The sequence below is a fragment of the Symphalangus syndactylus genome, chromosome 8, assembly GCF_028878055.3.
Source record: "Symphalangus syndactylus isolate Jambi chromosome 8, NHGRI_mSymSyn1-v2.1_pri, whole genome shotgun sequence".
NCBI lineage: Eukaryota > Metazoa > Chordata > Mammalia > Primates > Hylobatidae > Symphalangus > Symphalangus syndactylus.
Genome location: NC_072430.2, coordinates 59,994,382 through 60,138,560, shown reverse-complemented (window position 1 = coordinate 60,138,560; position 144,179 = coordinate 59,994,382). Strand labels below are relative to the sequence as shown.

The window sequence follows — 144,179 nt, the reverse complement described above, 5'->3', positions numbered from 1 at the left end:
GGGATTCTTGACAGGCTATTAAATCCTGAATCACAAAAAGATTACTACCATTTCAATAAACTATCTATTTTTCAACTTTGTGTTCTATCCCCTTGATTTAGCACTCTCAGGAACCAATCCTAAGTGTACTCTCCAAGCCATATCTCCTTCTGTATTTAGTCTCCCTTCCTTAGCTGGCCTAGCTCACTGCAACCTCCACCTCCTGGGTCTAAGTGATTCTATGCTGAGATTTGATCTTTAATATTGTTATGGTTATAGGAGGGGAGGTTGGGGGAGGGATAGGTGGGCAGGTAAGGAGAGATAAGCTTGGTCTTCAAAGGCACCTGCATGATCTAAGTTTTCATCATGCCCTTCAATAAAGGGGTTCCATTATCTTCTGACAAAAAGGAGGGATCCCTTCTGTCGATCCAGTGGTTTCAGGGAATTTGGGAGTTCAAGGTTTGCATATACATACACCCAGACCGTCCCGTCCCAAATCATGGGGCTCCACACTGACTTTGACTGGAAGTTTCACTGCTTTTATGATTAAGTCTTGAACCTGGTCCTCCATTCTGTCTGGGCTTTGGCTGCAAGACAATAGGGTCCCCTTAAATGCTACCAAGCAGGCCCTCTGGCTTTCATATTTTGCTTTGAATCGGTCATTAATTGCTCAAGTCTGACATTTTCTCTTCAACTAATCAATAACACTCCACAGTAGACACACAACTCCATTGTCCTCGTAAGATAATTTCTCTCATGCCTTCTAGGCAATAGAGATACTACACCCGACAGTGCATCCCCACCGTCTCCCTTCCCAGTTCACCACTGGCAAAATTTTTTCTTTTTTTTTGAGACAGAGTCTTGCTCTGTCACCCAGGCTGGAGTGCAGTGGCGCGATCTCGGCTCACTGCAAGCTCCGCCTCCCGGGTTCACGCCATTCTCCTGCCTCAATCTCTCCGAGTAGCTGGGACTACAGGCGCCCGCCACCACGCCCGGCTAATTTTTGTATTTTTAGTAGAGACGGGGTTTCACCGTGGTCTCGATCTCCTGACCTCGTGATCCGCCCGCCTCCGCCTCCCAAAGTGCTGGGATTACAAGCGTGAGCCACTGCGCCTGGCAGGCAAAATTTTTAAAAATTGCATTGTGACAGCATGCTAGGGGCTAACCATACTTCACCTATTATCAGTGATGGTATTCTCATTGCCAGGTGGCTGGCAAATGATCCAGCCCCCAAATCTCATATTAGAATCTGGTTCTTAGGACACGTGTGGAACCAATTGTCTTCCATCGTGTTCCCTGGAAACATAGTCTGTGATGAAAAGCTGCATGTGGAAGACCTGTTGGGAGTGCTTTCAGGAGATGCACCTGAGGGAGATTAAGAGGGCAGAGCTGGTGAGGATGATGCTGACTCACAATGCAGTTGTCACTGAGGCCTCAGTTAATTCAACAGAGAACTCTAGAACTAATATGGCACTTCAGAGTTGCACAAAATTAAGGCAAGGGAGACAGGCCTTTGTACATCCACATCTTCCAGTTATCAGCCTCAGACCAATGCCTAGTGAACTGTATGAGGCATTTTCCAGGGAAAGACACATCTGTGGGCTGTTAACCAATATTCTCAACAGCAAGGTGCATTGGCCCTGAACAAAAGATCTGGGCAGAGCACCAGGGTACCCATTATACCCAGTTCAGAGTTACCACTTGGTCTCGCCATTCCCCAGTCCCATTATCCCTATTTGACAGTAAAGAATTCAATGTCATGGCAGTATTCCCCAGTCTGAGCCTCAGCTTACACAATACAGCTACTACCAAGTTTGTCAAAGATGTGACTGTCCCACTAACCAGTGCATTTATTTTTACCAAAATGAAAAGTGTTCTCTGGACTCTGCTAGGGTATATAGTCAGGTGACAGGCTGTGAGTTTATACATCATAAGTCTTTTCTAACATTCTCACACCCTTGAGCTTTCTGACCCTTTCTTGCATGCCAAGGGAGTTCTGATGTCTTCACATTACTTCAGAAGCCATCTTGAAATTCAGGTGTTAAAGAACTATCCTGGGCCGGGCACGGTGGCTCACGCCTGTAATCCCAGCACTTTGGGAGGCCGAGGCAGGTGGATCACGAGGTCAGGAGATCGAGACCATCCTGGCTAACATGGTGAAACCCCGTTCTACTAAAAATACAAAAAATTAGCCAGGCGAGGTGGCGGGCGCCTGTAGTCCCAGCTACTCGAGAGGCTGAGGCAGGAGAATGGCGTGAACCCGGGAGGCGGAGCCTGCAGTGAGCTGAGATGGCGCCGCTGCACTCCAGCCTGAGCGACAGAGCAAGACTCCATCTCAAAAAAAAAAAAAAAAAAAAGAACTATCCCAGCAAACTCTTAGACTAGCTCCATAAGTACTTGACATAACATTGAGCCCAGATCCATGGGTTAGTATCACCATGTGAATGAATGTAGCCTTATATTTCACCTTATATTCACAAGCTCTCAAGGTTTTTTCTACTTGCGTTCCCCTCTCCCCCATTCCTGCCACTATATAATAGCCAGATCTTATGATTCCTATGCAGATCTTATAGGAACTAAGCTACCAGGGAGTTATCAAGACTAAGGAGAAAGCACAGTCACTGGAATTGGGAATAAGGCAGGGATGTGTTCATAAGAAAAAAGTAGAAGCAGAAGCTGAAGTATAGCTAGATTTTACTATTGAGAGAGGAAACACAAACTATGTTACCACCCTAGGATAACCTTCTTTCAATGTTTGCAAAGGCTGCCTTCTAGTGAATGTTCTCATCAACCCTAGTCCTCCTAGTGTCTTCTCAGCAACATTACTGGGCAAAAGTCCATTTAGTGTGAATCAAACACAAAATCAGAGCTGGTCTAGCAACAACAGTGATTTCAGTTGCTGGGCTAGAGTGCCTTAATTTTCCTTAACTCAGAATTGGATTGGTTCCAGAGCCAAAGGACAGACTGAGTTAGAGGTGGGTAGCTCAGACATGTAGAGGCATAACACAGAGTAGTTTAAAGCCTGGGAGAGGAAATAAGGTAGAGCCTCAATTCGTTTCTCAGCTCTACTACTTAGTAGTTGAATATCCTTGGGAAAGTTACTGAGCTTCTTGAAGTTTCACTTAACTATACTTATTTGTGGACTGGGGATGATAACACTTATTTCAATGGGTTACAGTAAGATCTAAATGAAATATTACCTGTGGAGTACTTAGAATCACATTCACTACAGAACTACAGCTCAATCAGTAGTAGTTGTAGCAGCAGTAGTAGTTGTTTTTCTTACTATTAGTGGTGAGGACAGAAGATGTTGGAAGCAGAAAATCAAGCTATTAATTTATAAAGAGGGCAAAGAGAACTGTAATCTCTGACCTAATAACAGGGAAATTCACAGGCCAATTCCTAGAAAATTAGGGAAAGGCTCTAAATGCCCCAGAGACCTGATAGCCCCCTAGCAGAAGGCAGCATGGAGCAGAGGGGTGAGCACACTACACCAAATCACAGATGTCAAGAATCCCAGAAAAGCAACTTCAACTTCGACTGTTGCCTATACATTTTAAGACATATGCGAAATTGGCAAGGGGTAGATGAAACAGGTAATGTAATACACAATTGGAGTGTAAATAATCCATTGAAAAACAGCTGGGTAATTTATTAAGAGTCTTAAAATGCTCATGACCCAATAAATCCACTTCTCATAATCTAGCCTAAGGAAATAATCCCAAATAAGAAAAAAAAACTCTATATGTAAAATTTAATTTCCCCATATTTATAATATATTATTTATAATAGAAAAAATCTAAAGGAAACTAAATATTCAAAATGAGGAAATAGTTAAGTAAATAATAATCAAAGTATATGTAATATTATACATGACTTTAATGTTATGTGTATCAAGTGCTTATAATATTGAAATATACTTCTCATGTTAAATTAAAATTGGTGCATACATACCACAACTATGTAAAACAGAAACAAAAACTTTAGTCAGAAAAAATACTGAGGGGAAAATCCACATGTCCTGTAAATCTTCTTTCTAGGCCTACTAGATGCATGGCTAATTGAATTGATATAGGTGAAGGACTTGATGCCTTAAAACAGGAGTGGAAAATGGATCTCTTCTCTTGCCCAGCACTAAAGGATAGATGGTGGCAGCATAGAGAACAGTCTGAGAAAGGTTTCTAAGGCCCTGGGGCTGGGCTCTGCTGGAAAGACGATCAAGATTCACTGATAATGTCTGTCATGAGCAAATTAGGGGACAGTAACAGCGATTGTTTGGAATATTTGACATCCTTATATGATTCATCTTTTAGATAATTACAGTGTAAGAAATTTGGGTAACTGCATGAAACTGTTGTAGAGGAGATTCCCTTCCCTGAGAAGAAAGTAGAAGTACATGACCTCGGAGGTTCCTTCCAACCCTGAGAGTTGTCAGTCGAAGTATTTCAGAGCCTCACAGGATTAGCAAGGAAGATGTTTTGCGGGGACTGGGAACCAAAACGAAGTTTCAGAGCCCCTCAAAAGTCACAACACAGCCGCTTACTTCATAGACATCATCCACAAACAGAACAGCGTGATTATTGATTTCTCACTCAGTCCATCATCCCAAAAGAAAAGTAGACAAAAGCCATTTCACACGACAGTTCTGAAGAAGCAATTTGCTTGTAGAGATTATGCCTGGAGTCTCCCTACCAAATTGCAGACATGTATATGTATGAGGTTTCCTGGCCTCCTGACGGTAGTAATCATCTTGTACACTTGACCCAACCTGAGAATTTCCGAAAGTAAAACATAGAGCCCTCCAGCATCATTCAAATTCTTCACATGTCAATGATATTCTCAGCACTCTAGCCAGCACTGAGTTACTCAATCGAGTATAAATTTTTCCCTCCACGTTCAGTCAAAGGCTAAGTTCTTCAAAGGAAATTGTCAAAAGCTGACATCATGTTTGGTTTGTAATGCAGTGGCAACACTAAACAGCCCAACATGCTCCTCTCACTAAGTCTTCATGTCATGGTGGAATCAACACGTGTTTGGGTTCCGAGGAAAAGCTGGCCTGTGGCAGCTTGCATGGGAAGTGAGGCTCACCCCAGCAGGTAAAACATAACAAACAAATGTGGCTTAATATAATTAGTACCCATGCAGAGCAATCCCTGCAGAGTGTTTTCCTAGACTAGTTGCTTGAAGCCTTCTTTTAGATAAAGAAATGGGCTGATGGGCAGGGAGAGGAGGCTTGAGATACAAGGCAAGAAAGGAAGCTGGAATTTTCAGACATAAAGCAGGGCCAAGAAAAGCAAAAGTTGGCCTCAAGGTCCCAGGCACCCTGAAAGGCCATAGGAAGTCAAAAGTTCCTCTGAATAATTAAAATATTTTCACTCCATCTGAATGTCTTTTAGTGGTCCAACCACCTTCAATTTTCATTAAAAAATTTGTTTTATTTGCTAGTATTCTCCAACTGGGGAAGCTTGCTGCGATCTTTCTTTTTTAAAGCCAGCATTTATTTTGATACTAAGGATAAATAAAATATTGGCAAAATTTCCCCAGCCCAGGAGCTCTTGGGGGATTTTAACTTTTGCCCATTGAGCATATTTGCCAGAAACATTTGGATGGGTGGGATGGGCATGGCAGCCAAAAGTATTTTTGGCTCACAAGAGATTTTAACCAAGAGCTGTCAGGCTCAAACACATTCAAAATCCAAACAATGGGGCCGGGCGCAGTGGCTCACGCTTGTAATCCCAGCACTTTGGGAGGCCGAGGCGGGCGGATCACGAGGTCAGGAGATCGAGACCACGGTGAAACCCTGTCTCTACTAAAAATACAAAAAATGAGCCAGGCGTGGTGGCGGGCGCCTGTAGTCCCAGCTACTCAGAGAGGCTGAGGCAGGAGAATGGCGTGAACCCGGGAGGCGGAGCTTGCAGTGAGCCGAGATTGCGCCACTGCACTCCAGCCTGGGCGACAGAGCGAGACTCTGTCTCAAAAAAAAAAAACAAAAACAAAACAAAAAAAAAAACGAAATCCAAACAATGGAGTGCAAGCACATCTGGAGAATTGTCATAATCCACATATCTTAAATTTATAGAAAATATTTATTGGAAGAGCAATTATTCAAGTTTAATTTTAGGTTCCCCAGAAAAGAAGATTTCAAGGCCTTATTTTTGCTTTCTTATTTATAAAATAGGTATCTTTGGAAGAAGGAGTGTTATTCCTTCACACATCTCAACCTGGATCTATTTATGAGTATGTTGGAAACTGTTTTCTCTGCTTTCAAACATACTTACTACATAAAAACAGAATTAATCTAGGTCTCCCTTTTCATTTAACAGAGCTTGGGAGCCCTGATATCCATTCAATTAATTAATTGTGGAAGAAGAGTCCAAATAGACATTTCTAAAAGCTCTTCAGCATGATGAGCAGAGGAAGATAAGCATTTCATTAGTGCAATGACCACTTGCATCTAATTCTTTGATGTGCCCTAGATAAGCAACTCTAAATGTAATTACAAGGGCATACTTGGGAGATAGTTTCCAGCTGTCATAAATAGAAATGGCTCTTACGAGTTTTTTATTCTAATAACTTAATTCAAATAGATTCCCACTAAATTGACTCCATTTCACATAAGAAAATATTTAGAAGCCAATTAGCAACAATTATGTGTCAGATAATTTTTTTTGAACTACTCCACTGCCCAGAGGTTAAAATATTCAGAATTTCATGTTCGAAAACTTGCTCTTGTGAAATTCCTTCTATAATAACAGAAACTTTCATAAAACTTGGAAGAGTGGAGAATATTTAAGCCCACTCTCCGTTTCAGTTCATTTGATGCTTGTTTTCCCTGTGTTGTCTCCCCCAACAAAATTTTGAACACCTGCAATAATGAGCAGCATAATACACTGCCTGAAAGATCTGCTCTATTTTGGAGAGTTGGAAATTTTAGCAAATTTTTACACAGGCATCCTTCAGTATCTGCAGGGTATTGTTATTTTTCATTGACTTTACCCTAATTTTTTTTTTTTTTTTTGAGACGGAGTCTCACTCTGTCACCCAGGCTGGAGTGCAGTGGCGTGATCTTGGCTCACTGCAATGTCTGTCTCCCGGGTTCAAGCAATTCTCCTGCCTCAGCCTCCCAAGTAGCGGGGGCTACAGACATGTCCCACCACGTCCGGCTAATTTTTTTTTTTCTTTTTTTGATTTTTAGTAGAGACAGGGTTTCGTGTTAGCCAGGACGGTCTCGATCTCCTGACCTCATGATCCGCCCATCTGGGCCTTCCAAAGTGCTGGGATTACAGGCGTGAGCCACCGCACCCGGCCTCCCCCAATATTTTTGATCCATGGTTGGTTGAATTCCCAGATGTGGAACCCATGGATACAAAGGACCAACCGCATATTAGTTTCCTGGGGCTGCTATAACAAAGTGCCACAAGCTGTGTGACTGACAACAGCAGAAATGTATTGTCTCACAGTCCTGGAGGCTACAAGTCAAAAATCAAAGTGCTGGCAGGGCCATGCTTCCTCTGAGATCCAGGCTGAATCCTTCCTTGCCACTCCCTAGCCTCTGGTGGTGACTGTCAATCCTCATGGCTCCTTGACTTGCTGCTGCGTCAGTCCAGTCTCTGCCTCCATCATTTCATGGCTGCCTTCACATCGTCATCCCTCTGTGAGGAACCTGCAGATATGAAGGGTCAACTGTATATATTAATTCCAAACCTTCTTCCCTGTAATTTCCACCAATTCATCTACGCACTGTCTTCTGGAATCATAGTAAATGAACCTATTGAAATTCCCTTTTCCCAGAATAATCATCCAATATCTTCAACCTTTCCTCATAGTTTCTCTTTTCAAGAAGACCCCATATTCCCATCATTCTTTTTTGGGGGTTCAAACCCCAGCTTCTCCACTCACTTAGCTGGCTAACCTGGCAAGATACCCAGGGCGATTTTAGGTAACATATTGCTCACTAAGTTTTTCAAGTGGGACCTCTAATACCAACAATGTACAGGGTTGTCATGAGGATTAAATAAGGTATCATAGGTAGAATATGCTCAATGTTTATTTTCCCTTCCCATTTTAAAGTGAGGACCCATAGCCAAATGAGATAAGATACAGTGTTCAGAGCACCATCCTTCTATTAACATAATAATGTATCAATGTTTTAAATGTGAGTTTGTGTTTTCTGTAGCTATGTCACACTGATGACTATAATGTTGTGTGTTACGAATGGAATTGTGTCCCCTTCCAAGGGTTTACCCTTGTCGAAGCTCTAACACCCAATGTGACTGATTTTGAGATAGGACCTACGAGGATGATTAAGTTTAAATGAGGTCATAAGGGTAGGGCCCTAACTTAATAGGACTGGTGCCTTTATAAGGAGAGGAAGAGAGATCAGAGCTTTCTCTCTCTCTCTGCATGTGCATAATGCACTCAGGAAGAAGGTGTGGCCCTCTGCAAGCCAGGAAGAGAGCAACTACCAGAAACCAAATTTTCTGGCCCCCTGATTATAGACGTCTAGCCTCCAGAACTGTGAGAAGATAAGTGTCTGCTGTTTAAGTCATCTAGTCTGTGGTATTTGGTTATGGCAGAGTGAGCAGACTGATTCAGAGTGTGGTACTGTGAAGTATGGGGACTGCTATAACAAAAACCTAAAAATATGGGCCGGACGCGGTGGCTCACGCTTGTAATCCCAGCACTTTGGGAGGCTGAGGTGGGCGGATCACGAGGTCAGGAGATCGAGACCACGGTGAAACCCCGTCTCTACTAAAAATACAAAAAATTAGCCAGGCGTGGTGACGGGCGCCTGTAGTCCCAGCTACTCAGAGAGGCTGAGGCAGGAGAATGGCGTGAACCTGGGAGGCGGAGCTTGCAGTGAGCGGAGATTGCGCCACTGCACTCCAGCCTGGGCGACAGAGCGAGACTCCGTCTCAAAAAAAAAAAAAAAAACCTAAAAATATGGAAGTGGTTTTGGAACTAGGTTATGGGAATGTACCAAAGAGTTTTGAGGTGGTGTTAGAAAAAGGCTAGATTGCCTTTAAGGGATTATTGGTATAAAAAAATATAGATGGATAGATAGATGGATGGATAGATAGATAGATAGATAGATAGATAGATAGATAGACTAAAGGCGATATTACAGGCCTCTGATGAGGCCTCAGAAAGAAAAGAGGAGAGCTATAGGAAAATCCTCTATTATCTTAGAAAGTACAGCTGACCCCCGAATAACAGGTTTTATTTGTTTGTGTCCACTTCTATGCAGATGTTCTTCTGCCTCTGCCGCTCCTGAGACAGTAAGACCAACCCCTTCCCTTCCTCCTCCTCCACAGCCTACTCAGTGTGAAGATGATGAGGATGAAAACCTTTATGATGATCCACTTCCACTTAATGAATAGTAAATATAGCTTCTCTTCCTTATGATTTTCTTAATAATATTTTCTTTTCTCTACATCACTTTATCGTAAGAATACAAGTATATAATACATTTAACTTATTATTAACTTAAATATGTGTCAATCAACTGTTTATGTTATTGGTAAGGCTTCTGGTCAACAGTAGGCTATTAGTAAAGTTTTGGGAGAGTGAAAAGTTATACAGAGTTTTGACTACATGGTGAGGGTAGGGGGTCAGTGCCCCAACCCCTGCATTGTTCAAGGTTCATTCAACTTTACATATATCATTGTGAACAGGATGTTGGTAGAAATACGAATATTAAAGGCCATTCTGGTGAGGTCTCGGACCAAAATGAAAAATAGGTTATTGGAAACTGAGAAAAGGTGATTGTTGTTATAAAGTGTTAAAGAACTTGGCTGAAATGTGTTCTAGAGTAGGGGTCCCCAATCCCTGAGCTGCAGACTGGTACCAGTCCGTGGCCTGTTAGAAACAAGGCCACACAGCAGGAGGTGAGTGTCAGGCGAGTAAGCCACTCTTGCCAGATCAGCAGTGGTATTAGATTCTCATAGGAGCACAGACCCTATTGTGACCTGCACATGTGAGGGATCTAGGTTGTACACTCCTTATGAGAATCTAATGAGTGCCTGATGATTTGAGGTGAAACAGCTTCATCCCAAACCCTCCCCAGACCCTCAGTCTGTGGAAAAAGTGTCTTCATGAACCTGGTTCCTGGTGCCAAAAACGTCGGGGACTGTTGTTCTAGGGTTTTGCAGGAGGTAGAACTTGTGGGTGATGAAATCGATATTTAACTAAGATGTCTAAGCAAAGTGTTGAAGGAGCAGCATTCCCCTTATCACTTACAGTAAAATATGAGAAGGGAGAGATACATTGAAGGAATTGTTAAGCAAAAAGAAATCAGACTTGGAGATTTAGAAAATTCTCAGCCTCCCCATATTGCAAAAAAAATGGAGAACTTCTGAAGAGAAGATAACTTTTGAAGAGAACATTGTAAGTGAGGCTGAGCAACCCTTTGATAGGAAATTGGTTTGGATGTGAAGCACAGATTTAATCAGTCATTGCAGCAAAAGCCAGAGATGTAGATGGGGTGATACCAGCAGAAACACTGCAAGCTAAGACTAAAGCAGACAGAGAGAAAAAAAGGATGGAATGAAGGAAGGCTGTTGGACTTCTGGAATTCTACAGGATGAGACAATAAAGCTATTTGGGTTTTGCTTTGTTTTGTTTGTTTTGAGACAGAGTCTTGCTCTGTCACCCAGGCTGGAGTGCAGTGGCGCAATCTCAGCTCACTGTAACCTCTGCCTCCCTCCCAGGTTCAAGCAATTCTCCCGCCTCTGCCTCCCAGGAATTACAAGAGTGTGCCACCACACCCAGCTAATTTTTGTATTTTTAATAGAGACAGGATTTCACCATGTTGACTAGGCTGATCTCGAACTACTGACCTCACGTGATCCACCTGCCTCGGTCTCCCAAAGTGCCGGGATTACAGGCATGAGCCACCGCGCCTGGCCAATAAATCTATTTAACTGCAAACATGATTTATCCTTCAAGAAAAGAGAGAAATGACCCCAAAAGTGATCCAGACATCATCAAGGCTACCACTGTCACCACAGGCCCATGGGGCAAGAGTGCTTCCTCCATGGTTTCAGAGGGTGAGGCCCCTCCATTTCAGCAGGCCAGACGGCCCTCACAGAAAGCCTCAGGGGTGGGAGCAGAACCACTGCCTGGGGCTGTGGGGGTGATGTCACTGTCCCAGTGGCCTGGAAGGCACAGTATCCAGCCAGAGAGGACTGTTCTCCAGCCCAAATATCTAATGAGATTTGCCTTCCTAAATTTTAGACTTGCTTGGGACCTGTCATCCTTTCCTTCTTTTCAATTTCTCCCTTTTAGAATGCAAATGGCCATCTTCTAACTATTCTACCATTGTATTAAAAAACACACAACTTACCTGGTTTCACAGGTTTACATCTGGAGAGAAATAATGCCTCAGGACTGATCATACCTCAAGTCTCACCCATACCTGATTTAGATGATCTCTGGATAACATTTTGGACTTGGAATTGATGTCAGAATGGGTTAAGACTTTGGGGGCTGTTGGGATGAGGTGGCTGTATTTTGCATGGGAGCAGGTCATGAATTTTGTGGGACTAGAAGTGGAATATTATGAACTAAATTATGTCCCCCCAAAATTCATAGGTTGAACTCCTATCCCCCAATGTGACTGTATTTTAGGATAGGTTCTACACAAAGGTAATTAAGATTAAATAAAGACATTAGGGTTGGGCCATAATCCAATAGGATTGCTATTCTTATAAAAAGAAGCTCTCTTTTTCTCTTTCTCTCTACATGTGCACAAAGGAAAGGCCGCATGAAGATGCAACAAGAAGTTGGCCATCTGCAAGCCAAGAGAATAGCCCTTGCCAGAAACCGAAATCTCCAGCACCTTGATGGTGGACTTCTAGAACTGCGATAAAATAAATGTCTGTCATTTAAGTCACCCAGTCTGTGATTTTTTTATGACAAGCCAAGCAGACTAAATACACTGTGCCTACTGTCAAACAAAATCCCTATGTTTTACTTTATATGCTGCTGTTGAGACATGCCTACCTAACATATTGAATGCAATGTGAGAAAGAGAGAGGAGAGACTTGCTCTTTGTGAATGCAAGTGCTCAACACTACCTTTTTAATGACTCACAAATAATTCTTTCAACCACCTGTAACAGAATCTTACCCAGTGCCTACGTCAGGTCATCAGATTACCTGTTGGTAGAATCATACTCTTACTAAAAATGGAACCAAATTTGCTCATCTCCAGGCTTCTGGAACCTATCCGTTCTCCTACCTTTTTTCCTCAATAATAATAATAATAGCACCCATCATTGGGCACGATGATAAGTGTTCTGATGGATTAATCTCTCTGTGCCTCAGTTGTCTCACCTACAAAATGTGGATGATAAGAAGAGCCCCTACCTTATGAGGTTGTTGTAAAGATTAAGTAACTTGGCCAAGTCTGCATGGCTATTAGTGGCACAGTTCAGGTTGGAACTAGCTATTGAACATTGAGTAAGTTATTTGTCCTCTCCATGCCACATTTCTCTTATCAACAAAACAAAGATAATGATGGTACTTACCACATAGGGCTATCACAAGGATTAAATGACATAATACAGGTGAAATGCTTAGAACTCATACACTGTCCTACACATCACCAAATTCAGGCCAGCCTAGGATAGAACTGTCAGCTCCATGAGGGCAGGGAGCTGTTTCTGTCTTATTCACTGCTGTGTCTCTGCTCCTTGTGTAGTGTCTGACACACAACAGTCATTCAATGGATATTTGTTGAATGAGCTAAAGGCAGGTACCACTTAGTTCAAAGCTGTCAAGAATAGGAAAACCACCTACAATGCCTCTAGTTTTTCATATTTCTTGTTTTCATTATACAGCCCGAGGTTTTTCCTAAGAAATTCTCCCTCCCCTGGGAGGAGCAGTAAGTGTCCCAGTTGTGTACTTCTATGGCTTCCCAGACTTCCTTATCAACATCCATGTCATACCACACTTGCCTACTTTTGTCTTCCCTGTTGAACTGTAAATACCAGGAGGATGAGGACCCTACTCAGCCTACTCATCAAAGGATCTTCAGTGCTCTGCGCATGAAAGTTGAACAATAAATATTTACAAAAGAAAGAAATGAAGGAGGGATGGAGGAGCAGGAGGGGAAAGGAACCTAAAGAAGGAAGGAGGGGAGGAGGGAAATAAAGAGTTTCCGGGAATTTTGTCCAGCAGGTAGGACACTATGTTGGGGAAAGCAAGGAAGGAAACGACTTAGAAAACAGAGCAATTGACATAGAATTCATCTAGGCTGCGGGACTTGAACTCATTGCAAACAGCCACCTATTCTTTTATACTCACCTCAGTATTATGGGCCTCAGCTCATCATTGACAATATTTGATCTCAATTTTCAACCTGACGATAAGCAACTTACCTTGTACTGGATACACCAAAAACACACATGTGGCATGATGACTAATGATGCAACACAGGAGGCAAGCTCTGGCATCCACGAAAAAAGTCCTATAGGACTGCAGAGACGGGAAAGATGGCTGTATGGTAGTGGGGTCAGGGAGTCTCCACCAAGGAGGGTGGAAGAGAGAGCCCAAGAAGAGGTCATGAAAAAGAGTGAGCAAAGATGAGAAGACTGGAATCTTCACTGTCAGCCTCATAGAGGAAGACATCTGAGGACACCCTGGTGATTATGAAAACGAAATGATATTGATAATGGCTAACATTGGGCACTTACTTTGAGCCAAGAATAGTGCTGTTTATCAACATATTAACTTCCATTAATATATAACTATATATATACATATAATTTCATGTGTGTATATATCAATAATATATACATTATAGATATGTCAGGTATAATATATATCAGTTATATATATTACACAGTTATTATTATGAGCATTTTACAAGAACAAACCATGTCACAGAGAGGTGAGGTAATTTGCCTAGGAGCACTTGGTGGATAAATCCTCCAGCCAGGATATGGGGCCCGATAGTCTGGTAAACAATGAATACACAGATTGCTCTGGAAGAGTGCAGACTCTGTAGCCAGATATGTCACAAAATAAAAAACTAGCAGGGCATGGTGGCTCACTTCTATAATCCCAGCTACTTGGGAGGCTGAGGTTGGAGGATTGCTTGAGCCCAAGGGTTTGAGGCTGCAGTGAGCTATGAATGTGCCACTGCACTCCAGCTCTGGGAGACAAAAGTGGTCCTCATCTCTAAACAAACAAACAAACCAAAAATGTCAAGGCCTCGGGGCTTATATTGGAAAACTGGGAGAAGCAGGAAAAGCTGCTTCCACAAAATGAGGATAAGAGGTAGTGGGTAGAAGAGATGAACGTTTACTGCGTGTCCACCCGACTTTACACCCCATGTTCCTTCTGCTAAACTGACACAGAGATAGAACTACTTACTCAAATTTCCCTCCTTCTCTCCCAGTTAAGGGAATTTTCCAGTTGTGTGTGCATTTGTCTAGAGAGAGTAACACACAATGAAAGTGATGTCCAATCGTGGAGGTACCTGGAGGCATTGTCGCATCACCCCACCTAGCAGAACTGGCAATACCTTGGATGTATGCGATGAGAATTTTTAAAGACCAAGCATCTTTTTGCCTTGAATCCCTTTGGCTGGTCATAGCCCTGTTCTACAGCACAGGTCGTGCTCTCTTCTCGTTTAATAAATTCATGAATGTAACCAGACAGAGGAACCTATCTAGATAGGCTCAACCTTTTGGGTAGGATTCATCTTCAAAAAATGTGAAGTTTGTGGAATAGTGACATGGAGTTTGGTTCAGCCTGAGCAAGGATCTGAATTGGATGCTGTGACATGCCAGCCCAGATCCTCCTTCAGCACTGAAGAACCTCTTCTCCCAGCTGCTGGGGGTTTTGTTGGCACAGTGCCCTTGGCTGTCAGCCTCTCTGGGAAGATCCTGGCTGAAGAGAGCTTCTCCACACAGGACATCTCATATCAAATTGATTGATGTGTGGTTCATAGGTCCTGGCCCATTTAAGCACCACTCTGAAGAACCATCTTCACTCCAGAGCTCCTAGGAGATCACCTGAGACATTGATGGAGACTGTATCACAGCCTAACTTCTCCCACTTGCCCAGTCCTCACCCTCCCCTTTCCACCATTGTTGATCCCCAAAGCACTCCTAATAAATATGCCATGTGTTCATCTCCATTTCAGAGTCTGCTCCTCAGAGGACCTTACCTGTGACAGGATCTGATCTAATTATCTTTATAGAAGATATGTTTTAGCTGCCTGTCCACTCCCCCAACCTGGGAAGAGTGGGTTTTAGAAGAAATATTTGACAACTGGGGTAGGGAGGGGCGACCTAGTTGCTGGCTTACCCCTTTAGAAATAGATCTCACTTTGCTTTTTCCCCATATCTCTGGTTCTGATGCCTGTTCATTCTATTGCATTGTGAGTTGTTGAAGGACAGGGGCATCTCTTGGACATCTTTGTGGTACCCATGGTGGCTAGCAGAGATCAGAAGTGCTCAACATCAGACTCAGTACCCATGTGTCCTTTCACCTCACTAAATTCCAAAGGCATTCATGTCTTACTCGTGCCACTTTCCATCGGTTCCTCATAAACAAGGTAGAGGCTAAGGTGATTTGGTAGTAAATCACGTCAGAATAATTTATATATGCCTTTAATAACTAGACCCAGACTTTCTATGCTACTGTTTAGAAGTCTTGGGACAGAGATCAGGTGTACTGAGCTGAATGATGTCCCTAAACAGATATGTCCACATCCAAATCCCTGGCACCTGTGAATCTTACCTTACTAAGATTGAAAAAGAGATCTTTGCAGGTGTAATTAAGCTAAAGCTCTTGAGAGGAGATCATACTAGATTACCAAAGTGGGCCCTAAATCCAGTAAGTATTCTCGTAAGAAATGGAAAACACAGAAAGGCAGAAGAGGAGGCAGTGAGTGACCACGTCAACAGAGATAGGAGTGATACAGCTGTAAGCCACAGAATGCCTGGAGCCACAGAAGCTGGGAGAGGCAAGGAACAGAATCTCACCTAGAGCTTTTAAAGAAAGCACAGCCCTGCTGCCCCCTTGATTTCAGACATCTAACCTCCAGAATTGAGAAAGAATGTTTCTGTTACAAAGAATAAGTTTCTATACCATCCAATTTGTGGTCATTTACACAGAACCTCTAGGAAACATTAGGTCTGGAGAGCTAGAGAATCCAGAGTGAGTTCCACCTATACTATGAGATCCATATGCTGAGACTTGCATTTCTACTCTGACACCCCCCAGACACCACCCTGTGCCTCTCCCATTGCAGAACAGACCTCTGCAGTATGTTCATAGGTAGGACATTGAAATCACCCAGAAGTCTGCAGTAGTGACTCTGGGGCTTGTGCTCAGCACTGGCCATTCCAGGGCCTGGAGAAGGCCATAGCCCCAAACACATCAGAGGAGGAAGATGGAGCCTCATTTGAGCAACTTTCCAAACATTTATCAAAGATGTCGTTGAATTCATGATCCAACTGCTCAAAAAACTCTCAAGCAAATGCAGTATTACTAGATAACGCAGGATTTGCTGGAGTAAAAAGGAATTTTTAGCAATCATAAAATAACTTTCATTTTAGATGAGAAAACGAAGGCAGCAATGTTTTAATGTGACCTATGGTCATAGTCAGAGGCGGAGTCTGAAGTCGAATTCAGGACATTCTTCCACTATGCCATACTAATGTACATTCTTAGAATATCTCTCTTTTTGGTTGTTCTAACACTTTCAAATTACCAAAGAGAATTGCTTATTTATGTTATTTTAAATGACTTATATAAAAGTCAAGCATTAGTCCTAATTTTAAAAATAGCTGTGTTTTGGACAGATATTTAGAATTCCAAACCAGTTTGCATCCTGGTGACATTCAGCTAAATGGAAATAGAAGCAAACAAACAAAAGGAAGGCTTAGAGAACTGACCTCCCAGCTGCACGGAAAAATGGCTTTGAGGCAGTTCACCCCAGCTAGGAAGAGCTGTGGTGAAACAGCGTGTCTACACCATACACATACATATTCAGATGCTTTGTCAAAAAAGCCCAGTGCTAGAGCATTTCAATTAACAAAGTGGGATGGTTTACCTGATAAAATGCTCCCTGTGTGAGTGTAATTACATATTTATACCCCACAGAGATTTTTTAATTTCTGTTTGGTTTGTTTGCCTTGAAAGTGTTTGTCACTGGGAGTGTTCTTGATGTGCAATTTTAAATCAGTGTTGGCCAACTGTGTGGCTTGTTTTCATTTTAGATTCATTACAGTTTGAAGATGATGCTTTTCCCCCTGTATACACACAATATTGATACTTCCACAAGAAGACAATATATCAAGGGACAGGAAAAGCACTAAAGGAAATCTGTCAAGTACCTGTTTTTTGGTTCTCCCCTAGTTGCTTTCTCTTGTTTAAGTCAATTGGAGGCTACTAATTGAATCTGAAATGCTTGAAAACATGTTTTCTTTCTTTGCACGTCTGCTTGTTTCTCATCTTCTGCACATAAAACTTTTCCTTCACTTCACCTCCCCCTCATCAATAGAGCAAACAAAGCTGGAGAAACAGAGGTCCTTTCTGTGGTTCTTCACCCTGTCCTTCCCTGATGAATACACAGACACGTGGTTATACATTGCTGATTAATTGGGGCTGCTTTCATTCCATCAGTAAGCCTCCATGTCCCTGCTATGTCCTGGATACCACTGTCTAGCTTTGGGCATGCAGAGATAAGTTGTAGCCCCTGATCTCATGGAGCTTGTGTGCTAGCAGAGAAGCCAGGCATGGAGAGAAGCACTTACAGTCTAGCAAGGCAAATGCTGTAAGCGAGGTGTACCTGAGGCACGGGGGGAGGCACTGTGGAGGTGGAAATCAATTTGGCCAAAGGCAGGCTTTATGGAGGAAGAGGTGGCTCTGGAGGTGGGTCTTAAAGAGATCACTCACACACTTCAGAACTCATCAGTTGCTCAGACCAGAGATAAAGCCCTGAATAAGACCATAGTAAATGCTAAGATTTACTATATTAAATCTGTAGACTTACAGATCACCTACACAACATGCAGCAAAGTTTGATGGCCACTATTCTCCTTCCACCCTGGGTTACACAATTTGTTTTCATGTCAGATAATCAGATCTTAGCTGATCTTTCCCATTGTTCTGCCTCAGACTGCAACACACTCCAATGCATTCTTCACAATTGCCAATCAGATAGTGTTGGGCCATGATCAGAATCCTTCATCAGGACTGCCTGGAGAATAAACTCTCCAGATAGATTCTCCTCCTTCCTCTCTGCCCCATGCTCTGGGCACCAAATGACCTAGAAGTCCCTTCAATTTTCTGGGCTTTGCACAGCCATTTCTACCTGAATGTCCTTCCCTCCGTGAGACGTTTTTCAACTGTTTGCTCTTCGGTGTGCCTGCCAACGCCATCTTCCAAAGCAGACTTGCTGGGTTCTTCCTTCCAGGCACCATGATGCCTTGTAATCAAATTTGTCTTAGTTGGCTCAGGTTGCTATAGCAAATATGTCATAGACTATGTGGCTTAAACAACAAACATTTATTTTTTACAGTTCTGGAGGTTAGAAATCCCGAGATTAAGATGCCAGCAGATTCACTGTCACTCATAATCTATATATCTCCTTTACATTTTGCTCACTTTAGGGCTTCATTTTAGTAATGTGATTGAGTAGAAATTAAATATCCACATTTGTTCTCTTTAGATGTTCTATTTCCCTAACACAGTTGTAAAGCTTAGAAAACTACAGCCCTCCAGAAATGAAAGTCCACATTCTGTGCGTGTGCATTTCTTTCACATTTTCACTGGCTCTAGGTGTAGGATTTTCCCCCACTGCCTCCAATTTAAGGAACTGTTCAGTGGTCCCCTGGCTATTGTGAAAAATCGACTTAAGGTCTGTCCTATTGGTACGCAGGTAATGACGTCATTTTACCTGGTAATGTATGAAGTTCAAATGCTTGGGAAGTTTGTCGTATAAATCAACAAATAATAATAGTAATTGTATATTTATCCACTAGGCCACCTGGAATATAGTCGTGTGATTTTACTCAGCATTCAGGGAAATGCAAGGTTTTCATTTTCTCTCTCTTTTTGGAAGGAAGCATACTGCTGAGACTATTAGAGAAAATGCAAATCTCCTGGCTGTTTGGGAAAGCTCCAAAAGAGTGAAAGTGAGCAGTTGTTACCAGCAGTGTTCGGATGAAAATGTAAACTCTTTGTCTTTAAAAGTATTTATTTAACTGCGGAGAGTTTACACAGCTTGTGGAGAATTACAGTGGAAGAAATTACATTTCATTTCCACCATCATCAGTTTTCTCCACCTGCCAAAGGTCCCCACTTCAGTCTGCTGGGGCATTAGTAATGCTTAAAATGATCACAAAGAAATACCAACATTTGCTGTTAAGAAGGGGAAGAATGCAGTGGGCTCAAAATGAGGAATTTGCATTTCTCCTGGCCCCCACACACTCAGAATAATTTCTTCTAAAATGAGTTTTCCTATCAGATTTATGTTCTGCTTTCTTCTCACCCTGTTGCTAATGAGTAGGACAGAGAAAGTTGCTAAAACCACTGACCCCTTGGCAAACACAGGACTCTGTTCCTTGTAAATGCTCCATAAATATGTGTTGAGTAAATATTTTGAAAGTGAATGATTACATGCATTAGTGATCAATTAATGATTACTGATTAATTAATGGATTTATTTATGTTCTTTTTGAGAGGGAAGATATTCCATTTGAGGCAGAGGTAAAGTAGGGAATGTTTAGATTTCCTGTCTCCTCCTACCTAAACTCTTTCCCTACTTTCTGCCAACCCTAAACATGGGTACCACAAGTAGATGCCGATTAATAATGGGTGAGCTGACGATCACCAGAATGGCCTCCCTGTTTTGAGTTTCTAGAATCTAAGTCATAATACTCACATTAACACTTTGCTCTTCTCATATTAACATAGAAATTGTAAATCTCAGAAAAGCATATCTACTCCTTATCCTACTGAGATGATGATGTGGCCAAAAGGAAACATGCAATCATATCGCATCAGGTTTTCAAATTGCAATGAGTGAGGCCTCTGATGGTTCCTAAACCAGATAGTCAATTCATGTGGGGAAGCTTTTTTTAAAAAAAAAAAAAAAATATAATAACAAAAAACAACAACAACAACTCATAATTCTTGGGACTATCCTCAAAAAAATCTGAGAAAGTGAGTTTTCATGAAACCTAGAGACCTATATTTTTAAAACTTCCCCAGATAATTCTTGTGATCAGCCATGCCTGGGAATTGTTTCTTCACATTGCAACAGTGTGGTCCCTAGCAAACATTCAAACACGTGTGATATTTGGATGACAAATACAAAATGAAAGATATGGACATGTTATAAAGTATATATTCGGTTTCCTGTGAAGCAGATGCTTGGCCGACTAAAATGCTGATGATGAGATTCTTGATTTCGTTCACCTTATGTTGATTATTCTGCAATGGCCTGGAAAATCACCAAGTTGTTTTGAAATAAGCACCTTTATACTCTATCAAGGTCAAACCTTTTACTTGATGTACTTAACTAACCATGTAAAATATTACATCAGCAAGCCTACAAGGCACTTAGAGATATATTCACATTTGCATAATGTCCTCTGTAAGTTAGTCTTTGGTCCTTAAGGGTGTTTAGAATAACTGCATGCAAGAATATATTTAATCCAATCTCATTTTAGCTTTTGCTCTTTTAAGATTTCAAAATTAATAAATCCTCCTGATACTCCAAATTACCATGAGCTTTTATAAGCATAACTTTGTAACTTTAACCCATTTATGAACATACCCCACAGGCAAATGTACTAATGAATAAGAAATAACATTAGAAGTTTAAAAGATGGTCTCTTTATGAAGTAATGTAAGAAAATCCTGTTAGCTGGATCAAGTACAAAAGTGCGATTTCTTAAAAAATAGAAAATCCGTCACAAAATTACATGTAATTACAATAACCAAAGGATAGAAAGTAAGAATAGTTGAAGTACCATGCATTATTTAACTTAGTACATGTTATCACTTGCTTGCATATGGATGAAAGCAGGGGAAAAAAGGAACTGACACAAACTCTCCACCTGCAGCTAAAGAAATTGTGGTATTTTGTACCTGGCTTCCTTGTATGTGAATTCTTGGCCAAAACCATCAACACACCTGATAGGTAGAATATGCTTCAGGTTTCTTCAGTCATTACCTGCTGGCTGCTTCTCTTCTTTAACCCCCTTCTCACTGTCTACCTCATTCTAAGGTTACACTACAAAATAAAGTCAGTGTTCAGAGCTGAAGAAAATGCTAAAATCAGCTTGATCAACAAACTAGGCCACTCCTTCAATCCGGGCAACAAAATTACGAGCCATATCTTATTATCATAGGCACACTTACATGTGAATTTCTATCTTCCAAATTATTTTGTGGTGTTTTTATTCTATTTGTTGGTACTAAGTACCATATTGCAAAAAGGCCTCTCACGCATGCCTCTAGTTCACTGAGTAGGACACCGTCGCATACAAGGGATAAATTGCTTGCCCAATGTCACATGCTAGTGCCTGCCTGGGCAGAAACGAGAATTTAGATTCACTGAGATGCTAATCTTACATGGTTCACTAAGAAGATGTCTGAAAAAAGGATAAAGTACTGCCTTAAAGAATTTGAAAGGAAGATTGTGAAGAGCAGGAAATGATATTATGTGATAAGCTGTGAATACAGAGAGAGTCTCGCATATGGGCCAGCGGAGTCTTCATGGCAGAATGTCTAGTATGTTATCTGCAGCTGAGGGCATGAGGAGAGGGTAGGGAAGCAGTGATGGGTGGGATGTTTCCAGATGGGAAAAGTGGGGCTGACTTCTACAGGCCATTTCTGGAATGGGTGCTGTCTGATGTTGCTGACAATCTTCCTGGAAAGTGCCACAGCATCAAAAGTTTCTATTCTTCCTGTGTTAAGTAGAACTGAAATGTGAGCAAAATCTTATGTTCAAAAATTAGATACAGACTTATGTTTATGATGAAAAATTAGGAAAAGCTTAAATAACCAACAAATGGAAAACAGTAAATGATGGTATATTTATGTGATAAAATATTTAATGTCATAGGCAAGAGCTTTTTCTATAATATTATATTAAAAAATATAAGTGTATCAAGTAAAATGATCCCCAGTGAAACACATTAAATTGTTAGCAATGATTTTATCTCTAAAGGGTAGGGTTAGGATAGGGTTTAGTTTCTTTTGTCATTTTTTAAGTTTTTCAAATTCTTTATAATAAGCATGTATTACTTTATAATCAGAAACATAACTTCTTTTTTTTTTTTTTTTGAGACAGGATCTCACTCTTGCCTGGGCTGGAGTGCAGTAACACAATCACAGCTCACTATAGCCTCGACCTCCTGGGCTCAAGTGATCCTCCCATCTCAGCCTCCCAAGTAGTTAGCACCACAGGTGTGCACCATCATGCCTTGCTAATTTTTATATTTTTTGTAGAGATGGGGTTTTGTCCTGTTGCCAAGGCTGGTTTCAAACTCCTGGCCTCAAGCGACCCTCCTGACTCAGCCTCCTGAAGTGTTGGGGTTACAGGCATGAGCCACCATCCTCTGGTCACATTTTTTTTTAATTACCATACAAGATTCTTTCACACAGTTGGTGGAAGGATGAAGTAGTATCATCACTTAGTGTGCAAAGATATAAGTAAGGATGTTTATTGCAGCATTAATTATAAAAATAACAAATTGGAGAAAGCAAATGTCTACCAGCAAGGAAATGGATAAATAAATAATCACTATAAATATTATAATTGTTATTATTAAATAGGTAACATTTATTGGTTCTTATTAAGTACTAGACATAGTCCTAAGTACTTAAAGTGTCTTAATCATCTCCACCATAATTTTTTGAAATACATACTATTATTATCCTCATTTACAGATGAGATATTACAGACATAATATTCATTACATCCAGCTTCTAAAGCTTGAGATTCTGATGCACTGGTATGGATGCCCATGATAAAACAAATCACAAAAGACAATATTTCAGATAATTATCTTTTTTGTTTTTAAAAAATGTGTATACAAAAATGTAAGCATTTGTGCATTTAAACAGGTCTGAATAAACAAATCAGATTCTTGATAGGGCCTTCTGGGAAATAAGTGTAGACGTGATGAAGAGAGTTTTACATGTTAGTTCATATAGTTCTCAATGTTTTATATTGATTCTTGTAATTAAAATATTATGCTTTTAAAAGAACAATGGCTAGGAGATGCCTGTAATCCCAGAACTTTGGGAGGCTGAGGGGGCCGATCACTTGAGGTCAGGAGTTCAAGACAAGCCTGGCCAACCTGACAAAAACCCATCTCTACTAAAAATACAAAAATTAGCCAGACATGGTGGCAGCCGCCTGTGATTCCAGCTACTCAGGAGGCTGAGGCAGAAGAATCGCTTGAACCCAGGAGGCTGGAGGTTGCAGTGAGCCAAGATTGGGCTGCTGCACTCCAGCCTGGACAACAGAGTGAGACTACATTTCAAAAAAAAAGAAAAAGGAAAAGAAAATTACACTATCTTTAGGCAACTAATATTGAGGAAAACAAAATGCAAACCAGCTAGAAGAATTCACAAACTACCAAACAGAACTTGAGTATGCAAACCACAGGATGGTTGATATTATCTTAGCCAAGATTACATGGATAAAAATAGTAGTGGCACACTTGAGCAAAGTTACTCAGAAAATAATGAGAACTATAAGTTTGGGGGCACAAAGGAAATGGCTTAGTTAAGCAAAGGGTATATATTAGGAAACCAGCAAAACGAACTTGGTAAGGTAATATAGTCTGTTAATGGAGGCCCCTGAATAGCAGGTTCACAATGTAGGGCTTGATCCAGTAAGAGGTAGATATCTACCGTAAGTTCTAAGGCAAAGAAATAACATGTAGGACACAGAATATTTTCAAATTCATCTTACAGGCAATTCAGATGGATTAGCGAGAGACAAATCCATAGGTAGTTAGGGCTAGTTCCAAATCAAGGCATAAAATAAGAAAGATCCAGGACTAAGGCAGAGACTTGGGGAATGGAGAGGAAGAGCCATCTCAGAACAGCTCCACCCTTAGTCCAGGCAAGAAGGCCCCCACCTGGGATACAAGGTTTTAGAAGCCTCCATGTATTGCAAAAATTCACACAATTAAATTTAATCAATTAAGTAACGAGCACATGGACATGTCTTTCTGAGTTGAATGTTCTCTAAAAATCCACTCTGTAGGCCTTGGGGAAATGCTTTTCCACCCTTTTTGTCCTATGCCCTTAAGGTGAGTGAAATGCAGTAATGTTCAGACATCAACCATGAAGGTTTGCAGTTTGCGCTTCTGCCTACTTTAGAAACATACTGCTTTGCAGTACAAGAGGGCCTGAGCAGCAGAAGTGCTTGGGATCAAGAAAATGCAGTCACTTCCTCTCCACATAGAAGACATAGATTTTTGCATAGCAAAATATTTTTCTCAGCAGCTTTGAGCATCCATTTTCGTGCTTCTCTTTGTGTTTCCATCCATGGTTTCAAAGTCCTCATGATTAGTGAGAGCTGAGGAATATTTTGTAATATTAAATAATTTATATTACTCTCACATTTGAGGATCTAGATATAACATCTATGTAATACACTAAAGATTTTGTGCAGTTTCGTTTTTACAAAATTGCTAGAAAATTAAATAAAAATTCAATTAACCTGTCAGTTTTATCTAAATAATTTTGCTTTAAAATGTTTATATTAGTTGTATTTTAGCCTTTAACTTTAATAGGTAAACTTAAATATTTTAGAAAAACCTTTTCTGAAAACACATTGAAAAATAATTTTTATTTTTGGTAAAAAATCTTAATTTGTCAATGTTTATCTCAAGTTATACTTTTTCTGAAAATACATTCAAATGTATTCTTGAATACAACTACATTTTATTTTTAATCTTTCAGGTAGTTACTATTAATACAAGTGGCATGAAAATCTTGATTATGACAACATAATTGGTGATTTGACTGAAAAGAAGCCAAGAAAAATAAATTGTATTGAATTCACACATAATGACTTATGAAATATGTATATCTTTATTTTATCACTCATCTAAACAGTGCCAGCCCATCAACAGAACACCCAGACATGTATAATTACAATTAAATTCTATTGCCTTTGACATTTGGCCAACTTTCAGTCATATGTAAATTATAGCTTTATCCAAACCATGTTATCATGAAGGTATTTTTCAAGGGAAAAAGGAATGTAATTTAGTCAATGGTTTGTAAGCTTGATTTTTTTATAACTTTCAAATATTTAGATATGGTGTATACACGCCACTATTATATTCTTGCCCTAGGTCTCTAAGATGACACAGGCAGTCCTAGATTAAAAAGAAATGTCTAATAAAGGATGTGGGAGCAAAGGAAATGGAGGCATTAAGGATAAAAAGATGACTAATCTGGTGTCCCCACTGACAGGAGGAGGGAAGTTGGAGAGGGCAGCTTGAATCTACCTGTCCTTTTGTAAAGCCTGGTGTGTATGAGTGGTTGTAATCAGTCATAAACCTCAGGCGTCAGCTGAGGAACCACAAACTCAGAATCAATAGTATCAGTCAGGAGTAGGAGGGTGAACTTGGCACCTTGGACCCACATCTGACCCAGCCCTGTGAGGACAGCAGCTATGGAGCAGTCCCTGAGCATGGTGGCTGGAATGGACAGTGCTCTGTTGGATGGAATCAGATTTCAGTATTTCTACTACGGACAATCCCAGAGTGGATTTTAAACTGAGATTTCAGAAACAGGTATTATTTCAGAATACCTAATCACATCATAAGTTTGCCAGAAGCAAATTTTATTAAATAAAGTCTCTAGATCTTTTCTGTTACTGTTCTCTAAAAATCACTTCCTTCTCTCTCAACTGGCCTACACATCTGGGCATTGCCTCACACTACGTGGTGCTCTGCTGATCTCATCTTCATGTTCCTTAGGCTTTGTGTTAAGGCTTTTTCTTTTAGGTCATCTAACACTTTAAAGGACCAACCACTCTGTCCGCTCTGCCTCAGGCTACTTTTTCCTCCTTGTCACATTCACCACCCAGTGAATGTGCAGCAGGGGCAGCACACTGACCCTTCTCATGGCCTAGTCTGACTGGTCTAACTCATCTCAGTCTCCTCTGGCTCTGCCTTACATGGAGCAGGTCTGAATATGACCCTACCAGATTTGAGTGAAGAACAGATGAGGATTTCAGCAAAAAGCCATGCGGAAGGCTACCCCCACCCTAACAGATGACTTCAGCTTTTCCTTCCTTTCAAATTCCTTCCCCTCCGCCTCAGCCACTACCACCACCTAAGGCATTAGTAATCTTCCGGGGTCAAAGCAGTGCTTTCCATAACTGACCCACACAGTCTTTAAATAAGACTTTCAGGCTGGGCGTGGTGGCTCACGCCTGTAATCCCAGCACTTTGGGAGGCCGAGGTGGACCAATCACCTGAGATCAGGAGTTAGAGATCAGCCTGGCCAACACAGTGAAACCCCATCTCTACTAAAAATACAAAAATTAGTTGGGTGTGGTGGTGCACACCTGTAATCCCAGCTACTTGGGAGGCTGAAGTAGGAGAATCGCTTGAACCCAAGAGGTGAAGGTTGCAGTGAGCCAAGATCATGCCACTGCACTCCAGCCTGGGAGACAGAGAGAGAATCCATCTCAAAAAAAAAAAAAAAAAAAAAAAGACTTTCAAAAGGTCTTTCAATACATTTGAAACTTTTGTGGACTGTTTTACCCATTCTACGAGGTTAAGATGTAGTGGCACTCACCCCTACCCACATTCAATTTATGCTATTTTTAAAATTCAGTTCAAGTCAATTAATCATGCATAGGATAAGACTTATTAACATATTCCCAGTCTCCATTCACCACCAACCCCCCACCCATCCACACACACATATCACCCCCTCACCAGCTAAGAGAATGTTGTCCATCTCTCCCCATTCTCTCATCCTGTAAACACATTTTGGCATTTGCCAAACTAGCTTGGGCTCTTTGTGAGACAATTTGAGGAATGAGTAGACAGAAAAAAGACCTGAGAAAGAGAAAAATGGGAAAAAATCTTGCTAGCTGAGCCACTTCCCTTGCTCTCCTTTGTTGTTAAAAATTGAGGTGATAGGTAAAGCTGAAAAGGAATTAAAAAAAAAAAAGGCCTGAGCCATTTACTCGGTCTACACAATAAAGAACAGACAAAAGGGGTAGAGGAGACAGAGAAAAAGAACAGCATGAGGTGTCTAGAAGATTATTTCTGGGGTAGGATTTGTAAGTGAGAGTCTCCAGAACCACTGCAGCCTATGAAGAAGTGAGAGGGGATTGTTGTCATTGGGGGATATAAAATATACCCCGAAAATGTTCTATAACTGACACAGGTACCTTTCTAGTGGTTGCTGAACTTTTCAGAATATGACTCCACACAGACAGGGCTATTGGGCCTTAGTTTATATTTAAGTTACATAATTACATAAGCCTCTGGTTGGAAAGAGATGATGAAGTTTTATGAAATCCCAGAGGGTGAAGGCTCTCCCAACAGAGACAGCACAGAAATGTGTTCAGGCAACAGTGAAAATTTGAATTGGTCTAGAGATGGGTCCTCCACACTCAGGTAAACCCAGTGTTTCCCATTGACAAGTTTTTCTTCTTTTTTCCTCTTACCAATCTTTCAGAGCCAGCTTCAAATGTTTGTTTTCTTACTTTTCCAAATGGAAAGATAGAATTTCCAAATGGTGGCCTTTTCCTACACGAAAAATTTACTATAGAAAGCCTTCCAATATTCTATTTATTGGCCTGGTGGTGGATCCACAAATTTTCTTTGTGATGGATCACTGAGCTAAATATTTTTTATTTTTGCATTTTTCTGATATGAGAAAAAAGTTAAAAGTTATTAAAAGCATGACTTTCTGCTGTGTTGTTCACTAATAACTGAAACTCAAAATGTTGGGAAAAGTGTAAAATGATCTTTTACTCTCTTTGATAGTCTCAGAGTTGGGGAACAGCTCCTAAATTTGGAAACATCTAGATTTGCACATTCACTATTCCTGTCTCACCCATTAAGAAAAGACTGACTTATTTAAAAGCTACTTTTTACACATTTAGAATTTAGGGAAATCCTGGAAATAATTTACCAAACACTACCCTGCTCCTCACTTTACTATTGAAATGTATTTACATTTTAAACATAATGCCATCTAGATATTTGCTCATAATTCTGCCATGCTTATTGTTCCAAGAAATGTGGATTTCCATCCATCAGAGAGTTTGAAATCAGGTTCCAAAACAAGGAGCCTAACTCTGAACAAGAACTCATCATTTTTCATGAGGATATAATCCACCTCGAGAAGTAGCCACAGTTTAAGTATGCCAGATTTAGGGATAAAATCCCTTTGGGTCTGTGGAGAGGGTGGAAATTTTAATCAACTATTTTCTAGCTCATAGAATCCCATATGGTGTTGGGTCATTGTGAACATGGGAATGCTTTGACACTGCACATCGCTTTTGTTTCTTCTCCTAAAGTAAAGCCACAACATCCTCTGTTTGAGGAGCTGCATTGGGTGGAAGCTACTCCCAAGAGCCTGTTGATATCTGCTGGCAAAGCTACCCGAGCAAGTCATGCGTGAGTAGTCTTCTTGCTAATGTTTTGGCATGTCATGATTATGCACTGCTAAGTCTTTGTCAGGAATAAACCTGTTGCCAATGTTTGTTGTTCATGCCTGTTGTTATTAATTTTCTTTCTTCCCCACCCTTATGGCAATCACGCTCTATTGTAAAGGGGAAGGAGAAAAAGTAAGGAAGCTGAAGATTGCTGTCCTTCCCAACTTCCTGCAAGAGCACAGAGAGATGAAGTCTGGGAGAAGGAGAGGAGGGTGTACCAAATACCCTCTAGAAAGCAAGTTCATTGGCAGGAACTCCTAAGTCTAAAGCAGTTGTACTCTACCTTGGCTGCACATTGGAATCACCAGGGGAGGTTTTAAAAGGCTGATGTCTGGGCTCCTCCCCCATGTTTAAATGTGTCTGGAGATGGGCTAGAGCATCAGTACTTTGCTTAACTTCCAGAGATGATGCTGATGTGGAATCAAGATTAAGAACCACTGCTCTTAACTCAGTGAGCAATCCCTGCCAGGATCTATTCTTCAATGTTTCCTTGTCTTCCATTCTGACTCATGGAATTATCCCCTTTCAGATGTCATAGGATCACATGATATTAGAGCCATCCAAGATCTGCAAGATCAGTTCATCTTGCCCTCTCTTTTGAAGTAGCTATGATGTGCCACAAAGAACACTGGATCTGGGTCACTCTTCTGCCTCTTACTTAAATGAGCTATGACAAGTCCTGATGTCTCTCCCAGGCTCTTTTATCTAAGATACTGGACATTTGAGACATTCAGTGGCCATTACAAAGGCATCAAATTCAGTTTCAGGCATATGGCAATGCATAGTTGGTCAGTAAATGATCCCTGTTTCTGTTTTTATAAATGGGCACACTATACCCCAAAGGGGTAATTGTCCGGAGCTCTTTCTATTATCACTGATGCTGTCAGCAGTTTCCTGCTCTAGTGCTGATTTTTTTTGTTTTTTGGTGTTGTTGTTGTTGTTGTTGTTGACAGAGTCTCCCTCTGTCATCCAGGCTGGAGCTCAGTGGTGTGATCTCAGCTCACTGCAGCCTCTGCCTCCCTGGTTCAAGCAATTTTCGAGCCTCAGCCTCTCAAGTAGCTGGGATTACAGGCATGCACCATCACACCCATTCAAATTTTGTGTTTTTAGTAGAGACAGGGTTTCACTGTGTTGGCCAGGCTGGTCTCGAATTCCTGGCCTCAAGTGATCCACCCGCCTTGGCCTCCCAAAGTGCTGGGATTACAGGCGTGAGCCACCACACCCAGCCTGTTTCTGTTTTTTAATTGGACCAAGTAAAAACACATCATTTGAACTCTATCCATTGGTCATTTCTCATCCCCTTCTCCCATCACCATAGAAACACACATACCCACAAACTTGGTTCAAGAAGATTTATAATACAGGGGAAAACAGAAATGTTAATACTGCCTTGGGATTTCTAGGGCTGGGGCTGCTCACCAGCTCCCAGCTCTGAAAATATTTCCACTTTGGAGTCCCAGACAATCTATCTACACCTTCTCTGTTATCTCCTCCATCGACAAAATGGAAAAATTCCACCAGAGATTAATTCTTGCCTGCATGGCACTTTAAAGATTAAAACGCACTACATTAAAAAGGCAAAGCATCAACCATAGGGAGGAATAGACAAAATCACCAAGGGAAGAGGTAATAACAAGTGAATCAACCAGAAGGTAAGCCTTTACTAAAAATGAGCTACACGATTGCTATGAACTTAGATTTCCTGATCCTTTGAGTATCTGTAGTTTGCCTGATTGAGACTTAACTGAAATCAAAATTCCAGGCAAAGCTGTGTGTTTATATAAAAGGAAAAGCCTGTTTTTTTTAAATTAAAAAATCCGAGATGTTAGTTCTTAGGTGAATATTGGGGCTCTCTCTTTCTCTCTCTCTCTCTGTCTCTCTCTGTGTGTATGTGTGTCTTTCATTTGTTGGGCCTCACACATTCAAACATGTCACAGTTGATGGCATCATAAGTCATTGATGGATACAGCTAAATGTCTACCTGTGAAAAGCTTTTTCTCTACTGCCAAAAATTCGAGAAAACACTATCAGGTACCAATATAGACTCTTGTCTATATTGGAATCGCTGCATCTTTCCTGGAAGTCCTGCCCACCACAGGACCCAGAAGCTTTCCATGTATCTTTAAGCTGGAATGGACAAGTGCCACCAGGTGACACCAAACAGTAGCCAGGACCAGGATGGATGCAGACGGCACAGACTGCTGCATCTCCCAGATGGTTGGCTAGTTGGGCAACCTCACTCTAGTTATTTCATTAACATCAGATTTTAAGCCAGTGAATTTTCTGGATTATGCTTTTCTCATTATGGAGAGAGTTTTACTCTACTTCTTCTTCTCAATTCTATACCGTATTATTTTTAAATTTGTATGTTTTAACCCTCAACCAAATTGCAAGTCCACTGAGAGGAAGAATCATGCATTCTATGGCTCTTGCATACCTCAAGCCCAAAGCATCTAGTGTGGTATGGATAAAGGAGAGATACTCAACAGCTGCGGGTTTCATTGCTTGTTGAAACTTTAGTGCACTATGCAGTATCTCAATAGAGATTTCTTTAACTGCCCGGAAATAAACCTGTCTGCCACAGATACTCCTCCCTGAAATATACTCCTATATACACAGGAGGCTCTTGCAGTTAGCTCTATTATTGGCCAGACTTTCAGAATACAAGTAGTACATTCCTTTATCAGAGAAGTAAACAAAAGCACAAAATATCTTTGTGATTCAATTGCTTGGTTATAAATCCAGGCATCAACTTTTTCTGATTATCTGGTTTTCCACATAGCTACTTATGAAACCTCTATTTATTTTTCCTGTCTATGCTAAGGGACTAGGGATATAGAACATCCCCCGCACCACACCCCCCCAACACACACACTAGTAGTGTGTCCTTCTCAGGGGGAGCCACCAGCATAAAAGTCTGGAATGTGCTTGGCTTTGCACCCATCACAGCAAGGCATTAGAAATATTGGATTTAGTGTTGTGCGTCCACAGATATAAAATTAGGCCGACAGAAGTCTGGATCTGGGCCTTGCTCCATACTGCTAACTTGTAGAGCACCAGTAGCCAAAAGGGTTTGGAACGGTTGTCTCTCTACAGATGCTGCCATTCATTTCTGTGGGAACAAGACCACTTACATCTAATTACAGTTTCTGCTTAAATTAACAGGACAGATATGACAGCAAAAACTTCTTCAGACTAACTGGTGGGGAGACCTTTAGCTGACACAGCTTATGAAGTAGTTGGCTTGCAGCAAAGCAATGTCAATTTTTAAAAGTAATTTAGCATTCATATGATTCCACCCAGCAATTTGTGGCAGCCAAATACTTGGGGTGGGGAGGTGGGGAGGTAGGTGGGCAGGCAGGCACATGCAGCCTTTTAGAAAGAAGAATAGACTATCTTACAGAGTAGATGATTTTAGAAAGATTGGGTTATTTTATATATTACCATTACACACTAATAAGTGGCGGAGCTGCCATTTGAACCCTGAGAGCTGAACGGCAGAGCTCTTGCTTTTAACCTTGACTGCCTCCAGGGATACCTCAACCCCTAATGAACGTTGAAAATGCCCCCAACAAACAATTAAAGGAGATTCTGTGCTTAATACTGGTTTGATGACAGTTTTACCAGTGTTCATTCTGGCCAGTCCACTTAATTCTATGGAATCCAAGGTAAACTGGATCCCTCAGGAACCTACAAATCCCTAGAATGGGTCACTGCATAACCCTCAGGATAGTCATTATGAAAGCCTGCCTCCAGCCAGGAAATGGTGCCAGGGCACCTTTGCAAAGCGATATCCCAAAAGACATGAAATTCAGGGTTCACAGAATTTGCCTCTGAACTGCTCTCTTATCAGTATTATACCTTGTTCCATCTTCCTTCTTTCAGTTTGCTAAACTTCTCTTATCCATCTACCTAACTTGTCCATTTGATAGCCCTTACCAGACTCCAGTTCTTGCATTCATGACCTGGGCTCTGATTACCGTCTCTTTTTTTTTTTTTTTTAATACTTTAAGTTTTAGGGTACATGTGCACAATGTGCAGGTTTGTTACATATGTAAACATGTGCCATGTTGGTGTGCTGCATCCACTAACTCGTCATTTAGCATTAGGTATATCGCCTAATGCTGTCCCTCCCCCCTCCCCCCACCCCACAACAGGCCCTGGTGTGTGATGTTCCCCTTCCTGTGTCCATGTGTTCTCATTGTTCAATTCCCACCTATGAGTGAGAACATGCGGTGTTTGGCTTTTTGTCCTTGCGATAGTTTACTGAGAATGATGATTTCCAGTTTCATCCATGTCCCTACAAAGGACATGAACTCATCATTTTTTTTTTTTTTTTTTTTTTTTTTTTTTTGAGATGGAGTCTCGCTTCTTCACCTAGGCTGGAGTGCAGTGGCTCAATCTCGGCTCACTGCAAGCTCCGCCTCCCGGGTTCACGCCATTCTCCTGCCTCAGCCTCTCCGAGTAGCTGGGACTACAGGCGCCCGCCACCACGCCCGGCTAATTTTTTGTATTTTTAGTAGAGACGGGGTTTCACCGTGGTCTCGATCTCCTGACCTCGTGATCCGCCCGCCTCGGCCTCCCAAAGTGCTGGGATTACAAGCGTGAGCCACCACGCCCGGCGAACTCATCATTTTTTATGGCTGCATAGTATTCCATGGTGTATATGTGCCACATTTTCTTAATCCAGTCTATCGTTGTTGGACATTTGGGTTGGTTCCAAGTCTTTGCTATTGTGAATAGTGCTGCAATAAACATACATGTGCATGTGTCTTTATAGCAGTATGATTTATAGTCCTTTGGGTATGTACCCAGTAATGGAATGGCTGGCTCAAATGTATTTCTAGTTCTAGATCCCTGAGGAATCGCCACACTGACTTCCACAATGGTTGGACTAGTTTACAGTCCCACCAACAGTGTAAAAGTGTTCCTATTTCTCCACATCCTCTCCAGCACCTGTTGTTTCCTGACTTTTTAATGATCACCATTCTAACTGGTGTGAGATGGTATCTCATTGTGGTTTTGATTTGCATTTCTCTGATGGTCAGTGATGATGAGCATTTTTTCATGTGTTTTTTGGCTGCATAAAAAGCATTTTTTCACGTGTTTTTTGGCTGCATAAATGTCTTCTTTTGAGAAGTGTCTGTTCACCGTCTCTTTACTTTGATCAAACAACCAAGCAAACAACCACTTTGGCAGGGGGCAGTCTTAAGCACGACAGATACCCACACACTGCCCTGTGGACAGCTCTCACCTGGAGCAGACCAACTCTGGAATCAGACATATGGTGGATTTGGGATGTTTGTTTCACTTGATGCCTAGAGAAGGACAAGGAGGGACCCAGTCTTGTTATTTGTGAATGTAGCTAACAAAAATAAAGTTTGCAAAAGTGATTATAGAGTTTCCAGCATATTAGACAGGTATATTTTAGAAGTATAGATAACTGTATACAATGGAGATACACACATAAACATGCACATATATAATACATTTTTTATGAGAAACAAACCCCATTTAAAAGTTGTATTTTTAAATGAATCACTTAAAATTCTCTTAATCACTCATTCTAATTCCTAATTCAAGGGCAGGAAGTCTCTTTTTAAAGTATAGTTCTGGAGACTGAATCACAGGAGTCAGAGTTGTGAAGTGATAGCTTCTTGTCTACAGCTGACTAATCTTCATATTTTTCCTCCAATGCAGAGTAATATAACAAATTTACCCAAAGAAATTCTTAGATTAGAAGTCAGCAAACCATGGCCCTTGGGCCAAAATCTAGCCCACTGCTTTTCTTTATAAATAATGTTTTACTGGAACACAGCCATTCTCCTTTATTTATATATTGTCTACAGCTACTTTTGCACCACAGTGACTGAGTTGAGCAGTTGTGACAGAGACCTTATGGCCCACAAAACCTAATATATTTACTATCTGGCCTTTTATAGAAAAAGTTTGCTGATCCCTGTCCTAGGTGAAAAATATGGGACACGGTGTGCAACATGGATTTTTATTATCAAAAAGAAGCTTCTTAGTAGCTCTACTCTAAGCCTAACAAAAACACTACACTTGATGTACAGAACTCAGGACACACTGTTCTAAACAGTTAATTTTTTATTCCTATACTTTAAAGTCAAATCATTGAAAACTCAACCTTGAACTTAGATACTAAGATATTTTTACCAGTTTACTTTCTCCAGAGTGTACTCAAGTTATAAGATCAAATCATTCATTCTTTATTCCCATAGTCTCAGACTAGAAAGATTAATATTTTCATGGTTGATTTAAATAATAAAGAATAAATGAAGAAAAGCAATTAACAGGTTAATATAAACCTTGGCTAGGTACAGTAGCCTGTAATCCAAGTACTTTGGGAGAGTGAGGTGGGAGGATCATTTCAGCCCAGGAGTTCAAGATCAGCCTAGTCAACATGGTGAGGCCCAGTCTCTATGTAAAATAAAAAAATTAGCCAGGCATGGTGGTACACACCCATAGTCCCAGCTACTCAGGAGGCTGAGGTGGGAAGATTGCTTGAGCCTGGGAGGTCAAGGCTGCAATGAGCCCTGGCCGTGCCACTGCATTCCAGCCTGGATGACAGAGTGAGACTTTAACTTAAAAAAAAAGAAAAAATCTCCATTTCTTTGAAGGTGAAGATAAAATAATTGGGGAAAGAAATAGTGATAAAATTGATTCTTCCTTAGAGGAAAAAAAAACACAGCTTTGGACTACTTTAAATAATTGCTCATTTAAATAGCATTTGGCTATGTAATAATGAGACAGGTTAATGGTTTCCAATCCATTCCAATCTCTCCTGGACACGAAATAATTTCAAAACATTCTCAATAAACAAAATGAAACACAGCTTTACCTATGAACTTAAAGAGAGTAACAAGGGGGAATTCCTGAGATTGAAGCATACTGGGGTTGAAGAAGCAAAGCTTGAGAAGTTACAAAAGCATGTGCTGGGCTCATGGCCATGAATAAAACCATTTCTGAAACTTTGGGCACATACATAAAAATCTGTCATCTTTTGAGTCCAATTTACATTTGTTATTTTAACAAGGTATTTCTGTTTTTATTAATGCTAGACCATTGTTTGGATTACTTCTCTGTGTGGGGGAGGAGAAAAAAATGGTCGACATCTCAGCTATATAACTGACATGCTGCCTGACATTCATTGCTTCAAGGTACAGGTGGAAAAGGATTTGGGCTAATCGAAAGCAGTGACTCTTATCTCCACTGCTGTCTTGCTGTGTGATCTTGGACAAGCCATTTGCCTATTCTGTGCCTCAGGTTCCTCATCTGAAAAAAAGGAGATCATGAAAACGGCCCCAACCTACCATCATGTAAAGCTGCAACAAGAAAATGAGGTAGAGAATAAATTAAAGTTTTAATTAAAATTAGAATTTTTCTTTCAGAAGTATGTTACTTGTATTTGCAACTCAATTTAAACATAACTTAAGCATTTTCTTACCTCTAGTTGTGCTAGCAGTCTAAATAGAGAAAGCCCTCATCAGTTCGAATATACCAAAATTGGCAATTGGGTCCTGTCTTCCCCCAGCTCTCATGCTCAGATGGGCCTGGGCAAAGTTCTTATCTTCCCTAGGAAGAGGGTGAGGCCTCAGGGAAAAACTCTGGGAAACAGGGACATAGAGAGTGGGACCCCACCTTCCAGGAGCCTCCCAGGCCAATCTCAGCACTGGCCGAAGAAAGGAGAGGCAATTATCTGGGAGAATTTTGGAATTGTTGTCATTGTCCTGTCAGTCCTAGACAGTCACCAGACCTAGACTTATTCCTATTGATAACATAAGCCAGAGTGAAAAAATCACCACAAGTGGTGCCAACCAAAGTTGGCAAAGGGATGGATTTAGATGGTTCATTTTTAGTACTCAGCAGCTAGTCGAACAAGCTTGCTCTGGCCATTTTCTTGCAACCCTGTGACCCATATTTTAGCCAATTTATTTTTTTCAGCCCCCACTTGTCACATTATGATGGGTAATGATGACAAAAGAAAGGCTTAAAATGGGGTAAAAGCCAGAGATCACTGTCTCTCTCCCTTAAGTATTTGTTGGCGAGGAAATGAAAGAATCTAGCATTTTCACTTTACCATTAAAACTTTGATACAGGGCTTGTTACCACACAGCGGAGTCTTGAATTCATTATTAAATGAAGAGGGAAATCTTACTTAGTCTTAGACTTATCTCATAGAATCTTAGAGTTGAATAACATTCAGAAACTGCCTTTGAATTTGTGGGTCCTGAATATCTCTTTGTCTTATCAACTAGAACCTGAGAAACAATCTTTTAGGGCTCAAGAACAATAATAAAGTAAGAAAAGTGTTTTTCCTATGCCTCCCTAATGTGACTAGTCAGATATTAATAACAGAGGGGTGATCATATGCAAAACAAGAAAATATACATTACTAGCAATTGCTAAAAAGTGCCATTTTACACAGATCTCTAGCACATTCTGAAAGCAGAAACTGACACAGAGCCCTACTTAGAGAGAGAATATGACCAGCAGTCCTTCAGATAGCCACTGCAGTGGGTAAAGAAAAAGTGACAGAAATGGAAATTTTAGCCTTCAGCACACTGGTACTATCCTCCTTCGGGCCACCAATATGCGTTATGATCAAAGGAAAGGCAATTTAAATTTGTTGGGCAGAATATTTTTTCCCAGCCTATGGGCAAGGCTGTTTTATTTGCTTGACCCTCTCTACTCCTAAAACTATTTATGGTCAGATATTACCAAACGTGTGAAGAACCACAGAACAAAATTACATTTCTTTTAACCAAGGGTAGGGGAGATAAGTTAATTTCATGCTATTTCCTGAGGTCAGATAACAAAATGCACATTTACCCAGGAAGAGAAATCATAGGCTTTTCTTCCCAAAATTGTGAGTCCTGAAAGTAAAAGTAGCTGAACCCAGGAAGTTGATGAAACGACACTCTGAGAGAACCGCTCCTCAGATGGAGAATCCTATGGCAGCCAGTCAGGCTGCTTCCAGAGCACAGGGCATTGATCACAGCTCCTTCATTGGCCATTAGGGCTCTGGCAGGCAAGCTGCGTGTGGCTCTGCGATGGATGTCCACTGCTGGACCACTGAAGGCTGCTGTGACAAGCCAACCCTTGGAGCCACCACACAGGACTGAGGGTCTTTGTGCTCCTCTCGCCACATTTAAACATGATTCGTTGTAAGAAAAAGGATGTGGTGAAAAGGGGGATCAAATGGTTTGTGCCATTAAGAGGGAAGCAGACAACTGAGATGAGTACCAAGTGCTTTTGGGATATGGAGGAATTAATCCATGAACTTCAGAGCTGGAAGAGAGACCTGAGGGATCATGGAGTCAAACTCCTTTTTACAATTGTGAGAACAAAGGTTCGGAGAGCTGCCTTGCCGACGATACACAGCAAGCTGGTAGGAAGGCAGGACTAGAACACGTGGCTCTGTACACAGGTCAGTCCTCTTTCTACTAAGTTACATTGTCTCTAGTTCAGGGAGGTTAAAGTGACTTTAAAAATAAAGGAAATGCTTTCCATGTATATAACATTCTGATCAGAAATTAAACTCAACTAGGCAGGCTGTCCTGGTCTCTGTTCTTTACATGTCTAAACCTTGGAACTGAATCAAAATTATGACTCTATTGATGGGAATGCCCAGGGCTGTTAATTATTGATATTCCTTACTGGGGAAAGAATTCAGCGATATTTCTCTTACCCCTTTTTGGTAATAAGAGAAATGTGGCTCTGTCCTGCTGGGCCCACAGGCAGCCAGACTTTAAGGTTATCTCCCTTGTTCCCTGAAAATCGCTGTTATCCTGTTCTTAAGGTGCCCAGATTTCATATTGTTCAAACACACATGCTTTACAAACAATTTGTGCAGTTAACACAATCATCACAGGGTCCTGAGGCGACATACATCCTCAGCTTACGAAGATGATGGGATTAAGAGATTAAAGTAAAGACAGGCATAGGAAATTATAAGAGTATTGATTGGGGAAGTGATAAATGTCCATGAAATCTTCACAATTTATGTTCTTCTGTCACAGCTTCAGCAGGTCCCTCTGTTCGGGGTCGCTGACTTCCCGCAACAGGAATGTAAACTGCTAAAGCCATCGCGGAAAACTGTGTAGATATTCCTCAAAAAATTAAAAATAGAATTATCTTGTAATCCAGCAATCCCAATGGACATTTACCCAAAAGATTTTAAATCAGTATGTGGAAGAGATGCCTGCATCCCATGTTCAGTGTAGCACTACTCGCAACAGCCAAGTTATGGAATCAACCTAAGTGTCCATCAACAGATGAATGGATAAAGAAAATGTGGCAGATATAGACAATGCAATGCTATTCAGCCTTAAAAAAGAGAAATGTTATCATTTGCAACAAAATAGATGAAATCGGAGAACATTATGCTAAATGAAAAGAGCCAGGCACAGAAAGCTAAATGCCACATGTTCTCACTTATACGTGGAGTCTAAAACAATCAAACTCATAGAAGCAGAGAGTAGAATGGTGGTTACCAGGGGTGAGGGGATGGGGGAAATGGGGAGCTGATGGTCAAAGGGTACAAAGCCTCAGTTAGATATGATAAATAAGTCATTTTCTTTTGAGATCTATTGCATAGTGCGGTGAATTTCAAAATTGCTCAGAGTAAATTTCAAATGTTCTCATCACAAAAATAATAAGTAATTGAAGTGCTGGATATGTTACTTAGTTTCGCTTAATGATTCCACATTGTATTCATAAATCACAACATCACTTTGTACTGCATAAATATATACAACTATAAATTAGATCCATTTATAATAAAAATAAATTAGCTAACTTAAAAAAACATTTTTTTTTTTTTGAAACAGAGTCCCGCTCTGTCCCTCCCAGTTCAAGTGATTCTCCTGCCTCAGCTTCCCAAGTAGATGGGATTACAGGTGCGTGCCACCACTCCCAGCTAATTTTTGTATTTTTGGTAGAGACAGAGTTTCACCATGTTGGCCAGACTGGTCTCAAACTCTTGACCTCAAGTGATCCGCCTGTCTCAGTCTGATCTCAAAGTGCTGGGATTACAGGCCTGAGCCACCATGCCTGGCCTAAAAAACAATTTATGACTCTAATCAAACCCGTCCTTTGTCACAGCCAACTATCCAGGTAAACAGGACCCACAACTTCTTACTTCTTCTCTGGCATCCCAATCGTCCTCCCACTCCTCAATGGATTCATTCGTGAACTACAGAATTCCAGACAATGCCTCATTTCACCCTCCTAATCCTGTCTTCCTCTCCCTCTACTACCAACCGGGCTGAAAGTTTTGCCCCAGGATTCACTGGATTGAAAGAATCGAGGTATACTCTAAGAAAAGACATAGTTTGCAAATTCAAATAGTTTACAACTTTTTATCAATATAGTAGACAGCAACCAATATATTTCAAATAAAGCTCAATTCCCCAAGGGGGTGACTATAATAAAGGTACCTGAGAGAACCACCTGAAGATCATCGTCCCTACTTCTAAAGAACCAAGACAAAACACAAGTGGCCACAGCTTCTAGATCAGTGGTTCTCAAACTTTAATAAGCATTAGCATCACCTGGATGGTTTGCTGAACACAGATAGCTGAGCCTTACCCTCACTGTTTGTAATTCAAGAGATCTGGGGTGGGGCCAGTGATTTATTTGCATTTCTGACACATTCTCTTGATGTTGGTGCTGATGTTGATGCTGATACTGCTTGGCCTGGGCATCATACTTTGAGAATCACTGCTGTTTCAGATCAACACTAGGAAAGCCTTGGAATGGGAAAATATAAACTCCTGTTTCCTCCTGAATTGTATTTACATGTCAGATTCCATCACGTAATACTGATGAACAACCGCAAATCCTAACAATAAAGCTCTTGCTTGAAGTTTGCTTTGGATTGATGCCTTGGTAGACTCTCATATCCCCAGGGAGTTATATATCAAGAATGGGGTCCTTTAAGGGCTGACAGATGGGTAGACTACAGCTAAGATGTTGATTCTAAGAGGAAACTCTGGTCCGACATCCTCAAAATCTACACAGCTCACTGTCTGATTATCACAAGCTAGAGTGACTTAATCTAGAGCCCTACCTAAAGTCAGATCAACAAAATCCAGTAGCCCATACAAATGTGATGCCAGATTCTGGGGCAGAGCATCCAGTGGATGATGTTCCCAGAGGCTGGTGCCAATGACCCATGAGCTGTGACCTCAGGCAGGCTAGAGGATGATCTCAGTAATTCTGTTCTGAAATGATGCACAGACCAGGAGCCGATGCCGTAAAAATATCCCCAAATAGTCTAGCCTTTTTCATGTGCTTCTGAAGAACTTTAACAGTTCTTCCCCGTGGGATGGGCCAATGAAGGGGGAGAAAAATCCCTTGCACAGCATGCTATGTATGGTTGACAGAGTAATTGTCACACGTATTCTCATTCAATTCTTACAATTCTGTGAGTGTTAGTATTAGTATCATTCCCATTTTACAGATGAGGAAATGGAAATCCAATAAAGTTTGCCCAAGGTCAAAGAACCGAGATTCAAACCCAGGCCGCACAAGCTCGATGCATGATGCCACACTGCCTCTCAGAGGCCGAGGAACAGATGTACAACAGCAGCCCTGAGAAATGGTTCTGAACAAAAAGTCAGGAGGGCAACCAACAAAACTCATTAAAATTCTTCATGCCAAGCAAAGTAACAAGACAACAGGACAAGGGGCAAGCTGTTTGGCCAACAAACGATGGAGAAGCAAACAAAAACAAGATATAACTGGAATGTTCTTTTTTTAAAAAAAAAAAAAAAGACAGATGTTTACATAGTCATTTCACAATAACAGATTGAGACTTATTTCTCTGACAGCACACTTAAAGGTTCTTACATAAACTATCCTGAGAGATCCTTAAGCAGAACACTCACCACTCTCCCAGAGACATATTTTAATTCTCAATTTTGCTAAATTTTTTATTTTAGAGTTATCCAGGAAGAACAAGTGCTATGGGAACTAAAACTGCTTTAGTTGAAGGTGGTCAGTTACCAGTGTTGGAAACTCAAAGAATAATTAAAAGAATACTTATTGAGACAGATTTAAACATGTATTCATGGCTTGGAGCAGGGGGTCAGTCCTGTAATCCCAGCACTTTGGGAGGCTGAGGCAGCTGGATCACCTGAGGTCAGGAGTTTGAGACCAGCCTGGCCAACCTGGTGAAACCCCATCTCTACCAAAAATACAAAGTTTAGCTGGGCATGGTGGTGGGTGCCTGTAATCCCAGCTATTCAGGAGGCTGAGACAGAAGAATCACTTGAATCCAGGAGGCGGATGTTGCAGTGAGCCGAGATCACACCATTGCACTCCAGCCTGGGCGACAGAATGAGACTCCCTCTCAAAAAAGAAAAAAAAAAAAACGTATTTATGAAGATTCACTTTTCTCATCAGCTGATTCTCCTCCTTGCTTCTTATCGCTATTATGTCCTGAGTCAGAGCCAGCCCTAGGCAAAACTGACAAATAAAAGTTTATTTTCAGCACTACCTCTCTTCCTAATCTCCACTTTCCCCATCTCCTATAAAAATCCCAGGTACTTCTTCCTATCTCCTTTCGGCTAAAGACTCAGTTTTCTTTCCTTCCCAATCAAAATCTACCCTCCGGGAAGAATACGATGTTTTTCACTCTCTAGACCAATGGATCCCAACTTTGGCTGCATATTAAAAATCACCTTAAAACAACAACAACAACAAAACAATGTCCAGGCTCCACCCTAAACTAGTTAAATCAGAATCTCTGACAGTGAAGCTCTAGCATCAGTATTTAAAAACAAACAAACAAAACAACTCCTCTCCTCCAAGTGATTCTAACATGCAGCCAGGGTTGGAAATCACTATACATACATTCATGAGAAGGCTTCTTATATTACTCTTTCCCAAAATATTTGTATTTTATATCATAACAAGCCTTGGTAGTGGGACATTTAGGCAGGCTACATGATCGATGAAGAAAAGAGGAAGAGTTAGAGAACAGAAGACTCCTTTGTTGAAATTACTCACTGCAGAGGTGGATGTCATCTTAATTAGTGAGCTTCATAGGTTCAGCAATGAGAAGGTCATTCAGACACCTGCATTTGGTTTAGAATCACTCTGTCTCATGGTTGCCCTTTCAGATACACTATCCTTTGACTGGTGTTCATGTTGGTAGCAAATAGATCCTTCAGTTATTTCTTTTTTCTCTCCATGATGGCAGGTTTTTTTCCTTCTTAGGTCTGACCAAATCCCTGTCTATCACTTTCAGCATTCAGCTAAGGGAGCAAAGTGCCCTGATTTATTTAGCATAGTAAATGCTTTGGAGATGGTTCCCAGGTCATTCTTTACAAAAGATGACCTGGGATGGCTGTCCTTTTCTGGACAAGCCTCATAGGATGGCAATTTGTTAGGATCACTGAGAAAGCAAGGTCTGGTTCTCAGTTTTGCAGGCTCTGAACCAGAGTTTTATTACTGCACCAGAGGGTGATCAGGCCCTCGTGAGCTGGCGCATACTAATCTACCACATAAATCATAACCCTGCCGTACTCACTTTTACTGAGATCTTTGACTGCCAAATGGACTACTCCTCTTGGCCAGCCTAACACCTTAGCTTACAAAGTCAGGAGGTCTCTTTGTGAGAATAAGGATGGAGCAAAGGTACATATCAAAAAAGAGCCTCCACAAAATCTTCCAGAGGTCCCATCTATAACTTCTAGGAAACCAGAGGGTCCTACATTTTAGCTGTTCTCACTGCACTCCCTTCTTCTTGACTTTGAAACAGAGGCCTGCTTACTGAGAGTTAGGCTTCGAGAGTGGCAGAAAGAGCAATCCAAGAGGATACCTTCGTTGAAAGGAAATTGCCAAAAAGAGTCAGTTATTCCACGTCTGATGCAGTCTCTTCAACCAGACCAGCGGTTCTTAAACTCTCCTGCACATTAGAATCACCTGGGAGCTTTCAAGAATCCTGATACCTGGGCCATACCCCAAACCAATTGGATGAGAATCCCCAGGGATGGGAGCCCGTGGCATCAATATCTTAGGGATGCTAAAAATACTACAGAAATGTGTTGCCAATGAACTCAGATTATGGTTTTTGCGGATTATTTTTTAAACTACCACAGTTGATTCCAATAAAAAGCCAAATTTGTGAAACCACTGAATATGTCTGTGCAAATGATTTGCATAGCCACAGTCAGATTCCCCTCTCCCCCAGACAAGGCTGGAAATAAATCCTTACTGTCTTTTTCTATCTGCTATCCTACTTAGGGGGTTTCAAGGTAAGGAAGGTTTGTATTTATATTTATATGCCAGACACAGAAGAGGCCTCTATGTACTTTGTCTCCTTAGTTCTGGACACAGTCTTCTCATCCCGATTCATAGGACTGAGCTACTTTAAAGTACATGTGTCAACCACAACCCTCCAGTTCCCCTTAATCAGAATCTCTGAGATTGGGTGCTGGGAATCTGAAGATTTTTTAAATTCCCCAAATGAGCTGATTCAAAACTAGGGCTGAGAATCTCTGAGCCAAGTAGATCACCTGGCATTTGAGACATTTTATGGCACTTGTCATAATATCATTCTTTATTCAAGGCCAGATTATAGAGTGGTTCAATCAGACAAATGCCTGTGGCACTTACATATTAGAAATGCTAAAAAACAAACAAACCAAACAAAAACAAAAACAAAAACCCTGGAAATATGTTGTCAGTGAACTCAGTTCTTTGTCTATGCATCCTAACACAAAGGACAAAATATAACATGGTTCCATTTCTACTAAAGTAGATCACCTTTCAGAAGAGATTAAAATGGAGAAGGGAAAAGAAAAGAAAACAGGCCTGACGCCGTGGCTCACGTTTGTAATCCCATCACTTTGGGAGGCCAAGGTGGGTGGATCACGGGGTCAGATTGAGGCCATCCTGGCTAACACAGTGAAACCCCGTCTCTACTAAAAATACCAAAAAATTAGCCGGGCGTGGTGGCGGGCCCCTGTAGTCCCAGCTACTCGGTAGGCTGAGGCAGGAGAATGGCATGAACCCGGGAGGCGGAGCTTGCAGCAAGCCGAGATCGCGCCACTGCGCTGTAGCCTGGGCGACAGAGCAAGACTCCGTCTCAAAAAATAGAAATAAATAAATAAATAAAAAGAAAAGAAAACAAAACAAAGCAAGACAACACATCCTTGCCAATATTGATCACTCTTCACTAAACAAATGTTGAACCATGATTTTCAACACACTTGATGCTTGCATATCTCAATCCAGCCCTAATACCATGTCTTATTTTCAATGATGCTATTTGGATTGGTCATTCTGAGGGAGACCGTATGATAAAATAACAAAGCCAATAGCATTGCCATTTATTGAGCACTTGCTGTGCACCTGGTGGTAGGTACTTACTGTAACTTCTTACTTACTATGGCTTCTTTCATAGAGGGGAAGTATTCATCCACTCATTCATTCAAGTATTGACTGCCTCCTGTAGAAAAAGGCAGTAGAGTATTTAATATTGCCAAGTACACAGGCCTTGGAATGAGACAGCATGGGTTTGAGTGCCCGCCCTGTGAGCTATTGGTTGTTACCTCTTCTGTAAAATATGGATAGCAATAAGATTACCATAAATGAGTAATTCATTAAAGCACTGAATGCAATGTCTGATAACTATTCAATAAAAGTAATAGCATCAGAGATGTTCATTGCTCCTATGTGTACTACGTGTTAGACACATGCTGGGTGGTGCGTACCCTTATCTCATGAGCAAATTCAACCATCCGTTTGTTTATTCATCTATTTTAGTAAGTCATTCAGTCAACAAACCATTTTTTAATGCTGTGCTAGACTGTGAGAGCTCGCTAGACTACAGGTAAGGAGACAGACAGTAAACAAATCTTGGAAACCAGAGGTGACGAGAGATGCATGGAGGGGTGTGTGTGTGTGTGCGTGTCTGTGTGTGTGTGTGTGTGTGTGTGTGTGTGTGTAGTGCCCTGGCAGTGGAAAGGAAGGGGCCAGGACCTTGGGGAGGGGGCAGTAGCCAAAAGCTTCATGGAGACACTTGAGCAGTTTCTGGAAAGAAGAGCTGCAGTGCGAGAACTGAGGGTGGGAAGTAGGTAGGAGAAGAGCATTCCAGGCAGAGGAAAAACCATGCGACAGTGTAGGTTTCTAGGATGATAGCCATAGCTGGCTGGAGAGAAAGGGCCTTGACTTTTCTCTGAATTTGGCAGTCTAAGGTGTTAGGATTTGATTTTTGAGCTGTAGATTTAGATCCAACTACTATACTCCTCTATATCCAATCTTCATTAAGATTTAATGAATTACCTATGTAGTCCTTATGAATTAATTGAGCAAAGCTGTAGGCAAGTAGTGTTTTCACTGTAGCAATCACTCAGTCATTTACTGGCAAGAAACTATGAGTACAAAGGCAGAAACAAAATTTGGTTTGAAGAACTATTTTGCAATGAATATATCAATAAAATTTTCCTACTATCTATCACTTGGATTTATTAACTTTTAAATTCAAATGCATGATTCTACAGCAAAACGGGCTTTTGAAATGTTAACAGCAAGAGGTATTATCAACAGGCACTTATTAGGTTAGAGTATATTCTAAACACAGAGGATCCCATCACTGGGGTTTTAATAGAAAGCTCTGCTGACGCAGCTTACAAAACACAGACCAAACCTGTAGCAGGTTGTGTCACTCATCCCGACTCCAGAGGAACCCACTTTGAATGCTTCTACACACTCCTAGCAGCCAGGATGTCTCCTGGGAAGTACATTTTAGCTCTTAAATCTAAATCCTTGCAACAAAATATAAGAAAAAAAAATAGAAGACGATGCACAATAGTGACTGTTGGGAATGAAGGTAATGTTTATTTTCTTTTTATACTTTTCTGTATTTTCCAAATTTTCTGTAATGAATGTATTTAACTTCTTAAACATTTTCCAAAAACTACATAATTTAAAACATCATGAGAATACAGGAAAGACACTTGGGCTTCACATATAGTCTATTTCGCTTTGTCTAATGGAACTGTGACAAAGACATTGACCGCAGTGCTTAAGTGTCTCAAAAAAAATTACTCCTGTTAACTGCTGTAAAATTCGTTAACTTTCATTCCTGTATATTTTCCTTTCTTAATGATATCTTGTTTTGGAGTTTATGATTTAACTAATTTTATTTTAATGTGTGATTTTAAATCAAATTATTGTCACAGCTGATAAAACAATTGTAATATAATGGCTTAACGATGATCTATTCCTTAGAAAAGCTTTGCAAGAAACCTAATAGGAGCAAGAGACTTGGAGGTAATTCATTAAAATTTCCCCAAAGAACATATAACAAACCACATGAAGTCAATAATGACAACATTTTAATCATTTATAAATACCAATAGCTAATATCATAATTTGATAATCAAATCAGGATTAATATAATCTTATAGACTGCTTCTTTTCTCAAGAAATTAAATTATACAGAAAAAAGTCATCTTCTGGTCATACTCTTACACAGCAAGAAATATTTTAATTGTAAATGTGCCTTTTAGAACCTTTAAATTTCAAAAAGATGAGGAGGAGGACAGATCCTGTGTACTTACTAATCTGTAAATAGAGTACCAGGCCAAGAATCAATTCTGAAATGCGGCATCAATTGCACAGGCTTCCACTTAGTTTTAGTTGAATAAAAGCCCTACTAGATACGCAAATAACATCAAACTTGCCGGATTAAAGAGAGGCCCCTCATACTCTAAATCATGATTGTCAATCATCACCAAGGATTAAGGGATATATTTTTAAAACCTAAAAGCAAGCGCTTCCTTTTAACTTCTGCCTACTGCGCATTTTGGATTATCGCCCAGAAATAGTATTACTTGAAACAAGACTGCCTCCCTCCTACCATCTATGAGAAGTGCATTGTTACCATCTGCTGTTGTCTATTTGGAATAAAACTCAGCAAGGCATGCAGCTTAATGTTCAGAGCCCTTCAGCAGACTATGCTTGTGTTTAGAATGCAGCTTCACATTTAAATGGAGCCGATTTTTGATTTAGTCAGTGTTTTCTCAAATTGCTATCCTCCCCACCAGAAAGAAGCAAATTAGTCTAAGAACTAAGACTACCACAACATATTTACATTGTAAAGTGGAAACTTCCTTTAAACCCTGCAGTGACCAGTGAAGCTTTACTTGTAAACTCTCCAGGTTTATTCAGGTGAATAATTTCCCCATTTTGTATTTTCTCATTAGCATTACCCTCTCCAGGCATCCATATTACTTTCACTATTAGAAAATATTCTTTTAAAAAGCATGTGTTCTTAGCAAATAAAACTCAAAAGATGTAATCATCAAAGGGCCTTGAAATAGTTGAGGCCCTTGTAGGCCAATAGTTAAGTGCAAATAATATCTCTAAAGTATCCACAACAAACTGATAACAGGTTTCTTCACCTAGAGGTAGGAGGAGACAGAAAGTTTGGAGGGGGAAAGACATTTTACTTGTCTCTTATTTTCTTGTGCTTTTTATTAACATGTAAATGTATTAATATTTTTAAATGTATTAAACATTTTTTAGTTATAACCAATAAGAATATTTAAAATTGTGAAAAAGAAAGAAAATATATACTGGTTCTTTAAATTAAAAAAAAAAATCACATTCCAGGACTAATCTTATCAAGAAATAACTTTTTAATAAGATTATTAAAACAAAGTATTAATTTCTGAAAAGTTCAGCATTCTATTAAAGTACTAAAAAAAACACTGAATTACAACCCAACAGGTTGCTTCATTGAATTCATTCATCTGCTCCTGGCAAAGACATTCCAAATTTGAACTTAATTAATATTCCTTCTCCTGGTTTCCATAGTTTCTTTTTAAACATGAGTACCAGCAGAAACTGGTGGTAACTTGACCCATATTCTCGATAATAACCCCCTCTGGCTGTCAATATGTAGGAAAAGGAAAATTTTTTCCATACCCAGAAGAGCCGCCATTTTCATGCCTTTTGTTTAAAAATATGCTGGTAACATTTCTTTCTCTCTGTTATTTCACATATGCAGTTTGACATACTTAATTCTTTCCCTGCCTGTGGCTCACTCAAGGCTCAGATGAACAATAAATACTTAAGGGTAGTGTTGCAATTCCTGGATCTGAACAACACCCTCCCATTCTACCCTTCCATACCCTCAAATCTGCAGTGGTCTACAAAACTGGGGCCTGATAATTAAATGTCCTGGTTGGAATCAATATTATGGCTTGAAAGTTAGTTGGGTATGGAACATTTCTTTGTTTCTATTCTAACATCCAAATGAAAATTTTGGCCACCATAAACAAAGGAATAAATTGGTAAGAAACAGTATCTGTATGAGTAAATGACAGGTGGATTCACTAAAGTGATTGGTTTAGACACCACTAAAACACTGTATTCCACACATTTTCCCTAATGCTAGGTATTTTCTCCTAGCCCAGAGTGGATACAGTCAGTCTCAGATCTAGTCTTGGGCTTCCTCTCTGTGCTTCTCCTCCTCTCGTATCCCTGCTTGTCCTAGCCTGGCTGATTGCTTTTGTGAATCACTATGCTGGAGGGCTGTAGCAGCATACTAAGCATTTCTGTATCCACTTCATTTTAGTCTAGAATGTCCACGTCTTTCTGCCATGATGCTGTTGCTCTTATTTTTCATCTAGCTTTCCCATCTCTGTGCCTTGGCACATTCCACACTGCCGATGCAAGATGCAAATATTTCTGCCAAGTAAATTTGTCTGTTGTGGGTTACAATAAGGTTTACAGCCTTGATCTGGCATGAGCTCCATTTCCTCTGGTTTGCACAAATCAGGTCTGGACCACATATCACATCAGCCCTTGTGGCTCCTACTTGTGCTGCTCTTAGCATTCACTCCTCACTGGCCATCAGTGTCAAAAGTACATATGTAGACCCCACCCAAGAGGCCACAAGGTCAGTGACCTCTCTGGTTACTTCTCTTTGGTCTTGCTGACAACCATGGCTATAAGAAGAAGTAACCACACAGGGCAGTCTGTTCTCATGGTCAGTACTGGCCTTGTCTTATCCATTGCTACTCTATGAAACTCACTGATCCCTTTTTCTCTGAAAGGTTTTCGGTGAAAAAAATAAACTTGCAAGCAAAGGTCAATTAGAAAGACAACATGCCAGGAAACAATAGACTACTTTGTTTCTCATTGTATATTTCTCCAAAACTTTCTTTCTTCCCCTATGATTATATGTCAAAGGACAAAATGCCTGTTTTTAATACGAAAAAGATGGGGCTTGCATTGAAACAACTGTTTCCCAAAGTCCTAAGAATAAACCCAAATGGAATTTTTTGTTTATTTATTAATTTAATTTTTTTTTTTTTTTGAGACACAGTCTCGCTCGCTCTGTCACCCAGGCTGGAGTATCACCCCGCTTGCTGCAACCTCCACCTCCTGAGTTCAAGCCATTCTCCTGCCTCAGCCTCCTGAGCACTGGGACTACAGGTGCATGCGCTACTGTGCCTGGCTAATTTTTGTATTTTTAGTAGAGACAGGGTTTCACCATGTTGGCCAGGCTGGTTTCAAATGCCTGACCTCAGGTGATCCACCCACCTCAGCCTCCCAAAGTGCTGGAATTACAGGTGTGAGCCACCGTACCCAGCCCCAAATAGGATTTAAATTCAAATAAATTTAAAATGTGCTTACCTTAAATTTTGAAAAATCTAAATAATATCACTGAAGAACATAAAACCAGATGAAAAGATATACTATGTTCTGTGATAGAAGTAACTTAATATAATAAAAATACCATTCTCCTCCAAATGAATATACCAATGCAATGTAGTTTCAATTAGAATGTCAGCCAACGTGGCAGACATGCATACTGTGCATATCTCCTCTGCTTGCTTACGTGCTCCACTGTCCCATCAGATTTCATTTAGCAGAACACAATTTCAAAGATAAAATTATCAAGAATTTCAAGACGATGACAGCAGGGCATTAAAACAAATATAGACTCTCCTGGAGGCTAGTGAGCCCTGGGCAACTGCACAAGTCACACAAATATAAAGCTTCCCCTGCCATTCTGGCCACCATATTTAAAACTGAAACTCTTTCTCATCAACTCTTCTTTTTCTCTGTTCCTTGATCTATTTTCCCCTCCCAAAACACTTATCACTTTCTAATGTATTGTAGAATTGGTTTATTAATTATGTTGATTGTCTGCTTTCAGCTGCTAGGATGTAAGCTCAGCAATATCTGGAGCCTTGTTCATTGATGTACCTCACATGCCTAGGACAGTGCATAGTAGGTGCTCAATAAATATTTACTGAATTGAACAAATGATAAGATAAACCCTTGAATGCTAATTGGGCATCTATCCTAGGATAGTAAGACCTTGAGGTAGAGTCTTGTGGTGATGCTTAACTGGAAATGTGTGCATTGACTTCTGAACTTGGGGTACCCTTCCATGGAGAGCAAAGGAGACACTGGGGGCTCTACACACACACACACACACACACACACACACACACAAACTTGTTTTGTTGCTCATTTGCTGGTTTGTCAGATAACTGAGTAAAAGCAACCTTATACTAGGGCCAAGTTGTCATTGTTGCTCATCTTTAAACTTGGACCAAGCTTGAGGGTCTGGCAAGCTAATAAAGCAAACTTCAGATCAGGCTCTGGGGCTGGCCTAGTCCAACATTCAGGCAACATTATTACCTACTAGCCCATTAATTCTTACCCACTAGCTCAAAAAGGAGCATACTCTCTAAGTAAGGAAAGTCTTACTCCCTAAACTCTACATGTTTGTGCAGGCATTTCTAACCTCTGCTCATGCTATAAAGGGCCAACATTGTTATTAAACATGCTGCATATTTAAACATGAAAAGTATGGATTTTCCAAGAATAAGGAAGAGTTTTGGAAGCTATGTCAATCAAAATTTGTGGCATGACTATTAACAGGGTTCAGCTCTTAGGGGCAGGATTATCGGGATTTTTCACTTTTAAAATTTTGTTTAAGTGATCTGCTTTTTAGGGAATTGCTGGATAGTTTGGGCTTCTGATAGTAGATACATCCATTATATTCTGAGAAGTTCAGTTTGTTTCAGGAAACTTGTCCAGAACAGGGTCTTTTGTTATACAAAATAAATCTGTTAATTTCATCAGTTGATCTTGAAGGAACATGTGAAGTTACAGAAAATCCAAATCCCGAAATTACAATCTGAGCAACTGATTTTGCAAATGCAGCAAAGTGTTCAATAGAACAGATGCCAATGTTTGACTGCCCATGTTCAATCCTCTACCTGGGTGGATTCGCATTAGGTTTTACCTTCTTGTACCTGGGTGGATTTGCACTGGGTTTCTCCATGCCTCAACTCATGATAATAATGTTTGCATCTACCTCATTGAATTTTTGTGTCGATCGAATATGAAATCATTAAAATAGCATCTGGCACAGAGTAAATGCTCCATGAGTGTTAGCTATCCTCATTAGGAGTTCTGTTTAGTACCTGGATATGGAGTTGGCTGTGCTGGACTCTTGAAGCTCTGGAGATGTGCTTTCCTATGTGTAGATTTAGATAGTGTTCCTATGTGGTGATATGAAAATGAACTAACTTGAGATATGAGAAACCCACTCTACTGTGACTGACCTTCTGGTCCCATCTCAATCATTTTAAGGCAGAAAAATGAATAGGTCTTGAAATCAGGACTCATGGGGTGGGGCAGAAAGAGCTTCTCTGAGTCTGGATTTGGAGCATAAAAGTTTTCGGAGAGTTTTATTGGTGGACATTAAGTTGATCTCAACATCTGGAGCATGACAGAAACTCCAGAGGGTCCCCAATATTAAATTTGGGGCTGTTGAACCTAAGAAAAATCATTGCCAATGGCAAAGTAAATCACTTTGCAGGTATATTGTGGTTATCCCCCAAGCATGCAGTAAAACTTTATTAACTACTAAAACCTTAGGTTTAGGGGGAATTCAAGGTGTTGGACTGGAGTTGTTATAGTTTTAATATTTGTTTAAAAACTGACCTTTTATAGCCCAAGCCAATAAAGCAGGAATACACTACACTATCTATTTCTGGTTATACTATACTGCATATTTCTATAATGTTTGGAGTATTTATAGCATGTATAATGAAAGGATAACAGGAAAGAATATATTATTAATATAAAAATATTATACATACATGTGTTTTAATCCATCTACAGGAATTACAATAGTTTTTATGTTTGGAGGTCAAATTATGTTAATTATTAACAAGCAGTACAAGCTATAAGTCGTATTATTTCCAGAAAGTTCTAGAAAATGTGCCTTTAGGTTCTATAGTATTTTTTACAGCACCATTAATGGCTATGAATAAAAAACTGAAATAGTTATGTTTCAGTTACTTTTTAAAAATAACCCTTTTATTAGAATAATAAGTGAACAAATTGTAAATGTATTGTCAATGAATTATTACCAAGTGAACACACTCATGTAACTCTGCTCAGATCAACAAATAAAATATCCTAGAAGCTACCATCTTGCCCTCCTCAGACACCATCCTTCTCTTCAAAGGAAAGAGTGGAATTGCTGGGTATGCATATGCAGTAGAAACAAACATATCTATCTATTCTCACCAGAAACATATATATGAGTTCCACTTGCTTCACATTTACAAACACATGGAATTGTTAGGGCTTCTTATTTTTTGCCATCCTGGGGATGTGGAATGGCATCTCATTGTGGTTTTAATTTGTAATTCTCTGGTGACCAGTGAGGTTGAGGACCTTTTCATATGTCCTTTGGGCATTGGATATTCTCTTTTGTGGTTCAAGTCTCAAACGTTTTGCCCATTTTTCTATTGGATTGTATTTTTCTTAATGACATATACATTTTTCATGTTTTGGATATGAATCTTTTGGCAACTATATTTTATATTGCAAATATTTGTTTTGCCTTTCAATTCTTAAACTCCCATCAACAAAACTTTTCAAGAATCTTTATATCTCTAAATCCAGTTCCCCAACCTCTTGGCCCCAAAGATTCAGAGGCTCTTTTGCTCCCACTTCTTCACTCTTAATTCCAAAGTCTATTCATTTTCTGCCTTTGGATAACTGGGAGTGGGAATATTTTTTTCCTTCCAGATGAAAGCTTCTGTCCCACCCACCCAGAGGGGGATCTGATTCCCACAGTCCAAATGGTAAAATTCTACCATAGTAGAAGGGATTTCTCAAAGCCCAGATGAGTCCACAAATTGATTTAAGCAGAAGTTCCTAATTTTAATTTAGTTTTGTTGTTTTTGTTACCTATAAAGATATCTTTGTTTACACCATCATGAAGATATTTGCCTATGTCATCTTCTAGAAGCTTTATTGTTTCATCTTTCACATTTAAGTGCATTATTCACCTAGAATTTATTTCTGTGTGTGCTATTAAGAGGGGTCAAGATCTAGAGTGAGAGACAGTAGACCATTTTTTAAAAACTGCCTCTCCCCCACTACTCTGCAGTGCCAATTATGTCATAAATCAAGTATCTGTGTATTTGTCAGTCTATTTCTGGACTTCCTATTTTGCTCTATAGTTTTATTTATTTTTCCATGGCCAACATCAAATTGTTTTAATTATTGTCACTTTAAAATAAGTTTTGGTATCCAGTGGCTATTATTGGACCTTTGCATTTTCATATGAATTTTAGAATCAGCTTGTCAATTCCCATGACAAACCTGCTGATTTTAATTAGGATTTTATTAAATGTATGGGTCACTCGGTGGAGAACTTGTTTATAATATTGAGTCTTTCAATTCATGAATATGGCCTTTCACTCCCTTAATTTCTCTCAACGATATTTTATAGTTTTTCACAAGCCTATATATTTGATGTTTTGGTGCTTTTGTAATTGGTATTTTTTAAATTTTATTTTCAAATTGCTTATTGCTGGTAAAAAGAATTAGTTTCTTGTATATCGATTCTCTATCCAGCAACCTTGCTAAATTCATTTAATAGTTTACCTTGTATGAACTTTCTATGTACACAATCATACCTACAAATAATGAGTTTTACTTCTTACTTTCTGTCTTATTGCATTGGTGAGGATCTCCAGTACATTGCTAAGCAAAAGTGATAGCAAGGATCCTTGCTTCATTACTGACTTCTGGAAGAAAGCTTTCAATATTTCACCATTATAATAATGCTTGCCATATATTTTTTGCAGATACTTTGGCATATTAAGGAAATTCCTTTTAATTCCTAATTTGCTATGTTTCTTTAAAACAATAAATGGATACTGAACTTCACTACCTGTTTTTTTTCCTGCTTCTATTGAGATGATTTTTTCCTAATTCTTTAAATGTGGTAAATTTCATTGACTTTCAAGTATCTAATCAACCTACTTTTGAAATAAGTCTGATATGGTTGTAACGTATTGTCCATTTTATATACTACTGGGTTTGGGTTGCTAATATTTTGTTCAGGATGTTTGCATCTATGTTCACGAGAGAGACTGTTCTGTAATTTTCGTTTCTTGTAATGTCTTTGTTAATTTTTCACATCAAGGTTATGCTGGTTTCATAAAATGTATTGGGATATTCTCTCTCCTTTACTACCTTCTGAAAGAGTTTAACAATGTTGGTATTATTTTTCCCTTTAATGTTTGGAGGAATTTATCAGGAAAGTCATTGGAGCCTAAGTTTTCTTCATAGGAAAGTCTTTAATTATGGATTCACTATTTTTGACACAGACTGTTAATATTTTCTATTTTTATCTTATATCAATGTTGGTAAATTAAACCTTTTTTTGAGATAAAATAACCACTTAATCTATTATTTATGTTTGTTGGCAAGAGTTGGTGATAACCTTTTTTCTTTTTAATATCTGTAGAACAAATGGAAGTTTCCCTTCTTATTCCTGAGGTTGGTTGTGCTTTTTTTTTTTTCTTGGTCAGTCTTGCCAGAGGTTTATCAGTTTTATTAGTCTTCACCAAAATAATAATAATAATAATAAGCTTTGGTTTCTCCTATTTGTTTTTATTTGTTTATATTTTATATGTTTATATTTTATGATTTTGTTGTTTCCTTCCTTCTTTCCTTCCTTAATGTTTAATTTGAAAGTTTAATTTTGAAGTGGATATTTAAATAATTGCTTTCAGCTTTCCTTTTTTCCTAATATATGCATTTTGCATCCCACAAGTTTTGATAAATTGCATTTTATAACTCAGTTCAAATATTTTAAAATTTCCATTGTAATTTCTTCACTCCTAGGTTAAAATTGCATTAATCCCCTAGTGTATAAAAAACTTCAGTAAGCTTTTTGTTATTTTTGGCTTAATTCCACTGCAGTCACTGGAATACTCTGAATAATTTCAAATTTTTAAAAACTGTTAGGACACTATGGTCCAGCACATAATTTTGTAAATTTCCACGTACACTTGAAATGAATGTGTATTCTGTGGATATGTGTGACATTTTTAGTTTTATATAATCCCTTTCATAGAAAAATAAAAAATTAAAATCTAAACAGGTTTCTGTTTACTAACAAAGTTATGCATTAAAATTAAAATATTGACTAAATTTATTTTCAGAATTTTAATGAAGTTTGTATCTATAATTTTTTAGCTATTAAAATATTCAACATTCTGTAAATGCTCTTTTGGTCAAAGCCATTAGTAATCACACTAAAAATTATTTCATTTTGTTGTATTAATATAATTCTTAAAGTAGAACAGAAACCACATGCAATGTAAGAATGACAATGTGAGATATTTTCCAACTAGATCTGAAAATAAAATTACCTCCAGAGTAATCTGGTAATCCTTTGGCTAACTAGCAGCCTGCTTTAAATAACCTGATTATGTTAAACCTCTAAATGAATTTTTTTTTTTTTTTTAGACAGAGTCTTGCTCTGTTGCCCAGGCTGGAGTGCAGTGGCATGATCTTGCCTCACTCCAACCTCTACCTCCCAGATTCAAGTGATTTTCCTGCCTCAGCCTCTGGAGTAGCTGGGATTACAAGTGCCCACCACCATGCCCGGCTAATTTTTGTATTTTTAGTAGAGGTGGGGTTACACCATCTTGGCCAGGCTGGTCTTGAACTCCTGACCCGCCTCGGCCTCCCAAAGTGCTGGGATTACGGGCGTGATAAATGATTTTTTTTTAAGTGTACTTTCAAAACACCTATCTGAAATCCACGAAGTCAAAGGAAATGAGTTTGTGGTATATCCATAATGTGTAATCACACTTTCCACATAATATTGCCAAGGAGTCATTTTGTTGACCTTACTGAGATAAACATGCAACCTATGGGATTATAGTCAAAATATAATGGCTGATAATTGTGTTCTAGATCTGTAGGGTCTCAAGGTCTGTAGTATCTTCCTGGAAGAGACTACTTGATGTCCTAAGTGATAAAGTGGAAGATTCTGGGTTAGAATTTGAATCAGAATGTAAAGCATTCCTAGCATGTGAACAATCCAACCAGAGAAAATCATATTTAGACCTTCCAATGTACACTCCCTAAAAGGACTGACATCAAAAAAGGCAACCAGTGTTATTCCATTTGAGTCTACCCATTACATTCGAGCACTAAAATGCTGGAAAGCTTCTTTTTTTTTTTTTTTTTGCTTTAAGTAAAAAACAATTCAAACAATTATATATAAAAATCAAATTATATACCATTAAAATTTCAAAATCATTCTCCTTTGTTTCAAAGCCATAGATGGAGTTTTTTTTATCCTGCCACAACTTCTAGCAGATTATGAAGTTTAAATTTTTTGCATGACCTGAACCAAGTTCTGGCAAAAGAGATGTTCTTTCAGTAGTCAGTGACATTCCTCCTAGACCTACTTTTCCTAATGTATATATTTTAAGTCCATAGTGTTGGTATTCACCAAGATATGTAAACTAAGAATCTCAGAATCATCTTTGATTCCTCTTCTTGCTTACCCCCCACATCTAATAAAGCAACAATGAATAAGTCCTATTGGTTTAATCTTCCAAATATTCCCTGAATCTATCACCTTCTCTTCATTCCTGTGCTACTCCCCTAGTTCAGGCTTTCACCAGATTAATGCAGTAGCCTAGTTTCTGCCCTCTTCTCTCCTGTAGTCCACTGCATACATTCTGACCAGTTATCTTTTTCTAAAACACAGAATCGTTCATGTCATTCACTTACTTTTCAATGGTTTTCTGGTTTTATGATGAAGCCTAAATTAATTGGGATACCATTTTAAAGACTTTGTTTTTGAGACTGAGTCTTGCTCTGTCACCCAGGCTGGAGTGCAATGGCACAATCTCGGCTCACTGCAACCTCCGCCTCCTGGGTTCAAGCGATTCTTCCGCCTCAGCCTCCCGAGTAGCTGGCATTACAGGCACCCGCCATTTGTATTTTTGTAGAGACGGGGTTTCACCATGTTGGCCAGGCTGGTCTCGAACTCCTGACCTCAGGTGATCCACCCGCCTTGGCTTCCCAAAGTGCTCAGATTATAGGCATGAGAGACTGCGCCCGGCCTAAAGACTCTAAATAAGCTAACCCCAATCCAAATATTCGTTTTAACTTGCCCTTTTTGATGGACCCCACACATTGAGCTCTACTCACACCCGCAGTTTTTCCATTCAGTGATATACCAGTGACTCATGCCTCCACACCTTGCAAGTGTAAGTTACTTCTGCCTAGAATTCCCCTTCTCCTCCACCACTGATGAAATGCTACTTGCCTTTTTAAAGCACAGCTGAAATGTGACCTCTTTTGTGAAATCTTCTTAGAGGTAACAGAGCAAAGTGGTTAAAACATGGGCTATAGAAGCCTAAGGATATAAGTTTGAATTCTGACTCTATTACTTTTTAGATATATAATTTTGGTGAAGTTCTTTAACTTCTGTGCCTCTATTTGACTCCTATTTCATATTAAGTTTATTGTAGAATCACATGAAGTCTATCTTTCTTAGCATATATATTTTTTAATGGCCTACAAAAACAACAATTGTATGATCATTTTTCCTTTGAACTTTATTAGTAAAAAATCCTATTGGTATTCACTGCTTAATGGTCAGGTTTCCATTCATACAGTTTCTCTGATGAACTCTTATTAAATAGCAATTACAGTAGCAAGGAGATTATATAATAGAAAAACATATGGTAAGCATTTCAAATTTAATTCTTTCAAAATGTAAGTTCTGTGTCTTGGGCATAACACTTTACCCCCTCCTCAATTCAGCTTTACTAATTTGCTCACTACATTAAAAAAAAAAAAAAAGAAAAAAAACTTCCACCAAAAATATAGTTGTTTCTGAGTGATAAAATTGTAATTTTTTAATTTAATATTTTAAAATTTTTACATGATTACTGCAATGACCATTCTTATTCCCTCAATTTGGTCCTAAAGCCAAAACTTCAAGAGCTATGTGAGACGAGGATGGTCTCCTGAGAGAGGGGAAGCCCACTATGGGGTATGGAAGCTCAAGTGAGGTGAGGAAGATGTTGCAGAGGGGAGCATGTGTGTGGGTGTATATTTAAAATATGCATGTGTGTGTGCGTGTGTGTGTTAAAGCCCCCTAGCATTATCTATTTAGAAAGAGTAGGGTGAAACATCTCAATAATAATAAGCATATCTCATGCACAAATCTTGATTTCTAACTGCCAATTTCACTAAAAAGTGGAGGAATGGCTGATTCCAGAGCTGGAGCAAGGCAAGTACAAGATGAACTTGGAAAATCCTGTTGTGCCCAGAAGAAAGTGCTGTAAAAATGATGGGAACATGCCAAAATGACACAGGAGACAACCTGAAGAGGCTCCTTCTGACTAAATTTGTGATAATTTGAGATTTGGTAAAATGACAGATTATAATCAGTTGAACAGAAAACTATAAATACATAGTGATATCAAGAGAATCCTGGTTAGAAGGATACATATATAGATATACACACACACATATGCATATATATATATACACATACCACACACACATACATATACATATATATAAAGGATGGCTGGTTAAGGTGGCTCACACCTGTAATCCCAGGACTTTGGGAGGTTGAGATGGGCGGATCACTTAAGGCTAGGAGTTCGACACCAACCTGACCAACACAGCAAAACCCCATCTCTACTACAAATACAAAAATAGGCCAGGCATGGTGGCATGCGCCTGTAGTCCTAGCTACTTGGGAGGCTGAGGTGGGAGAATCGCTTGAACCCAGGAGGCAGAGGTTGCAGTGAGCTGAGATAGTGCCACTGCACTCCAGCTTGGGCAACTGAGCGAGACTCTGTCTCCAAATAAATAAATAAGGGGGAATCTATATATGTCTGTATCTATTAATATATCTATATCTACCTCCAAAATATTTACAAAGGGAAAAGTAATAGTTTTAAAGTGGAAAAGTCTGATAAATAGTACCTGAAGAAAGTGATAAAAATGAACATCATCAGAAATGGGGCACATTGAAATTGTGTACTATGTGACAGGATGCAACAATAACACAGAGTTGCATCTGTGGTACTCCTGCCAAAAAGCACAACCAGAATCTAATTACGGGGAAACGGAAATCCAAATGCAGGAGTATTTTACAAAGCAACATCCCTATAATCTATAAAAATGTCCAGAGTCACAAAAGTAAAGGAAAGACTGTGGAACTGTGTCAGAAAGAATGAGACTAGAGACACTACAACCTAAAGCAACACATGATTTTGAACTGAGATCCTTAAAAGGAATTAGGACAGCTAGTAAAACGTTTGGGGTCTGATTAGATAGTAGTAATATGTCAATGTTAATTTCCCAATTGTCATGTATTGTAGTTATACTGAAGCATTCTTTCTTCTTCGAAATACAAAAGTATTGGAGGGTGGTGCAGCATCATGACAGCGACTTATTCTCAAAAGGGAAAAATTTTATTTGTACAGTATTTACAACCCTTCTGTTAAGTCTCAGATTGTTTCAAAATTTTTTTTTTAAAAAGCAGAATGCAGAACACTAATCAGTAGATTCTTATTAGAGTTGATAAAGAAATTCAAAGTGATATATAACTAAGAAAACATAATTTTAATCATGGTAAACTTTGTTCAATTCCTGTGTCCACTGTGCACATGTTCTTCAAAACTGTTTTGGTTTTGTTATTAATTTCCTTTGAAATTTTTCTCATGCATGACTTTCAGAATCCTGTTTACACACATGCACACACACATAATTAGGATAGCAAAATGTTCATAGATGCTGTAAAGTTATGTGAATTCTATTTTTAAAATTAAAAAATGTACATATTACTATAAAAATAACTTCTCCCCCTTGTGGCAAAAATTGAAAATACATTCTACTGGAGAACTGTAATAGAGAGGCACTTAGGTATTATTCCTTATAAAATATTTTCACATAACTTCATGTGAATCCCCCATGTTATCCTCTAAATGGTATACAGTATTTACAAACAATATACTTAGAGGTAGCTTCACAGTTTTCTTTACATCCAGCATTGTCCAGGCTCTATTTGGATATTTTCTATAGCAAAAAGCTAAGGGTTATTTATTTTTCTAAAAACAGGGACTCACTATGTTGCCCAGGGTGGTCTTGAATTCCTAGGTTCAAGTGTTCTTCCCACCTCAGCCTCCCAAGTAGCTGGGAAGCTGCAGACTTGATAAAAGTGCTACAATAAAAGGCCAGAGTTGAAAGGAACCAGTTACAGTATAAAGATTAAAATGATAGGCAGGCAAAGAGGGATGGCCTCACTTAAAGGCACCTACCAATTTAAGATTACAGGGCATCAGGAAGGCTTCTCACCTCTCAAAATTTAATCTCAAAACTCTGGAAGTCCACCATTGGAGACTAATTCCTTTGTTAGTTCTATCCAATCTTCATTTAGTTTATTAACACAAAGATAACTGGAAGGGATACGACACTTTCTTCATTTAAGATTCCCAGTGGTGAAAACAAAGAAAGTCACTCATCTGAGCTATAAATGAAACTCAGCTTTCTTATTCCAGGTTCCTACTTCCTTTCTTAACCCTCCATATTTCCTCCTATTAAGTCACTAGGCACTTATAATTCTACGTTTTACTGACCTTTCACTGATTATAAAGTAATTTAAGTGATTTTTGAAAGTAAACTTAATTCCACTTTCAGACTTTTAAATTAAAAGTGGCTCAGTTGGATACTGTCTCTTAAACACAGTAATATAAATATTAGTATCTTGGCTAAAATGAATTATTGACAATTTTAATACATGTTGCACAGTACATATTAATATAGAAAAATACATGTTATCAGCAGCATAATGTTGACCATGTTCTAATCCATTCCACCTGCTCAAATATTAGTGCAAATAATTATATATTTGTAATGCATCACTGCTGTCTAGCAAAATCTATGCCTTCTGAATAAATGACTTTCCTCTGAGGCTGATTGCTATTTGAAGTATGATGTGATGTATTCCTATTTAAACTGGCTCTGTATGGTGAGGAAGACTGCAACCTTCTAAACCACTTAGAAAATGGGTGAGTGTGTTTAATTACTCACCTTTCCCCCCAAAAGTAGGTATTTAATCACAAAACAAAGGTTAATGGTACCTATCAAATAATAATGATAGAATACATCGGGTCTAGTTCAAAAATAGGAATTTCGTTAAGCTCAGGGGCAGCCTAGCTGCTCTAATTTGGCAATTAAAATTTCTATTCTCTAAATGTCAGGTTTCTGTCCCCTAAACATGTGAACAGTTGTTTCCTCCCTAAATTTGTAAAGAGAAATGATTGATCAGTGGTAGAAATAAAAGAGTTATGACAGCTTCTAAAACCCTTAACATGCAATTCTGATTACATCAAAATGACTGTCTACTGTTAATATACTAAATATTTTGCCTTACACTTTCACTCCAGCATTAGTCATTTAAAAACTACCAATGTACTAAATAGTTAACACAATTTGCAAGCCTATGACATTTAAAATAGTTTTGAACATAAAAACACTGATTTCTTCATATCTTCCAAGGCAGAGTTGTCATTTACTTCTGTGTCACAAAATATAGTACAAAATATTTGGTCTCTTTCTATTGTGAAAATTATCAAGCTGGAAAAGTATATAAAATAATACCAACAAAGATTTGTGATAGACATATTTCTATAGGTACAAACTTAACATTAAAGTTTCATGACAACTTATAAAATTTTAAAAATCAAATTTAAAAAGTATGACCATACATTGAACATATTAAGAAAAACACAACAGTAAATTAGATATTGACTCTGTATGCCAACTTTGTAATATAAATGCTACAGTAAGACTCATATTGGAAGAAACGATTAAGCGAAACTAATGAACCTATCAAACTAAAGGATCTATTTAATGTTATGTAAGGAGAATAGCATATAGAACCTAAAAGTGAGTGAGAAAAGATTTAGGTTTCAATCTGAGCATTATACTAGCTGTAGACCTTGACTGGTCTACTTACCTTTCTATGCATTTGGTTTTTCATCTGTCAAATGGAAATAATAGTACCCAAATCCTAGGGTTGCTCTAGAATCAAATAATATATGCAAAGGACTTATTAGCACAGTGTGTGAGACTTAAATCAATACATGTAACTATAATTATCTTTATTATGCAGTAAAATTTTTTAAATTGCTAACTTTTAACTTTATGTAGAATTATTCACTCTAACAATATGAACTGATCTTTTCTTCTAAAGTACATAATAATGTATTACAGGATAGATCAGAGAGAAATAATACAGAAACTGAATATAGTTAAACTAATTGAATGAAAGCACAAAATGCTTTGTATGTAAAATTCAACAACATATGGGTAATGTGTAAAATATTTTTGCATTAAAAAAAGTTTATCTCCCAGATGTGAGCTTTGTTAGTCACCAACAAATTATGTACTGACTGAACTGCTGTCCCTCAAATACAGTTCAAGCATGCCTTAGCCAGTACCTTAGGAACTTGACCACTTTAAGGGGTTTTGTGGCGTTTCAAAAATCAAAATCTCTTTATCCAGATCCTTGTAAATATTCACCATCATAGGTAAGAAAAATGCATTTTAGGGAAGCAGTGAATTCTCCACCTGGAATCAATCTACTGATCGATAATTAAATTATTTCACTGTGAACCCGAAGGCTAATATTTAGAAAGCAAAATATTTAGAAGTGAAAGAGGGCGAAAAAAAGAATGATGTAATATAAATTAACTTAATTTAAATTAGATTTTAATTTAACCTACTTTGACAGTTCTTTTTAAAACAAGGAAGATCCTAAGGACTTGCAACTATGGCAATCCTCAAAATGGGACCAAAAATTGTCTTGGAATGGTCAGGTGGTCATCCGTCTAAAGATCCATCCAGCTACTATTTAATAATTCTTCATAAGGACACTTCACCTACTCCGGTTGACTGTCATTTTCAACATCATAATTTACATAAGGTAGGCTTCCTTTATTAAACTTGTATTCTGTATTTCAGATATTTCTCAATTTTAGAAAAACAATGCGCAGTGTGTTAAGAGTGTAGTGTATTTTCAACTTCATTCAATGCATTACTAATATTGCATATTAGCTCATGTGGTATTGTGTAATACTGCAAAGACTGTACTTAGGTAAATGTTGGTTAAAGTTACCAATTATACAAAGCTCCATTCTCTACCTAAAATTTTACCATGTGCAACATGAAAAACATTTTACTTATTGATCATCTCTTCTGAGCCATACACTTTGGGTAAAATTTTGTGATGGCTATAAATATGAAAACACTTAAAAAATCAGAAAACAAAGAATGCATATTGCTTTACATGACACATTTTTTTTTTCCCTTAGAGAAAGACCATCTGTTTAGGATAAATTTCTAGTCTTGTTTATATAGTCAAGTATTTTTTGCTAAAAAAGACAGTGAGAAGACCTGTGCTATGAAAAATTTTTAAAATCTCCAATTTAAAAAAAAAAAATCATTTATAAAATTCAGGATGGATGGCTCTAAAATATAAAAAGAGTGAAATAAAAAAAACAACTGCAGGGAATTTGTTTATTGAGCATTAATGTTAACACTTCTAAATTAAGTATTCACTTATGAATTTTGTCACTGTCCTATCAACGGACATAATAGAAAATATTGCACAGAACTCAAGCATGAAAATAATTAACAAAATAACTAAGCAACAAGTATATGCTTTACATTTTAAAAATTAATCCAAACAAAATAATTTGAAGCACTTCTCTGATTTGGAAGTCTTAAAATGTTATCTCATGTTTTATTTGAGATTTTTTTTCGTTTTTTCTTTTTTACAAATTGACACCGTACAAAGAGCTTAAATGGCCAGTAAAACTACTGCCTTAAAATTGTTGGCTTTAAGTAACAGAGGTAAAATTTGAATTCACATCAGAGCTTTCTAAAATGGCAACAGTACAAGCATATGACCTTCTCTAGTAACCAAAACCTGTTCTGGCTCTCCCTTGGCTAGAAAACAAGACAGCCTTCTAAAGCTGCCATAATGTCCTAAAATGCTTTGAAAGAAGTCGGTATACTTCATTCCCTTGCTTACCTTGGTAACACTGGACTAAACAGAAAATGAAGAAAATTCAGTCAATAGTAACTTAAACAATACTAAGTTAGCTCTGGACTTAGAAGGTTTGGTAAAGTTGATGACATTCAGAATAAGGTTCTCAGAAGAAAAGCAGTTTTCCACAAATAGGCTAAAAAACCTATATTAAAGAAAAAATGCCAAGAGTGAATTGAATACTTATCTGTTCCTAGAAGACTATGAACAACACAATGGGAGCTGAAACACTACATATAATCTAGAATGAATTCTCCCAGAGCAAGTTTATAAGGTTTATAGAATACTAATGGCCTTTCTAAATTTTCACTTGATGTTTAAAATTTTATAACTGATTTATTATGTCATCAAAGTAAGCCAATTCCATTAACTATATCCAAGTAGGAATAACTTCAGAAAGGCTTTGAAAAAGGACAATGACAGACCTATAGACATGAAAAGCAACCAGTCTTTGCAAAGCTCATCTCCAAATCTATCAATTCTCAATTCCTCTTAAAATAAAAGACTAACCACATGTTCAGCCATTCCATCTAATTCAAGTTTAGCATTACAACAGAAATCTTAAAGGGCTTCATTGTTGCTAAACACTGTCAATATTTCTTATATGCACCATTTAGACTATACCTCACTTTTTTTTTACTTCCCTTATAATATTAAAATAATGAATAAATATGGTCCTTTAGTTAAGGTCCTCCACCTTAAGTGGAATATAAAATAAGGTAGTTTTATTAATTTCTTAGTAGAATTGGCTTAAAATCTATTTACCAAATAAGAAATAGTAAACTTTTAAGTTTTACCCAGAAAGCAGAAGTATTCTGATCCACTCCTAATGTCTACATAAAATATTTCATCATTTTAGTTCAGTTTATGACATTTTTTAGACTAGATTAATGTACCTCAGAAAAAAATCCAAACTACAGAAAGTATGCTTGTTAACCTTTTGAAAGAGGCAAAAAAATTATTTACGAAAACCTAAAATAATTTGATTAACAATGGATGCTGAAAAGGTCATTAAAAACTGAGGAATAACAAATGTAGTTTTCCTGTATTTCGCCTATTATTAATGGAAAACAGAATGGCAAAATTTCTAAATGGAATATGTTAAAAGTACAAGAACCTAAAACACTGGTAACATTCCCTTTGCCTTCTGACAGCAACATTTTCTAGGATGAAAACAGCGACACGTAGTTTTAGAGAATCTGAAATTTCTACATTCAAGAATGGAATTAAAATTCAACATAAGGGGAAAAAAGCAAAATATAGCTAGTGGTATCCAAACTTTAAATAAAACCTCAAAGGTAAGTATGGCTGCTGTTTCGTTCCAGTCATTGTTTCACAAAATGTTGGCTGTGTCATAAGGTATCTCCTGTGCTATCAACCGAGGCCTGCTGAAGTACAAGACATTCCTCTGTAAAGGAACTGACATTGAATTCCTTTGTAAATTCAATCTCAGCTGAAGTGTCGAGCAAGGCGGGCAGATCTATAATCAGCACGAAGTTGTACGAAGGAGTGAAGTATATTCTTGTCCAAATTAGCAAGTTGTTCTCCTGAGCAGACTTGCTTTAAATTATCTGGGGCAACTACCAGAAGATTGCAAAGAGCATGCAGAGTATCAAAAAGGTGTAATACCATTGGAATCTGAATTGAAAGAAAAAAGTAACATTGAAACAAAACAATTTCCAGTTTTACAATTAGCTTGTAACTTTTTACATACTGTCAGGTGGGACTTACTAGTGTGGGTGAAGTTCAACGTATTAGAATTTTTTAAAGATCACAAAGCATTAAAAGTTAAAGATTTCAATAGTTAAATAAACTTGCTATAATATTTCAAAAAGATTCATGTGTCAATTCTCAATAATAACAATCATATATACTTCAGTGGACTACAACTAGTTATTAATATACATTTTTCATAATTTAAATGTTACAGAAAAATTCGGAGGGACATAAATTAAGACAACATTATTTTCCTAACGTGACATATATAGCATTAGTCATGGATGTCAATAAGTCAAAGACTGTGGAACTGAAAATACACCATAAAGCAAAAATGGGTTTAATATTAAATATATGGGCCAGGTGTGGTGGCTCATTCCTGCAAACCCAGCACTTTCGGAGGCTGAGGCAGCAGATCACTTGAGCCCAGGAATAAGAGACCAGCCTGGGCAACATCGTGAAACTCTGTCTTTGGAAAAATAAAAATAAAAATTCAAAATTTAAAATAAAAAAAAATGATTGGAACAACACCGTTTCAGGTAGAATGTGATAATCTATCTCACACAATATCAACAAAAGTTATAAACCTTTCACTAACTATAAGTAAATAGTGATTTTTAATGATCTGACTTATGCTCCTGGGCCTATCTGCAAGTTTGATGTTTTTGTGTATACATACCTTGAAGTCTTTGGCACACTTCCTATATTCGGCTACATCACAAATGGCCAACATGCCACCCATACAACTGTAGGAATATTGTTGAAGGTGCTCATAGATAAGTCGATGAAAACGTACTCCAAGTTCCATCAAAACTGTATCCACATTCTTCCCATCCATGGAATTTTTAATCTTCTCCACTTGTTTTCTTACATAAGCACAGACTTTTACACAGGCCTATAAAAGGTTTTCTACACTCATTACACAGGAATGTATACCAGCTTAGCTAAAGAAGAAATACATAGTTTCTCATCAATCTGTAAGTATAAACGGAAAAAAATCTAGGGCACAGTAGGATACACTAATGAAAATGTTAACAAAATATTAACACATTGAATCATTTTACTCACATTAGTATATTGAATCAAAACATTGTTTTCATCTTCTGGCTTAAAATCTGTTTTCTTCTGTTCTGCAGCCAAAATATGCTTCATCTGTCCAATCATACAATTTAATGTCCTAGAGAATTGAGAACACAACATTCTTTAACCCATCTAACTTACCTTATGTTTAATTATATTATTTATGCTAAATTAAATCAGTTATTTAATTTCCTATCTCCATAAAACTCTTTTACTATTGGTAAACTTTAGATATTAGAAAAAGTCAGCTCTAGGTCTTAATATGAAAGAGCTCTTGGTTTTATTATCTTTCTGCTCAAAACAGAGGGCAAAAATTCTTTGTGTAATACTCCAAGACTCAAAGATCTCAGAAGCCTGTCACTAATATAATTCCTTAACAACTAAGGATTTTCAAAGGCAAAACCATACACAAGTTGAGTATCCCTTTCTCAAAATTCTTGGGAACAGAAGTGTTTTGGATTTTGAAATTTTTCAGATTTTGGAATATCTGTATATACATAATAAGGTATCTTGGGGATGGAACCCATTCTAAACACAAAATTCATCTATGTTTCATATATATCTTATATATGTAGACTGACAGTAATTTTATAAAGTATTTTAATAGTTTTGTACATGAAACATTTATGTTCACTGAGCCATCAGAAAGCAAAGATGTCACTATCTCAGACACCCATGTGGACAATCCGTGGCTGTCTGGCATTACCATCATTCCTGACTGAATTTATATGCTACCAATAAGCAATCATTTTCTTATACTTATTCACACATAAGTACTTAACAGTAAAAAAGGTGACATGCCATTCATACAGAGAAAAAAATAACATATTTAAGGTAACCAAACAGCACAGTAACATCACCACAATACCTGTATTGCCTGTTAAACAACAACAAACAATGTAGCAGGTTTTCAGTCTCCATCTACAATGCTGTGCTTTCATGAAAAGGTTACCCTATCCTATATTTTATTTTTTTAGGTGACAAGAAACATCAGAAGCAGTTGAGAGACCAGAAAGCAGGACCTCTTTGGATGAGGAGATATTCTGCTGGATGGCTTCTTAAAAGTTTCCTCTGGAGTCATCTGCCTCATTAATAATGGTTTTTGTCTTAGAAGTCTCTGTTTGATTTTGTAAATGATATGACTTATTGTTCTATTATGAATGTACACTGCTGTACCTTTAATAAGTCCATTGCACATTTTCACCATGTAATCTACAGGCATTTTTTCTGCAGCATTAGCAACCTTACCTTGTCACTATTACCACAATCACCTTGATTTAGAACCATTTAGGCTATTTCACTACCAGTCCATGAATGAGCAACTGGAGTTTCACTGATGTTAAAAAATTCTTTGATATTCACTTCATCCAACTTACTGATGGACTCTAAACGTATTATTTTTTGTATATGTAAGAAGTCAGACATCACTTTTTTCTCACTTGAAATATGGAAATCTTCAAAGTCACCACCTTGTTCATCCTCCACTGAACACAGCTGAAGGCCAGAGGTTGTGCCAGGCATGCGTAACTGTCTTTAGTCACTGTGTTCCAAGCACTAGCAACAGCATATACAGCATCTTTCATGCTCAACTCATTTTGAAAACCTTCCATACTCCTGCCTCTGTTCACCGTTGCTAGTATGCTGTTCAAGAAAGTGTTCTGAGAGGCCGAGGTGGGAGGATCACTTGAGGGCGGGAGTTCGAGGCCAGACTGGCCAACATGGTGAAAACCCGTCTCTACTAAAAATACAAAAATTAGCCAGGCGTGGTGGTGGGTGCCTGTAGTCCCAGCTACTCAGGAGGCTGAGGCAGAAGAACTGTTTGATCTGGGAAGATGAAGTTGCAGTGAGCTGAGATGGCATCACTGCACTCTAGCCTGGGAAAGACTCTGTCTCCAAAAAAAAAAAAGTAAGTTCTGAGACAGGGTCTCGCTCCATCACCAGGCTGGAATGCAGTGTGATGATTGCTCACTGTAGCCTGGACCTACCAGGCTCAAGTGATCCACCCAACTCAGCCTCCTGAGTAGCTGGGACTACAGGCACATGCCAGAACACCTAATTCTTAAATTTTTTTTTTGGTAGAGACAGGGTCTTACTAGGTTGCCTTAGGCTGGTCCCAAACTCATGGGCTCAAGTGATCCTCCTGCCTCAGCCTCCCAAAGTGTTGGGATTATAGGCCTGAGCCACCATGCCCACCCAAGAAAGTGTTTCTATATTTACTCTTCATTGATCTAAAGATACCTTGGTCAGAAGACTGAATAGTCACATTTGGGAAAAAGTATGACACGAACAGCTGTCAAGGAATAACAAAATCTTGTAGTTGTTATCCAGTCCAGCTTCCCTGCAGTATGTGTAAGCCACTAGTACAAAATGTTTGTAAAACTAATCAGAAAAGACATCCCTGGTTATCCATGCCTTTTTGTTAGCATAACAGTGTAACCAACAAGAAATTCACTCCTTGGAAACAATGAAGATGCAAGCTTTAGCTTATTACAGCAAGCTTACACTTATACATGCCTGCTGCATTAGCACACCCCAGCACAGTTACTCTGTCCTTGGCGTCCTCAATTTCTGTAGGAGCCATCTTATCACCTGTATTGTCAGTGTCTTCTTGGGGCAGTAATGCCAAAATAGTGGTGTTTCATCAACATTATAGACTTATTCTCATACCAGATTTTCATCAGCAATAACCGTGGCAAACTCAGTAAGGAATTTCTCTGCTGCTTCATGACCAGCAGATGCTCTATCACAACAAACCTTTAAAAACATAATGCCATGTCTGTTCTTAACTTCTGGCAAACGGCCCATTGAATAGCCATGATTGCCTTCAATTTTCAATTCATCATGATAGATCTTTGCTTGTTTCATGATCACCATACCATTAAGTGGCAATGTATTCATTGCAATGCTGACAGATCCATTCTTTCAATACATAATCAAGATCTTCACTTTTAGATTTATGCAGTGTCTTTATATTTTTCATTAACTTCTGTTCACCACTTTCAGCACAGAGTTTCTCCTTCTGTTTCTTCGGGCAATATATGGTGGTCATTCCAATACCATACTCTTCTGTAAGACATTTCACACTTACACCGCCATCCTGTTTGTCCAACAGCTTTGATAAACATACGTGCTGCTAGGCATGGTGACTCACACTTGTAATCCCAGCACTTTGCGAGGCTAAAGTGAGAGGATCACTTGAGCCCAGGAGTTCAAGAACAGCCTGGGCAACATAATGAGACCCTATCTCTACATTAAAAAAAAAAAAAAAAAAAAATGGCTGAGTATGGTAGTGTGCGTCTGTGGTCCTAGCTACTCAAGAGGCTGAGGTGGGAGGACAGTGTGAACCCAGGAATCCAAAGTTGCAGTGAGCTATGATTGTGCCACTGCACACCAGCCTGGGTGACAGAGCAAGACCATGTCTCTAAACAAATTATTTTTATTTTTATTTATTTATTTATCTTTTCGAGACAGAGTTCCGCTCTTGTTACCCAGTCTGGAGTACAGTGGCGTGATCTTGGCTCACTGCAACCTCTGAATGCCAGGTTCAAGCAATTCTCCTGCCTCAGCCTCCCGAGTAGCTGGGATTACAGGCGCCTGCCACCATGCAGAACTAATTTTTGTATTTTTTAGTAGAGATGGGGTTTCACCATATTGGCCAGGCTGATCTCAGTTCAAGACTGAGCCACTGTGCCTGGCCACAAAAAAAAATTTTTTTAAAGATAAACAGGCTGAGTGCAGTAGTTCACACCTGTAATCCCAGCACTTTGGAAGGCTGAGGCAGGTGGATCACTTGAGGCCAGGAGTTTGAGACCAGCCTGGCCAACATGGCAAAACCCTGTCTCCACTAAAAATACAAAAAATTAGCTGGGCATGGTGGCTCGCACCTGTAGTCCCAGCTACTCGGGAGGCTGAGGCAGGAGAATCGCTTGAACCCAGGAGGCAGGGGTTGAACAGAGCCAAGATCACGCCACTGCACTCCGGCCTGGGCAATAGAGCGAGACTCCACCTCAAAAAACAAAAACAAACAAAAAGATAAACATAAATGTTTCCTCTTTTTCTTATCACTGTTAACCACAGGGGTATCTGTAGGCCTTTCTAAGATTCCATAACATCTTTATACCACAGAGCACAGAATAAGGAGAACAAAAAGCACACACAGTGAGTAATACACACAGGTCTTGGCTGCATGTGGGGCATTGTGAGCAACCTACCATTGGCATGTCCAGCCTACACACATGCCATTTTATTATTCTTTGTAGGCATGCTTGTTGTAGGGGGGGATTCGGACATGCACAGAAAGTATTTATCACAGCTGAAGAGGATTGGGAGGGTCTTTTTTCCCTTGGGGATACTCAAATAAACTGTGTGCTATGCATCTGTATTTTGACTGTACCCTGTCACATGAGGTCAGGTGTAAAATTTTCCACTTGTAGGGTAATGTCAGCACTCAAGAAGTTTCAAGTTTCAAATTTTGAAGCATTTTTATTTTGAATTTTTGGATTAGGGATGCTGAATGTGTACGGAACGCTTCTGGTGGAGATAGGGAACTTATGAAGAATGGCCACGGTCGGGAAAAACAGGTAGGAGCAACACTGAGTCTCACAGTGTAAGGACAATCAGAAGGATGGATAAGAGGTACTAAAGATCCAACTGAGAAATGAGAGCATGGATTTGCAGTGGTACCAATAACGTACATGTTATGTGATATTCTCCAACAGCGAGGAGCCAACCAGTCATGGGAATAAAAGAGACAGCATCTATCAGAGGTTAGGGTCTGTAAGACAGTTGTAATTGATGGAAATGTACTTTAGAGTATTTCAAGAAAGTAATTCAAAAGATGGACCAAGTGATATAAGCACAATAACAAAAGAAATAAAGCTAGGAAAAGGATAATAGATTGGCATAAGTTGAAGAGATTAAGAGACAGGGGTCCTGCTGAAGTCAGAAAAATCCCAGGACCAGATGGCCTTACTAGTGAATTCTACCCAACATTAAAAAGAAGAATTGGCTGGGCACAATGACTCACACCTGTAAGCCCAGCACTTTGGGAGGCTGAGGCGGGTGTATTGCCTGAGGTCAGGAGTTCAAGACCAGTCTGGCCAACAAGGTAAAACCTCGTCTCTACTAAAAATACAAAAAAATTAGCTGGATGTAGTGGTGTGCGTCTGTAATTCCAGCTATTCGGGAGGGTGAAGCAGGGGAACTGCTTGAACCAGGGAGGTGGAGGTTGCAGTGAGCCAAGATCGTGCCGCTGGACTCCAGCCTGGGCAACAGAGGGAGACTCCATCTCAAAAAAAGAAGAATTAACACCAATCGTTCTCAAATATTTTCAAACAATGGAAGAACTGGTAACTCCTTCAAACTCATTTTACAAAGACAACATTACAGTGATACCAAAGCCAGAGAAGGACAATACAGGAAAGAAAATTACAGGCCATATCCCTGATGAATAAAGATGTAAAAAAAAAAAAGAAAAACTAGCAAACTGAATTCAATAGCACACTAAAAGGATCATACACCATAACCAAACAGAATTTATCCCTGAGATTCAAGGATGGTTCAGCATATGCAGATCTATAAATGTGACAGACCACATTAACAGAATGAAGGATAAAAATCGTATGATTGTCTGACGATGTGAAAAAAAAACGCTTCTGGTAAAATTCAACACTCTTTCATGACAAAGACTTGCAAACAAATTAGGTATAGAAGGAATATACCTAAAGATAATAAAGATCATATATGACAAGCCCACAACTAATATCAAACTCCACAGTGGAAAGCTCAAAGCTTTTCCTCTAACATCAGGAACAAGAACAAGGATGTCCACTCTCACCACTTCTATTCAACACAGTAGTGGATGTCCTAGCCAGAGCAGTTAGGCAAGAAAAAGAAATAAAAGACATCTAAATTGGAAAGAAAGAAGTAAAATTGTCTCTTTGCAGAGAATATGATCTTAGAGAAAACTCTAAAGACTCCATCGAAAAGTAGAACTAATAAATAAATTCAGTAAAGTTGCCAGATAGAAAATCATCATACAAAAATCAGTTGTTTTTATACATTATCAGCAAACCATCCAAAAAAGAAAGAAAAAAAAATCCCATTTACAATAGCATGAAAAAGAATAAAATATTTAGGAATTAACCAAGCAAGTAAAAGACATACACTGAAAACTATAGAACATTGCCAAAAGAAACAAGTAAATGGAAACATATCTCGTGTTTAGGGCTTGAAAGAATGAATATTGTTAACCTGTCCATACTACTCAAAGCAATTCAATGCATTCCCAATCAAAGTTCCAATAGCGTTTTTCACAGAAATAGAAAAAAAAAACAGTAAAATTCTTATGTAACCAGAAAAAATCCTGAATAGCCAAAGCAATTTTGAGAAAGAACAAAACTGGAAGCATCGTACTTCTTGGTTAGAAAATATATTATACAGCTACAGTAATTAATGCAGTATGGTACTGGCATAAAAACAGATACACAGCCCAATGGAACATGATACAGAGCCCAGAAATAAATCCATCCATTTATGGTCAACTGCTCTTTAACAAGGGTGCCAAGAACACACAATAGGGAAAGGATAGTCTCCTCAATAAATGGTGCTAGAAAACTGGAATCTACACACAGGAAAATGAAATGACACCTTTATCTTATACTCTACACAAAAAAAATCAACTCAAAATGGATTAAATTTAATGTAAGACCCACAACTATAAAACTAGCAGAAGAAAACATAAGAAAAAAGTTTCTTGACATTGGTGTTGGCAATGACCTTTTGGATATGGCCTCAAAAGCACAGGCAACAGAAACAAAGACAAATGAGATTGCATCAAACTAAAGAGTTTCTGCACAGCAAAGAAAACAATCAACGGCCTATGAAATGGAAGGAAATATTTGTAAACCATACATCTCAGAGGTGTTCAACACCAAACATACAAGGAACTCAAACAACTCAATAGCAAAAAAAAAATGATCCAATGATTAAAAGCAAAGAACCTGAATAAAAATTTTTGAAAGAAGACATACAGATGGCTAACAGGTATATGAAAAGGTGCTCAACATCACTAGTCATCAGGAAAATGCAATCAGTTATCACTTCACACCTGTTAGGATGGCTCTTTTCAAAAAGGCAATAGATAACAAGCGTTGTCAAGAGTGCAGATAAAAGAGGACATTTGTACACTGTTGATGGGGATGTAAATTGGTACAGTCATTATGGAAAAGTATGGAAATTCCTCAAAAACTTAAAAACAGAGCTACTATATGATCCAACAACCCCATTTCTGAATATCCAGGCATACCTTGTTTTATTCTGCTTTGTTTGATTGTGTTTCACAGATACTGTGGTTTGTTTTGTTTGTTTTTTTTACAAGTTGCAGGCTTGTGGCAACGCAAGTCTATCAGTGCCACTTTTCCAACAGCCTGTGCTCACTTTGTGTTTCTGTGTCACATTTTGGTAATTCTTATAATATTTCAAACTTTTTCATTACTGCTAAATCTGTTATGGTGATCTATGATCAGTGATCTTTGATGTTACTATTTTAATTGTTTTGGGGTACCACAAACCACACCCACATAAGACAGTGCACCTAATTGACAAATGCAGTGTGTGTTCTGACTGCTCCAGTTAATGGCTGTTTCCCTGTCTCTCTGCCTCTCCTTGGGCCTCCCTATACCTTGAAACACAGTAACACTGAAACTAGGACAATCAATAATCCTCCAATGGCCTCTAAGTGTTCAACTGAAAAACATCACATATTTCTCACTTTAAATCAAAAGCTAGAAATGATTAAGCTTAGTGAGGAAGGCATGTTAAATGCCAAGATAGGCCAAAGTAAAAAACTTCAAGATGCAATAAAAACAACATTCTAATAAGGATGAAGGCAATATGTAAAAATAAAAGCAAATGTTGTAGCAATATGGTGGAATTAAGATAAATATTTTTCTTCTCTACAAAGTATTTTCATGCTGCTATAATATGGTGTTTTTATAATTTAAAAAAACGCAAGAGACAAAACCAACAACTTGCCTATCAATGCCAGTATCCAATTTCATCTCCATTTGTTCAATTATTTCTTTTTTCTTCTGAAGGCATTCAGATAACTTAGGAGAAGAGCTATTGTATATTTAAAAGGGAAAAAGAATCATATTAATAGTCTAATATTTTCTAAAAGTTTTTCATACACCCATGTGTATTACATTATATACATTTATAAATACATCCATATACACACATTAATATTGTTAACAAATCCAAGAAGCATATAAGAAGGAAAGTAATTATTTAGCATTCACTATGCCCAATTCATTATAATAGACTAAAAACAACCGATTAAAAGGGAAGGAAGAGGACCACTTAAATTTGTTACTTTGATCTCTGAGGAGACATCTCTCAAGAATATAAATGTGACTTTAAAATTTTGGAATTATTTGGTTTTCTTTATAAACAAATATCTAGTGTAATACCAAGAAAAGTTATAGACTATCATCGCCAGAGTTTTAAGAATACAGTAAATCATACTATAAAATTTGGAGGGTAACAGCCAATGCAGCTTTATTTTTAAAAACCAGACAACCATATTCGCCTTCTGAATGCTATCAGAATGTCAAAACATTCAAAATATTAAGAAACAGGCAACCCTAATAATTGTGTGAATTCTCTGCTTTGTGGCATAACAGCTCTTAAAAAGTAAATTTCCTTTCAAAGTATGATTCAGGGATTACAAGTGACTGTTATCTTTGAGACTGTTTCTGGACTAGTCTTGGCATATCAATGTTTACAACAAAATGTCAAAAAATTTTATATGAATATTTTTCCTCTTACATAACAGTGCTAAAGAGATAATTTTGTAAAGCATGTTCACATATACACCATCTTATTTCTCCAATGCTTTATAAGTTCACATAAATTAATATGAAGATATAAACCAAACCTTACTTAATGCCTCATTAAAATCTGTCCTATTAATCTCACAAAATTTTTTGTATGTACCTTTACATTATAACAAGTGGGTATATGGACTTTGTCTATCAGATCTTTTAAAATATGTCAAATTTGCTGAGTTTCACTAAGCTGGAGGTCCTCTTTCACATGAGATTTCAGTTTTAGGTTTGTGACAGATTAAATCTTTTGAAATACACCAAAATTAATAATATAGTGGAAAGACAAAACAGAAATGCAGGAATAAACAATATCTAATGTTTTATTTCCTAAGAACTTTTATATTTTTATGTCATTCCACTTGTCCAGTTTGACATTTTTGTGAAAATGTATTTTTTAAATTTAATGAAAATATATGTAGATTATGTAGAATGCTATTAATAGTCACTGAAATATCAATGAAAATCAGATAATTTGACTAACCTTATTAGTGGCATGAGGTGATCATTAAACTGTTTGTCAAAAAGATGAAAAATAGTATTGGCCTGTTGCACAACGTCCAAAAAATAAAGATTTGCATTCCTAGAATCTGAAGAGGGAATTCCTAAAACCGGAAAGCATACATATGTTAGAATCATCCTTGAAGAACTTCATCTTGGCAACAGAAAAAAAGAATGTAGTTTTTTAATCTATAACATAAAATAAATGAAACCGCTGTTTTAATACATCAATAATGACTTCTGTGGACAGAAGAGGAAAATCAAGCTTAAGCTTATACTAGGTAAAACTCATCCAAAGTTATTTTTATGCCCAATGTTCACCATCTACTTAGCCTTGATGATTCACGTGAGCCATGAATACACCTCCACATATTTCTTATAACCAGGCCTCTTTATCTCTGATAATAGTTCGAATAATTTTCTCATTGGTTTTCCTCATTCAAGTCTCTTTACCTTTTATCCTAGATACTGCTGCCATAGTAATATCCCTAAACTGACACATTTCACTTACTGTGCTCTACACTATTTCCTCAAAAATACTCAAAATGTCCTCACTATCTACAGATTACATTCCTGATTTTATTCTGGAATTTATTCAGAATAAAATAAAAAAGCGAATCAAGCCACGCTGTATTCTGACCTCAAAATGTCAGCTGACCTCTCTGGATTTCCATTTCCTCCTTTTGGTAAAGAATAACAGATGAACTCGAAGGTCCTAGATGTTTATGTTTCTAGCTAAAAGTAAAAGACTTAAGACACTAAAGAAAATATGCATAGCTAATAAGAAAATACAGGCTTGACACCTAGAGTTCTTTATAGGACAAGATTACCAACTGGTAAGAAATTGAAGGCTCAAATAACAAATGAACTTTACAAGAGAAAAACACAAAATCAATACATATGTAGAAAATATGAATCATTGTTATTAATGAAAGACATAAAAATTAAGGCAATATTGATGTACTTTTTTTCTTTATAGGCATCAGAACTCAGCTACAATGTATGTTTTTAACCACAAAATTAAAATTTTTAAAGAATATTCAATAATTACAGAAAAACTGACACACACAAACAGTCCAGCAGCGGCATAAGTTAGTAGGAAAAGAAACCTTTAGGAAAATAGTTTAAATCAAAACAAAAAATTCTTGGGAGGCTGAGGAGGGAGGATCACTTGGAGCCAAGAGTTCAAGAACAGCCTAGGCAACAAAGCAAGACCCCATCTCTACAAAAAAAGAAAAAATCAGCTGGGTGCAGTGGCATGCACCTGTAGTTATAGCTACTCAGGAGGCTGAGGCAGGAGTATTGCTTGAGCCCAGGAGTTCAAAGTTGCCATGAGCCATGAATGTGCCCCTGCACTCTAGCCTGGGTGACAGAGCGAGATTCTGTCTCAAAAATAAAAATAAGGGCATATCACAATTATTATATATACACACTTTTTAAAATTTTTTAATCCCTTACTCAGTTTTATTTTTCTTCATTGCACTTTCTAATCATTTGTCTATCTTCTCCATAAGAATGTAAACTCCACAAGTGCAGGAGTAGGCATTTAATAAGCATGTGCTAAATGAATGAATTCTGATGAGTGGAGGCAGACATTAACAGATAAAAATTTCATTGTGATAAGTGCTATAAAAAAAGTTAATGCAATGATAAGATAATGAGGATAACTGGGCTGGGAGAAGAGGGCTACTTTAGCTAGGGTGATCAGCAAAGGCCTCTCTGAGAAGATAACATCTTAGTTGAGATCAGATGATTGAAAAGCCAGCCATGAGAAAAGCTGAGGCAAAAGGATTTTGAGGACAGGAAAACACCAAGTGCAAAGAGACTAAGCAAGGAAAAACAATAAGGGTCAGAGTGGGCAGTGAGAAGAAATGCAATGAGAGATAATGAATACATACCAGGCCAGATAAAAAGTCATGCTTCTCTAGAGTTTGCTGTCGTTTTCCCCTTAAGAGTAATAGGAAACCACTACAGAGTTTTAAATAAGGAAATAATTAAACTAGCTGTTACATGAAGTCAGTAATGTGCAGAGGCAACAATGTACACAGGGAGACCAGTTACAAGTAGACAGAGATAATGGTGTTTAAATTAGGGTGGCATCAGTGAACATGGAGAAAAGTACATGAATTTGACTTATGCCTGGAAGTATATTGACAGGATTTGCTGATGGATTGGCTATCAGGATTTCTGAAAAAGAGGAATTGAGGAACTCCTGGGTTTTGTTGGGGCTTGAGCAAGTGGTAAATGGTAATGCCTTTTAAAAAACTGACATACAATAATCATGTATATTGATAATGCCTTTTAATGACATGGGAAGAATGGGAAAGGAACAGGTTTAGAAGGAAGATAAAGGGTTTAATTTGGGATATGTTAAGTTTGAGATGACCATTGAACAGGTGAAGTAGACAACTGAATTAATGAGACTGGACTCTGGTCATTATTATGCTACTAATACTAACTACTAAGACCAAAAGACCACAAGCAAATTAAGAATTTTAATTTGAATCTACTTTTTTCCAGACTTAGTTTTTAATACTTCTCTTTCTAAGTCTTACATTACTCAATTCCCCAATCAGAATTGTTTTCGCCTTCATTTTGTTCCTCGACATTTTCTAACTTACAGCATTATAAGACATTGTGTCATATATTGTAGTGACTTATGTAGCTTATTATTTTATTATGCCATATGTAAACAATATGAGAGAACCATTCTGTATAGCTTTCAGCACCTGGCAAATCCTTGCATTATAAAAACTCAAACTTCATTGCACTGAACTGAATTTGACACACAGAGATGATTATACGCAAAACAACATTATGCATATAGTTTAACCAAGCAGGATCAAAAGAATTTAACACAAGTGTAACACAAATATACTTACCAGCAAGTCCTGTTTCCAAAGCATAATCAATATGCTCAATACATAAAAATTCCACAAGAATGGTAAAAATTCTGAAGGCATTCCTTGGTAAGTCAGAAGGATCAGAGAGCTTAAAAACAAAAACCAAACAACATCATTCCTCAAGTCTACCTTTTGAAAATGACAATTTTTTTTAAGCAATCAATTTTTTATAAGATGTAGTCAGTGTTTTAGGTATTCAAAATAACTCACAGCTCCCCCCATATTGTGTGCGCATGCACAAACACACACGCACACAATTATAATGCTCCCTGTTTGTCTACAACTCTCCAGACTTAGAGCAATGTTTTTCAAAGTTGGATTGCAATCCATTAGTGAAATCCAAGTATACTTTCATAAAATGTATACACCCCCCACATATATATATATGCACATATATATATATATACAGAACTAACATGTAAAATGCATTTCTTACTGTGGGCCAAAGACGTTTGAGAGCCACTGACTGAGCAAAGAACAGTCTAGTAAAACTCAGAACAAAAAGAATTCTTTGTTTTACTGGGGAGTGGAGATGGAGAAATTAATAACGGATGCACCATAAAATATGACTGGCTCAAATAATGGTTTTATCATTTCCTGATTAAGTGAACCTTTGAGATGTTATTTAACCCCACCATGCCTCAATTTCTTCATTTGTAAGATGGGAATAGTATTAACAGTACTTACATTCTAGCCTTGAGGTGAGAATAAAATATGAAAATAGGCATAAAGTGTTTTTAGCACAGTATTTGCACATAGTGAGCTTCACCAGAGAGTATATATTGACGGCAAATAAGCACATGAAAAGATGCTCAACATGAATCATCATTGCATTAGGAAAATGAAAACTAAAACTATAATCAAATATCACTACACACTATTAGTTTGGCAGCTTCCTAAAAAAAAAAAAACCATATGATTCAGTCATATTAATACTAAGTATTTTTGAGATTTATTCATGTTGACTCATGTAACTCTACTTCACTCATTTAAATTGTTGTATAGTTTTCTACTGTATGAACAACACCAGTTTAACAATTCTCTTTTTGGTGGATACTGAAAGTTTGCTTTTAATTTTTCCACATGACAAGAAATGCTGTTATGATGTTATACATATCACATGAACCTATGAGTTTCTCTAAGAAACTGCCAAATTAATCCTCAAAATAACCATACCAATTTCACTCCCATTGGCGGTGTGTGACAACTGCTATTGCTCCACTTCCTTAACAACACTTGGTCATCACACTTCTTAATTTATCCCAACCTAATGAAAATGGGATGGTAATTCTCTTATTCTAAGTTGCATTTCCCTATTAGTGAGACTGAGTATTGTACTAGTGATTAACATTTTCTTTTTTGTAAACTGCATATGTGTATTCTTTGACTTGTTTTCTATTGATTTATATTCACATGTATAATTTACTGTCTCAGTATAAATACAGATTATATACATCAACATAAATAAGACTGCCTCAACTCTCAATCCACTACGTAAAAGCCATGTATCTCAGTTCTTTATCTGAAAAATAACCTCACAGGGTGGTTATATGATGAAATAAGTTTACATACGTGTATATATATATACACGTATGTAAACTACATACAAACAAGATATATATACATACACACACACACACTTAAAATGCTTAGAAAAGTGTCTGGCACTTCTCAAAAGAAGACATTTATGCAGTTAACAAACATGAAAAAAAGCTCATCATCACTGGTCATTAGAGAAATGCAAATCAAAACCACAATGAGATACCATCTCACGCCAGTTAGAATGGCCATCATTAAAAAATCAGGAAACAACAAATGCTGGAGAGGATGTGGAGAAACAGGAATGCTTCTACACTGTTGGTGGGAGTGTAAATTAGTTCAACCATTGTGGAAGACAATGTGGTGATTCCTCAAGGATCTAGAACCAGAATTACCATTTGACCCAGCAATCTCATTACTGGGTATATACCCAAAGGATTACAAATCATTCTACTATTAAGACACATGCACACGTTATGTTTACTGCAGCACTATTCACAATAGTGAAGACTTGGAACCAACCCAAATGCCCATCAATGATAGACTGGATAAAGAAAATGTGGCACATATATACCATGGAATACTGTGCAGCCATCAAAAAGGATGAGTTCATGTCCTTTGCAGGGACATGAATGAAGCTGGAAACCATTATTCTCAGCAAACTAACAAAGGAACAGAAAATCAAACACCGCATGTTTTCACTCAGAAGTGGGAGTTGAACAATGAGAACACACGGACACAGGGAGGGGAACATCACACACTGGGGCCTGTTGGGGGATGGGGGGCTAAGGGAGGAATAGCATTAGAAGAAATACCTAATGTAGATGAGGGGTTGATGGGTGCAGCAAACCACCATGGCACGTGTATACCTATGTAACAAACCTGCATGTTCAACACATGTAACCCAGAACTTAAAGTATAATAAAAAAAAAAAAAGAAGAGTGTCTGGAACATATTATGTACTATAAAATTATTAGCTACTATTATTTGTTTCATACAATCTTTTGCTAGTAGTATCATTTACAAATACTTTATCACTCTGACTTTTCTGTTTATTGTGCTAAACTGTGTTTATTAGAAAGGAAAATCTAAGTTTTAATGGAGTCAAATCTTCATTCTTTCCCTTTGATGTTGATGCTCTTAAAACATTGTTCTTTCCCTGATGCACCATTCCTTCATGAGGAAAGTCTAACTGTCCCTTTCACATCTTCATTTAATCTTACATAACAAAAATTTGATTTGCTCAACTTTAATTTAAAGCTATATTCACATTTATTCCTAATTTTAAAATTATTCTGTTCTCCAAAACAAAAATCCCATCTTTTATTACAAAAAATAGTTGTTCCTAATCAGAGAGTAAATTTATATCTTAGTAAAACAAGGTAAGACTTAAAATACACAACTATATAGTCAATTCTCTCTATCTGTAAGTTCTGTATCTGTGGGTTCTACATCAGCAGATTCAACCAGCCACAGATTAAAAATATTCAAAAAAAAAAAAAAGAGAATGGTTGCATCTGTACTGAATATGTACTGTCATCATTCCCTAAACACTGAAGTTACAACTATTTATGGAGATTTACATTGCACTAGGTAATGTAATAATATATATAAATAATTATAAGTAATCTAGAGATGAATTAAAGTATAAAGGAGGATGTGCATAGGATATATGCAAATACTAAACACTTTATATAAACAGACTTGATTATCCACGATTTTGGTATCCTCAGAGGTTTTGGAATCAACTTCCCACAGATATCAAGGAACAACTGTAAACGTAAAATAAATTTACAATCACTCTTACCCTATGACATCTTTCAAAGGCTTGTTTGGTTTCTTGTAAAAGATTAACCACCACTTCTTGGGATAGAAAAGTTTCCCCATGAGTATCGATACTTGGCCCAAGTGGTAAGTTGGTACGTTGTCTAATTCTTTCCTTCAAATCTTGAATACTAGTATATCATAAAGACAAATGAAAAAAAGAAAACATTTTACTTAGATTTCAACTTCGAGTACTTCCAAACTTAGTATATATCAACAACAGCAACAAAAATGGACCAATAGCCAACAGACCTAATTTCTAATTCCGATAACTAGTTCTGTGAAATAAAGTTAGCCTTGATCTCTAAACGGAAGATTTTCATCTGATAAATGAGTAGATTTGGACTTCTAATGTCTGAAGTCGCTTTACAATTCAACCTTACATTCCTAACTCAATAGTAAAACTTGTTGGGTTTCCTTAGAAAGTGAGCTATTCCAAATAGGTTAGCATTCTAAATAACTAAATAGTCCTGTTTAAAAAGAAAACTTTAAAAGTTTAACAATTTTAAGATATAGTCATTTTAAGATTATGCACATTTATTCATATTAAAGAAGATATATTAAATATAATTTAGCTATTCTTAATTACTGAGGGTCACCTGAAACACTTACATGGGGTATCTTTGGAAGGTTAGACTTTTTTTGCTCCTAGGATATGTAACTCCAGACTACCGTAAACACACACACACAAAAAAAAATTCCTATTATTCATTAGTTTTTCTCTTCCCTTCCTTGCTATTACCTTTCGGGTATTACCTCTTACTACTAATTTTAACTCTCTCTAATCATTATTTAATACACAACAAAATGGGAAATAAGAAACTGGTTTCGATATGTATGTGTGGGGATTCTGGACTTTGAGTCCACCAAAGTCATTCTGTCTCTTTTTAGAATCTGGGTTCCAGGCAGTTAAAGCCTGGTAGCTGAGATGTCAACTATTCTTGGAGCAAGTTATCTTCTTCTAGTCTGTTAATAATTGTAGGCATTAAGGTATTAATTTAATAGTTTTTTATGCTAAAGTCTCTGAACAAAACTCATCAATTCAAGGTACTTAAATTGGAAACTATTTTCTATTTTTTTCACACCTGCAACAGTAACAAAAAAAAGATGTATTTCCTGATCAATAACCTCGAACTTATTCTATCTAGAAAAAAAAAAATGAAAGAAAGTATGGAACTTTTTATATTACTAGTGTTCTGCTCGATAGTTTTAAAACATTATTTCTTAATTGACAAATATGTGCTTTACTTTTTTTTTTTTTGACACAGACTCTTGCTGTGTCGCCCAGGCTGGAGTGCAGTGCTGCAATCTAGGCTCACTGCAACCTCTGCCTCCCAGGTTCAAGTGATTCTCTTGCTTCAGCCTCCCGAATGGCTGGGATTACAGGTGTTTGCCACCATGCCCAGCTAATTTTTGTGTTTTTAGTAGAGATGGGGTTTTACCACATTGGCCAGGCTGGTCTCGAACTCCAGAACTCAGGTGATCAGCCCACCTCGGCCCCCCAAAGTGCTGGGATTACAGGCGTGAGTTACCACTCCCGGCCTACATTTCAATCATGTTATGTTAAGTCATTTCAACATGTGGTTTAAGAGCAAAATTTGATGAATAATATAACAATCTGGATTAAAAGAACTCTTCATAGAAAATTCTAATGATAGTCAACATTTGATAATTTGTCCAAATATAATGAAGTTATTAATGTCTTCAGTTTTAACAGTAGTATTTAACAAAAATACTCACCCTCCTGTGCCAATGGATCTCTTTTGATGGTTTTTTGAATCATAATAGCGCTGTAGGATCATAGCACTTCTGCTTTTCAAATAACCAGTCTCCACCTCAATGTAGTTCTCCAAATAGGAAATGAAAATGGATTTGATAAGCTTAGACAAGAAAGTCTGTTTATCAGTACCTAAATTAAACTCCATCAGCTTGCTGGAAAGATTGGTGGTTCTTTTCATGAAAAAGGGGGAGAAAAAGATTAATATATGTTTTAGGTATAGTAACAATATTAAGGAATACAAATTTTTACAATGTGACTTTAATGACTTATGTTAAGCCACCATTTCTTAAACTCTGGGAGAGTACTTATGATGTACAGATCAACTCTACAGGGTTACACATAAAGTACAGTGAAATATTACGAACAACTTTATGGTTTTGAGAACTGTTATAAATTCCTAGGAAAAGAACTTGTGAGGCAATGAACTAGTCTAGAAATGGCAACAGTGGCAGATTGGCCTGAAGTATGTCTAATGCCATTCATCACATGGGACCCAAAACAGAGTACTGAGAGATCTACTGTCTGTTCACCCTCTTTTGTTTTGTCCTTGTGGACTTTCCCTCTAATTTTCTATTTCCCATTGCTGAAGACAGGGTCATAACAGTGTTGTTGTTGAGATGGACTTCCTCATTACGGTAACTTTGGAAAAAACTTCTCCCAAAATGAAGACACTGAAGAAGAGTAATGGGGTTGGGAAAAGTCAAGGAAAAAAAAAAACCCACAAAACTCCATATGAATGAAGCTTCTGAGACAATCTCTAAGAGTAACACTGACATTTACAAAAGCACAAGACAAATTTCTACATAAGATTTAAGCTGAAATTGTCATTTGTTAAGATTACATCACTTCCTTTTGCAGTTTCTAAAGTTTTGACTGCAGATAAATGTAATTACACTAATGCTTAGAGAAAAGATAAAGCATAACATCCAACTCCTCAAATTAATGTATTAAGAATGTTGTACAATACAGTCTTGTATGATAACTAGTCTATACAGCTAAGCATTTAATGCTAAAAGGTAAACTGGTGACAAACTTATTCAAAAATACCTGAATACTTCCTCATTTTCTATCAAAAAAATTAAAAAAATCTGTTATCTATTATTCTCTAATCCTTAAAAACTTACCTTGTATAGAGATCATAGAGATTTTTGAGATATTGCTCTGCATCAGACTTCCTACATTCTTCTAACTGCTCTTTCACAAAACTCTAAAAGAAAAAGGTTAACATTCTGTTAATTAGGTAAATATTAAATTCTATAACTTCTCAAGATATTTTTTCTTTTAAAATTCACTCTACAGTTTTGAACCTTTCTGACTTACAATCCAATCAAAAAGGCAATGTACAGAAAACAGACCAATCATAAAATATTTTAAAACAGGTTTTTACATTTTACCGCTTCTCGTATTTACCTGTAGAGGATCGTTATCAGTCTTAGGAATAAGTATTAAGAATCTAGAAATACGTTTTCTTTTAAATTGGCCTATTCTGCCCTGTGAGGTACATCAAAAAAACAAAACTGAGAGTACAAACAGTAGAGTCAATTCCTTAAAGCAGCATTTCCCAAACTGTGTTCCAGGTAACACTAGTGTTCCTCCAGACATCTATAGGCATTACTCCAAAACAGGGTTTCTTAGACAGTAAACATGTGAAATCCTGTAGATTACATCCCCACTTCTGGAGAATGACAACACTCTCAAAATTCCTGAATTGTGTTAAAAAAAAAAAAAAAAAGCAAACATTTATTGAATGTTGTTTAATCCAGTTGTAAACATAGCTTAGGAAATGTTATCTGAAAGTACAGTGATATGGAGGTAAATTAAATTTCTGTGTTTTCCCTTTTCATGTTAGTACCATATTATTAAAAATTCTACAGACTGCTCTTGTAATTCTTGTTCAGTTTCACAAATGACATCTATTGGTGAAGGCAGGGAACAAAAAAAAGAAAAATCTTCAAGGCTATCTTACCACAATATATTATACTACTACTATGAATACTACACAAATTTCAAGCATGTTCTCTGATGATACTTATTGATTAGCACTTTCTTCTTGGTGAATAACCAAACATTTTTTAAAAAGCATGAGGATTCCTTTCTCCTTAACTAGATTACTATTTCTAAGGTCATTACATAAGTAAACTAAATTTTAAAAATACTTTTAAAATATAGGAAAAAAATTACATATTGCCTTAAGAACTATTTAATTTGTTACTATTTAAAATTACCTGTAGTTTGATTTCAAATACATTTTGAATAAGTTTAGCCAGGACTGTTTCTGGATTACTGAAGATTTCTCCAACTTGTTTGTTCACTCGTTGACAGAGTATTGCAGCATCTTCAAATATATCATTTCTCAGATAAGCACCCTAAACAGCAGAGGCATTTTACACAGTGAACATATAATTTCTAAATGACTTTAAAACACCAATTAGCATAAAATAATATCCAGTAAAGTGTACTGTTATGTTACCTCCTGGCACTGCTTTATATAAACATCAACACAATGGGAATAACCCTACAAGGAAGAAACACAGTTGTTATTATTCTGGTTCAATTATAGTAACTATTATTTCAATAAAAGAAGTGTTATATGTCATAAAGCTATGTCTATTTACCAGTAAATGGCCAACAGCAACATCTGTTGAACTTAAATAAAATTAACTGTAGAAAACCAATAACTTGATAAAGATATCGTCTCCCTAGTCACTTTCTATGATAAAATTTATCAGTTGGTACATATTCTTGTTGAACTTCAGACTAAAACAAGAAAGATGAAGTATGTAACTGAGTTCTTTGGAGTAATTTTTGTCCTATGATCATGTAGCCATCTCCTTCAACTCCAAAACATGCCCACTCACACCTACCTACCCAATGCATACACACAAACACACACACACACAGAGAGTCAAGGTCTTGGAAAAAGGTTTTACATATATATATATGTATGTGTTTTATATACATATAAAAATATATATATTAAAAAGTGTGTGTATATATACATATATATGTGTGTGTGTATATTTCTTTTTTTTTTTTTTGAGGCAGGATTTCACTTCTGTCACCCGGGCTGGAGTACAATGGTGTGATCTTGGCTCACTACAACCTCTGCCTCCCAGGCTCAAGCGATCCTCCTGCTGCAGCCTCCCGAGTAGCTGGGACTACAGGCGCATGCCTCCCCTCTGGCTAATTTTTGTATTTTCTGTAGAGATGGGGTTTCACCATGTTGCCTAGGCTGACCTCGAACTCCTGAGCTAAACTGATCCACCCGCCTCGGCCTCCCAAAGTACTGGGATTACAGGAGTGAGCCACTGCGCCTGGCCTTTCTCTAGCATTTGGGTTTACTTGCAAGAATCTGGACAGTTGTATTCAGCTGGCAGTTTGGAAATTTACTTTTTAAACTGAATATATTTTAATAAAATGTGTTTAAAACAAACTAATTTGTCATTAAGCTCACCATAATGAGATTTTTGCCTATTAATAAATCATACATAAAAACCAGTAAGGAAAGCAATATAAAGTGCACTACTGTCTCAAGAGCCATTCTCAATACTCATTCAGATTTTACCAAAATGAAAAGTCCAACAAATAGCTTCCCTTTCCCTAATCTGATACAAATCAAAGAAACAGATTGAAGGAAGAACCATTTCTTTAAGCACTTTCTTTGCAGAAATATACTCCTACACAGGGATTCTCTCCCCAGTTCAAATTCTAGGAAAACAATTCCGTAATACAAAATTCTTTTGTATTACATCCTGAGATCCCCTGGATTTAAGTCTCTTACTAGTCATGTTCCATCTACTCTCTGGTTCCTATATCCTACCAGATATTTACAGTCGAGTTTTCTTTCTTTTCACCTATATCATAATATGTGAAAGCAAAAAAGCAGACAATATGATTTTATCGAAGTATAAAAATTCATCAATATTTAATTGATCAATTAATTTTAATTCAATATTAATATTGAATATAAAACCTTAAATATTAAATATATAACATTTAATACCATTTACAGAGTACCAAATGTACAAATTACTCAAAACAATGAAAATTATCACTGTGATATAGTTATATAATAATGGGGGAAATCAGAGACTATAATATATAGAACTTACACAATTTCCATAGCCTTGAACACTATTCATTTTTAATTCTTACTATTTACCTTAAAATGAAGTAAAACTGCTGCTACTTCTCTCATTCTGGAGATTTCACCTCTTCTTTGAGCACTGGTAAACTCCTGAATCAGCTGGCATTCTAAGTCATGGTATTTACCTAAAAATAAAGTCATTCAGCTACACTGAGGCATACAAGGCATCCGCGTTATTTAAGAGTATCTACATTATTTACAAATATAATGACTATGAATATAGCTTTCTTTTGAAGGAATTACAAAAACAAATGAGACTATAGGCAGTGAACCTAGCCCCTGTAATATACTGTGCCATATAAATCTATATTTTCAAGACAAAAAACTTCCAAACTGGCAAGACTACTGAGTTTCCAGAGTCTGACTGCCATATGCCATTGTTACTTAAACCAGTAGCTGACTGGAAAAAATCCTCCAGATGCTATTTCTGATAGCAACGCACATGAAAAATCCTACACATGGAAAGGACGAAGAGGACTACAGAACTCTTTACTAGAGTTCTGATGCCTCTACCTTGAACAATAGTGGACTGATGACTGAACACCAAATCTCATCTTGATAATATGCAGTATTTATATTTTTTTCATTTTCTTTTTGTGACAGAGTTTCTCTCTGTCACCCAGTCAAAGTGCATGGCGTAATCTTGGCTCACCGCAACCTCCACCTGCTGGGTTCAAGCGATTCTCCTGCTGCAGCCTCCTGAGTAGCTAGGATTACAGACACCCGTTACCACATCTGGCTAATTTTTGTATTTTTAGTAGAGACGGGGTTTCACCATGTTGGCCAGGCTGGTCTTGAACTTCTGACCTCAGGTGATCCACCTGCCTCAGCCTCCCAAAGTGCTGGGATTACCGGTGCGAGCCACCATGTCCGGCCCTATTCACTATATTCTTGAGGCTAGTATGGTTCTTAATGAACACCTGAACTTCAGACTAATTTATCGTGATCAAAAATATTCCCAGGAAGTCTAACTAGCTGTGTCATCCTTATTCTAAGACTTTTTGGGACTATAGATGAAACTTTGAATCTTCTGTGCAATGGCCTACTCTAAATAGTGACCCTGGCTACCACGGAACCTGCAAATTTAGTGGTCTTTTCAAAAACCTAGAATGATATAACCTAAAACAAAATCCAAGACTGGCAAGAACCAAACTAATCATGTAAGGAGTTAAATAGATACTGAAATGCTTATATAATCTTAAAAAAAAAGAGAATCTTATTCAGAGATAGATGTATGGAAAGCACACAATTTCCAAAATGCACTATTAAATTAAAAATGCAAGGTATAAAGCTATTTACACAGTATGGTAGCAATTATTTAAAAATAAATGAGGATAGAAGTACATATAAATATCTACACACACACATACATATGTACAAACACAAATATATAGAATTTGTCTTCTGCTTGTATATCCATAGATTATTCTGCAAGAATATCCAAAAAACTGGTAATGGTTGTTTTCAGGGAAGAGAAATCAAACTCAGGGATCTTCTATGCAGTGGCCTACTAGGGTAGGAAGATGACATTGTTCCTGCTTTTTCTCCTTTTGCTGTTTGTTTTATTTTTACACAACTAGTTTTTTTACTTATTAAAAAAAGGTAAAATAAATACATCACTTACTTGCAATTTTGGATTTAACTTCTGAAAATCTGAAAGACAAAAACCAACGATGAGGTTCGTTAGTTTTGACAAACATCCTATGGCAATGTAAGATGCTAACCAAAGGGGAAACTGGGTGCAGGGGATATGAGAACCATCTGTACTATCTTTGCAACTTTTCTGTAAATCCAAAACCATTATAAAGTTAAAAGGTTATTGTAAAAAGAAAAAAGACAAAATCAGAGGAGAGAATACTGATAGGAAGCATGCCAGGTGATAAAACTTAATGTAGGTAGGTAGCGGGTTCTCATTTAGGAAATTCACATTGAAAATCAATTCTCTTTTTAAAGAATCAACTGCTCTGCATAAGACACTAACAACAACCCAGCCAGTCCCAAAACTGACTTACTGTTCTTACTTTTATTTGCTGGCATTTTAAATACACTTGATTATTTGTCTCCCTCCCCATTCCCATGGTTGGTATTTTTAAAAATAAAGTTCCATCATTATTATTCAAAAGAAAAAGATGATCAAATAATATATGATAATGATACAGTAATGACAAATAATAAAAAGACCCAGCAATGTGCCTAGCAGAGTAGTCATTCAAACTTTACAAATTAAAAAACTAAAATACCACAGTAGAATTTTTTCAAATCTCAAATATCTAAGTGAAATGCATAGCATGAAAAAGAAATGTTTTAAGATCGTGTGCAATTGTTTGAAGAGAGAGGAGAGTGGCTGGCAAAAGAGATGCCAAAGACAAATGAAGAAGGAAATAAAAATCTAGAGTGTTACACAAAAATGATGTATCAAAGTCACAGTAGATCACATCACATATAAGGCCATATTAATCTGTGTGAAAAAATTGAATCTAATTAGGATATATATTCAACTCCATATACATACACACACACACACACACACACACACACACTCATATTCACCACCACTCAGGTACATACTTCTCTTATGGTTTTGTTTTAGGATCTTCACCAAGCCTTGGAGTTGAATATATATCCTAATTAGAGATACACACACACACACACACACACACACACACACGGACACACACATATTCACATATATATATGTATATATGCATGTGTGTTCTGGAGTGGAAAAACAGAACGAAGACAGGGTAGGGGGATGTAGTCAATAATTATTACGAGCCTATTTTGGGCTAGACATTTTACCCATTTAAGTAAATAGTACAATTCTAAAATGAGATAAAGTTAAAGAGAAGTTTTGGTGAGTGACTTTAAAAATTATTACAGTAAGTTAAATCATAATGCTGGGCAACTACCAGATTATTATTAAGAATGATAGATGATCATTATTGCTAATTCTTCACGATAATCAGAGTTGAGAATAAAACAGATACATTTTTAGGGGAAATTCATTACATGTTTGGGAGATATTGGTTAAGCTTTAAGTATAGCAATATATTCGTATTTTATCTGTTCCTGAAGATCTTCAAGTATCGACAAAAATAACACATTATATGTCTATTACTATGTATCATTTGTAATATAGTAAATCATATTTCTTACAAATATTCACAGGGAGGAAGAACTATTTTACCAACAGTTTATTAAAGAGTCTGACATTCCATACATTAGAAGAAATCATGAAAAAATTTCATTCTCAGCGGATAGTTTATTTTAGGATGAAATCTAACTTAGTAATGGCTCTGGGGACTTGCATTTTTAAAAAAACGGGTTCTTAACCTGTAGTCCCTAGGAAGAGTTCTGTGAATAGGCTAGAGTCTAAAACTCCATGAAATTGTATACAATAATCTGTGTGTATCTTAATTTCCTGAAGAAAGGTGATAGCGTTCATCAGCTTTTCAAAGGTGTCCAACGCCTCCAAAAGCCTAAGAACCTTCATCAAGAAATAGGAAAAGTGTTCTCTCTATCCCCTACCTGGTTCTCAAAGTCCAAAATATGAAAATCCAAATTTTACCTCAGTCGATTTCAAAATTCTCCTTCATCAAATTTTTTTCAGAAGACAGGGATTGAAATTATTTCAAGGCCTATCATTAAATTTAGATATTAAGAAGAAACTGTATTTTTTCAATAAACTATTTTATACTGCATTTTGTACAAAGTGAATAAACTAGCAAGTAAATGAACCAGCAAATGCTCAATAAATTCCTGTTCAATTAATGGGCAAAGAAAATCATACAGGAAAAGACACAATTTTATTTTATAAATTATACCATACATTCAAATTAGCTCTTGAGAAATGAACTTGCCTATCAAAAGGTAACTCTTGGGCAATTAGGTGCAACTTCTGAATGATGTCTGCTGCTTCCTTTATCTATTAAAAAATAAATAAAAGCAATAATTTAAAAAACTTTTAGGCATAGCAAAAAATAATTATATATTTGAAATTAGTAGTATCTCCCTGCATATGCCCACAGTCCCTTCCCTAAAAAAATTTCCTTTAAAAATCCACAACAAATGAAACTCTATGAGCAACAAGAATACATTTGGGGTGTTACCAATAATGAGTCAATAAAACATAAACATTTAGCTTTCTGGTACCGAAATTCTGTGATTTTTTTGATGCCACAATCCCTTCCCAATGAAACCCATAGTTGAAGTTTATTCCAAAGAAATTCAAATCATTGCTTGCTGAAGCCAAGTGTAAATCTCAGAATTCTAAGTTTATGAACCTGAAAAGGATAAACAAGATTTATAAAAATAATTTAGAGCATACTGCCACATATATCCTACTTTAAGATAAATGCCTGTCATTTACTGATCGTATGAATTTATAACACTTGTCCTAAAAGAAAAGATAAAGTTTAATGTAAAGCCCCATGATGAAATATAATATAGAAATGTGTATTATTTCTTTTCTTTCTTTCTTTCTTTTTTTCTGAGATGGAGTTTCACTCTTGTTGCCCAGGCTGGATGCAATGGCGCGATCTCTGCTCACTGCAACCTCCGCCTCCCGGGTTCAAGTGATTCTCCTGTCTCAGCCTCCCGAGTAACTGGGATTACAGGCGCATGCCACCATACCCGGCTAATTTTTGTATTTTTAGTAGAGACGGGGTTTCATCATATTGGTCAGGCTGGTCTTGAACTCCTGACCTCAGGTGATCTGCCCACCTCAGCCTCCCAAAGTGCTGGGATTACAGGCGTGTGCCACTGAGCCCAGCCAGAAATGTGTATATTTATTCAGGCTGTGGAACTAAGGAACTTAGGCAAGAGTTCTAAAATTCTTCAATGCAGATATCTATGCTTATTTATACAACAGTGTAGGGGAGTTCTATATTGTTTGTTTATTCTTTAAATCTCAAATTAGTTCTCAGTTTTACTTCGGCATAATTTTAATAATTCATTTTATGAAGACTCATTTTCTTTTACATTTGAAAAGACAGTGAGACTCATAAATATGAAGGAAGAGCTAAGAACATCAATATAGATTTTTTTTCTCTTTTTTTTGAGACAGAGTCTTGCTCGGTCACCCAGACTGGAGTGCAGTGGCATGATCTTGGCTCACTACAATCTCTGCCTCCTGGGTTCAAGCAATGCTCATGCCTCAGCCTCCCAAGTAGCTGGGATTATAGGCATGCACCACCACGCCCAGCTAATTTTGGTATTTTTTTAGTAGAGATGGGGTTTTGCCATGTTGGCCAGGCTGGTCTTGAACACCTGGCCTCAAGTGATCTGCCTATCTTAGCTTTCCAAAGTGCTGGGATTACAGGCTTGAGACACCATGCCCTGCCCAATACAGATTTTTCTAAATAGGCATGTGAACTCTGACAAGCAACTGTGAATAACAACAGCAGAGCCTCTTCTCCCTTCTTCCTCCAAATTATAGTGAATATAGCATTTCTGCTTCAGTCATCTCTTTTCTCCTAGTCAGCAGGTCACTGTCATTTTCAACTACCAAACACTCACTCTGTCCTGCTGTATATGGGCACAAATATCACTGCAGTATCTGTCCTCACCATGCCATTTAGTTGTATTAGCAAAATCCGTCATTTTCTCCTCACCAATACCCCCTTTAGAAATAATATACTTGGCACACAGCCTGCTCTATGCTTCCATAAGGAGTTTGTTTTTTTTCTTTTAAGAAGTCATCATCATCATTGTGCTGTTGCAAACTTTGTTTAATGTACTAAGTAGTATAAAGGTAAATGGCACTTGTTTATGTTGAATTTCCATAGCAAATTATTTTATAAAAATTGTGTAAAGCAGAGATATCTCTTAAGGTTACAATATACGACATTTAGTCAGTTAAAACATACTGCAACAATAAGTAACAAAAGCTGGCAAAACTATATTCTAATAGTTATTGATATTTGGGTGAGGTGAGAGACTACCCTTGCTAATAGTGTTAAAGATAATCACAGTCATCAAGTATTATCCACATGAGGAACAATAGCTGCCATTCTAGGTAAAAAAAGAAAAACTAAAAAACAAAAACCAAAAACCAACATATATGCAAGGACAGAGGTAAACACATAATAGGGTTTTTTTTTTTTTTTTTTCAGAATATGAGAAGATTCCTTTTTTTTTTTCTTGAGACAGGGTCTGTCTGTCACCCAGGCTGGAGTGCAGTGTGGCAGTCACAGCTCACTGCAGCCTCAACCTCCGGGGCCAAAGCAATCCTCCTGCCTCAGCTTCCTGAGTGCTAGGATCTATGGACATGTGCCACAATGGTCAGCTAATTTTTTTGTTTTTTGTAGAGATGGGGTTTCTCCATGTTGCCCGGGCTGGTTTCAAACTCCTAAGCCCAAGCAATCGTCCTGCCTCGGCCTCCTAAAGTGCTGGGATTGCAGGCCTGAGCCACCATACCCAGCCAAGATTCTAAAAAAGAACAATTAAAAAAACAAAAATGACCAGGGGGCAAGAAGAAAAAGAATATGATGTGTTGATATCTTATCCCATTCTAATTCCTCCCACAATCACATATTGGTCTAGCTCTGTGGGTGCTTTTTCCTTTTCTTTCCATTGGGAAGGTGACTGGTACAGAGTCCAGAAATTGAGATAGCTCGGAGTTTATCTAATAATTGGCAATCTAATACTATATGAGTTCTTAAGGATGGCTAACTGGTAGAACCAGGCCAAAAATTACTTCAGCTGCAAAGATATGGGACCAACCTAAGTGCCTATCAACCAACAAGCAGATAAAGATAAATACGGTAAATTTACACCATGGAAAACTACTCAGCCACAAAAAGGAACAAAATAATGTCTTTTGCAGCAACTTGGATAGAGCTGGAGGCCATTACTCTAAATGAAGTTACTCAGGAATGGAAAACCAAATGTCATATGTTCTCATTTATAAGTGGGAGCTAAGCTATGAGGACACAAAAACATACAGAGTAATATAATGGACTTTGGGGACTCTAAAGGCGGAAGTTGAGAGGGGAATAAGGGACACAAGACTACATATTGGGTACAGTGTACAATGTTTGGGTGACAGGTACACTAAAATCTCAGAATTTAACACTAAAGAACTCATCCTTACAACCAAAAAACCACCTGTACTCAAAAAACTAAATTTTTCAAAAACGTCTTTTCTTTAGAGGAATTATCTGTACACACATAACTATTTTCCAAATAACTCTAAAAATTATAAATTCTATAACCCTATAGAGTTCTATTAAAAAAATGTGTTGCTTAATTCAAAGTGAGTGCCAATAATACTTAGCTTTTACATTCCACTATCTGAAATATTCTATGGAGTAAATCTGGAATAATTCAGGAACACTGTATTCAATATGAGTGGACAATGTTGCTATGTACATATAAGGTCCATAAGAATGTCCATTTTCTCACACATTTTGATTTTTTTTTCCCCTGAGGGAAAGAAAGTGAGCTAAATTACCTTCTTTCAAGATTGTAGAGCAGCCAATACCATGTACCCTTAGACCAGGAGTAAGTGACTAGTGCTATGAAAAGGATTAACATAAACAATTAATTCAGAATTTTTTTCAATTCTCCTTGGTCCAAACTGTTTTAATTCTTTATAAGAGATCTTTATTCAAGTAATAAAAACCAGAAGTTCTGAATTCCTTATTCCTTTACAGAAAAGCATCTCAGCTTATCAATGATTTAGGTCAGACCACTCCACCACCACCCAATGGATTGTCACGATTTAAAGACTATAAAAATTCTGTTAATATTGAAAGAAATCTATGGTAAAGAGATACTTATGAACACAGTTACCACAGCATTTTTAAGCCACAAAAAATTTCATTAAAAAAAAATGCCAGGAAACCCAGTTAAAAATCTCAATATTAATACTTCATCAGCAATCTACAAGGGACTGTATTAGTTTACGTTTCAGAACAATAAAAACTTTTAATAAGTCAGCTACTCAGTGATTTGAAGTCTAACTCTGGAAAGCCATTATTGCAGCTCATAATTAGGGCACTGTTATTAATGCTGTGATTTGGTTTTATCCTCTGACAGCACTTACCTTTTCAGAATTTGTAAAAACATCAGATTTCAATTCTCCATCTAGAAACTCATTAAAGTATTTCATCAATTTCTGAGCCTCCACTGCCCGTTGTCTGGGTGTGTTTACCCCCTCTAACTGGTCTCCGAGGTGACAGACTTTAGTTGCTACATAGCTAATGTGCTCATCTAGTTCTTGGAAATGTTGGAAGGCAACCTAGGAAAAACGTGCATAAGCATAAAATACAATCAGTGTGCTCACTTTATAATCTAAACTACTAATCTTATTGCTACTAACTAAAGATAACAGAAGTTACATATGAGATGATCTACAAAATTCATGCTCATTAGTGTGACATGATCTGAAAATCTATTAACCAAATTGCAAACTTTTATACCATTAAGTATTAAAATAATATTTATCACAAGTAATTAATCAACAAAAAAGCAAACAAAAAAAGCTGTTTACTCCTCATCCTGTTTTAACAAAACACTTAACACCATTTAGCCCCAAATAATGATTCTGAAAACAATTAGCTAAGTATCAAAAGGATCAGACATCTAAAGAGCTCTCTTGCTACTAAACTGAAAAGAATAAAAAATATGTCAGTAGGAGGCCGAGGCAGGCAGATCACTTGAGGTCAGGAGTTCGAGACTAGCCTGGCCAACATGGTAAAACCCAATCTCTACTAAAAATACAAATATTAGCCGGGTATAGTGGTGGACCCTGTAACCCCAGCTAGCTAGGAGGCTGAGGCAGGAGAATCGCTTGAACTTAAGAGGCAGAGGTTGCAGTGAGCTGAGATTGCACCACTGCAGTCCAGCCTAGGTAACAGAGCAAAACTCTGCCTCAAAAAAAAAAAAAAGTCAGTAGTAAAATATACCAATTTATTTTAAATATTTAAAAAGTGATGTTTATTTATAAAGTAAAATAGTTCTTTCCCAGTTTTGAAAACAGAAAAGTAGCAATTATTCTACTAAGGCAAAGGTATATTACTTTCTAGGATATTCTTTCCCCTCTCCCAGGGTACACTGATTGTCCTGTGGCATATCGAAATTGAATGCAATGAATGCCTTGTAATTGCCAACAGCAGAATTGCTTATAATCTAGTGTGGGACTTTTTTCCAACCTTAAATTGAGGTGGGGAAGAGCTGTAAACATATATTGAGGACTTCCTCTGTGCTAGACGAGACACTGTTCTAAGCATATTACATGTATTTACTTATATAATCCTCTCAACAACACACTTTACAGATTAAAAAAAAAAACCTGAGCTGTGAAAAGGTTAAATTGCTTGAGATTACACAGTTAATAAGTGGCAGAGCTGAAACTCAAATTCAGGCAGACTGGTTCCGGAGTTTATTATCTTAACTATTAATATTATTATTATTACCAGGGGAAAACTACATTAGAAGTATTTGGAAACTGTCACCTTAACTACTTAAAAATGCATTCCTTATCTTAAATTACTGACTTCCTTATTTCTCATAGCCACATATGTTTAAGTAAAGGAATCTAAAAAATTGAAAGTTTAGCAGAAAATCAGTTTGCTAATCCCTAACACTAAAGAACTAATGATTCCTGGGAGGCAGCAAAGCTAAACAATATTCCAAACTACACTAAGGGCAATCAAGGCCAAGAACAGTAGCTCACACCTGTAATCCTAGCACTTTGGGAGGCCGAGGCAGGCGGATCACCTGAGGTCAGGAGTTCAAGACAAGCCTGGCCAACATAGCAAAATCTCTACTAAAAATAGAAAAAAATTAGCTGGGTGTGGTAGCGTGTACATGTAATCCTACCTACTCGGGAGGCTGAGACAGGAGAATCACCTGAACTTGGGAGGTGGAGGTTGCAGTGAGCTAAGAACACACCACTGCATTCCAGCCTGGGTGAAGAGTGAAACTCTGTCATAAATAAAAAAAAAAAAGAAAGGGCAATCAAATTCCAGATAAGGCCCAGCCTGTGAATGGGATTCAGAGGTTCTAGATTAAGTCTAGGACCTAAGAGTGACTAAGAAGTTTGGCCTGCTTAGCCCCAGGACCAATCTAGTGATTTGGTTTTACTCCAAAACGGATCAAGGCAGTTTTTCCTATAGTTACACTAGAATTCTCACTGGAGCATATCCCTCATGACTTTTGTGAAACTTCCCTCATGACTTTTGTGAAACTTTCTCTAGGGAAAACCTAATCCAGACAATAGCTGGTTTAAGCAAATGACTACCTAAATATCCAAGCTAATAAAGAGTCCCTAAAACTAGGGGTCTACTGAAGTGTCATTCTTCAAAGTTTGCATTGTTAGAGGAGAATCAAGGACCACACTCAACTAGATACCACTCTATCCTAAGAAGAGTACCATGATCCTAAACCAACACTCTGTGGAAAGCCAATACCAAGAGTACGTGATAACAATTCATTAACATTTTACCCCATGGGACTGAAGCAGTAGAGAGAAATCTTGACAGTTACTATCATCTGACTGACTTTTTTAAGAGCTTAAAACTGGAAGGAAATAAAGATATTACAGCCTATATAAAATACCCATTTCTTAACAAAATGTTTACCTGATTGCTTTTCTGCAGCTCTTGTACCTTCTTGGCAAATTCCTTGGCTTCTTTCTGACATTGTTGCTCTAGTTTCTCTACTTTCCTTTGAATCCTTTCATCCATTATCTGGAGTTCCTGAATATGATTTACAAATTCTTCTAATAATCTAACAGAGGAAAGTTTGAATATGTATCAATCTACCTATTATTAATCCTTAGGAACTGACCAGTTAACTTATAAAGTCTTAATAAGTTAAGAGTTCCTTGAGCTTGAAATGATCATGTTAATTTTTCCTATAGCATCTTGTTAGAAATTTCTTCATCAAAAGATCAAGTCTTTCTGTAATTTCATAACTTCCTCATAGTTTTGTCCAGGCCACATGGCTTTAAAGCAAACATGACATTTGAAAATACAGCCAGGCTTTAACTATTGACTTTTTGGTGGATTATCTCAGAGGTGAATGAAAACCTCACCCAGAATCCCCATTAAACCCCTAGAATAGAAATACATTTTATAGCCTACTTAAAATAGTCAAGAAGGTAAATGTACTATATAAAAATAATAATATACATTCCAGAGTTCAGTGACTTTGTTCCCCCAATTTACAACTATATTTAAAACAATGTATTTAATGTTTTTATTTTAGAAGTATAACCATTTCTAGTTTATAACTCATTAGAAGAAATATCCAATTCTTATACTCAATAAAATTACTTCCTGCATACCAGTTAAATTGCTTCTTTAAAAGAATGTCAAAGAAAAAACAAAATCTCAAACTTTTAATGCTCTGTTGTATTCTGTCTTTTATTGGCCAATTGTTAACTAAAATCCTTGTAGGGGAATGTTGAAAGCAATCTCAACAGTCATCTCTATTCTAACACTAATGTGTACCAGATTAGATTTGTGGGGAAAAAAATTTTTTTATTTCACCTTTTAGGATCAAAAGCTTCAGGTCCACCTCTAGAGCCTCCTCCTGGGGTTCTCCATACAAGACGTTCAATATATTCATCTGCCACAAAAGGCTCCTAGTTTACAAAAAAATATGCTTTAACAAAGTTTCATACACAAGTACTTAATATTACTTATAAAATTAAAACAGCTTCTGCTAGGTAAAAGCTTAAAATGTAATTACTAATTGTTTAAATACATCTATATTATTAAAATGTACAGATTTTTTTCAATTAAAAAATCTTCAATAAACAAAACAAACTACTTAATGAAAATTAGGACATTAAAATACTAGAACAGTATTAATGACCAACTGGAACAACTCAACAGAAAAATGGGCAAAGTAAACAAACAAGTAATTTATAGAAGAAATAAAATGGTCAAAAAAATTATTTTTAATGTACAGCCTTACTAGTAATCAAATAAGATCAAATTATCCTCTTTTAAAAATCTCACAAACTGACAAAGTTTTTTTTTTTAATTATAACGAACAAGGCAAGAAAGGATAAACTGAAATTTATACTCTCAGTATTGTTAGAAATGTCAACAGGTATAATCTTTTTGGAGGCCAACTGGTAAGTATTAGGTAACATCAATAGTGTTACAAATGTTCGTATGCCCTAACAGTAATTCTATTTTTAAAATCTAAGGGAAAAGAATACATGAATGTAAAACTTTCTGCAGAATGTTCATTGAGCATTATGTATATTACTAAGAAATTGTTTACATAAATAATATTCACAAAGCCATAATTGACAAATTAGGGTAAACTTACAGGATGAAAAACAATGTTCCTATTAAAATCATGATCATGTAAAAAATTTAGAAATGAGAAAAAAGTCTAACATATGACAGATGATGAAAAAAGCAGGATATAAAATCTTATAATTTTCTAAAAAAAAATTTTTTTAAAGGATATTAGAGAAGGCTCAATCAAGAAAATAAAATTTCAAATATTTACCATCAGCAGATAATACATTTTTTGGACTAATACACACTAATTTACATACTTTTCATACTACTCTCTTTCACGTAAATGGATACCACATATTGCCTCCTACCTAGCATGTAACATAAACTAGTGATCACAAGCATTTGCTGGTGATTACAATTTGAACTTTTATATCTGCAAAGTTTTTTCTTAAACTTTTAAAGATATAAAGTGCTGACATGTTTGAGAATTAAGTCCCAAGGATGAATTAATATCCTTACAAAGTAAAAAATATGGCACCTTGAAATACAATGAACTCATTTAGCAACATATCATCACTTAGATCATCAGCTTCTAGTCTGCCTCACTTCTGTCGAAACAAGAGTTGATGCGAATCTAAAGATTTTTAACGTCACCTAAAATTGAGAAATATTGAGTCAAGATGAACTTATATTTAGAGCTACTTAGAACTTTAGAAACTAAGCTACTTAAAAATTTTAGAAAACTTGACTATCACATGAAATACCCCTACATAATGAGATGGTGATGACAGTTAAAAATTTTTAAGTACTTACTATGTGCCAGGCATTGCCTAGTATTTTACATACTTTATCATATTCAATATGTACTATGGTAAGGAGTAAGTCTATAAGGTAGGTTCTGTTAATACCAATTCAATTTACAGTTGTGAAATTAGGGAGTAGTCAGCCCTTTCAAAAATCTACAATACTTCCATTAAAAAACTTCATATAGTAATCATGTCCCTTTCCCTATTATTTTCTTGGCATACACATTTGTATAAATACTTAATAATCTTAGTTCTTATGTGTTATTAATTTTATTTGTTGAGTAATCATAGTTTTCAATTAAACACGTTATATTGTTTATCACTTATATTAGTTTTATTAAATGACATACACTAAAAACTTATAAATAGCAGGTATTTACTGACATAAAAAATTAAGCATTTTTTCATACAAAATATTTTCAATTACCTAAAATTATAGTGTTCCTTCATTCAGCAAATATTAATTGAGCACCTACTACATGCTAGAGACTATCTGAAATATCCAGGAAGTAATAAAAAAGGAGGGAAAAATCTCTGCTCCTCTGGATCTAGTGGAGGAGAGTGACAGACAAATGAGCACAAAAAATGATAGAGCAATAAGAACCATGAAAAAAATGAAAGAGGATACAGAATGATGGATAAGAGTGAGACGATGAAGATGATGATGATTATTTATTTTTTTTTTTGAGACCGAGTTTCGCTCTTGTTGCCCAGGCTGGAGTGCAGTGGCATGATCTCAGCTCACCGCAACCTCCACCTCCTGGGTTCAAGCGATTCTCCCGCCTCAGTCTTCCTGAGTAGCTGGGATCACAGGCATGCACCACCATGCCTGGCTAATTTTCTAGTTTTAGTAGAGATGGGGTTTCTCCATGTTGGTCAGGCTGGTCTCAAACTCCCGACCTCAGATGATCCGCCCACCTCAGCCTCCCAAAGTGCTGAGATTACAGGCATGAGCCACTGGGCCTGGCCAGAGTGAGATTATCTTTGAAAGAAGTCACCAGGCAAGGCCTTTCTAAGAAAATAAATTTTGGGCAAAGATCTGTATGCCGCTAAGTAATAAGCCATCTGAGGGAGGAAGACTCTAAGCGCAGGGAACACTCTTGGTATACAATCAATGAAAAGAGGCCAGTGTGACTAAAAGAGAGTGAATGCAGGGGAGAATAATTGTGGATGAGGTAAAGAGAGGTAATGAGAATCTGGAGTTTATACCAAAGTCTTATAGGATGTACTATGATATATTCCCTGTTATCGACTGAAAAAAAGGCCAGGTTCTCAAGAAGATAGGTACTACCTTCTTCTTGGGAATGCCTATACACAATAATAATTCTCCTATTCCTTCTCCGAAAAGGAGCTACAACCATTTACTTTAGTACACTAAGGAAAGAAAAATATGCAAATATGTTGAAGTCTGTTGGGTATAGGGTCCTAGTTGACACTGGCACTTGATTGACCCAAAGCATCATGGACTGTGTCAGAGTGAAAACATATGGGGGCCAGGTAATAGATTTCTGGCCAAGATCTGGCAGAGTCAAACCAATATGTCCATGAGCATACCTAGTAGTCATTTCTGCAGTCTACAAATGTTTAACAGGTATAGACACACTTAGTGGCTGATACGACTCCAACACTGGGTCCTTGGTCTACAGAATAAGATTACAATGAGGAAGCCCAAGTAAAAATCCCTAAAATTGCCCCTGTCCAGTCAAGGTAGCTAATCATGTAGGATGGCAAAAATTATTGCCACCCTTAAGAATATAAAGTAGAGATCTACAATTTTTTTCTTAAAAGACCAGATAGCTAGTATTTTAGGCTTGCAGATCATACAGTCTCTGTTACAACCATTCAACTCTGCCACTGTGGTGCAAATGCAAACATACACAACACATGAATGAGCATGGTTGTGTATCAATAAAACAGACAGGATTCTGGGAAGATGGTGGAGTAAATCTGTCTCCCCACCTACGTAACAACTGCACTGGCAGAATCTTTCTAACTATTTTGGAACTCTGTAGGCTAGTGAAGGCTTATATGTTCCCAGGGGAAGGCTTAGACAAGAAAATGTGGTAATTTTGGTCAATTTCAGCTCTTAGCACAACAGCAGCTACTCAGGTCCCACCCTAGCCCTGTGGCAGAGCGCTGTCCACAAATTCCTGGAACAACCTGCACACAGCTTGTAGGGGCCAGCATGACCAAAAAGGACCCTGTCCTCCAAATATCTGAGATCCCTGCTCTGAGGGCTAATTGCTGCTTCAGACCACAGAGGCATAAAGAGGCTGGTGGCCTTTGTTGTTCCACCTTCCCCATTTTTGCAAGCCCCTCTCCCTCTGGATAAAGTGACTGTCAGAGGATTTAAGTAAATGGATCAAAGAAGAAATTACAAGGGAAATTGTTAAATACTTAAATAAAAACACAACATACAAAAACATAGAACACAAGTGAAGGCAGTGCTAAGGAGTAAATTTGCAACTAGAAACATTTATATTAAAAAATAAAAAAGATCTCAAATCAACATAACTTTAAAACTTAAGTTACTAGAAAAAGAAGTATAAACTTAAGTAACAAGAAAAAAAAGAAAAACTAAAGCCAAAGCTAGTAGAAGGAATGAAATAAGAAAAACTGGAGCAGAAATTAACAAATTAGAGAATAGAGAAACAATAGAAAAAAAAAAATCAATGAAACCAGAAGTTGGTTTTCTGAAAAGATCAACAAAATTGAAACACCTTTAGCTAAACAGACTAAAAAAAAAAAAAGGGAGACGGCTCAAATTACTAAAATCACAAATGAAAATGAAGACATTACTACCAATTTTATAGAAACAAAAAGGATTATAAGACAGCATTACAAACAATTGTATACCAACGAATTTGATAACCTAGATGAAATAAAAAAACTCCTAGAAACAAAATCTACCAAGGCTAAATCCTGAAAAAATAGAAAATATGAATAGACCTATAGCCAGTAAGGGGACTGAATCAGTAATCAAAAATCTCCCAACAGAGAAAAGCCCTGGAACTCATGCCTTCACTGTTGAATTTTGCTAAACATTTTACAAAACTAACACCAAGCCTTCTCAAACTTTTCCAAAAAATTGAGGAAGAGGAAACACTTCTTAATTCACTGTATGAGGCCAGCATTACCCTGATACACCAAAGCCATACAAAGACTGCACAAGGAAACTACAGACTAATATCCCTTTATAACATTCATGCAGAAATCCTCAATGAAGTATCAGCAAGCCAAATTCCATAGCATTATTAACATGATTATATACAACCTACAGAACAGGAGAAAATATCTGCAAACTATACATCTGATAAGGGGTTTATCTAAAATACATAAGGAACTCAAACAACTCAATAGGAAGAAAACAAATGCCCTGAATTTAAAACATGTGTGAAGGGCAGAAACAGACATTTCTCAAAAGAAGACACATAAATGGCCAACAAGTATACGAAAAAATGCTCAACACCATTAATCATCAGGGAAATGCAAATTAAAACCTCAGTAAGGTATCACCTCACACCTATTAGAATGGCTATTATCAAAAAGACAAAAGATAAGTGTTGGTGAAAATGTGGAGAAAAAGGGAACCCTTGCACACTGTTGGTGGGAATGTAAATTATCATAGCCATTACAAAAAACGTTATGGCGGTTCCTGAAAAAATTAAAAATAGAAATACCATAATGATCCAGCAATCATACTACTAAATATATATCCAAACGAAATGAAATCAGTATGTCAGAGATATCTGCACCACCATGTTTACTACAGCATTATTCACAAAAGCTGAGATACGGAATCAATCTAAGTATCCATCAATGGATGAATGGATAAAGAAAATATGGCACATATTCACAATGGAATACTACTTAGCCATTAAAAAGAAGAAAATCCTGTCATTTGCAAAAATATGGATGAACCAGGGGAACATTATATTAAATAAGCCAGGAATAGAAAGACAAATACCACATGACCTCACTCATATGTGGAATTTTAAAAATTTGATCTCATAGAAGTAAGAGTAGATTGGTGGTTACCAAAGGCTAGGAAGGGTAAAGGGGAGGGGGGGAGCAAGAAGAGAGCCTGATTAACAGACACAAATACATAGTTAGATAAAAGAAAAACTGAAAAATTAGTTGCCATTTCTATATACTAACAATGAACAATCTAAAAAGGAAATTATGAAAACAATTCCATTTACAATAGCACCAAAAAGAAAAAAGTACTTAGGAATAAAATAAGAACTAACCAAGGAGGCTAAAGACTTGTACAGTGCAAACTATAATACTTCAAAAGAAATCAAAGAAGGCACAAATAAATGGAAACACATCCTATGTTTACAGACTGGAAGACTTAATATTGTTACAATGTCAATACTACCCAAAGTGATCTACAGATTCAACTCAATCCTTATGAATATCCCAATGACTTTGTTTTATTCAAAAATAGACCAGAAACCCCGAAGAGCACAAAACAATCTTGAAAAAGAACAGAGCGGCAGGACTCGCACTTTCTGATTTCAAAACTTACTACAAAGCTACACTGATCAAAACAATATATGGTACTGGCATAAAGACAGACACACAGAACAACTGAACAGAATAGAAAGCCTAGGAAAAAAATCCTCACATATTTGGTCAAACAATTTTTGACAAGGGTGCCAAGACCATTCAAAAGAGAAAGGACAGTCTTTTCAGCAAATAATGCTGGGAAAACTGGGTATTCCAATACAAAAGCATCCTTACCTAACACCATATACAAAAATTAACTAAAAACATCGCAAAGACTTACTTGTAATACCTAAAACTATAAAACCCTTAGAAGAAAATACAGGGTAAAGCTTCTAGATACTGGACTTGGCAATGAATTCTTGAATATGATACCAAAGCACAGGCAACAAAAGAAAAAAATAGACCAATCAGACTTAAGGAAAAATTTTAAATTCTGGACTACACAGAACTCCTAAAATTCAACAACAAAAACAAGTAATCCAATTCAAAAATGGGCTAAGGACTGAACAGCTGTTTCTCCAAAGATATATAAATGGCCAATAAGCACATGAAAAGATGCCCAACATTGGCTGGGCACAGTGGCTTACACCTGTAATCCCAGCACTTTGGGAGGCTGAGGCAGGCAGATCTCTTGAGGTCAGGAGTTCGAGACCAGGCTGGCAAACATAGCAAAACCCTGTCTACTAAAAACACAAAAATTAGCTGGGTGTGGTGGTGAGTGCCTGTAGTCCCAGCTATTTGGGAGGCTGAGGCAGGAGAATCACCTGAACCCGTGAGACAGAGGTTGCAGTGAGCCCAGATCACTCTACTGTACTGCAGCCTGGGTAACAGAGTGACTGAATCTGTCCCCAAAAAAAAAAATGCCCAACATTACTAATATTTAGGGAAATACAAATCAAAACTACCATGAGATGCCACCTTACACAGGAAATGGCAAAGGGCCTAGCTATCAGAGAAGTAAGAAAGATTGGAAGACCAAGGACAAGGAAGTCTGGAGTAGAGGCATATGGATGATACAATGAAAGAACTGTCCTCCCAAAATTCATAGGTTGAAGACCTAACTCCCAATGTGATGGTATTTGGAGATGGGACCTTTGGGGAAGTAATCAGTGTTAGATGAGGTCACAAGGTACAGGCCCTCATTATGGGATTAATGTTCTTACGGGAAAAAGAAACATCTCTCTGCACACACAAAGAGATTATGTGAGCACAAAGTGAGACGGTGGTGCCTACAAGCTAAGGGGAGAGGCCTCAGCATGACAATTACCTTGCTGGCACTTTGATCTTGGACTTCTCAGCCCCAAGAACACTGAGAAGTAAATTTCTGTTGTTGAAGCCATCCAGTCTATGGAATTTTGTTATGGAAGCCTGAGCTGACTAAGACAGACAGATACATGAGACTGGATGCAAAGTATGAAGTTCTTTGTATAACATGTTAACACCAGGGAACATATAGCATGAAAGAGGAACTAAGCAACCAAGTAGAAAAAATGACTTTGCTTGGCATTAGCACTCTGAGCACATGAACAAAGCAGACACCGTACAGAGACAACATGGCCCCAACTGCAAGGGGTTTTACTTACCAAGGCTGATCCAGCTACTGTGAAACCAAGTATTTAGGCTAACAGTGACAGAGACCAACTCTAAGCCCCTAAAATAGCCCCATTCAAGACTAATCACATGGTTGCCAAGTTGACTACACTGGGCCCTTTCCACCCTAGAAGAAAGAATATTTTACTTTGATAGAGAAACATTTGAGTTGGATTTGCCTTTCCTCAGAGGGAGTGTTTGTTCCTCTGGCACAGGACTCCACATACCACATCACACCAAAGGACCCAGGCACCCAGTTTACAGCAAAGGAGGTAACCACGGGATTCACTGGTCATATCATAAAGCACACCAACCAGAGGTAGGCAGCCTAACAGAGCACTGGAACAGCCTGATGAAGGCACAGCTGAAGCACCAGTTCAGAGGGCGTACTCTACTAAGATGCACTGGTCGGGTGTGGTGGCTCATACCAGAGCTCAGGAGTTCAATACCAGCCTGGGCAATACAGTGAAACCCTGTCTCTACTAAAATACAAAAAATTAGCTGGGTGTGGTGGTGGGCACCTGTAGTCCCAGCTACACGGGAGGCTGAGGTAGGAGAATTGCTTCAACCCGGGAGGCAGAAGTTGCAGTGAGCCAAGATCACACCACTGTACTTCAGCCCAGGCGACTGAGCAAGACTCTGTCTCCAAAAGCAAAAAAAAAAAGAAGCACTATTCTCCAAGATGCAGTATATATTCTGAATTAAAAGGCTTTATATGATGCTGTGACTCCCACAGGAAAAACACATGAGTCTGGCAACAAGGGGTAAAAGCAGAAAGTGGGTTCACTTATATCATGACTCCCAATTTGTGCTTAGGATCCCTGTGACTCTAGGTTCTTCAGGAATAGTCTTGGTCCCCAAAGAAGGAACGTTTTTGCCTACAAACATAGTAAGAGTGTCATTAAACTATAACTACAAGTACTGCCTGGTCATATTGTCTCCTTATATCTAGGGAATAAGAAGAGGAGTGATCATCTTTGGCTGGGGCAATCAACCATAATGATCAGAATGAGGCACGGCTGCTAATACACAATGGGGGCAGAGAGCAGTATGTTTGGCACACAGATGATCCTCTCAGGGATCTCTTAACACTCCCTCAACCAATTCTGAAAATGTATGGACAAGTGTTACAACCCTGGCCTAAAAAGGGTATTGTAACCAGTTAAAATACCAAGAACATCAGAGGTATTAGCTGAAGGTAAGGCAGAGTTACAATCGATAGCAGAGGTGACAGACAGTGAATATCAGTTGCAACTCTGAGACCAGCTATAGCAGTGGGGGCCACAGTTCATCTCACTAGCCTTCTTCTTCTAATTTTCCTCCAGGATAAGACCCAACCAGAATGTCAGAAGGGCTGCTCCCCAAATGTATATGAAGCAGTGAAGTCTACTAGTGGAACAAGGGTTGTCTGTGGTGGACACAATAATGTGCCATCCAGATTGCCCTTCAAGAAGGGACTTGCTCAACTGCTAATAGTGCTGTCAACAAAAAGCCTTCATGGGCAGTATTTTCAGGGACTTCATCAGATGCAAAGAGCCACTTCACCCAATGTCATGCCTTTCCCAATGTGAGCCATATCCAATGACTGATTAAGATGGGAGTATAAGGGCCAGACCACCTTGGTCCAAAGCAGGACAACTCTGACAGGTCATTTTAGTTTCAGACCTCCCCACAGGAGCCATCAACACTGCCACTGGACCAAAACTGTAACTCTACTTCTCCACATGCCCAATCTTGTATCCTTGCCCTGCCCCTCATAAATGTTCATCCAAGGTTACTTCCTAATAAATATTCTGCATACTAAACTGTCTCAAAGTCTGCTTCCCAAAAGACCCAACCTGCAACACCTTAGTAGTCCAGTCAAGAGATGGCAGTGACTCAGATGAAAGTGGCAGTGGATGAGGTGCTAAGAAATAGGTTCATGAGGTTTTAAGGGATGCATTCATATAAGTTGCTGATAGATTGGATATGTGGAGAAAGAAAAAAAAGGAATAAAAGATTACTCATAGAGGTAGAGGTTTGCAGCCAGGACAACTTTGTGAATAGTGGTGCTAATTACTGAGATGGGAAGATCAGGGAAGGAGATGGATGAGGGAGCAGTGAAACAAGAGTTTTGTTCCACATATGTTATATTGTAGATGCCTATTAGATATATAAGAGAAATATGGAGCACACAGATGGAAAAACAAATTTTTACTACACGGAAGAAGCTGGAGCTTCACAAAATTTGAATCATCAACATATAGATGGTTACCTAAGGACTGGTTAAGATCTAGGAGGAAGAAAGGCATGCCAACATTTGGAGATAAGAGGAGGAAAACAATCCAACAAAAGAACGCAGGAGGCACCAGTGCAGGCAGAAGAAAATTAGAAGTCAGTGTCCTGGAAGCAAGTACACATTTTATCCTCAGAGACAAATTATCACAAGGGTTTAAGAGAAGTCAGCAATTGATCCCCAAAGGATGGAAGTTCCAAAAAAGCAAAGTATAAAAATAAATAAATAAATAAAAATTTTTAAAAATTCTACTTTTATAAGCAAATAAATCCTAGTACCTTGCTTTCTAATACTTTATCTTGCTGCAAAGGCGCTTACAGTGAGAAAAAGCCAAATTAACAAATCCTAAGACCTCCAAATGACCAAGTCCTCCCAAAAGACTTCTCGAGAAAACAGTTCCCTGTAATACAAATACCTGTAAAAAAATTTTTAAATCCTTTAGAATTTTATAAGCCTAACAAAGGTTTAGCTTCACTTTGTTTTGCTACAGTAATCAAAGCAAAAATTACCAAGCCAAAACAAAAATCTATAACTATGCACTAAGATACTATCTTATGAAATTTAGCTTTACTTAATTGGTTGTTATATTGCTCCGTTAAACTGATTTTATATGCTTTACAAATGTTACCAATTGTAATATTAAAATATGGTGTTTGTCATTGTGGAAGACAGTGTGGCGATTCCTCAAGGATCTAGAACTAGAAATACCATTTGACCCAGCAATCCCATTACTGGGTATATACCCAAAGAATTATAAATCATGCTGCTATAAAGACACATACACACATATGTTTATTGCAGCGCTATTCACCCTAGGGTTCTTATCTTGTACCACCTACCCAAATATCTCTGTACCTCAAAACAGCCACACTTCCGTCAGACTATTCCAGTCTTCTTTTCAAGCCCATGCTACTCCTGCTTCCTAACCTGTGGCCAGGTAACTCACCCCACCAAGTATGCCCTTTCTCCTCCAACAATTCAAACACTGCTATACCATTACTCAAAGCCTGGCTCCATTCCCATTTCCTCTTTGAAGGGTTCCTTCCCTACATGGTCTCCACTAATTTCTCCACTCTTAAACCCCTATAAAGCTTAAAAATTCAAATCCCAACATAGAATATTACTAATTGTCATTTTGTCATTTATTGATTTAGAATCATTTTCATAAGTTTCACTCTTTTCTCCATACTTAACTTGAAAGCAAGGGGAGGCTGTGTCATGCATTTCTCTTGCTTTCCAGCTGTAGTCAACAGAACAATGCTCAGCATACCAAAACACTAGCTAGTTGGGGCCATGGCTGAAACCCCTGCAGAGGGTCTTGAAAGTCATGCTCTTGATCCATATATCCAAAACCAGAAAGGCAGGACCACCACTCAACAACCCAGAAATAAAGAACAGGCATTACATGGTACTATCAATCCAAGATTCTAACAGAAACCAAATATGAGCCTAATACAATTCTGGCACTACAAAGAACTAAAGAATTTTGCAATATTTGGCCTCTACTTTCTAACCTCATTTTCTTTGATTTTTCAGTGAGATTCTTTACGTGTTTTCTGTATTTCTTATTAATAAATAAGTTATATTTATCGACTACTGAGTTTTTAAAAAAGCACCACAAAATATTTTGTCTCAGGCTAGCAAAATGGATTTCAAAGGTAGTATGAAAAGGTAGAAAAATAAAGCACATTAAGACACAAATATAACTAAGGCAAAATTTGAAAAAATATTTTGAAAACTACTTGCGCAAACACTACAAAATAAATACTTTTACTTTTTAAAATTAGTCAATTTTAACATTCAATCTTGAAGTCCTTTACACTATGAAATTAGCCAATTAATCATGTTATCAAAATTGTTTTGAAGACTATCTAAATGATGGTAGTTTAGAATCTTACAAAATATTTTAGATTCTCTTAAGCAAAATATTTTTCCAGGATAGAATATATCTCATTTCAAACAGTAAGGTAATATATATGACGTCTATGTCCAAAAGGGAGAGGTAACGAATGTTACAATTCCTGTTATACTAGTCTCAGCAGAATCATATAATTAGATTTAAAATTTGTAATGCAAGAATGTTCTTTAAATATCATCACAACCCAGCTCTTTCATCTCATTTTTACATATAAGGAAACTGAGGAAATGAAATTTAAGTCTTATCAAGGTACTAAACCAGTATTCTAACCTAGATATTTTTCCCACTCTATTATAGTGCCTTAACATTTATAGACTGTGAATTACTTTAAATATTTAACAAAATCTGCCATTAGCATTTCAAATCAAATTAAGTGTATTTACAAATATACACGTTAAATATTCTCACAGGCATTTAATAAACACCTTGGAAATGAAATTAAACAAGTGAAGGAATCATTTGCTTCGTTTATTACATCCTGAATAAGCAAAGATATATAAATAACTATATTTTCTTATTTTCATATTTCAGCTTCAAGGAAGTAGCATCAGAAAAGTTTGCTAAGTTTTAAAAATACATATATACATAAACTATTAACAATCAAACTTTTAAATTATTTATCACTCAACTAGAACTTTCTTTTAATTTGTAGGTTATATGTTTATTTGCAGGGTGTTACATGAAATTGCAATCCACTTGCAAGAGAACAAGGCAATCAATCACTCTTTCAAATCTCTCTCACACATGTGGGCACACACACACCTCAACTATCTAATTTCCTGGGAACACTAGGGATTCAGTATTTTAGATTAATTACACACATGTGCAGTCTGTAATACTGTCCTCAATTTAATGACTTGCTTATTCCAAAAGTTCACTTCCAAGTTGCTTTGACTGGAGAACTCAAAAGCATAAAATACTTAAATGGAACTCTATTACTCTTAAACATCAACCTCTACCTCTACCACTGTCTCCACTAAGACCAGTAGAAGGCTATTAGATCTTGGTGTAGGTAAGAAACTGATCGGCCTCTGTTTCAGTTATCTATTGCTGCCTACCAACCACTCAAATAGTGGCCTAAAATAACAATAATCATACTGTTCACAAATCTGATTTGGGGAGGGCTCAGCAGGGAAACCCGGTCTCTGATCCACATGAAATAAGCTGTGGCTGCTCAACTTGGCTAGAAGATACTCTTCCAAGATGGCAAGTTGGTGTTTACTGTTAGCTGGGAGTTCAGCCAGAGCCAAGGGCGAAGGGCCTTGGTTCTTTCAAAGGGCTGCATGCAGGGCTTTCTCTTGGCATGGCTGCTAGAGTCCAAGAGGTTAGGTCATCAAAGGTAATACATCTGGCCCTCTACAGGGCCTAACCTTGCAAATCACTACATAGCATCACTTCTATAGTCATAGGCCTGTACAGATTCAAGAAGTGAGCATAGACCCTACTTCCCTATGGGAGGGGCATAAACAACACAACGTAGGATGGCAGATCTTGTGACCATCCTGAAAAACATAACCTTCCACAGCCCCTTTTTGTAATCCTCTCCTACTATAATCTCCTACTTCTTGGATCATTGACTCTGTCAACTGAGACTAAGAAGGCTGAAGTCGTTCCCTCCCTGATAGATCTCTAATCTAGTCCTCATCTCAATCCATTTAAATTGAAAGTGGCCAACACCTAATTTTTTAAAGTGGATACTACTCTCTTAATAGTATGCTCCTAAGCAATTTAAATTTCTCAATTTAGTCATCAAAAAAACTTTCTGAAGTAGATACTATTATTTACCCCATTTTACAGATAAGAAAACTGAGATACAAAGAGGTTGGGTAACTTGCCAAGATCACACAACTAGTAAGGGGCAAAGCTGAGAGATGTCATCCACCTCCTGGCTAACTTAACACCCATATAAAGTGATACTCCCTAAACTGCTATGTCTAACTGTGATCTCTTTCTGAGTTACTAATTTATATTTCCATTTGCCTTGTGGACTTCTTTACCAGGATGTCTCGCTTAAAAACTCAAAGTGTAAATATATATGTATGCATGTGTGCGTGTGTGTGTGTGTGTGTGTATATACATATACACATTTATATATATACACATTTATATATACACATTTATATATATACACATTTATATATATATATACATATATTTAATGAATATATTATTTTTTCTCCCTGCAAGGGTCTTTCTAATTTTCTCTGTCACAGTTAATGAATCACCAACCACCAACTTTTCAAAGTTTACAAATTTGGAATTTTAACTCCTCAGTAATCAAATTCTTTTAATTCTTCCTCCAAAATTCTTTTCAAATTTCTTCTCTGTCAGCATTGAATTAGGTTAGAATTTCATCTGGCTAGATTAATCAGTCAATAGATAATTCTGGAACACTTACCAAATGACAAGAACTATGTCAGGTTGCCCATCCATGATCCCTATTTTCCCAGCTAACTTCCCCCATCGAAGGCCATTCTTCACACTAACATTAAAATTGTCTGTCTCCCTGACACTTACCCAAAAAAAGTAAGGTCAGCCCTCTTGCATGATCTATAAAAAGCCTTCTTAAAACTTCCCCCAGGCTGGGCCCAGTGGCTCATGCCTGTAATCCCAGCACCTTGGGAGGCCCGAAGTGGGAGGATTACTTGTGTCCCGGAGTTCGAGACTAGCCTGGGCAATATAGTGATACCCCATCCCTACAAAAAATAAAAAATTAGCCAGGCATGGTGGCACATGCCTGTAGTCCCAGCTACTCGGGAGGCTGAGGTGGGAGGATCGCTTGAGCCTAGGAGGTCGACACTGCAGTGAGCTGTGATTACACTACTGCACTCCTGCCTGGGTGACAGAGCAAAACCCTTTCTCAAAAAAACAAAAAAACTGGCCAGGCACGGTGGCTCATGCTTTTAATCCCAGCACTTTGGGAGGCCGAGGCGGGTTGATCATGAGGTCAGAAGTTCAAGACCAGCCTGGCCAACACAGTGAAAGCCCACCTCTACTAAAAATAAAAAAAATAGCCAGGCATGGTGGCGGGCGCCTATAATCCCAGCTACCCAGGAGGCTGAGGTAGGAGAATCGCTTGAAACCGGAGGCAGAGGTTACAATGAGCCGAGATTATGCCACTGCACTCCAGCCTGGGCAACAGAGCTAGACTCCTTCTCAAAAAAAAAAAAACAAAAAGCAAAAAACGAGAAAACTGCCCTCGAACTCCTATGGTCTCAATGTCTTGCCACCACTCGCTATTCTTAAAATATGCACATACACATCCTAACTCTTCTCAGCTGCCTCACCTTACAACAAACTGGAGTCATCTTGTGTCTCTGCCTTGGAATGCCCTCCTCCTGTTTGAAAAATCTCTACTTATCCATCAACATCCAATTTCTATATGCCATTACTAAATGAAACCTTTCCTAACAATCCCTGGAAAAGATTCTATACTCCCACTGCACTGTATTAATGTATTAACATGTCTGTCTTCCTCAACCAGATGCTTAACTCAACATCTTTTAACTCTAGTACCTGGAATAATGTCTGGCCTACACATTCATTCAATGTTTGCAGAATGAATACATTTTATCATATACATGATACTACAATTGGTAGCCAAGGTCTATAAACACTTAACAACTAATATGGTTAAAATAAATAGCATTTCAGCACCTTGACAGTAATGGGATGCTCCTTACTTGTGTATCTCATGTTCATTAGTATATACGTGGCTAGCTAATTAAACAAGAGACATCATTTTCAACAAGTCTGTTTAAATAGCTTTTGTAATTTAGCTTGAAAAATTAAGAGACAAATGTGGGAAAATGTGTTCTTCAATATTCATACTCTAATTTGGAAGTCAAACAGCCACTGCTATCATAGCCAAATTACCTGACCTCAAGCACTATTATCAAGCAATCTACATTTACAGAAAGAAAAAAAAATGAATTTTTAATCCTGGCATTTAGGACCTCCAAAATTAAACCCCAATTTACCTTACATGCCACTCCTCCTCTTTATGTGTGCTATACTCCAGCCAAAATGAATGTTCCCCTTATCTCCAGGGCCTACAACCCTCCCTTCATGTCTTAGCTTTTATAGTCTGCTTTACTGAAAAGTCCCTCCTCCCAGTTCCACAAACTCAAATCTAATTTACCCTCTGTAGATAATTCAAATGCCATCTTCTAATCCTTTCTTTCTTCTAGAGGTAATCTTCTCATCCTCTCAACACCTATGGCACACCTAGACCTCTTTGAAACCATTTATAACCTTATTTTTAAGAGTATAGTATCATGTATCTACCTTCTCTCCCTCTATTTGATAAGGACAGGTTCTACACTTAATTCAATATTTTCCAAAATATGTACCTTGTAATTCACAAAATTAAGTTAAGCAGTAGAAAATAAAAGTCTCTTAAAAAAAGAAAGAAAACAGTCTCATGGTGAAAAAAGTTTGGGAAATGGACTTATCATCATCTTTAACATATTAAGGTATACTGCAAATCTCCAACGACAGACTATGCTCATTTCCATAACTTATTTGGCCACTGAACCCTTTTAGTTTTTTTGCAACACATCTCGTAGGATTAATATTTCTATGGCATGCCCTTTCAGACATGAAGCCTCGTTAATTTCAGAACTTTATCTTCAACTTAATAGGTACTCAACAAATATTTGTAGAATGAATGAATAATTAACCCTAGTTACTAACCAAGAACTCTCCCATAATGGTAGCCTAAACAGAGAAAAGGGAAGACTCTTGAAGAATTATGGGGGGAAAAAATAAGCAAATGAGAAAAGAATGTCCTCAGTAGTACAATAAAAGGAGAGAGGAATATTTGCAACAACATAAAAAGAACTTCTGGTGGGGCACGGTGGCTCACACCTGTAATCCCAGCACCTTCGGGGGCCAAGGTGGGCACACTGCTTAAGCCCAGGAGACCAAGACCAGCCTGGGCAACATGGTGAAACCTTGTTTCTGCAAAAAATTTTTAAAAATTAGCTGGGCGTGGTGGCAGGCACCTCTAGTCCCAGCTACTCTGAAGGCCAAGGTGGGCGGATGGATTGTGCCTGGAGGGTAGAGGCTGCAGTGAGCAGTGATTACCCAACTGCACCCCGGCATGCACGACAGAGAAAGACCTTGTCTCAAAAACAAAGAAAAGAAAATTTAGAAAGGAATTTCTGAGCCCAGCCACTTCGTATATGTAGAAGATACAATTTATCTACACCACATAAGAATCCTTATTCAGAATGTCTATCCTGAGGAGATTTAAAAACACTTTCTTTTCAGAAAGATCTGTCAACAAAAGTTGAAACTAAGAAGGTATTCTGAGAAACTTCCAGGATATACACTATTACAATAGCCAAATCATCTATTACTAAATCATTTCGGTCACCTGAGGAAATATATTACAGTTTTATTTTGTTATATGAAGTTGTTTCCATTAAGAGTCATGGGACCAATAAGATTTTAAAAGAAGCAGAGATAACATAATGAAATTTCATGGATTCAAAAGCTTAATTTTGTTTTCATTTAACTTCTCTTAGGATGAAAAGTGAAAGCATAATTCTATTTAATAGTGCATGAAAATCAGGATGCATAAAAACCAAACATCCTTGACTACATCCTGCCTTCTGTTTTCCACAGTTCTCCAGCTGGGACTAAGAAAGGGAAGCAGGAGAAAAAGATGCTTCCTGTGACTTGTACTACCACCTAGATGCTATGGCAGTAGCTACAGGAAACTGAGCAGTGACAGGATTTTTTTTTCCTCCTCCCTCCAAGGCCAAGAGATCAACTTTTCACTTGGGGATGAAAACTTACTCAAGAGTAGAATCCACTGTAGGGCTGGATTCATAGCAGTACAAGAAAATATCAATGCACTTCTTAATTATAACTATTAAAACTTAATTGTAACTATTATGCTTTTAATTTTGACGAAGCAACAAGCTACATATAGTCAAGAAAAAGAGTCACATAAATTTTAAGATCTATAAATATGTTTAAATTTGTTCTAAAAACCCTCTGGCCTAAGGGTAGTCTAAGGGCTACTGTCTCTATTATCACTGAATCTTACTGGCTACCATATAATTAGAGTCACTAAATTACGTAAATCTTAATCTGGTTTAACTACTTAACCTAATGGCAGGACCCCAGAAAGCAAAATATATATTTCCCCATCTCCTCCCCTTCCCCGCTAGGGAGAAGGGAAAAAAAAAAATCAAACGTATTTCCAAATAAGTTACTGAAATCATGTGGTCAAACATTTAAATAAAAATATACTTAAGATGGTCCAAGGTACAACTGGAACCGTCAAGCAGGATTGACTCAAAGCATAATGTCTTATGAACTGTATGACAACATACATAACAGTTTTCGGTTAAGAACTGGTTTGTCAGCAAATATGTTAATTAAAGATCTCATACAACTTCATCGTGTTCTCCCTTTTTAAGATGTGAAAAATAAGGAACCACAGCACTACTTAGTACCTAGGGACACAGTAAAAGTTCCTAGCAGGAAAAATGTCTCCCCGTTCTTGTGTCAATAAACAGATGGCACAATTTTGGAATTACAGAAATTAATGTAGCATATCTCCCAACCCTTAACTGAGAAAACACAATATCTCTGAAGTCTTTCTTGTAATTCCAATCCTTCATTCACAAATTACTGTCTTACTACAAATTATAACAATAACATATATTACTCCTCTCAAAAAAGGCATTATCTATCCAAAAGCTGACTGATATGCAAAATACAGTAACAATAACAAATGTAAATTTCCATTTGTTATTAAAACTGTGACATTCAAATTGTAAGCCACAAAAACTGCTGAATTTTAGGCAGAAAAAGGACACCATTTTCACTTATGGAGAAGTTCCCTATTGTGGATTACAGTCTTCTCAATTATTACACTTTAGTTACTCAATGTGAAACACAAGCACACACACAAAAAAGGGGTCTTTCCTTTTTCTTATCTGTTTTCATTTCTTTCACACAAAGAGATGCTTTATACGTTTCATTGTTTTGTAGTCCAATTAGAGTTTTCCTATTCTATTATCTTAAACTTTTATCACAGCTTCTTACAGCGGACTTCACGAAATTAAATTTTAAGGTTTAGATATTGAAAACGCTAGAGGAAAGACATTAGTATTCTCACTATTACGTATTAAGGATTCTCTAGCTTGCAGTTAGGTGATTTTATAATACGCGTAAATGCATATAATACACTTAAGGTGCATTATATATATGAAACGAAGTGTTCGTTTTAGTTTTATAGTCTTCATTTTGGTTTTATTTTGTAATACACGTAAATGCCTCAAGTGTATTATTATGCATTACATGAAATAAAGTGTTCACTTGAATTTTGCCTCCCTTCAGTCGAAAGAAGTAAGTAGGCCTTTACTGTCCAAAAAAAAAAAAAAAAAATTGTCCCAGCCTTTCAAATGTAAGGTTAAACTGGCAGGCCTATGAATGCCACCTGCAACCTTACTAATGGAATAATTATTCAAAACGAGAAGCCCCCAAGAGTCCAGATCTCAAGTGACTTCCTCCTATTATTCCCGCGAGGATCCCAGCGACAAGACTCGCCCAACCTGAGGCTCCTGGCTCTCTTTCCTCGTCCTGAGTCAGCCCTTCCCACTACTCATCCGGAGTAGACATCTTCCAACACCCGAACCTTCCAGACTCCCCCTCTTGCCCCCACAGACAAAAGCAACCCTCCTCCCTTCGGACACCCGGCTTCCCCTCTCTGCCGACCGGCCGCCCAGCCCACCTCGGCCCCAAGCACCCCTCCCCCATTTCACGCTCCGCCCGCGCTGACACGGAGCTGCCACCCCAACCCTTCAGTTTCGCACCTCTCTCCCGAGGGCTCCTGCTGTGCAGCCAGCAAACGCCCGCTCCTCGGCCCGCCCACCCAGCTGCCTGCAAACCCCGGGCCTGCCCCTCCCTGTAGAGCCGCCAGGGCCCACCTCGAAGAGCTCGGCCGTGGTAGCCATCCCGGCCGGCTGAGAGGCTCGCCCCGCACTGGATGCCGTCTCCGCTTCACATGCTGCGCCTCAGAGGCGCGGCGCACAGGTCTCCGTTCGGCTCGCTAGCTCCGGCTCCGGGCCGCCGCGGGCTCCCCAACTCCCCACAGATCCCAGGCGGGGCGGGAGAGCGGCCATGAAGCGAAGCCGCAAAGCCTGTCAGCTGCCTCCTGGCGCCGCCCGCGCTGCTCCCATTGTCACCGCCTCATACGCCGGAAGTGGAACTGCGCGCGCCAGGGAGGTTGTCGGGAGGGGGGAGCGAAGAAAACCAGCGGCGGACGAACCGAAAAAACGCTCGACGCTGTGTTTGAGGAAGTTTGATCCTGGCGGGCCACCATTCCGGAAGTGGAATTTAGAGGAAGAAAGTACCGGAGTTGCAGGGGATAGGTAAATTTCTCAAGGTTATAGGTTGGGGTTCTTAGAACTTTTTGTGGTGTGTGTTGGCCTAGAGCGACTCAAAAGTGTTAGTCACCTCACCTAAAGAAGCTAACCTCTCTGCTGGGCGCGACCGGCATGTGGCGCAGGATGAGCCTCGGGGCTTCTGGTAAGAGTCCGTCTGAGAAAGCTGGTCTGCGCTGTTCCTTGGTGGCGACCTTAATTATGAGATGAGCTAATGTTTTACTGACTTACCATGGCGCAGCGGGCGGTGTGGCTCATAAGCCACGAACCGGGAACTCCACTTTGTGGCACCGTGAGATTCTCCAGGTAAATGCAAATCTGAATCCTCAGGGATGATGGATCAGAAGATCGATGAAGTAGCATAGTTTTGTGGTGCTTCGTGGCCCAGGTTTGCCACGAATAGCTGCGTGACCTTAGGCTAGCCAGTTAACAGACCTGTTTCGTCTGTTAAATGGGGATTTTAATAGTCCTACCTTACAGTGTTGTGAGAATTGAGTTGATGACTCGTACATATTAAGTATTAGGGTATATGTTTTCTATTAGTATTGTATTTTAAAATGACCTTCGTCTGCTTAGGATTAAAATGGAGATGACTAAGGGAAAGGTAAAAAATTTACTGAGCACTAAACATGTTTCAGATTTTTCAACATGCATTGACAAAATCGTTCAAGAACATTTTAATGTATTCTACGGAAAAATCCATGCTAAGTTATATCAGACTTCTATTTTTTATTTTTATTTTTTTGAGACGGAGTCTCGCTGTGTCCCCCAGGCTGGAGTGCAGTGGCGCGATCTCCGCTCACTGCAAGCTCCGCCTCCCGGGTTCACGCCGTTCTCCTGCCTCAGCCTCTCCGAGTAGCTGGGACTACAGGCGCCCGCCACCACGCCCGGCTAATTTTTTGTATTTTTAGTAGAGACGGGGTTTCATCGTGTTAGCCGGGATGGTCTTGATCTCCTGACCTCGTGATCCGCCCGCCTTGGCTTCCAAAGTGCTGGGATTACAGGCGTGAGCCACCGCACCCGGCCCAGGCTTTTATTTTTATCTTGTTAATGTGTGTCATTGGTAGAAATCATCAGTTTACAGTTCCTAATTGTTGAAGAAAATAGAAACACAAAAGAATTTATTCACTTTTTCATATATTGTGTTAAGTTGATCTGGTCCCACTTTTAGAATTTGCCCTGTGTAATCAAAATAGCTCTGTTAAGATAATTGTACAGTAACTGATTGTAAAATGTTGGTGGCAATCGAGTGGGTCTATTTCACCTTTTATTCTCTGGCCATTGATAGTTCTTTTTTGTCACAATTCGTTCTTCCCTGAAGAAAGCTTATAGTGAAGTAGTACCACAGTAGAATTGAGATTGAGGCAGAAAAAAAGATTGTAATTTTAAATGAAAATTCATTGGCAATGGGGATATGAAAAATTCCTTCTTTGCAACCTAGTTTTTGTTCCTGAGGGCATCAGAATTGGAGTTTACCATTTCCCCCCAGGATTTCTGGCTGACACTAACCCCAACATTTGTTATTGGACCTCAAATACAGGAGATTAATAATATTCTTTAGTACGTGGTTTACCAGGCGCATCAGTCCATACAAAGTATCTCTCATTTTACTTATATTCCCTTTGGTTACCTATTTCTAACTGCCGTTCCCCTCCCACTGACAGGTAACTCTTACATCTTCGACGTTACTCTTTTTCATTGTATGCATTTTTCAAATTACATAGTTAAGTGTGCTTTGGACTTCACTTCCTAATGTTACATTTGTCAGATTTCTCAGCACTGTTTTAAAGAAACATCCATGATACTTTGTGTTCATCTAAGGCAGCATGTCCAATAGAATTCTCTATGATGATGGAAAGGAGAAATGTTCTTAATCTGTACTGGCTAATACTGTAGCCACTAGCCACAAGTACCTATTGAGCTTTTGAGCTGCAGCTAGCATAACTGAGGAACTCAGTTGTTAATTTTGGGTAATGTTAATTTTTATTTAAGTTTAAATAGCCACATGCGGGTAGTTCTACTATGTTGGACAGTGCAAATCTAGGCCATTGTTTCTTCTTGCTCTGTAGTACTCCGTGGTTCACATCCTGCACATTTACCTATCCCCTTTACCTAGTGATGACCTCTCCCAAATTTGCCTCCAAAGAACACTGCCAAAGTATGCATCCTCGAATCTGTCCATGGGGCATGTCTATGCCGATTTTGACTAAAGACTGCCAAATAATCTGCTCCACAGAATGCTTTCACCCACCTACACACTCACTAGCAGCAAGAAGGGGTTCCCGTATCTCCATTCTTTCCTAACATTTAATTTTTGCCAATAAAGAACATCTTATTTTCGTTCGCATTTCTGTACGTAGCAATTATTGTTAGTCCTTTAAGTTTCCTCTACTGTGAATTGCCTGTACATGTCTTGTGCTTTTTTTCTTTCAAAGTTATTTTTTCCTTTGAATTTGTAGGAGTTTGTTTTGTATTCTTGGTATTAGTCCTATGTCATTTTTAGATAGTATAGATATTTTCTTTAATTTACCATTGTCAATTAACTTTATGTTTCCCTTGGTTAAACAGAAATCACTAATTTTGATGCAATCAAAGTAGTTAATTGCTTTTGGGAATTTGTTGAAGTTTTTTCTTACCCATATTTCCCAAAAATATCTTCCTACATTATCTTCTCTTTATAATTTCATCTGTTACATTTAGGTCTTTAACCCATATGTAGTCCATCTTCGGATATGATGTTAAGCAGGCATCCCATTTCGTTTTTCTCTATACTGTGTGACAGTTTTTCTGACATCATCTTTTAAGCAGTATGTCATGTCTTCATTAATTTGTGAGGCTATTGGTAGTGTTAGTTATGTCCCCTCATATAAATGTTGGTCTGTCTCAGTTCTAGTACTTTGTCTTTCTTGTACCAATACCGTATCTGTTGCTTTGTAGCTTATCTTAATATGTCATAGAGGTGAACTTTTTACTGCTTAAGAAAGTAAGTTTCTTAAATCCTAGTTTTCAGAATGTTTTTTCACTGTGCTCAGGATATTATTTCAGAATAAAAAGTCAGATATGTTTGGATAGGCTTTTCAACACATTTATGGAGGTAGCAAGTTGGGTTCAAATAATTTAATTCTGTATCATTGAATGACTTAGTTAAATTTTATTATATTTTCAGTTTTCTAACCTCTTGGGGGAGGCGTTAGAGCTACATAGATAGCACTGACACTTTATAATAGTGTCAATAAGTGGCCAAAATTTAAGATTTAAGAAGGCAAATGATGTTTTCTCTATCTAAGTACTTATTTCCTGTAACAAAACTTGGTTAAGATTCTGGTTTAAAGGTTTCCTTTCCAGATAATAATAGCATCAGCTTACATCTGGCTTAGGTCGGTATCATACCCCATAGTTGTAGGCCCATTTAAGCCTTGAATCCTGTTTTAGAAAAAGCATATAATAAATTAGAAATGATAGGTTGAGTCATCCAACCAAATATTTATTGAACACATTGGGGTGTTGTGTAAGGTCCCAGATTAACTTACCTTCACAGTCAATTGTAAAATTTTTATACTTAAGAACATTAATTATCGTCTAGAAAACTAGCTAATAAGAGATTGGACTAGATTTTAGTCCAGAGGTCTCTACTATTCATTTACAGAGATTTAGAGAAATAAATGGCATTTACCTGCTATGCCATGCCATTACTGGTGTGCTACCTGATTCTTCCCCTTTCTCAATCAAGAAAATGCATCAGAATGTAAGTGAGATTTACCTACACATGGGTAACTGCTTTTGGGTTTTTTGTTTGTTTGCTTGGTTGGTTGGTTGGTGTTTTTTGTTTGTTTGTTTGTTTTCTGAGATGGAATCTCACTCTGTTGCCCAGGCTGGAGTGCAGTGGCGCGATCTCGGCTCAGCTCACTGCAACCTCCACCTCCTGGGTTCAAGATTCTCCTGCCTCAGCCTCCCCAGTAGCCGGGATCACAGGCATGCACCACCACAACCAGCTAATTTGTGTATTTTTAGTAAAGACAGGGTTTCACCATGGTGGCCAGGCTGGTCTCAAATTCCTGCCCTCAAGTGATCTACCCACCTCAGCTTCCCAAAGTGCTGGATTAGCCATTGCATCCAACCTACATATGGATAACTTTGAATACCTTCTTATATTTATTTAAAATATTAGTAAACATCAATATTTTTTAATAAAAAACTGTGTTAGCCAGGTGTGTTTTTGACTCTTGGTAAAAACTGCTGATTTGTTGCCACCCCTTTATTTACAAACAAGAAAATAGGCAAAGGGAAGTTAAGTGATTTACTCAAAAGTTAACAGCTGATAAATGACATTGTTCTGGACTTTGGAGTGGAGGCAGAAGGAATGAGGGAAAGTACGTATTTTGGAACTGAGAAACTGTGATCTAACAGATTTCTGTAAATAAGCAAAAGCATCTTCTGTTTCCAAGCAAAGAAAAGATAAATTAGTAACTGCTTACGGTTCAACCAGAATATGCAAAAACATTCTGATTTTATTCTTTTTTATTACCTAAAAGTATCTTCCAGGGCCATAGAGATAAACCATTATTACTAAAATGATCTTCCATGTTTTTGTAGGGATTGGCAAGAAGACTCAGGGTACCTGTCATTCACTATAGGTTAAGTAGAATAGAACATTCCTTTTAAAATTGTACCATCTCAACTAATGAATCCAAGATTGTGGAGGGTTAAGTTGAACCACTTTGTTAGTCCTATTCTAGCTACTAAGATAGAATCAGAAGAAAAAAAATTCTTATAGATGCCTAAAACGGTTCAAGTATATACTCCTTGCTGACCAAGATGGTATCTGAGTGGCTGAGAGACAAGGATTTTGAATTAGAATCATGTACTCTACCTAAACTAAATAACTAAGTTGAATTAAGCATTTTCAGTAACAGATTATATACCAAATATGAAACAGGCACTCTAAGAGTAACTCAATGGGCATTATAATTTTTTGGTTGTTGGCTTTTGTGGATGTGTGTATATATTTGTTTCTTGTGTATTTTATTGTTATTACTGTTTGCCTTATATTTGGGAGTTTTAAAAAAATTCTTTCATCTTGATTTTACTTGATAATGTTTCTGTTTCCATAATGCAGACGGTATCCAACTGTTGAAAAACGAGCCAGAGTCTTCAATGGAGCAAGTTACGTGCCTGTTCCCGAAGACGGTCCCTTTCTTAAAGCACTGCTCTTTGAGCTTAGATTATTGGATGATGATAAAGACTTTGTTGAGAGTCGTGATAGCTGTTCACGCATCAATAAAACATCCGTTTATGGACTCCTGATAGGAGGTGAAGAACTCTGGCCAGTTGTTGCTTTTCTGAAGAATGACATGATATATGCCTGTGTTCCACTAGTTGAACAAACTCTCTCACCTCGACCACCATTAATTAGTATTAGTGGAGTTTCACAAGGCTTTGAATTTCTTTTTGGGATACAGGATTTTCTTTATTCAGGTCAAAAAAATGACTCTGAGCTAAATACAAAATTGAGCCAGTTGCCTGACTTGCTTCTGCAGGCTTGTCCATTTGGTACTTTATTAGATGCCAACTTACAGAATTCATTAGATAATACCAACTTTGCATCTGTGACTCAGCCACAAAAACAGCCAGCTTGGAAAACTGGAACGTACAAAGGAAAACCACAAGTTTCTATTTCTATCACTGAAAAGGTAAAATCCATGCAATATGATAAACAGGGTGTAGCGGATACATGGCAAGTTGTTGGAACAGTGACTTGCAAGGTGAGATTTTTCTCTGGTATTTGCTTTATCGTTTTATTTAACATATGGAGAAAAGTTAAATTTGCTAGTTGTATTTTAAATAGCATTTTTTATTTTCATCTTAAGCAGCAGTTGTTAAATGGGAGAGTCACATAAAATTTTATGTTATCTTTTTTGCATTCCTTACCAATTATATTGGTTATCTGTGGCTGTGTAAAGAATTGTCTCATTGTCCCCAAAATAGACATTTATTATTTTCATAGTTTCTGTGGGGATTAGCTTAGCTGGGAACTTTCAGGGTAGAATCACTTATGAAGTTGCAGTCAAGTTTTCAGTTGAGGCTATAGTCATCTGAAGGTCTGACTGAGGCTGGAAGATCTACTTGCAAGATGACTCACTCACATGGCTAACAAGTTGGTCCTAGTTATTGGAGGAAGGCCTTAGTTCCTTTCCACATGGACTTCTCAACTGGCTGTTTAAGTGTCCTCACACTTGGTGACTGGCTTCCCTCAGACCAGATGATCTGTGAGAGAGAGAGAGAGAGAGAGAGAGGAGAGAGAGAGAGACAGACAGACAGGCAGGCAGAAGCGATTATTTTTATTACCTAGCCTGGGAGGTTACACTTCCACTACTTTCTGTTTATTAGAAGCAAGTCACTAAGTGGTCCATATTCAAGGGGCGTGGAATTAGGCTCCACCTATGAAAAGAGTAATGTCAAATAACTTCAGAACATATTTTAAAGTCACCACTCCTATTTTCCATTTTCTTTAGAGGGGTGAAATTGACATCTCGGACATATCTAAAATCATGTTGAAGGGCTCTTACTTAAACAAGTCGTTAGGTTAATATTGGGTTCTCTGTAGAAATAGAAAATAGGAAAAGACAACAGAAATAAGAATACAGTTAGCAGTGATTAATGCCATGTTGAATAATGATCGAAAATAAAATCCTCCAGGTAAACTTCCTACAAGTTTATATTAATAGTATTCTCATTTCTTTGTTTTTCTACCTTCCTTTATTCCCGGCAGTTACGTATACTTTTTATATGTCAAATTTAATGTTGTGTGGCTATGTATAAATCTTATAGATAAAACTAGAGTTCAAGAGCAGAGAATTAGAACAGTCCTGACAGAAAAATTGGGTCTGTCTTTTTTTTTATCCTGTTTTAGGTAACATTAAAGTTACCTAAAAGTTTTTTTTTTTTTTTTTTTTATCTTTTTTTTTTTTTTTTTTTATACTTTAGGGTTTTAGGGTACATGTGCACAATGTGCAGGTTTGTTACATATGTATCCATGTGCCATGTTGATTTCCTGCACCCATTAACTCGTCATTTAGCATTAGGTGTATCTCCTAATGCTGTCCCTCCCCCCTCCCCCACCCCACAACAGTCCCCTTTAAACTCATATCTATCATGGTCAAAAATACACTCCAGTTACTCACTTTATTGGAAATAACTATTGTAAATGGCTCCAAAATTGAGGTGTTCATGGTTTATGTCATTCTTAAGTTTCAAAATAGTTGAATCTTTTTTCTCATAAGTTCAATGAAATGAAAATAGAAAAATACGGCCTGGTGCAGTGGCTCACTCCTGTAATCCCAGCACTTTGGGAGGCCAAGGCAGGCGAATCACTTGAGGTCAGCAGTTTGAGACCAGCGTGGCCAACATGGGGAACCCCATCTCTACTAAAAATACAAAAATTAGCTGGGCGTGGTGGTGCATGCCTGTAATCCCAGCTATTCAGGAGGCTGAGGCATGAGACTTGTTTGAACCTGGGCAGAGGCTGTAGTGAGCCAAGATCATGCCACTGCACTCTAGCCTGGGTGACAGAGCTATACTCTGTCGTAAAAAAAAGAAAATAGAAAAATTCACCAATTCTGTTTTTTTTTTCATTCTGTAGCAATAAACAGGGAATATGTTATTTATGATATAATGGAAATTAATATCATGGCATTTAATGTCTCTGTTCATTGATAGGCTGACTCCAGTTTACTCTTAGGAGAATTTCAGATTGGTTCCTACTCTTAGTCCTGATACAGATTATCATGATGGACAACTTCCTTATTTAAAAAATGTTTTTAAGGGGAAAAAAAATGGGGGTATACCTTAACCTACATATTAAATGTTTCTTTAAGGTTGTATGTACATAGTATAACTGTTAGCCAAACATTCTTTAAGTACTTCAGAAACTTACTGTTTAAAGGAATTTTATTGTGAAGCCCATTGTAAATGGAAATAATCATCTTCATTTTGTCCTACTCTGGTAGAAAACCAGAGCCAAAGGCCAGTGGTCCAAAGTTCTAGACCTCACTCTACCGCTAATTTTCTGTATGTCTTTAGAAAGTTACACAATTTTATGAATCTTTTCTCATTTTTAAAATGAGATAAACTCTTAGGTGCCTTTTTTTTTTTAATAACTTTTACTTCTAAAGTTGGGTTTACATATGCCAGATTGGTTTAAAGGTAGTACACCAATTCCTTCTAGAATGGATGTTCTCATCCTATGGTAAATAACTGATGATCCGGCATTTTAAGTGCCCAGATAGATTCATCGGCGGGTTCCATGATGGTTGATGTTTCTCTGACCCTTTACGAATGTTAAGAGATTAATTTACTAAGTATAAACTGAATATTATTAAATTTTAATGGTACTTACTATTGATGTTTGGTTATTTTGTCTCCATAAATATCAAAAACAAAACTACTTTTCATTTATTCTTATTAGTTCACATACAGAAAATAGCAGATGGTTTAAAAGTTGAAACCCTAAAATATTTTTTTAAGTTTTAAAGTAAGATTATTTGGCATATTTATTTTTAACATGACTGACATTATTGTAATTGTCACAGACCTTATAAAGGCACTAATTGTATATAGTACTCTTCGTAATGCCTGCCTGCTCTCTAAGTACTTACGTTGTATAGCAGATACATAATGAATTTCCACACCTGTCAAATAGTAGATAAAACATTAAGTGAAACATTTCATATTAGAAATTGAAAACAAAAGTTGGTTTATAATTAGAAAAAGCCACTCAGCAAACATTTTTTATTATTGTTTTCTATGCATAGAAATGTGTCAGGTACTAGAGATAACTAACAAAAATGTAACGATTCTTGCTTTCAAAGAATTTAAAGCTTGAAAAGAGAAATGGACCAGATACCTGTAGATAGTGGACAGTTAATGCATGGTGCAATCTAATATATGATGGTGCATTAGGAGCTAAGTGTTATGCTTTAAGAGTTCACTAACTCTTAAAATATTTCTGGTGAAACAGAAGATATCAATAATTCTTATGGGACTCGGTCAGTTTGATCCAGGCTTTAATAGAGGTGAATTTCACTATAGAGGTACAAAGACCCTGACTAGCTACACAAACACAAGTAAAGTATATCAGTCTGGTTGGGCCAGAAGAAGCCACTATAAGATTTATGGGAGTAAAGATGTTTGATATAGAAATTAGGGCTTATTCAAGAAGCACTGAGGAATTAAGTCTTTGATCCTCTAGCTGTAGCCTTTCAGAAACAGTCACTAAAGACTTCAGTCTGGAGAATGGAGGAGATAGACAAATCAGAAGTTCACAAAGAAGTCTGAGAAACTGCCATGTCTGTCTGTTATGACCTCACAGTGGAAATTCAAGGAAAGTTCCACAGAAGTGCAGCATCTGGCCACTTTGGCCTTAAAGTAGGAGCTCAAGGACAGGTTTGAGAAGCTGTCCTATCTGGCTTCAAAGAACTTTCAAGAAAAATTACTTCCTTTTTTCTTTTCCCTTGTGAATCTCTCATGAGTACCTCTCACTGGCAAACTAACCCAGACTACATAGGGAAGAAGATCCTGGGCTTCTCTACATAGCAAAGGTAGGCTGTAGAGGTGATACAGAATGTAAGGCTTCACACAGAGCATGAAATGAGCTAAGATGTGAAGAATGAAACCATTTACGGGGAGAAAAGAACATTGCAGCTGGAAGGAATAGCACATGCAAAGGTGCATTTGGAGATATAAGACAGTATGATTTATTTAGGGAAATGCAAGAATCCAGTATGACTACGTGTAAGTTGCAGGGTAGAAAATTATTGAGGAGGTAGATGAAGAAAAACAACCCCATTAAAAAGTGGGCAAAAGGCACGTACAGACCCTTCCCAAAAGAAGACATACATGCAGCCAACAAACAATGATAAAAAGCTCAACATCACTGATCATTAGAGAAATGCAAATCAAATGAGATACCATCCAATGCCAGTCAGAATGGCTATTATTAAAAAGTTTAAAAACAACAGGTGCTGGCAAGATTGCAGAGAAAAGGGAACACTTCTACAGTGTTGGTGAGGGTGTAAATTAGTTTAACCATTGTGGAACTGTGGCGATTCCTCAAAGACATTGAGGCAGAAATACCATTTGACCCAGCTATTCCATTATTGGGTATATACCCAAAGAAATACAAATCATTCTGCTATAAAGATACATACACAGGTATGTTCATTGCAGCACTATTCACAATAGTAAAGACGTGGAATCAACATAAGTGCCTATCAATGATAGACAGAATAAAGAAAATGTGGTACATATACACCATGGAATACTGTGCAGCCATAAAAAGGAATGAGATCATGTCCTTTGCATGGACGTAGATGGAGTTGGAAATCATTATTCTCAGCAAACTAATGCTGGAACAGAAAACCAAACACCTCATGTTGTCGCTTGTAAGTGGGAGCTGAATGACGAGACCGCATGGCCACAAGGGGGGAACAACAACACTGGGGCCTGTCAGTTGTGGGGCTTAGGGGAGGGAGAGCATCAGGAAGAATAGCAAATGGATGCTGGGCTTAATACCTAGGTGATGGGATGATCTGTGCAGCAAAACACCATGGCACACATTTACCTATCTAACAAACCTGCACATCCTGCACATGTACCCCAGAACTTGAAGGAAAATAAAAAGGAGGTAGATGAGAGTCAAACAATGAAAGGCTTTATAGGTAGTACAGAATTCACTGAAAGAATTTCAGAGTGGAAAAAATATAATAAAAATTATGTTTCATTAAGGTAGCTCTGGCATTGATGGAGGGTTAGAGGACTGATTAGAGGAAAGCAAGTCCAGAAATATTTAGAGGGCTGTGGCAGAAATTGTAAGGGCCCATATCAATGTGTTTTAACAGGAATGGAGAAAATTCAGCAGATTTAAATTGTCTTTGTAAAAGCTTTAGAGATAAGCAATGGAGTCTATGAGGGCTCTGCTGGTCTCTGGCTTGGGTGTCTAAGAACATGATAAAACCATTAATATGAACACAGAAAGCAAAGAGAACAATACCTAGAGAAAAGAGTTAATTGGGGAAAATGACTGATAAATTTTGAAAAGCCTCAAACAGACATTTGCTTCTGAGATTTTGGTGATAATCTTTCTGTTTGCATTTCAGTGTGATTTGGAAGGAATCATGCCAAATGTTACCATCAGCTTGAGTCTCCCCACCAATGGATCTCCACTTCAGGATATTCTAGTTCATCCTTGTGTAACTTCTCTTGACTCTGCAATTCTGACTTCTAGTAGTATTGATGCAATGGATGACTCTGCATTTAGTGGGCCTTACAAATTTCCATTCACTCCACCTTTAGAGTCATTCAACTTATGCTACTACACTTCCCAGGTAAAGAACCCTAGAATAGTTGAGAGTTTGCTGATCTTTATATTCATAAATACTATTGATAAGTAAATAATTCATACACTTGGTATGAGAACTTAGAAAAAGTTCTATTTATCAGACAATAATTGATAATTGAAGATGAAGATTTAGGCAGGGCACAGTGGCTCATGCCTGTAATCCCAGCAGTTTGGGAGGCCGAGGCAGATGAATCACTTGAGGTCAGGAGTTCAAGGCCAGCCTGGCTAACATGGTGGAACCTTGTCTCTACTAAAAATACAAAAAGTTAGCCAGGCGTGGTGTCATGCGCCTGTAGTCCCACCTACTCAGGCGGTTGAGGCAGGAGAATCACATGAACCCAGGTGGTGGAGGCTGCAGTGAGCCAAGATCACACCAGCGCACTCCAGCCTGGGTGACAGTGAGACTCCATCTCAAAAAAAAAAAAAAAAAAAAAAAAGATGAAGTTCACTTTGAATAAGATACCTCTCATCTTTGGTGTCGGTAACTATTTGTAAATCACTTTCAAAATAATTGAGTTTTTTTTTTAATGTTCCCTAAAAAGGAGTTCATGGTCATGGGATAGATTTTGGTATGATTTAGTCTTGGTTTTAACCATAAACATAAAATACCCCTCATCCAGGCAACCTGAATTGCAAATATATATTATTATTAATAGCTATTTATTGTTTATTGAATAACTGCTTGTGTGTCAAACATTGTCCTAAGCACTTTACATGTATTTTCTCTAGTACTGTAGTACTGGTAACAACCTTTAGATTAGACATTATCCCCATTTTACAGCTGAGGAGAGTCTCAAAGAAGTGAAATGACTTGCATCAGGTCTGTAGTTGATAAATGGCACTGCCTGGATTTGAACTCCAATTTTTCAGACTCCCAAACCTCTTTTCTACTATACCATTTCTCTCTTGTCCTAGTTGTGAATGAGTAGGTTAGAAAAACCTACTCAAGCTAGCTTAAGTAGAGCGAATTTATTTTGAGAATGCAATAGGCAATCTCATTGCCGTTTAAGGATAAGAAAAGACGCAGACAGTTCTTACTGGGACTAGAACCAGAAAATTAATATCAGCCTGTACTCAAGGTCCACCCTGTCTGTCACATCTCTGCTTCTCAGTCTCCTCTTTCAACTGGCTTTCTCTGCTTACACATGACCTTACAGCTGTAGGGCCTGCACCGTATGAGTAGTTTTTCTGTGTCTTACTTCACATATACCAGAAATAATGATTGGCTCACCCCAGCCTGCAAGTTGTTTCCTCTTTAGTCAGTTATTGATGACCAACCAAGTAAGTTACTGCTGAACAGTGGGATTGGAGAACTCATGGGATTCCATTGGAGCAACAGGAGCTGTGGGCAGGTTGGCAGTAATCAGTATGCCTACTGCATGCCCTATGCTGCAGGTCAGAGAACATGGAGACAGGGAGCCTGGATGAGCAAGTATAGCAACAAGAATGCATTGTACACCTTTGTAAAGCACTTTTCTCATCTCTGAAAACAAAGAGAGAAGAATCCCTGTCCTTATAATGAATATAGATTCATCATTGCTGTTACCAAAATAATTTGGAATAACTTCTAAGTCATTAAAAGTAACTCTTTTCTTAATTACTTTTGGTGTTTTAGACCCATTAACCTGAGAATTATATAGACATTTATGTTTCTTTTTAGGTCCCTGTCCCACCAATTTTGGGTTTTTATCAAATGAAGGAGGAAGAAGTACAACTAAGAATAACCATTAATTTAAAACTTCATGAAAGTGTGAAAAATAATTTTGAATTCTGTGAAGCCCATATACCTTTTTACAATAGGTAGGAATAAAATGCATATTGCCATAATTTCTGTCTGTCTTAATACATTTCCACTGCCCCACAATAAATTGTCTTTGCCTTTTACCTTATTTTTAAGGTCTGAACAATTTTATTTTATTTAAATGAATGCTGATTTTCATGATATAGTCATAAAAATAATCTGTTTACCTTTAAATATGCCTTTATCTTTCTAGTTAAACTTACTAGTAAATTATACACTTAAGCCAATGTAGCTTCCTCAGGGATTATTTTTCTACCGGATTTATTTCTAGCAATTTTTCCGTATACAGGTCAAAAACCAAACTATCAACAACCTAGTGAATCAGCCAATTATATCATAATATTACTTTATTACCGATTCTACTTTTAAATTTATTCTGCAGCATAGTTTTTTGTCAAAATATATCTACATATATAGTAAAATCATAGTCTTATTGTAGCAACCCATGTGACTCTATTAATACAGTTCATATGATTTCATAGTTGTCTTAAGGATTAATAATGAAATACACATCATCACCAAAAATGTTTATGTGTGCTTGTTGTTTTTCAAGATTCAACATTCATTATTTGTTCTATTCTGCAAACTTGAATACATATCTGCTTTTATGCTGTCCTTGTATTAAATAACAGTGGCCAAGTTTGACTTAGATCTCTTAAAACTGTTACATCTGTGATCTTTTTCTATTTTATCCTTTTCTCTTTAAAGAGGTCCAATTACACATTTGGAATACAAAACTAGTTTTGGCCAGCTCGAAGTATTTCGAGAGAAAAGCTTATTGATCTGGATTATTGGTGAGCAAGTTTTATTTATTGTTTTTTTCCTTTAATTTACTGTAGAATCTACTTAATTTAGAATAGTTTATTGGTATATTTGTGTTTTAGGCCAGAAGTTCCCCAAATCAATGGAAATTAGTCTTTCTGGAACTGTAACTTTTGGAGCCAAGAGCCATGAGAAGCAGCCATTTGACCCAATTTGTATTGGACAAACAGCATATTTAAAGGTAAACATATTTATATGGCTCACTACAGTAGCACCCTTCCTTTGTTTATAAATTGCCTATTTCTAGTTGATTTTTAATGTTTTCCACCAATTGTTTTAGAATTCTATTCTTTTTGTCTGGGATAAGTTCTCTTTTGGATTTTTGTTTGATTTTTTGTTGTTTAGTATTAGTCACTTCTATATCACTTAATACTTGAACATTTTAAAAAGCCAGGCATAGTGGCGGGATGTCTATAGTCCCAGCTATTGGGGAGACTGAGGTGGGAGGATCGCTCAAGCCAAGGAGTTCAAGGTTACAGTGAGCTAAATTGTGCCACTGCACTGCAACCTGGACAACAGAGTGCAACCAGATCTCTTTTAAACAAGGGTTTTTTTGGCCGGGCGCGGTGGCTCACGCTTGTAATCCCAGCACTTTGGGAGGCCGAGGCGGGCAGATCGCGAGGTCAGGAGATCGAGACCACAGTGAAACCCCATCTCTACTAAAAATACAAAAAAAAATTAGCCGGGCGTGGTGGCGGGCGCCTGTAGTCCCAGCTACTCGGAGAGGCTGAGGCAGGAGAATGGCGTGAACCCGGGAGGCGGAGCTTGCAGTGAGCCAAGATTGCGCCACTGTACTCCAGCCTGGGTGACAGAGCGAGACTCCGTCTCAAAAAAAAAAAAAAAACAAGGGTTTTTTTGTTTTTTGTTTTTTATTTTAAAAGGGAACCAGCTAACCTAAATACCCCAAGTTAGTCTAATTCTACTCAGCTCTTGGTTATCAAATTTGAGATTTGGGCCAGGCGTGGTGGCTCCCACCTATAATCCCAGCACTTTGGGAGGCCAAGGTGGGTGGATCGCTTGACCCCAGGAGTTCAAGACCAGCCTGGCCAACATGGTGAGACCCCGCCTGTACAAAAAATAGAAAAATCAGCTGGGCACGGTGGTGCACACCTTTAGTCACAGCTTTTTGGGAGGTTCAAATAGGAGAATCACCTAAGCCTGGGGAGTTCGAGGCTGCAGTGAGCCATGATTGTCCCACTGTATTCCAGCCTGGGTGATAGAGTGAGACTCTGTCTAAAAAAAAAATTGAGATTTGTATACAAAAAATAGAAGATGTAGTCCTTGCCCTCCAGGAATTTTTCAGTGTTGCACATCAACAATTTATCAGTGCTAACAGCTTTGGTATTTCAAGAAAAAGGTGCTACAGCTGAAGTTGCTGTGGAAAGCTTTACAGTGGAGGTGAAGTTTAAGCCAAACTCTGAGGCCTAGAAATGCATGAATATGAAGACTTGAAGATTGACTAACATTTGTTTAGGTAAAGAAATTACTTAAAATAGTAAAGAAGGATAAACAAGGCATGCTTAGAAACCAGTGCTAAAAATAGTAGTACTATGAGAGACTGGATACATAATTTAGATTAAGATTATAGAGGGTTTGCATCTGACTTTTATTCCTTTGGTTGATGGTGTACATTTTTAAGTAGGGGATAGTCTTTCACAAGTGATTCTTTATGAATGTTAATCTGGAATGGTTGTAAGGAAGGTGAGTAAAAAAACTAGAGACAAGCCATTCTGTAACATTAATATTCCATATGAAAGGGTAATATTGTAGTAAGTTAATAATGCTGAGTTAGTGTAGTGTCAACAGAAAGAAAAGAAGAGAGAAGGGAGGAAAACGAAGGGACTGCTGTAAAAGCTGTGATAAAAGTAAAGCCTTGACTACTAATTAAATACAGAGACAAGGAATGGTGTTGTTCCAAGATGATATTGTTCAAAAAAAAATGGAACTTAAACCAAACGTGACCCTTTTTAAGAGGGTAGAGACGTGAATCTCTTTCATTCATTGTTTTATTCCAAATATCTAGTCCAGGACCTAGCACATAAATATTTGCTGAATGGATCAATATACCTAAATTATTGATATGGAGAAAATTGGGAAGAAATGGGTTTCATATCATATTTTTTGCTGGTTATAGCAATATAGCCCATTGTAAATGTTCAGTGGGTAGCTAAAAATCTAAAGCTTGATTCTTAAGAGAAGGCTCAGCTGTATACAAGGATTTAGGAATTAGCCACAGGGAAGAAATGGTTGAGGCAGTGGAAATAAATAAGATCAGAAAAGGATAAAATAATACAGGAAGATTAAAAAAAAACAAATGAGGGAATTGAAGGAGTGATTAGAAAGGTAGCAAGAAAACCTAAAAAATGTATTAAAGAAATCAAGAGAAATACAGGCAATTAGGGGAAGTGGTAGTGAAGTCAGAAGTATACTGATGATAATTCATTTCTTCTATCTTGGCTTCACTTATGTCCAGAAGCTTTGTTTCAAGGATTATTATAAAAATTCCTACTTCAGATACCTTTCAGAAAAAAATGTGGAATGTTACCACACATTCTATGTCCTTCAAAGGTAGGAATTACGACTTTTCTATTCATTCCCATCACCAACCAGTTACACTCACATTGAAAGCATGTAGCACATATTTTTGTTGACTGAATGATCTAAGTGTGTTTTACAGTATTTCAGTTGTATGGAAATCAGTCTTGTCATAACTTCCAGCATTGAGAATTATACCAAAAAAGCAAGGAAAAGCCCCTTGTTATCAGAGATAATTTGAGTTGCAACAGGAAAAAAAAAATTGCTGAGAAGATCTGAAAATTACATTACATTCTAAATCACATCTTATGCATGTGATCAGTTAGTTTGGTAATTAATAAAGTTAGGAAATGGGAGAAATTTGTTGGGAATAGAGATAGGAGAAAAAATATATAAAAAGATATCAGGATACTGTAAAAATCTGGAGCATTTAGCAGCAGAGAGGAGGAGAATCACAACAAAGGAGAACTAGAGCTCCATGAAGCATAGATTTTTTCATAGGTCATGTGAATGTCATTGTAACTTAGGGGCACCCTGGCCACTGCACTGCAACCTGGACAACAGAGTGTGCTGTGTTTTCAGGGAAGGTACTAATGATTCACTCTGTTACAGCACAGTATAATAGTTGGCATTTGTAGTGATAGCCCCACATTGTCAGTGAAATCCAGGAATTATGGAGTACGTTTTAGAAAGGTTTTCTAGGTGAGGGAAAAGGTAATTCCTAAGCTTAGTTCTGTAAAAGTTAAATTTCACCCTTCTGGAAAATTAAGTAGCGCAACTCATTCCCCCTAAACACAAGATAAACTGATGTTTCTGTTTTTGTAATTACATTATATTTTACTAGAAGGTGTATATTTTCCTGCCTGTAAAAGACTTATGATCTAGAATATATCATAGCCACATAGCCCTAGGGATAGGAGAGAATATAGGGCATACAAGACAGCAGCACAGGGGGAGACAGCACCAGCTTTTGGAGGCAGTAAGGTCTGAGTTCAAATGCCAGCTCTGCCGCTTACGTGCTGGGATACCAGTTGCTTCCATCTTTGAACCTCAATTCACTCAGCATACCTTGCAGTATGGATTAGAGCTGTTAGTGAAGTGCATATTTTGTGTTAAGTACTTCATAATGACAGCCTTACAGAAAAATGGCCCTAATGCAAATGGAAAAAAAATTGTGTGTGTTTTTGTATACATATGTGTGCACACACACATGCACACACACACAATTCAAGCTTAGTACTTGTGGTTTTTATTTTGTGAACTGTGTAAAATAAATTCCCTAAAACTGGGTCAAGGGAAAAAATGTAACCATCCTTTTTACCAAATAGTCACCTTAATTTGGTACATTCTGTCTTCTTTCTAGCTTCATTTTAGGATCTTAGATTACACACTTACTGGATGTTATGCAGATCAGCATTCAGTTCAAGTTTTTGCATCAGGAAAACCAAAAATAAGTGCACGTAAGTTACACAGATTCAAACTAACTTAAGGGAATTAAAATGGTGTTTGCAGTTATTACCTAAGGTAAAATTTGAATGTAACAGAACTTAGAGATTAGAGAATAATCCCAATTTATAAAATTCTGGGCTGGTTCTACCCCATATAACAGTTTGTGTACTTTACACTGCCCTCTGCCTTCTCCATGTTTATAAAGTGGTCTGGATGAGCAAAGATTGGGACAGAGGTGAACTTTAGTATAAAATTGGATTTGTTTTTCTCTGGTTATTCAGAGATGGTTCACAGAGACTGTGATGTTGGACAGACAGGGCTCAAGCCTGGCTCAGCCATTTCATTAGCTGTATAACTTTGGGCAAGTTAGTGAACTTCTTGGAAGTTTTTATTTTCTTGTCTATAAAATAGAAATAATAGTGCGATTTACCTCAGGATTGTTATGAGATTTAAATAAGATTATATTGACTTAGTATGATGCTTAACATATAGTATAGATTTAGTAGATACTACAGATGATTCTTATTTAAAACTTTTATATATCTTTAGCAAATGTTGCAATCAATAAGCATTATTTAGCACCTTCTCTATTCTATCAATAGGAAGACAATAAAAAAGACATTTCCTGATTTTAGTATGTTTAATGGTTGGTAAAGTATAGATCTATATGTGTGTACACACACACACACACACACACACACAAAACATGAAAATATAATGAGACAAAAAACAATTTATAAATGAATCAAAATTATTTAATTCAGATCAAATAGAAATATGTAACATCGAATAGTAGCTAAAATGAGGTAGAGTTAATCTAAACTTAAACAGAACCTTTTTGCCTCATACATTAAGGAGAATAAAGCTGTTATATATGTGGATAAGAATAATCCCAATTTTCATACATTTTTATTATTATAGTTAGATAAATGTTTCTTAAACTAAGGATTCGGGTTCCTAAAATAGAAATAGGAAAGGACTCTCCATGGACATTTCAAGAGAATTAGAGAACTCAGAACTACAGAATTCTAAGCAACTACTTGTGCATGGCAGTATAAACTTCGATGTAATGTAACCAGAATAAACCAGCATTCTTTACTTCCCTAGGCTTGCCCTGTGTTTTCTCTTATATCATTTTTTTGTTGTACATATGAGAGACTGAAAGCAAACAGACCAGTATTTTAGATTGTCTATGGGAAAATATTTTAATTTATTTATGTTAACTAAACATACTGCAGTAATTTCCAGAGAACATAATACAGGATAGGAACATACCTGCTTCTTAATACAAAATATGTTGAATGAAAGAACTCATTTTAAATTAATATTATGACCCATCTTTTCTTTCCTCTGTTAGTTTCCGAATGTGACTGCCAGTTTGTGCAATTATGTAAAATTTATTTTGCCATCATCTTGACAATAAAATCTATTTTCATAATATACAACTTAGTTTAAAAATAGTTTAGTAATAATAATACCAATTTAAATAATAATGGCTAATATGTATTGCTTACTATATGCCAGGCAAAATTCTAAGTGTTTTATGTGTATTATCTCATTAATCCTCACAGCACTCTATGTAAGTGTTGTTATCTCCATTTTACACATGAGGACGCTGATGGAACTGAGAGATTAGGGTCCCATAGCTAGCAAATGGAAGAACTGGAAGTCAGATACTCAAGCATTCTGGCTCTGGAACCTGTCCACTTAACAGTATGCTGTCTTGCCTCTCATTGTTACTGGGTTCTCAAACTTTGAAGAGAACAAAAAAGACAATATAGTCTATATTCTTTTCATTATGAAGAAGGGCATGAAGAAGAAAGGTAGAAAAGGCTGAATTGGATAATTATATTTAATTGGATATTTAATTTTATATATATATAAAGAATTTACATGTGTAACTCCAAATGAGCATTAGTATCTCAACTTTACATATCAGAAAACTTTAGTTCAAATAGGTTGCCATTTTTGTAGAGTTTCAAAGCTATTTTTAAAAGGGCTTAAATTGATCAGAACTATAATAAGAAACCAGTGAAGCAAACTGTTTAGAATGTTGCTAGGAAGTTGGGTGTTAATGTATATCTCTGACACTTGGGGTAAAGAATAGTAAGACCAGAATCAGGGCTATGGTAATAAGGTTATAGAAGAGAAACCAATGAAAAATTTTTAATGTTTTTGCAGTCAGAGTAATGGTCCATATGAAAAAGATTTTAGAGAAAATGTGAAGATAAAATTGGCAGATTTGGCATAAATGAGAGATATTTCATATAAGGTCAAAGATGGATTCTTCAAATATTTAATGAGTCCATATTTGTAAAATGGTAAAAGTTATAATTAAGTCTTGATAATATCAAATTAAAATGAATATTTCAAAGTATTGCCTTGAAATAACTGCATTCCACAATTTCAAAAAATCATGACTTTGCTCTCGTTGAATTTTTGCAAAAATATTCTTATCATTAATTTCTTTTTCTTTTCTTTAGACCGGAAACTAATTTCTTCTGATTATTACATCTGGAATTCTAAAGCCCCTGCTCCAGTAACATATGGATCATTATTATTGTAATAGTCTCATGTTTAAATGGGATTATATAATGATAACAGTTTAAAGAAAATCATAATCTTATATTTTTAATGTGGATGCATATAACCTGTGAGTGAAAAATCACTGAATGATTTAATTGTAAAAGTAGTCTCATGTACTGTTTGTAGTGTGATAGAGCTTGAAAGGACGTTTTAAAAGCTAATGTCTCCAATTTTGTTAACCTTCGATTTTATGCCAGTATAATTCTGGATATAGAAAAGTAGTGATTCACTTGGGCTCATTTTAGACTAGTCCTGGGTCACCCTGCCACACTTGTTTCCTAGTGTTTCTGTGGCAGACATTGCTAATCAATTACAGCCTTTTCTGTACTGAGCCTTGGATAAAGGGTCAGGCTCCTTTTCAGTTCAGAGATTCAGGCAGCCACTCCCAGTGGGTTGTAGATAACATGCAAGATAAAAACTATTTTCTCTTCCAAATCTAAGTACTAAGCTCCTAGTATAAGGTGTTGTTACAGAATACCAGAGACCATGTTAGAAACAACTACATCTCTTCAAAAAACAGCCAACAGAGACAAAGGAAAAGTGTTTAAATAGTGGCCTGTTCTTCTTAATCAGAACTATCCTATTGATTAATAAAGAATTTGCATAATTCTACTTAAGGTGTGTAATCTCTGTTCTAGAGTTAGTTTTTAAGTAAGCTTGTTAATCTACCACAATGACATTTTGCTTAGGATGTCAGTAGCCATATTAAGATGTGTGGAATATCTTCAGAAGATGATCATAGTGTTTTGTAATCATTTAATGTCTGCAGCCAAATTTTTAAAGGTAATTTAGATCTAATACTGCTCTTGGTGTGTCTTATTAAGTTAAAATTAATGAGTGAATTCTGGTAAAAATTCAAAAGGCACTCTGTGAGTAGAGAGTATCATTTAAGCTTATTTTAGTCACATGTAATATATATCTCCTTAAAGCTGTCACTCTCACTTTCTTACGATTCTCTTGATTTCTTCAGAAACCATCTAGTCATCCTCTTTATCCTCTACCTGCTTCTGCAATTATATGTCATATTATGTTTTCAGAGCAGTTCATTGTCAAGTTGGACTTTAAGTGACAATTCAAGAAAAGATGAAATCTCGCGAACCTCAAAACTTCATTCATGTCTTTTTACAAATGAGAAAAAATATATGCATTAAAGATTAATACTCAATTTGATTATATCTTGGGTTCTGTTTTTTAATGAGTCTTCTAAGGAAAAGCTTAGAAAAGCTGCTAACTCCTCAAAAGAAAGCATGATAGTTTAAAGGTATAGTGCATATAAAATTAGGATTTGAAATATGATTTTTTAATTAAGGTCAGTCCTACTCATAAACTCATTTTCTGCAAAGCGTTATCATGGCATAAGGTTCTGTGTTCAAAATTATCCCAAGTAACAAAGAAAAAAAGAATTACTGCCTGACCAGGACTTTAACTTGTTATTCTAGCTTAATCATAGATAATCAGCAGTGAAAACTTTCCTTCTGAAAGAAGAAAATATTATTCCCTGTAAGTTATTTGATCTCTCTTAAACTCAAATAAAGCTTAACATTTCACTTATGTTGATAAGTTAATGGTAATGGAGCCATTTGGAATCTTGATTGTATAAATGTTTACCAAATACACTAAGGTAAGCAAGAGGCATTTATCTAGTGAGTAGGCAAAGATTTAATATAATAATCCCCTAGGCAAAAGTTTATAAGCAGTTAGAAAAATTAGTGAGTCTTCTATTTGACATTTCTAGAAACTGGAGGAAAATCTAGGGTGTCCTGGAAAAGTGATGAGGTGTTGGGGAACCTGATGCCATCTGTTGCCATTCCATTCTAACAGAGTGCTACAGAACTGAACCAACTTAGGTTTTCATCCCATTGAGATCAGCTGGGCACACTGTGATGCTTTTGATTTTGTCTAGAAACCTGTCACTTCAGGATAATTTCTGAAGACAAAGTCTGTTTCCCGTTTGGTAGGTGACCTGTTTAATGTTTTCCCTGTGTCTGGGAACTCCTTAGTGTAATTAGCGACCTTTGAACTCCACAACTAATCCTGAGCTATTTTGTATTCCTTACTCATCTTTAAGGCTGGACCTTTCTTTTCTTCAGAGTCCGCTGCCACAATTAAAGAAGAAACAGCTGCATTTCAAAGGGATTCCGATTCCAGAAGCTTAATCGTGATTGACATGTTCTTATTCTAAGCTATAAGACACTCTAAGAGTCCTTTCTTGGGTTAAAACTTCAATCATTTTCTAAAAAATTATCTCACTATGGATTTTATTCATTTTCTTTGATAACTATTCTTTGCATTTTTTAACTTGAAAGATGCTTTGCGTTTGCAGTGAATATGAGCAACTACTTCCAGTGAAAG

General features: G+C 37.5%; 2 protein-coding genes across 6 annotated transcripts; one reads left to right on the top strand and one right to left on the bottom strand.

Annotated features, from left to right (window-relative positions):
• Positions 1 to 64,603: 64,603 nt before the first annotated feature.
• On the bottom strand, positions 64,604 to 121,159 carry EXOC5 (exocyst complex component 5). 3 transcript variants are annotated; one of them, XM_055289264.2, is made up of 18 exons: positions 120,784 to 121,159; positions 101,023 to 101,117; positions 100,111 to 100,258; positions 97,572 to 97,766; positions 93,385 to 93,449; positions 91,149 to 91,177; positions 89,540 to 89,649; positions 87,848 to 87,892; positions 87,603 to 87,743; positions 86,502 to 86,584; positions 85,338 to 85,547; positions 83,581 to 83,728; positions 80,214 to 80,322; positions 77,315 to 77,435; positions 75,980 to 76,066; positions 67,934 to 68,042; positions 67,545 to 67,760; positions 64,604 to 66,787 (listed from the first exon to the last, which is right to left on the bottom strand). In XM_055289264.2, the coding sequence occupies exons 1-18, from the start codon at positions 120,808 to 120,810 to the stop codon at positions 66,599 to 66,601; spliced, it is 2,127 nt and encodes a 708-aa protein (XP_055145239.1). In that variant the 5' UTR covers positions 120,811 to 121,159; the 3' UTR covers positions 64,604 to 66,598. The 3 variants fall into 3 exon arrangements, with proteins under 3 accessions (XP_055145239.1, XP_055145240.1, XP_063501603.1); XM_055289265.1 differs by lacking the exon at positions 120,784 to 121,159 and adding an exon at positions 108,362 to 108,406; XM_063645533.1 differs by lacking the exon at positions 97,572 to 97,766 and having other exon boundaries at positions 120,784 to 120,924.
• AP5M1 (adaptor related protein complex 5 subunit mu 1) lies at positions 120,660 to 143,002 on the top strand. 3 transcript variants are annotated; one of them, XM_063645535.1, is made up of 9 exons: positions 121,088 to 121,384; positions 124,886 to 124,984; positions 126,356 to 127,001; positions 132,393 to 132,620; positions 134,295 to 134,434; positions 135,144 to 135,229; positions 135,320 to 135,438; positions 139,156 to 139,252; positions 141,725 to 143,002. In XM_063645535.1, the coding sequence occupies exons 2-9, from the start codon at positions 124,902 to 124,904 to the stop codon at positions 141,805 to 141,807; spliced, it is 1,482 nt and encodes a 493-aa protein (XP_063501605.1). In that variant the 5' UTR covers positions 121,088 to 121,384; positions 124,886 to 124,901; the 3' UTR covers positions 141,808 to 143,002. The 3 variants fall into 3 exon arrangements, with proteins under 3 accessions (XP_063501604.1, XP_055145241.1, XP_063501605.1); XM_063645534.1 differs by lacking the exon at positions 124,886 to 124,984 and having other exon boundaries at positions 120,660 to 121,227; XM_055289266.2 differs by lacking the exon at positions 124,886 to 124,984 and having other exon boundaries at positions 121,076 to 121,545.
• Positions 143,003 to 144,179: the final 1,177 nt, after the last annotated feature.

Bases quoted from the DNA above. Each gene is read 5' to 3' on its own strand.
- AP5M1 (XM_063645534.1), top strand. From the start codon at position 120,977: ATGAAGCGAAGCCGCAAAGCCTGTCAGCTGCCTCCTGGCGCCGCCCGC. The intron at 134,435-135,143 runs GTAGGAATAAAA...TTCTCTTTAAAG, and splicing joins CATATACCTTTTTACAATAG to AGGTCCAATTACACATTTGG. The intron at 135,439-139,155 runs GTAAACATATTT...TCTTCTTTCTAG, and splicing joins GACAAACAGCATATTTAAAG to CTTCATTTTAGGATCTTAGA.
- EXOC5 (XM_055289265.1), bottom strand. From the start codon at position 108,391: ATGGCTTCAACAACAGAAATTTACTTCTCA. The intron at 77,436-80,213 runs GTAAGTATATTT...TTCCGGTTTTAG, and splicing joins TTTGGAAACAGGACTTGCTG to GAATTCCCTCTTCAGATTCT. The intron at 67,761-67,933 runs GTGAGTAAAATG...AACCTTTTATAG, and splicing joins TTTTGATTCAATATACTAAT to GCCTGTGTAAAAGTCTGTGC.